The sequence below is a fragment of the Scyliorhinus canicula genome, chromosome 7, assembly GCF_902713615.1.
Source record: "Scyliorhinus canicula chromosome 7, sScyCan1.1, whole genome shotgun sequence".
Taxonomy (NCBI): Eukaryota; Metazoa; Chordata; class Chondrichthyes; order Carcharhiniformes; family Scyliorhinidae; genus Scyliorhinus; species Scyliorhinus canicula.
This window is the reverse complement of record NC_052152.1, coordinates 30,388,752-30,532,930: the sequence shown is the minus strand read 5'-3', so window position 1 is coordinate 30,532,930 and position 144,179 is coordinate 30,388,752. Positions and strand designations below refer to the sequence as shown.

The following is a 144,179-nucleotide window of genomic DNA, read 5'->3' as shown; positions in this document are numbered from 1 at the left end:
CACAGGATTCCTCAATCTCTGCTGCTGACACCATTGGGAAGGTCCGAGAGTGGGGGATTGGTGATAACCCCTCCACCCTGACATCTGTGGCCCTGCGGAACAGCTCTGCACCTTCTCACTTGTCCCAATAGAAAAAGGGGGCTGGTCTGCCTGTGAGCTCAGTAAATAAGCTCAGCTCTCTGACACTCTAACCTCCACAATTAGAAGATAGCACAAACCTGACGTGACAGATTCCACATCGTACACTTGAAAAAAATCTTTGTTTTTGCATTCAAATGGCATATTTGTGTTTGTCACGGAGTAAATGACTCGGCACTGCACGAAGCAAACGTCTTTTATAGGATTCCTTTGCATTCTTTCAGAAAATATTTTTTCATTGATACTTGTTATATTGCAAGGCGATCGACGAGGCAATGGTGAATCATAAATGAGGTTTATTGAACTATATGCACTGGACGCAACTAATACACAGGTCTACAACTCCCGCGCTAATTCTGACCAAGTCCCAACAGCCAGAACTGCGCCTAAATTCCTGATAGGTTCATGTTCAGTGTTGTGTCCCCATAGGCTCTTGGCCCGTCATGTGGCCAGTGAAGTACTGCCCCTTAAAGAGGCCACGCGGCCACACTCGTCCTCCCTGCATAATTTTCGCACATCCCATTTGGACCGGCATCTTCATCCACATCCCAACTGCATAATCGGACAATGTAGTTAACAGATATCTGATCCAATACCACCAGTTATACAACACACACCCATCAAAGTTTAAAGTTCTGCTTTCTAATTTGTTTTTTCATGGGAAAAGCCAATAGAATATCAAGCATCATAGCCCCATTGGTGCTGCTCAATCTGTGCCCACCGTTGTGGTCCCATCATTGCTTCGGCTGATTTCAATTAATTTAGCACAAGGCACAGGTCAGTCTTTAGACAAAGTCAGAATTTTTGCAATGTGGAAGGAGGGCCATTCAGCCCATCAAGTCTGTACTGGCTCTCTGAAAGTGCGGTCCATCTTCTGGTCCCACTCCCCTGCCTTATCCCCGTAACCCTGCACACTGTTTCTTTTCAGATAGCAATCCAATTCCCCTTTGGATTGGATCTGCCTCCACCACCCTCTCAGGAAGTTCACTCCAGATTCGAACCACCCTCTTGGTGAAAAAGAACTTCCTCAAATCACTCTTACTCCTTTTGCCAATTATTTTGGATGTGTGTCCCTTTGATGCTCCCTTGAGTGAGAACAGTTTCTCAATATTTTCCCTCAGAATCCTGAATACCTCTATCAATATTATAATTATTATTATTTACCCTCAGAATCTTGAATACCTTTATCAAGTCTCCTCTCAATCCCCTTTTTGCCAAGGAAAACAGTCCTATCCTCTCCAATGTATCGTCATACCTTTAGTTATTTGTCCCTGGAATTACTCTTGTGAATCTCCTCCTTAGTCTCTCCAATGCCTTCAGAACCTTCCTCACGGTGCCCAGAACTGGATGCAGTATTCAAGATGAGGCCTAACTTGTGTCTTATCCTTGTTCAATTACCTCCGTAACCATTGATAATATCGAGCTATCACATGGAAAGAAAGGAATGAACAGTACCGTAAGTAGATGGTGAAGATGAAATACGTTTAACATTTTATTTATTCTAGTGCTACACACATGGATGGAAGTGGGACGGGAGGTTATAAAAGAACAAAGAAAAGAACAAAGAAAATTACAGCACAGGAACAAGCCCTTCGGCCCTCTCAGCCTGCGCCGATCCAGATCCTTTATCTAAACCTGTCGCCTATTTTCCAAGGATCTACTTCCCTCCCTTCCCCGCCCGTTCATATATCTGTCTAGCTGCATCTTAAATGATGCTATCGTGCCCGCCTCTACCATCTCTGCTGGCAAAGTGTTCCAGGCACCCACCACCCTCTGCGTAAAAAACTTTCCACGCACATCTCCCTCAAACTTTCCCCCTCTCACCTTGAAATCGTGACTCCTTGTAATTGACACCCCCACTCTTGGAAAAAGCTTGTTGCTATCCACCCTGTCCATACCTCTCATAATTTTGTAGACCTCAATCAGGTCCCCCTCAACCTCTGTCTTTCCAACGAAAACAATCCTAATCCGCTCAACCTTTCTTCATAGCTAGCACCCTCCATACCAGACAACATCCTGGTGAACCTCCTCTGCACCCTCGCTAAAGCATCCACATCCTTCTGGTAATGTGGTGACCAGAACTACACGCAGTGTTCCAAATGTGGCCTAACCAAAGTCCTATACAACTGTAACATGACCTGCCGACACTTGTACTTAATACCCCGTCCGATGAAGGCAAGCATGTTATATGCCTTCTTGACCACTCTATTGACCTGCGTTGCCACCTTCAGGGTACAATGGACCTGAACTCCCAGATCACTCTGCACATCAATTTTCCCCAGGACTCTTCCATTGACCATATAGTCCACTCTTGAATTGGATCTTCCAAAATGCATCACCTCGCATTTGCCTGGATTGAACTCCATCTGCCATTTCTCTGCCCAACTCTCCAATCTATCTATATTTTGCTGTATTCTCTGACAGTCCCCCTCGCTATCTGCAACTCCACCAATCTTAGTATCATCTGCAAATTTGCTAATCAGACCACATATACCTGTGTCCAGATCATTTTTTAAAAAATATATTTTTATTCTCCTCCTTTTTCACAATTTTTCTCCCGAATTTACACCCAACAACAATCAATAACCAACAACAAATATCTCAAACCCCATAACAGTAACAATGATCCCATCCTCCCACCATGCCCAGACATCAGCCCGCATGTTACATAAACAAATGACAAAGAGAAAAAAATAAATCAGGGATTACCCATAGCCATCTTCAACATACACAGCCCCCCTCCCCCTGCACCCCACCCACCCTTCTCCCCCCCCCAACTAATGTTCAATGTTATCCAGTTCTTGAAAGTGCATAATGAATAATGCCCATGACTTGTAGAACCCCTCAGTGCTTCCCCTCAGTTCGAACTTAACCTTCTCAGGGGTCAAGTATTCCAACAGGTCCCCCCGCCACGCCAGGGCACAGGGTGGAGAGGCCGCTCTCCATCCCATCAGGATCTGCCTTTGGGCGATCAACGAGGCGAAGGCTATGATATCTGCCTCCGCACCCGTTTCCAACCCTGGCTGGTCTGACACCCCGAATATGGCCTCCTGGGGACCCGGGTCCAGCTTCACATGCACCACCTTGGAAATTATCCTAAACACCTCCTTCCAGTACTCCCCAAGCTTTGGACAGGACCAAAACATATGAACGTGATTAGAGCCCCCCCCCCCCCCCCCCCCCCCCCGCAACGTTCACACACATCTTCTACCCTTTCAAAGAATCGGCTCATCCTCGCCCTCGTGAGGTGTGCCCTGTACACCACCTTCAGCTGTATCAGCCCCAACCTCGCACACGAGGTGGAGGCATTCATTCTCCGGAGCGCCTCACACCAGACCCCCTCCTCTATAACCTCTCCCGATTCTTCCTCCCACTTTGATCCCCTCCAGTGGTGCCTTCTCCTTTTCCAACATAGCTCCATACACCGCTGAGACTGCCCCCTTCTCCAGTCCCCTTGCCGTCAGCACCACCTCCAGCAACGTGGAGGCCGGTTCCTCCGGGAAGCTCTGTATCTCCTTCCTGGCAAAGTCCCGAACCTGCATATACCTAAACACTTCCCCCTGCTCCAGCCCATACTTCGCTTCCAGCTCCCTCAATCCTGCAAATCGACCCCGAGGAAACAAATCTTTTAGCGTCTTAAACACCTTCTCTTCCCATTTCTGAAAGCTTCCATCCCACCTCCCTGGCTCAAATCTGTGGTTCTCCTGAATCGGCATTTCCCTTGACCCTGCCCCCAACGCGAAGTGTTGGCGAAACTGCCTCCAGATTATCAATTAAGCTATTATTACCGGACTCCGAGTATTTCCCCGGAGCTATTGGGAGCGGCGCTGTTGCTAGTGCTTTCAGCCCCAACACCCTGCACAAACTCTCCTCCATTCTGACCCACTGGGAATCAACCCCTCTGACCCAGCTCCGCACCGTCTCCACATTCGCTGCCCAGTAGTAGTACATCAGGTTCGGGAGACCCAAACCCCCTGCCTGCCTTCCCCTCTGTAGCAGCACCTTCCTCACTTTGGCCACCTTCCCTCCCCATATGAAAGAGGTAATCCTCCCCTCAATCTCCGTGAAAAAAGACTTTGGCTGGAAAATTGGTAGGCATTGAAAAATAAACAGAAATTGCGGCAGCACATTCATTTTAACCGCCTGTACCCGACCCGCCAGTGACAGAGGGAGACCATCCCACCTCGCCAGATCGGCTTTCACTCTCCCCACCAAACTAGTGATGTTGTATCTGCGAAGCCTTCCCCACTCCCGGGCAACCTGCACCCCCAAATACCTAAAGTGAGTCCCTGCCCTATGGAATGGCAGCCCCCCCACCCCTTCCCCCACCCCCGGTTGAGACACCACAAAATACTCACTCTTGTCCAAGTTCAGCTTATACCCAGAGAAAGACCCAAATACCTGCAGCAACTCCAATATTCCTCCTATCGATGCACTCGGCTCCGACACATACAGCAGCAGGTCATCGGCATACAAGGACACCCTATGCTTCCAGATAATTTATGTATATCACAAACAACAGTGGTCCGAGCACGGATCCCTGTGGAACACCACTAGTCACCTTTCTCCATTTTGAGACATTCCCTTCCGCCACTACTCTCTGTCTCCTGTTGCCCAGCCAGTTCTTTATCCATCTAGCTAGTACACCCTAAACCCCATGCAACTTCACTTTTTCCATCAACCTGCCATGGGAAACTTTATCAAACGCCTTACTGAAGTCCATGTATATGACATCTACAGCCCTTCCCTCATCAATTAACTTTGTCACTTCCTCAAAGAATTCTATTAGGTTTGTAAAACATGACCTTCCCTGCACAAAACCATGCTGCCTATCACTGATAAGTGTATTTTCTTCCAAATGTGAATAGATCCTATCCCTCAGTATCTTCTCCAACAGTTTGCCTACCACTGACGTCAAGCTCACAGGTCTATAATTCCCTGGATTATCCCTGCTACCCTTCTTAAACAAAGGGACAACATTAGCAATTCTCCAGTCCTCCGGGACCTCACCCGTGCTCAAGGATGCTGCAAAGATCTCTGTTAAGGCCCCAGATATTTCTTCCCTCACTTCCCTCAGTAAGCTGTGATAGATCCCATCTGGGCCTGGGGACTTGTCCACCTTAATGCATTTTAGAATACCCAAAACTTCCCCCTTCCTTATGCCGACTTGACCAAGAGTATTTAAACATCCATCCCTAACCTCAACATCCGTCATGTCCCTCTCCTTGGTGAATACCGATGCAAAGTACTCATTAAGAATCTCACCCATTTCCTCTGACTCCACGCATCAATTCCCTCTTTTGTCTTTGAGTCGGCCAATCCTTTCTCTAGTTACCCTCTTGCCTCTTATACGAATAAAAGGCTTTGGAATTTTCCTTAACCCTGTTAGCCAAAGATATTTCATGACCCCTTTTAGCCCTCTTTATTGCGTGTTTAAGATTCGTCCTACTTTCCTGATATTCCTCCAAAGTTTCATCAGCTTTAAGTCGCCTAGATCTTATGTATGCTTCCTTTTTCATCTTAGCTAGTCTCACAATTCCACCCATCATCCATGGTTCCCTAATCTTGCCATTTCTATCCCTCATTTTCACAGGGACATGTCTGTCCTGCACTCTAATCAACCTTTCCTTAAAAGACTCCCACATTTCAAATGTGGATTGACCCTTAAACAGCTGCTCCCAATCCACATTCCCTAGCTCCTGCCGAATTTTGTTATACTTGGCATTTCCCCAGTTTAGCACTCTTCCTTTAGTCATTTACTCATTTTGTCCATCAGTATTCTAAAACTTACGGAATTGTGATCGCTATTCTCAAAGTAATCACCGACTGAAACTTCAACCACCTGGCTGGGATCATTCCCCAATACCAGGTCCTGTATGGCCCCTTCCCGAGTTGGACTATTTACATACTGCTCTAAAAAACTCTCCTGGATGTTCTTCACAAATTCTGCTCCATCTACGCCCCCAACACTACATGAGTCCCATTTAATGTTGGGGAAGTTAAAATCTCCCATCACGACCACCCTATTGCTCCTACATTTTTCTGTAATCTGTCTACATGTTTGTACCTCTACTTCACGCTTGCTTTTGGGAGGCCTGTAGTAAAGTCCCAACAATGTCCCTGCACCCTTCCTATTTCTTAGCTCTACCCATATTGCCTCAGTGCTAGAATCCTCCATAGTGCCCTCCTTAATCGCAGCTGTGATATCATCTCTGACCAATAATGCAACACCTCCACCCCTTCTACCTCCCTCTCTATCTCTCCTGAAGCATCTATACCTTGGGATATTTAGTTGCCAATCTTGCCCTTCCCTCAACCAAGTCTCAGTAATGCCAATAACATCATATTCCCAGGTACTAATCCAAGCCCTAAATTCATCTGCCTTACCTGCTACACTTCTCGCATTAAAACAAATGCACCTCAGACCACCTGTCCCTTTGCATTCATCATCTCTTCCCTGTCTACTCTTCCCCTTAGTCACAATGAGTTTATTATCTGGTACCTTACTGGCTTTAGTTGCTGCCTCTTTACTGACCTCTAACTTCCTAATCTGGTTCCCATCCCCCTGCCACATTAGTTGTGGGAGGTGTGATGCAACAGTCCAATCACATGGGGAACTAATTGCTGCCTGGACATTCTAATGTTGCCAAGGTGAAAACTCAGTAAAAGTTCATTTGTAACAATGGGTAAGAGCAGCACAGGAAATCTTGGGAGCGATTCAATGGAATTAAAATCCATATCGGGTTTTAGGCGCATTAAGCAGGGTGTTTCTTGGCGGCTGCAGCACCAAAAGCCACCCTACTGTACAACGGCACTTTGCCGGGGTTTTTGACCTCGGGGAGTTTCTCTCCACCGAGGCTGCACTTGAGTCATTTCCTGCTGGCAACCCCAGCAGTAAAGGCTCCTCGCAGATTGGGGCGCCATTTTGTATGGCTGCCCCAGCTTCCCCCCCCCCCCCTTTGGCCCCCACTCGTTTTCAACCCCCCCAACCTCGGGGAGGAACCTGGGTACACCCCCTGACCACCCCCCCCCCTCCACCTCATAAGGCCCCCTGGACCCGATCCCTAGCAGCGCCAACCTGGCACTAGGGCTCTCTGGCAGTGCCAGCCTGTCTCCCAGGCAGTCCCACTGCCAGGGTATCGTAGTTTCACTGTCAGGGTGCCAGGTTGGCAGTGCCACAGTGATTGTGTGCCAGAGGGAGTGCCTGGGTGCCACCCTCTCCTGTCCCCGACCACCCAGGGGTCTCTAATGGCCTAGGAGACCCCCTCCCCCATGAGCTTTTGTGGAACACTCTACTAAATGGCGCCCTGGCGCAGTCTCCCAGGTCCAGCCATTAGGTCCCAGATGCCCGTGAACGCATGTTTAAATTAGCCTAATGCACATTTAAATATGCAGATCTGGATCACGCCCATTGAGGGCGAGATCCAGATCGTCATGTCTTGCAATTTCATTAAATCTCACGAGCCGTTTTGAGCGTCGCAAATCTCGTGGGAGACCTCTCACCAGATTCAATGGCCTCGTCCTGACACCATGTCGGGCGCACGCAAGGTGGCTAAATTGTGTCCCTTATCATCCAATCATTGAAAATATTACATTAATCTCAACCTTTGTCACCAGAACACGAAATGTAGAAACATCTTTCTTTGAGAATGCGAGAAACATGGCTCTGGTTTGTTGGAGGAAGGAGAGCCACATTAATATGTAGTGCATGTCAGGAAGGCACAAGAGAAAACGATGGTATTGCATTGAAAATTTCCAAGGGCTTCTAAAACTGTGGGGGTCATCTGTCATCAGGAACTTGTTCCCCACAGGCAAATCATTGCTGATGGCACCAGACGTTGCAAGCATCTGTTTATTTTCAATTACTAATAGAAAGGCATTTTTTTCAGTAGATGTCATCGATGCACATAATAGAGTTTGTACAAATAACAGCAAGACATCAATTAAAGTTCTAACTATCGTCTTTTCCCTCTACAGATGCTGGCCTGCTGTGTATTTCTAGTATTTTTGGCATTTCCAAACATTCTCATTTTATTTGACATCAATGAATTGTTCGTGTGTGTGATTATTCTACCAGAAGTCACACTGGGTGTTTCTGATCAAATCTTTTCCCGCTTTCCAGTGCTGTTCTAGTTCCCAATGCCTCGGTTGTTTTCAACTAGAATAACCAGAAACACTCAAAAGTGGGAAAGTCCGCTCGTGTTTTCAAAATGGACAGATGGTCGCAGGGAAGCGAATGACAAATGTGAAAAGTAAACACGTTACTGACATGTCAGCACGACAGATAAGCTCGTCTCTTCATTAGCTGCCATTTACAGCTGAAATGCAAAGCAGCAGGCTGAGCCATGAGTCCAGATGGTTGTTTCATGTCTTACCATCCACCTTGGTATTACCAAACAGCAGTCTGAGGGCTAATGACAGACAAACTCTGCAACAGAACCACCAAATTTCAGGTATTCAAAATAACTTGAGCTTTGAGATGGAGCCAAGAGAAGCATGAAAACGTACTATTTTGATTGAATTTTTTTCTACTTTGGATGTAATCTTAAATGCTCGCCTCAAAAAGGAAAATAAAAAACTAACTTACAAGTTATGTGCAGAGCAACATATAATTTAGATGTTCACAAAACCATTTTTCCTCCACATCACTCCCTCCCTGCCCTCAAAACATAGTTTCAGTTTCCCATCCCTATTTCAAACGTGTATTTTTAGACCCCAGAAAAATCAATGTATCCTTTTTGCATCCCTCATTTTACATCACAGCACAGGTACAATGAGCTCAATGGCCTCTTCCTGTCCCGTTTTTAAGAAAAAATCTTTATTGTCACAAGTAGGCTTACAGTAACACTACAATGAAGTTACAGTGAAAAGCCACATTTTGGGGTCTGTTCGGGTACACGGAGGAAGAATTCAGCATGTCTAAATTACCTTTCAGGACCTGTGGGAGGAAACCGGAGCACTAAGAGGAAACCCACGCAGTCACAAGGAGAACATGCAGACTCCACACAGACAGTGGCCCGAGCTGGGAATCGTACCTGGGATCCTGGCGCTGTAAAGCAACAGTGCTACACACGGTGCTTCCATGCCGGCTATGACTTGAACACATGGTCTAGTTGACATTGTACTGCATTGCTGAGGGACAGCTGCGTTATGAGAGGAGCTTCCCCCTGTAGAAATTAAGGTGGACAGCACGGTGGCGCAGTGGATAGCACTGCTGCCTCACGGCGCTGAGGTCCCAGGTTCGATTCAGGGTCACTGTCCGTGTGGAGTTTGTACATTCTCCCCATGTTTGCCTGGGTTTTGCCCCCACAACCCAAAGATGTGCAGGATAGGTGGATTGGCCACGCTAAATTGCCCCTTAATTGGAAAAAAGAAATTAAACCAACGTCCTCTGTCTGTTTGGTTCACATGAAAACTTCCATGGGACTATTAGAGCAGGGAGTTCCAGAATCATGGCCAACATTCACTCCTGGCCAATCACCCAAAATTGGTAATTTCTTGCTATTTATGCAAACTTGCTGCATGAAAATAGTTGCTGCGTTTTTGCCTCCATAACAATTATTCACTTCAAAGCAAATTACAGTGCATGAAGTGCTCCGAGACTTTTCTGAGGAATGTAATTAGGTACTACATAAATATGTCTTTCGTTTTTTTAAAAAATAAATCTTACACACCCAATTATTCAATTGCTGCTGAGGTATTCATTTTTGTAGCTTTTGTCAGACTAGGAAGCCTTCCCCTTTAGACATTCTGCGTCACGAGAATCTATATTCTCCTCAGCAAACACTGCACATGACTTTACCAAATTGAATCAACTTCTTATACTTGCACTGGAATACAGAATTAGAAAAATATATTTTTTAAATCTCCAGAGTTTGCTCCAAGGTTATGTATTCTTGTAAAGATTAGATCCAGACTTTGAAGCCATCCACACATGCAAACACTTTGGAATATTATGTAACCACCTCACCAAACCAAACATAGTTCCTGTCTTGTGATGATGAGGCTGTTTTCAAGAATGATAATTTTTGCATTATCCCAGACAGTGTAAACCACATGTTAATCCTCATGTTGGTAAATGGAGCATCTATAGGATCTACCATATTTATTCTCGGTTTGTCATATGCATGATGCAACAATTAAACTGCAAAGTGCTTGCAGGTCAGGGCATGGCGGCCTATTGTGTGCAGAATGGTGGAATGCTACAATTCAGGTTTGTACTGGGTTCTGGAGTGATATTCTGATTTCTACTCTTGTGCGGACGATGAAGGAGGTAAAGCCTGGAAATAATTCACTTTCCTCCAAGGATGGAAGGTCCATGGGATAGTTACTCCCAGCAAGTAGCCCACAAAATGGAACGATGGTGGAATCCAAGGAGAATATTGTCTATGTGGCCTTTTGGGAAGAGAATGAAACACGTGTGTGGGAATACAACAAGGAGATAAACAGAGGAAGAGGGAGGAGGAAGAAGAGAAGTATATTAATAATAAGCACATTAAAATAAATCTTGCATCTTCATGAAACGGCTTATTTTCCCAATCCCACACTTTTATTTCTGAAGTCTGTCATTGAAATATCCCTATTCTCCTCCTATTTCTCACCAATAATAATAATAACAATAACCTTCATTGTCACAAGTAGGCTTACACTAACGCTGCAATGAAGTTACTGTGAAAAGCCCCTAGTCGCCACATTCCTGCACCTGTTTGGGTACACAGAGGGAGAATTCAGAATGTCCAATTCATCTAACAGCGCGTCTTTCGGGACTTGTGGGAGGAAACCGGAGGACCCGGAAGAAACCCACCCCAGGAATTGAACTGGGGACCCTGGGGCTGTGAAGCAACACTGCTAACCACTATGCTACCATGCTGCCCCTCCAGTTGTCCAGCTATGTCTTCATTTAAAAATTCTCATCCTTGCATTCCCGCTCCCTATCTCTGTAACTTTCTCCAGATTAACAACACTCCAAAAACTCTGGCATCTTGTGCATCCTCGATTACCTTCCACCTCTTCCACCTCAGATTCCTCCACTGAGAATCATGTGGTGCAACTTGAGCAATGTAGGGCCTTCTGGGTCTAAACTCTGATCTGTTTCGCAGGTACTGGCAAGGCACCTAAAAAGTTAAAAGTCATGATGACTTCTTCCAACACTGGCAAAGGAGCTATAAGCTCGTGGGCAGGGAAGGTTGACAATAAAGGGCGGTGCCCGAGCGAGTACTCACCAGTATCAAGGCCCACTTTTGATCCGAGCTGAGGCGATGGGGGAATGGCTTTATCTTCTTTGTAGAGGCCCAGCAAAGGCTTGTGGCCTGTTCACCAAACATTGACAGATTGGCTGGAGACATACTGGTGGAATGTTTTCACAGCAAAAATAACAGTCAACCCTCCTTTTCAATGTGTAAGCAATAGGCTTCTCTGTTCCATCTTCCTATCGATGTGAAAGGACTACCCCACTCCATATAGAGAGACATCACACATCAGTATTAGTTCTTTTTTGAGATCATAAAGGTCCTGAATATTTAAGGATAACAGTTATTGTTTTACATCCGCGAAGGCTTCATCCTGCAGTGCTGCCAGGACCACCTTTGATGTTTTTTCAGTAGCATGTGCAGTGTTGACAACAAAATGGCCCAATCTGGGATGAATTTCCCATAATAATTTATCAGGCCTAAAAAGGATTTCAACACTTGTATTTTGCGGGGTAGGTGCCTCCTTGGTGGCCTTGACTTTATCGTCCAGGGGTGTAGGCCTTTCTTATCTACCCGGTACCACAGGCAGATCACTTCACAAGTCTGGAATACGCATTTCACTCTTTTGAGATGTTGCCTGCATTGGAAAATCACCTCAAGACCTCCTCCAAGTTTGCTAGGTGTTCTTGGTCAATGGCCCCAGTGATCAATACGTTGTCAAGATATGCTGTCACCCTAGACAGTGCTTGAAGAGTGCTTTCCATGACACGATGAAAGATGGCACATGTCAACGAGACTCTGAAGGAAGACGTGCATATTTGAACAGATGTCTATCGGTGATAATTGTGAAGTACTTTCTGGATGTTTCTCTAGTGGGGGTAGGCATGGCTCATATTCAGCTTTGTGAAGGTTTGACCATGTGAGGCTTTGTTGACTATAAATTTATAATCTCCAGAAAGGCAAACAGACTTGTTGGGCTTGAGGACGGGAACCACTGGCGCAGCCCAACAAACTGAACTGGACATATTAACACGAGGCTTTCCAACCCCTTAATTTCCATCTCTACCATTGCAAGCAAAGACTGTAGGATTGATGACCAATCCACCTACTCTGCACATCTTTGGGTTGTGGGGGCGAAACCCATGCAAACACGGGGAGAATGTGCAAACTCCACACGGACAGTGACCCAGAGCTGGGATCGAACCTGGGACCTCGGCGCCGTGAGGCAGCAGGGCTGACCCACTGCGCCACCGAGCTGCTCTGCCCACAAATCGTTTTGCTAAGGCTTTGGGATCCACATAAATCTTGACCCTCGCTTCTTTCATATATCTTGGAATACTTTGGGGTATTTGTTAATAACCTGATGCAATCTCAAGATCCCTAATTTAAAATCTTCCAGCCAGTTCAGTCGGATCTTCTGTTCCCCAATGGGGACATGGCGCCTCCTATATCTACCTCCATCGCTAAGGAATGACTGTTGTCATGCAGACTTATCCTTATCAGGGCAACCTTGGAAGTGACGATGCAGTTTACTTCTGATGGTATAATTACAAGGTATGGGCTTGAGAGGCTTTCGCTTCTGGCCTGGCCGGCACGTGTACTGCTGTTTCTGGCAGCCTTACCTGGGTCATTCCCTTCAACAACGCCTACAGCAACCCTGCGTTTGACAGTTGTGATCCTCCAGGATGGTTTCCCGGGTACTACTGGGGTTATCAGGCCATTTTTTTGTTGTTGTTTTTTTTGCTTTTTTATAAATTTAGAGTACCCAATTAATTTTTTACAATTAAGGAGCAATTTAGCACGGCCAATCCACCTAGCCTGCACATCTTTGGGTTGTGGGGGCGAAACCGACACAAACACGGGGAGAATGTGTAAACTCCACACAGACAGTGACCCAGAGCCAGGATCGAACCTGGGACCTCAGCGCCATGAGGCAGCAGGACTAACGCTCTGCACCACCGTACGGCCCTATCAGGCCATTTTTTAACATTTCAGATACCCTTTCGGAATGTTGGGTTGATGATGGGCATGGCACATGGATACGCTGGCTTCTCTGTGCGAGGGCCCTCCACCCCCCCCCCCCCCCCCCCCCCAACCTGAGGTAAAATTGTTAGTCACACACACTAGCCTATCGTGTAGTGTCTCAGTTAGGAATAGGTCAAATTCGCAGAATTCTGCCTTATTTCCACAACCTAGCAAGAAATTCCAGAACAGGTTCCCCCAAGAGCCTCCCAGCTGTGTTAAACCAGTAGTGTTGGAAGATTATGGACAGCTTTGGGCCGTAATGGTTTTTCACCAGGTCCACAAGCTCGTCAAACATTTTAGTGTCAGCGGCCGCTGGGTAGGCTAAACATCAGTGCCCCACATGCTGTTGGGAGGATTACCTTTTGTCTCCCATTCCCTTCAATGCCGTTGGCATGAAAAAAAATAGCACATCCGCTCAGCATACTGCCTCCAGTCCACCGCGTTTGCATCATACGGCTCAAGGAAAGGCATTTTGGGGTTTGTTTGTTTTTCTTCTGAAGTGTAAAAAAGACTGCTGAGAATCCTGTGCTTGATCCTCGTCGCCGATGTAATAATCCCAGGAGGTGCAGGCTAAAATGCAAAGCAGGTTTATTCTCCAACGTAAATAAGGCCACAGCTATGACATACAAAATAAATGGCTCAGCCCGGGACTTTCTGGACCTGCTGGTCCGGGTCTGGCGGGAGAAAATATTTAAGACCCTGCTCGTGAGACCCTATTAGGCAGGCCTCCATCTGCTCAACATGGGAGCTCATTTCTGCGAAGCCACAGGGAGATCAATCAGTGACCCCTGTGGTTTCATGAGGCTTATGACAGTTACCTGCTCCAATCATTTTTCATGTGGCTCGATGTCAAATTTCGTTTAATAACAGCCCTGTGAAGCATCCCTAAACGTTTTGCTGTGTTAAAAGTATTATATAATTGTTTTTGTAAAAGCCAAAACCTTTGCCACAACTTTTTTTTGTGGTTGTTCATTAGATATCATTTTAGCTCCTTGCTGTTCACCCCACTTTGTAAAATACCTCAAGTACACCACTATTGAGGGAGTAGGTTCAGTGCAAATATATTGCCACCGTGACCTGTGGCAGGTTTGATGTGACCTATGCGTTGTATCTGTTACCAGGCACATGGCCACCATTTTCTTACCATAACTTGATAAGTTGGTTATGAACCGTCTTTTCCTTATTAATTTTCCTTCACTGTGGGGAGGAAACAGCTTCAACATTTCAATATGTGTAATGAGACCAAGCTCTCCTAGACAGCTCAGAGCAAAATGAGAACCCTTCCCATTGAAATCAAGGTACACTTTCATTTTCTAATTTCTTGGTACCAACAGTCCTCGGGCACTTTATCTAAAGGACCTTTCCTCATATGTTAATCTAGACGATTGTGTCAACGTGCTATTTGATTGTGAAGCAATCTGAGTCCATATTTAATAGGTATCCACAAACACATTTTCCAATAAAGAGTCACTTGATTACAATGAGGAATAAGAACCATAACCAACTTTCTTCTTCCTAGCCCCAGAAAGTTGAAACTGCAGAGGCTATGCCTCATACCCTGGTCAGTCCCTCAATCAATTTAGCAAAAACAACCTGCTCATCATCACATTGCTGGGAGTTTGCTGAGTGTGAATTGGCTGCTGCGTTTCCTGCTTTACAACAGTGGCTACACTTCAGAAGTACTTCATTGGCTGTTAAGCACTTTGGGATGTCATGAGATCATGAAAAGGATTATATAAACTTATGTCTTTTTCTTAACTGCTAACTGATTAGGAATTCAACATGAGATAATTTTGGTATGTTTGGGACAATACCCTATTGCTCAGCCATTCAACCATTGAGTGGTGTGGTGTTCTCAATTATAAAGGTACGTCAGCTTAGTTGAGCTGATAGCACACTTTAACTTCAGGTTCAGTGACTTGTAGGTTCAGATTCCATATCCGGGCTGGAGTCCAACATCTATAGTGACCCTCCAATGCAGCATGGAAAGTGAACACCAATGTCATCCCTTGGGTGAGAAGGTAAACTGAAATCACATCTGCTAGTACATCCAGGTGTGATCAAACCTACTAGGCATTACGTGAAGAGGAGCATATGGAACTCTCCCAGTATCCTGGCCTTCCTCAATCAACACCAGAAAAAAAATACGTTGTCCACTGTCATTTGAGGGGCAAAATATTTTGAACCTCAACTAAACAGACATGGGTTGAAAATGGGCAGACGGTAAGCAATGTTTGCTGTTATGCCATTGGTAAGTACCTGAAAGACATATCAAAAGTACAATTTCTTTTAAAACCAGAAGCTAAACAGTAAGAGTAGACAGTCAGAGACTTTTTCCCTGGGTGGAACAAACCATTACAAGGGGACATAAATTTAAGGTGAATGGTAGAAGATATAGGGGGGATGTCAGAGGTAATGGGGGCATGGAATGCACTGCCTGTGGAAGTAGTTGAGTCGGAAACATTAGGGACCTTCAAGCGGCTATTGGATAGATACATGGATTACGGTAGAATGATGGAGTGTAGATTAATTTGTTCATAAGGGCAGCACGGTAGCATTGTGGATAGCACAATTGCTTCACAGCTCCAGGGTCCCGTGTTCGATTCCGGCTTGTATCACTGTCTGTGCGGAGTCTGCAAATCCTCCTCGTGTGTGCGTGGGTTTCCTCCGGGTGCTCCGGTTTCCTCCCACAGTCCAAAGATGTGCAGGTTAGGTGGATTGGCCATGATAAATTTCCCTTAGTGCCCAAAATTGCCCTTCGTGTTGGGTGGGGTTACTGGCTTATGGGGATAGGGTGGAGGTGTTGACCTTGGGTAGGGTGCTCTTTCCAAGAGCCGGTGCAGACTCAATGGGCCGAATGGCCTCCTTCTGCACTGTAAATTCTATGATTCTAAACGGAAGTGCAAGAAATTGTGTTGTCAGAGAAGCTGGTTGAAGATCGGCGGCATAAATATAGGTTTGATCCTGAGATGGGATGAAGCTGGAAAATAAACTAAGATCTGGGTTTGTGCTTCAACATCAGCTGCCACTTGATTGGTCCACTGTCTTGTACCTCATTGTCTTTACTTCCTTGCGTGTAGCTTTGTAATCGCAAAACAGAGATTTGAGAGAAACAAACAAATCAAGCTCGATAATCCAGCTGATTTAGAAAAGATAACTTGACTCTGCGAGATCAAGGTCTTCCTATCTCTCTGTTAGGAGAGATACATTTTCATGCTACTTACTCGCTTCCACTCTTAAATTCTTAGAAATGAATTTGGATTTGGTTTCCATTTCAAAAGAGCTATATACATTTATCTGGTAGATTTTGTCTAAAAAAAAAATCAAAATTAAAAGTAATTGTCTGAAAATAAATATGTATATTGGATATTATATTTTGTTTTCTGTACTGCACGCCTGCATTCAAATCCAAGGTCATAAAAATTGGTCAAGGAAAGCCCCACCTTCTATGGATAACTTGAACTCTTACCCCCTCGGAACCGATGTTTCAAATCCGTGCGCTGACAGTTTGGCTGCAGTATAAACGTAGACCCAATCTCACACTTGAGTGGTTTTCTGATCACCTCCACATGTTTTCCAGCAACAGAACAGTAAAGGATTCCAGATGGTGATCTGTAGTTATTACATTGGCTTCCTGACTGAGTATGTACATTGTTTGATATTATATAGACGGCTATAGCTCTGTAGTCCTGTGTAAGGCGAACTACAGGACCAACACCTCGTCCGAGGATGCCTGTAAGTCACAAATGTAAATGTGATAAAGTTGGGCCGTTCATGTATAATAATAATTTTATTGCTGTCACAAGTAGGCTTACATCAACCTTGCAATGAAGTTACTGTGAAAAGCCCCTCGTCGCCACATTCCGGCGCCTGTTTGAGTACACAGAGGGAGAATTCAGAATGTCCAAATTACCTAACAAGCACATCTTTCGGGACTTGTGGGAGGAAACTGGAGCACCGGCGGAAACCCACGCAGACACCGGGAGAACGTGCAGACTCCGCACAGACAGTGACCCAAGCTGGGAATCGAACCCGGGTCCCCGGTGTTGTGAAGCACCAATGCTAACCACTGTGCCGCCCACATATAACACCTTTTAAAAGCTGGAAATATCAAAAGGCCTATTTATTTCCCTCAAATATCAAGATTTCTACAAAGTACTTTGAAGGAAATGGTTAACGTTCTGCATGTTTATTTAATATTATAAGTAAGTATAATTCACATTCAGCCATTTGATTTAATTACATCATCATATCTTACTGCCAGCCTTGTTATATTACAACAGTGACTCCACTTCAAAAGCACCTGTGGTGAATGTAATTCACACTGTAATATATATGATACCATATTATTGTAAGCGCAGTTGCGTTGCCCGCCCACTAGGGGGAGTAGCACTGGGAATGCATAGGAGTTTGTACAGGGCTCCACCCTTGGCTCCACCCACGGCTCCTCCCCCTGGACTGCTGTATGAAGATCGCTGCCCAGAGCCAGCCGACCAGTTCATCCAGGGTTCATCGTGTTACAGGCTGGCTGTGTTGTAAGTAGATTAAAACCACTGTTCATATCTTAAAGCACGTGACTCGTGAATTGATGGTCTCATCAATTTAATCTACTTAAGAAACAGTAAGGAACAATCATAGAATCAGCCCTCAAGCCTGAGCGATTGGAACTCGACCCACAGGATGCAGAGGCAAAATAAATCTTTTCACACTGGCTCCGGTGTTTTAAAGCCGACCTGGCTGAAGCAAGCGCAGCTGAAATGACGGAGGAGCAGAAACTTAGCCTACTGCATGCGAGGGTAAGCCACAGAATTTCCACTCAACTAAACTGTACCGGCTCATATACTGAAGCCCTAGTGCTACTCGACAAAATGTATGTGAGGCCTGTAAATGAGGTCTACGCGTGACACGTGTTTACTACTCGCCGCCAGCTGCCTATGGAATCACTCGAAGAATTCCTCAGAGAACTAAAATCTCTATCTCAGGACTGTAACTATCAGGCTGTAACTGCTGCAGAGCATAGAGAACTTGCTGTCCGCGATGTCTTTGTTGCAGGCCTGAAATCAAATTACGTGCGCCAGCGACTGCTGGAAAAGGGGGCCCAAAATCTTGAAGATACTGTTGAACTTGCTACCCCTATGGAGGTCTCCTTCCACAGCCTCACCTCGTTTCCCGCAGACCCCGCAACCCCGTCATGGGCCCCCGACCAGCGAGTCCTGTGCCGCCCGGCCGCCCAGCCACAATGCTGCCCCAGCCTGCCACTTTTGTGGCCAGCCCCAGCACCCGCGACAGCAGTGCCCGGCCCGCAACGTGACCTGCAGCAGCTGCGGGCGAAAAGGACACTATGCCAGAGTGTGTCTGGCGAAGAAAGCCCCAGCCTCTAACCCTGCCACGGCTCAAAGCACTGGTTCCTCGAATTCACAGGCCCGCAGGCCCCGAAATGCTGCAGCCTGTATGCCGACTCCGCCCCCACCCAACATGTGGGACTCATGGGGGTGGCCACTTTGGCAATCCTCCTCCATGCGGCCGGCCATGTGCGGCTCATGGGGGCAGCCATTTTGGCAATCCTCCTCCATGCGGCCGGCCATGTGCGACTTATGGTGGCGGCCATCTTGGGATCCATCCCCTCCAAACTCTGAAACTTACCTCGCGACTATGAACTCAGAGGGCAGTCATCACGGGGCCACTCCAGCACAGCTGATCGAGCCAGTGACTACCCGCAACTCAGCGCAGTCACACTGGACCAATCGCGCCCAAAGCACCTCCACAACTCGATGGCGACGGTCCAAATCAACGGGTACAGTAGGCCACGCCTTTTCGACTCCGGGAGCACTGAGAGCTTCGTACACCCAGATCTGGTAAGACGCTGTTCACTCCCCGTTTTCTCTGTGCGGCAAACTATCTCCCTCGCTTCGGGCTCCCACTCTGTTCAGATCCAAGGACGCACCGCCGCGACTCTCACAATCCAAGGCACTAGCTATTCTAACTTCAAACTCTACGTCCTGCCCGAACTCTGCGCCCCACTCTTATTAGGACTCGATTTTCAATGTAATCTCAAGAGTCTCACCCTCAGTTTCGGTGGACCCCTACCCCCACTCACTATCTGCAGTCTAGCCACAATGCGAATCTCCCCCCCTCCTCTCTTTGCCAACCTCACCCCGGACTGTAAACCCGTAGCCACTCGCAGCAGGCAATATAGCCTGCAGGATAGGGTGTTCATCCGATCGGAGGTCCAAAGGCTCCTCAGTGAGGGGGTCATAGAGGCCAGCAACAGCCCCTGGAGAGCTCAGGTGATGGTCGTCAAGACCGGGGAAAAATTCCGCATGGTCGTAGACTATAGTCAGACCATTAATCGGTTTACGCTCCTCGACGCGTACCCCCTCCCCAGGATTGCAGACATGGTGAACTAGATCGCCCAGTATCGGCTCTTTTCCATGGTGGATCTGAAGTCTGCATACCACCAGCTCCCAATCCGCCCGGAGGACCGCCACTACACGGCATTCGAGGCCGATGGCCGCCTCTTCCATTTCCTCCAGGTTCCCTTCGGCGTCACGAATGGGATTTTGGTGTTCCAACGAGCAATGGACCGAATGGTGGACCAGTACGGGCAGCGGGCCACATTCCCGTACTTGGATAACGTTACCATCTGCGGCTATGATCAGCAGGACCACAACGCAAACCTCTACCGTTTTCTCCAGACGGCTCAGAAACTAAATCTAACATATAACAAGGAGAAATGCGTTTTCCGCACGACCAGACTAGCCATCCTCGGCTATGTAGTGGAAAACGGAGTCCTGGGCCCTGACCCGGAACTCCCTCTCCCTCATTGTCCCAAGGCCCTCAAACAGTGCTTGGGATTTTTTTCCTATTACGCCCAGTGGGTCCCTCAATATGCGGACAAAGCCCGCCCACTCTTTAAGGCCACACTATTTCCCCTGTCAGCTGAGGTGCGCCAGGCCTTCAACTGCATCAAGGAGGACATCGCCAAAGCGGCCATGCGGGCGGTGGATGAACCTACCCCCTTTCAGGTTGAGAGCGATGCCTCAGAGGTAGCTCTTGCAGCCACATTAAATCAGGCAGGGAGACCAGTCGCATTTTTCTCCCGAACCCTCTCTGCTTCGGAAACCCCAACACTCGGCAGTCAAAAAGGAAGCACAAGCCATTCTGGAGGCTATTCGTCACTGGAGGCACTACCTCGCAGGTAGGAGGTTCACCCTCATCACCGACCAAAGATCGGTTGCCTTCATGTTCGACAACTCGCAAAGGGGCAAAATTAAAAACGATAAAATTCTGCAGTGGAGGATCGAACTCTCCACCTATAGCTACGATATTAAGTATCGACCGGGGAAGCTCAACGAGCCCCCAGATGCCCTATCCCGCGGGACGTGCGCCAGCACACAGAGCGACCGCCTAAAAGTCATCCACAACGACTTCTGCCACCCGGGGGTCACCCGGCTCGCCCATCACATCAAAGCCCGAAATCTGCCTTTCTCCACTGAGAAGGTAAAAGCTGTCACCAGAGACTGCCCAATCTGTGCGGAGTGCAAACCGCACTTCTCTAGACCAGACAGGGCCCACCTGGTCAAGGCCTCTAGGCCCTTTGAACGCCTCGCGATCAATTTCAAAGGGCCACTCCCCTCAACTAACAGGAACGTTTACTTCCTAAACGTTTTAGACGTGTTCTGCCGCTTCCCCTTTGCTATCCCATGCCCCGATATGACCTCCCACACAGTCATTAGGGCCCTGCATAGTATCTTCACCCTGTTTGGTTTCCCCAGCTACGTACACAGCGACCGGGGTTCGTCCTTCATGAGCGACAAGCTGCGTCAGTACCTGCTCGACAAGGGCATCGCCTCGAGCAGGACTACCAGCTACAAACCCAGGGGGAACGGGCAGGTGGAGAGGGAGAATGTGACGGCCTAGAAGATTGTCCTACTGACCCTCCGGTCCAGGAATCTCCCAGTCTCCCATTGGCAGGATGTCCTCCCAGACGCGCTCCACGCTATTAGGTCGCTCTTATGCACCGCGACCAATCAGACCCCTCACGAGCGGCTCTTTAGTTTTTCCAGGGGCACTACCACGGGGGTCTCTCTCCCAGCATGGCTGAAGACACCAGGCCCTGTACTCCTCAGGAAGCACGTCAGGGCACACAAAACCGACCCCCTTGTAGAGAAGGTGCGCCTGCTTCACTCAAACCCCCAGTACGCCTTTGTAGAGTTCCCTGACAGCCGTCAGGACACCGTATCCCTCCGGGACCTAGCACCCGCTGGATCCAGCACCCCCACTATCACTGCAGAGGTACCCCTCACTCTACACCCCACCCAGCCGCCCCCTCACGCTCCAGAGCCCACTAGCTCGCTACAATTGTTTTGCGCACCCACACCGGCTAGCTCCCAGCGCCCCCAATCCCCAGTGGAACCAGACGGGTATGGAGCTCGGACGCAATCGCCCCTGGAGTCCGCCATCGTACCCCAACCCACAACACCCATCCAGCCACCACAAGAGGCTGCAACCCCGGTGCTCCGCAGATCGCAGCGGAATACTCGACCACCGGACAATTTGTGAACCACCACCCCCGCCGGACTTGTTTTTTTTGTAGGGGGTGAATGTGGTGAATGTAATTCACACTGTAATATATATGATACCATATTATTGTAAGTGCAGTTGCGTTGCCCGACCACTAGGGGGAGTACCACTGGGAATGCATAGGAGTTTGTACAGGGCTCCACCCTTGGCTCTGCCCACGGCTCCTCCCCCTGGACTGCTCTATAAAGATTGATGCCCAGAGCCAGCCGACCAGTTCATCCATCGTGTTACAGGCTGGCTGTGTTGTAAGTAGATTAAAACCACTGTTCATATCTTAAAGCACGTGTCTCGTGAATTGATGGTCTCATCAGTATCCATGAGCTGAAGCATCCTGAGGTGATGAAAGGCATTATATAAATGCAAGTTTCTCTTTCTCACTTCCTAGCGTACGCCTTTGTGATAGGAAACAGAGATCAGAGAAAACACAAGAGAAGCAAGAAACAAAATCCAACACTTTGGTTAATTAATCTACTCAATCCACGGGGGTGGGGGGGGGAGGGGTTGGGGGTGCGGGGTGCGGGTTGTCTATACATGATGAAATGAAATGAAAATCGCTTATTGTCACAAGTAAACTTCAAATGAAGTTACTGTGAAAAGCCCCTAGTCGCCACATTCCGGCGCCTGTTCGGGGAGGCTGTTACGGGAATTGAACCGTGCTGCTGGCCTGCCTTGGTCTGCTTTAAAAGCCAGCGATTTAACCCAGTGTGCGAAACCAACCCCATTAGGGGGGTAATGTCAAAAAGCCCACAAAGACATGTGCCTGATTCTGCCCTCCTTATTTCGAAACTACAAACACCACATTCACTGTCGCTGGGTTGAAGTTTTGGAACCTCCTCCCTAACATCGCTGTGGGAGTACCTACACCAGAGCAACGGCAGTGATTCATGAAGGCAGCTCACCGCCATCTTCTCAAGGGCAATTAGGGCTGAGTATAAATGCTGGCCTAGCCAGCAAAGCCCACATCCCTTGAATGCGTAAAAAATAATAATGTTTCCCTGTACCTTCATTGATTTTTGTAGATATCTGGTGATAATGTCGTCTTTTGGTTTCTGTCAGTGCTTCTCAGAATTACACGATCAACAACAACTTGCATTGGTAAAGCACCTTTAAGAAAGAAAACGTCCCAAGGCACTTTACGGATATCAAATAGATAAGGAAAGATTAGGACAGGTGACAAAATTCTTGGCCAAGGGCATAGGTTTTAAGGAGCGTCCTAAGCGAGTAAAGGGAAAGAAAGGTACGGTTTACTTTAACATAGCGCTTTGAAAGTACTTGACAGCCAATTAAATACTTTTGAAATGTAGTCACTGTTGTAATGTAGGAAGCGTGGCAGCCAATTTCTGCACAGCAAGCTCCCACAAACAGCAATGTCGTAATAAACAGATAATCTGCTTTTCTTTTTATAATATAGATTAAGGGGTAAATATTGGCCAGGACACCAGCTCGTTGTTGAAATGGTGCCGTGGAATCTTTTACATCCAGCTGAAAACACGGAAGGGTCTGGGGTCCTTATGTCTCAAATGCACCTCTGACAGTGCAGCACTCCCACAATATTGCACTGGCATGAATGTTTTGATGAAAGTGTTACCAAATGAGCCCATGCTGATACTAGAGGGAGAGAGAGAGAGATAGTCGACAGACTGGGACCAGAAATCCACAGCTCAGACAACTGAAGATATGGCCACCAATACTGGATGGATTAAAATAAGGGATATATAAGAGATCAGAACTGAAGGCAGAACCTGGAAGGTTGTTGTGCTGTACAGCATTACAGAGATAGACTTCCCCACATTCCCTCCTTCCTCTTTCTCTCCTCTCCACATCTCTCCCCTCTCTTCTCACCTTTGCTGCTGGCCCGCCCCTCCCTCTCTCCCCCATCTTTCTCTCCTCCTCACTCTCGCTTCATTTCATCCCTCTCTCCCTTTTCTCCCTTCCCTTCTCCTTCTATTCTCCGACTGTTTGAGCCATCCACTTGCTGCAGGCATATAAGTGAGGTCTCAGCTTAAAATGGCTTGAGCCTCAATGTCAACTTGGATGGTCGGGCAGCTGGTAAACTCTACTCGTCGGTGTTATGATGGTGGAGAAAAATAACTCTGGAGTTATACATGGAAAAATTAGACTTTAAAAAAAGCATGAGTTTTATATTTAAAAAATGGAAACAGACCCCAGCCATTGACAAGAATAGCTGCAGGGAGCTTCTCTAAGAACAATTGAACCCCTCCCTGTTGTTCCAGTCAAGATAATTCTACAAGAGTAAGGGACTGATTATCATCTCTGGTAAAGAAAAATAACATAATGGCTAGCTCATTAAAACCCCTGGGTATAATGACCTGGACAGACAGTGGACTCCAGTTCAAATGGTGGGGTTTTGAGCTGGCCGAGAGACATGCCCAGAGTCTGTCTGTCTGTGAGTGAGTGTGTGCATGCTGTGAGAAACAGCAGCTGGATTGGAAGTTTGCCACACTGAAGAGGATGCAGTGATGAAGGCAGACCCCCTGCAAAAATAGCCAGCTTCTGCAGGAACATCTAAAACTCTCTCTCTGGCTGTGGAAGTCAGTTAGTCAGCAGAAGGATCACAGCTCGAAAAAACAGCAACTGAACCAAAGAATCAACTACTGGAATCAACCTGTAACAGTCGCAGCACGTCATCATCTACCCATGCAATTCCAGCACAGTTCCAACTAACTTTTTATTTATATATATTTATAACAGGACTCAATTCTTACTTCTAGTCCATATGAACGTAGATGCATGCATTTTACCATTTTTCTTTGCCTTTTTCATAATTAATAAACTTATTATACCTTAACTCAAGAAATCCTGGTTAAACCTGGACGGCATGGTAGCACAGTGGTTAGCACTGTTGCTTCACATGGCCAGAGACCCAGGTTCGATCCCAGCTTGGGTCACTGTGCGAAGTTTGCACGTTCTTCCCATGTCTGCATGGGTTTCCTCTGGGTGCTCTGGTTTCCTCCCACAAGTTCTGAAAGACGTGCTTCTTAGGTGAATTGGACATCCTGAAATCTCCTTCTGTGTACCCGAACAGGCGTCGGAGTGTGGCGATAAGGGGATTTTCACAGTAACTTCATTGCAGTGTTAATATAAGCCTACTTGTGACAATAATATAGATTATTATTGGCTCCTTTTTAAACATAACTATTGGATCCGGAAAAGGTACCGAAGAGGAAGAGAACCCTGTTAGATTAAACCTTTTCTGTTACCAGCAGAGGGTGTGTTGAATAAAGACACGGAGCCTGTCTTCCCTCCTCACCAGGTTGGTACAGTTTGTGGGGTACCCCAGCTGGACAATGACAAATCGAGGGGTCTCGCCAGATCAACAATCTTTGGGGAACCTCACCTAGCGCTGGTCGTAATGTCAGCCAGCAGAAATGCAACATCAGCCCCACAGTGTATAACACAGTGAATTACCCAAAAACATCATTAAAGTGGGAATGAGCTCAAAGGTGTTTTCAAATCTCAGTTCTAACTTACATTTACACTTGTATTTGAAGCTGGATGGTAGCCCTTTAATTTACTTTCGCTTGTCGAAATGCTTTGTTGTGTTCATTAAACAGATGGGTGCAATCATCGATATGGACTCGTGTCCCTCCCCACTGTACACTTTCTCCTTGAGGATAGCTCAGCTCGTTCTGCAACTGCTGTTTGATAGGGGACAGAAGCTCTGTGGGCTCAAAGAACAGGGCATGTTCAGATCAATCTGTCACACTCTCTTATTTTTAATAAATCACGTTTACTTCTTCCGCAATTGAAAGGTGAAAGTATCTTGGATTAGAGCTCACATATTTGCTGTTAGCAGATTTTAAAAACATGTTTGCCAGCTGTCCAGCTTTTAAAAATGCAGGAATCATTGGCAGCTGCAGTATTCATCCCAGCCCTTTTTGTAACTTTGATTAAACGTTTCTTTCCTTCTATATTCAAAGTGATATAAAAAGGACAGCTTTTGAAAGTTCAGCTGAGGTTCCCAAAAGTGTATCAATGTTTACTGGGGTTACTATAGACTCTGAGCAACATTTTGAAACTTATTGGTGTAGGGTGTGATTCTCTGGAAAAATGACTAAGTGTGGTAGCGAGCGAGAATTGCCGTGAGCTTTCCGGCCCTCAGCCCAGCGAGGCCAGCAGTGCAATTCAACGTTAATTGGTCCACTTAACGAGGCCTCACGGGCTTCTCACCGCAAATGAAGGCTCACCAGCTGATTCGCCGGGTCCGGATCACCAGCCCCCCCCCCCCCCCACCAGCTAATAAGGCTGAGCAGCACTTAAGCTTCACTTCATCAGCCAACTCCAAGCCAGCTCGCAACAATGGTGCCGAGAAGACCAGCCCGAAGATTTGGGGGCGCAGAACTGTGGAGGCTGCTGTAGCCACCGAAGCTGGCCACTTCCCGACATAACATGGAACATTGAGTTGCATGCAGGGAAAATTGGACAATGTCAGAGAGACAAGCAGGTTGCAGAACCTCTCTGTGGATTCTGTCTGTGAAGAAACCAGACAGCATAGAAACTAGCAAGTTTGCATACTAATTAAGCGATTCCCGGTGATTCCCGGGCACAATGGACACAACAATTAGCTGCAATAGAAACATTCTATAGCAGGTCAGACTTCTCGGCGCCAACGGAGCCTGAAACAAAAGGACACAAACAAGTTAGAAAGAACCGCCCCGCGATCGAGGAACAGCCTCAGTATTGGGGGATTCGCATCAATCGATTGGGATGAGACCCAATCGATTGTCAGTGAGTTAGGGGGCCGCCCAAAAGGGCGCCAAGCCCCGGGACCTATAAAAGTAAGGTCCCAAGACGAATTCAATCTCTTAGCTGGCCCTCCCAGCAGAACACCTTTGCAGCAGCTCTCTAAGAACTTGAACGTGAGAAGGAGAGGCCTGGCCAATTGCTACATCGACAAGTAAGTGTCATACAACGCCCGCTACGAGAATAGACACTCCTGACCCCTTTAGTCCACACCAACTGGAAGCCTGCGGATCCAGGACAAAGCAAGGGACCATTGTTCCCTGATCCGGCAGTTCCCTTATTCCAGATAAGTATTGGCATAGTAGTGGTAGGAACAGTTTAGTCTTAGTATTATGTGCATGAGTAGTAAATAACTGTGTAATAATAAACGTGTCTTGTTTGAACTTACTAACTGGTGTATTGAGTCATTGATCTGAACTTGAACTTGAACCTCGTGGCGGTATCATAAAGATACCTGGCGACTCTAGAGTTTAGGAATAAAACAGAGCCAATTGAGTGTAAAGCACACTCACCCAGAACGAGCAACACTGCTAGATGGAGTGGAGTCCAGGAGGGATGTCCTGTTCTCCCGAGGGTCCAGGAGTGTCATCCAGGGCTGCCTGGGATGAGGAGGCGGCAGCTGTCAGCTCGGGGAGTGTGACCAGGATTAGCCTCCAGTGCCGTTAGAAGGTCAATAACCTACACCGGGTAGCACAAGTGAGTAGATACTAACGCCTTGACCCCCACCAAGGCAACATCCACCCGCCAAATCTCCATGTGGCCCCCAATCCTCCCTCCAACCCCTCCCACTTCGACCAACCCAATCCTCCATTCACACCCCCCCTCCCACCTCTGTGAATCACGCGTGTGCTAACAATGCCCTATTTGTGTCTCCTCAGGAAAAGCTCACCCACAGTCACCGGGAGAGAGCGCAGACTGATGGAGGAGTGCTGGGCTTAAGAAATTTCATCTCCTTTGATGAGCATGCCCTGGAGGTGACTGGGGTGGCCGAAGATTGATTCGTCACCCATGTGGAGGCTGGCGGATGCCACAGAGGTGAGGAACCAGCAGGCTCCACCCAGGGAACCTGTCAAACTTGAGTTGTTATTGTCTAACTGGCTGACCCATCCCTCCCACAGATGTCCATTCTCTCACAGGTCCTCTAGCCAACAGCACCGGCCCATCCCAGGTGGTACCCTCACCTGACTCTGAGTAAAACACCTTGGAGGAGAGCTCCAAGGATGCAGCCGTTATAGTCACGGCACAACTGTCATCCCCACCCTCCACCAGCACAGATACACACAACACGGTGGGACATGTTACTGGACAGGCTTCAGGGGCACAATCTGGTGAGCACCACACTGCTGATGATGCTCATCAGGTGGAGACAGGAACCCCCAGGCGAGACAGCAGGTGGAGGGCTGCTGGATCCCGGGGCCAGCTGGGTTGCAGCCTGATGCTGAGCCTGTGGAACAGAGGTTCCCGGAGCTGATGCAGACAATAGGGAGAATCTGGGACATTCAGATGGAGATGTCAGCATCACTCCAGCAGACCCATAGCCAATTGGAGGAGCCTCAGAGGCTACTGGCGCAGCAGATGTCGCTGGCAATGCGTGGCACACAGGCCAACACTGACAGGGTGGCAACCGCAAAGGAAAGACTGGTGCATGACGTCAGCAGCATTAGTGAAGGTCCAAGGCGTTGCACAGTCAGTGACGGCCATGGCTGAGCGTCTCGGCAGAATGTCCAACCCAGCAGTACCAGGCCGAACTTGATGAGGTTCTGCGGGACAATTCCCACTCTCAAATGGGCATGGCCAAGGTACTGATGAACTTGTCCCAGTCTCTGAGGAGCATCACTGAGGGCGTCAACGCTATGGTGCAGACCATAGGGAACTGCCAGGGCTGGCAGAGCCAGATGATACAAGGGCAGCTGGGGCTCAAACCAGGGCCCTTAGCACATCGACTCGGAGGAGGGGCTGCTGAGTACCAACCCAGACCTGTCCCATGGAGTGGCAACGGTGACCACCAGCTGCCCCAAGTTCCACCCCTCTGATGAAGCTGCGGCTCAAAGTCAGCACACGGGACAGGGAGGCATGGCTATGCATATGCCACCAGCAAGTGAGCCAGGGGTCTCCGGCCTCAGAGCCCCCAGGGGACACCCGCAAGGGGCATCAAAGGCCACAGGACGAGAAAAGCAGCTGGCTGCTGCCACCTCAGATGCTCATCCTTGGGGAGACACCCAGACTTAGCAGTAGAGCTAGGAGGGCCAAGCACATTGAGGATCACTGAGGGCACTGGGGGAGCAGATAGGAGATAGGTAGGGGGGGATGGCCTTTGGGGGGGGGGTTGCACAATCGGGAGTGGGGAATGCTAAAACACATTAAACACCTCTGTGCACAACCATTATGACGCCCTGTCACTTTATTCCACAATGCGGGCCGACCTATTGCCCATCTCTCCAGACATCCCCCCTCTCCCCATGGCACGCACCCACTCTCCGGCCATGGACATGTCCCCAGAGCTGTGTCCCATCCCCTGGGTATTTGGATGTTGGCTGCTGCCTATGTGGTGTTACCTCCCGCAGTGTCCAGGCATCAAAGTGATTGGTATTCTAGGCGATGACTCCCACATGATACATGGCCTGTCTATCCACGGGAATTCACCTGGGATGTGTGAAGTGCTCACTTAACCCGATTGCCAATTCCCTATCAGCAATAGCCTTCAGCCGCACGGCCAGAGGCCTCGGCGGGGCCGACTTCACCTTTAGTTTTATGAAAAGGAATCCAGCTGGATGTGTTGACATCAGTGACGACTTGTCTTAATGGACTTGGCTGTCAGCCAATGAGCTATTTACTTTGCCGGGATCTCAGCTGATCATCACTGCTGATTGGTGTTGTCTGTTCTGGAATGTTCTTTGTCTCTGTGAGACTATTTCCAAGCTGAAGGAAGCTCTGTGGAGTTTTCTCTCTCCCTAAAAAGGGGTAGTCAAACACCTTGACTGGAGCTCACTCCAGGAAAACAGAGCAGCCAGTGTTTCCTTTCTATCCAGCCTGTGAGTGTTTAATGCCTGAAGACAGAGCTGGAGGGAACGTTGTGAGTTTCTCTCCCTGTAAGGTTACCCGGCCTCTCTAAGATCTCGTCGAAGCAGCTTCTCTGATACTCTTTTTTATCTCAGACAAGCTGTTGGTCATTCTGGTGGAGTTGGAAACAAAGAAGAATTAAACAAGTCTGAGGATGTTCTTTCGAGTGGGGGGCCCAGGTTACTAAGAGTGAAAGTTTGGCGCAATGATTAGCACAGCTGCCTCAGGGTGCTGAGAAGCCGGGTTCAATCCCGGCTCCGGGTCACTGTCCATGTGGAGTTTGCACCTTCTCCCCGTGTCTGCGTGGGCCTCACTTCCACAACCCAAAGATGTGCAGGATAGGTGGATTGACCACCCCAAATTGGCCCTTAACAGGAAAAAAATTTAAAAGAGTTAAAGTGACTCGGTCAGAGGGAATTCCATCGTCTGGGGATTCAGTCCGAATGTTCCAGCCTATTAGCCACCCAACCGGTGGTTCTCAATTACTCCATGTCCTGGAACGATAGTCAGCTAAAAAAAAACAACTTTGATATCCAAAGCAAGGACATTCATCTTCCATTTTACATTAATCCTCTTTAATTTTCCTCCTCTCCCTCCCTCTCCATGTGTATGTCTTGTGTGTGTTTAGGTAGAGGGTAGGACGGTAAAAGGGGGGAGTAATAGATTAGCTGGCTGTTATTCTATTGTGATTATTGCATGCCTTATCTCTATTGATGTTATAAATAAACAGTTGTTGTGTTTCACTGACCAATCTGGTGCCTGTAAGATATTGGAGCAGTCAGAGATCTCAGAAAGTTTATACAAATTATTGACAAATTCACTGGTTGGGATTCTGCGGCTCATGGGGCTGGAATTGACCGTGCATTCGCCCAGGGTGTCGTAACAAGATCATTATCATAGAATTATCATAGGATTTACAGTGCAGAAGGAGGCCATTCAGCCCATCGAGTCTGCACTGGCTCTTGGAAAGAGCACCCTACCCAAGGTCAACAACTCCACCCTATCCCCATAACCCAGTAACCCCACCCAACACTATGGGCAATTTTGGACACTAAGGGCAATTTATCATGGCCAATCCACCTAACCCGCACATCTTTGGACTGTGGGAGGAAACCGGAGCACCCGGAGGAAACCCACGCACACAAGGGGAGGATGTGCAGACTCCACACAGACAGTGACCCAAGCCGGAATCGAACCTGGGACCCTGGAGCTGTGAAGCGATTGTGCTATCCACAATGCTACCGTGCTGCCCTCGAAAACAATAAATAAACCAAGTGCCCTAAAATACTAAAAATAGTGGGACGTACCTTCATGAAAATCCAAATCAAATGTTCTGCCTGCAAGCATTCAGCCTGTTCCCGATCCACCAGATTGAAACTGGCTCCACAATATTCTACCTTGCTGTTAAGTGCCTTACCATAAGCTTTTGGAAAGTTCCGATAGACAACATTCATCAGGATATTCTTGTCTACTGACAAGGTGTTATATTTGGTCCCAAGGTGAACTTCCAACCATGTACCCATGCAATATGCACCTCTGTAACATCCCCTGACTCTCCCTGTCTCAACACATCTGCTGCTGGAACTCACATCCATGCTTTGTTCCCTCTCGATCTGATTATTCCAATACAGTTCTGGATGGCCTCTTACTTTGTACTTTCCATAAACTTGAGGTGATCCAAAGCTCCATCGCTTGTGTCCTAACACACATCAAGCCCATTTGTGCACCCTCCCTGTGCTCATTACATTGGCTCCCAGTTCAGCATTGCTTTACAAATCTTTTTTGTTGAAAATCTTTTTATTGGCTTTTCTCATATTTATAAACAGTTGTTACTTAAATCCATGACAATTTTCTTGCCCGCGCTAATTTGCTTTATTTAACAGAGAGGTTTGTTTTGTCCTTCATTTAACTGTACGCACATTTTGCTGCCCTCTGGATCGGTCTATGATATCCCCCCTTCCTTCCTCCTCCTCCTCCCCCTCCCATTGGTTTCAGCACCATCCCTCTTCCCTTGTGGTTTCTCTCTCTTCCTCCGCACCCCCCCCACCCCCCCCCCCCCGGTTGCGCAGTCCTTTGTTTCTTCAGCTTTTTTTTTTCCTGGCTCACTCCTCGTTGCTGGCCTCGAACAGGTTTTGGAAATGGCCGACGAACTGCCCCCAAGTATCCAGGAAGCCTTCCTCTAACCCTCGGGTGGTGTACTTAATCTTCTCCAGGTGGAGAAATTCCGAGAGGTTGGTGAGCCAGTCTGCAGCTTTGGGCGGTGCTGCCGATCGCCAGCCGAACTGGATTCTCCGGCGTGCGATTAGGGAAACGAAAGCTTCTTCCCCATGTGTAGCTCTGGCTGCTCCAATACCCCGAAGATTGCCACTATTGGGCATGGCTTCACCCTCACCCCCACAACCTTGGACATTGCCTCGGAGAAGGCTGCCCAGGACCCAGCAAGCTTGGGGCAAGCCCAAAACATGTGGGTGTGGTTGGCCGGGCCCCTCTGGCACCGCTCACATTTGTCCTCCGCCTCCGGGAAGAACTTGCTCATTCGGGTTCTGGTCAGGTGTGCTCTGTGCACCACTTTGAGCTGCATTAGGCTTAGCCTTGTGCAGGAGGAGATGGAGCTCCCCCTGCTCAGTGCTTCACTCCAGCGTCCCCATCCCACCTCTGTCCCCAGTTCGTCCTCCCATTTTTGTCTGGTCCTGTCCCGTGGTGTTCGGGCTCTGTCCAGTAGCTGTCTGTATATTTTCCCACATAGCACCCCCTTCTCGCTGCTTGTGCCTATCAGGTCCTCTAGCAGTGTGCTTTCTGGGGCCCCGGGGTACCCTACTGTCTCTTTGTGAAGGAAGTGCTTTATTTGGAGGTGGCTCAATTCCTGTCCTCTTGATAGTTTCCACTTCCTCGTCAGTTCGTCCAGTGTTGCCAGTCTGCGCCCTACGTAGATGACCCCGACCAGCAGTGTGCCCCTGTCCCACCTCCATCTTTTGAAGGTGGTATCTAGCATGGCTGGGAGGAGAATCTGTGGTTGCCGCAGATGGGGGGGCCATAAGGGACATTTTGGTTATCCCGAAGTGCTGTCTCAACTGGGTCCACGTTCTCAATGTGGCCGCTACCACTGGGCTCGTTGTGTACCTTGTTGAGGGGGGTGGGAGTGCTGCTGTGGCCAGGAGGGTTGTTCCTTTACAGGATGCCTCCTCCGTTTGTACCCAATCCGTGTCGGGTTCTTGTACACATCCCCTCACTTTTTCCGTGCAAACAAGAGTGGGGACAGGGGGCAGCCCTGTCTTGTTCCTCTCTGTAGCTGGAAGTATTCAGAGCTGGTGGTGTTAGTTCGGATACTCGCTTTGGGAGCGTTGTACAGGCGCCTCACCCAGGCAGTGAATCCCGCTCCTAGCCCAACCCGTTCCAGTACCTCGAGGAGGTAGCTCCATTCGACTCTGTCAAAGGCCTTTTCTGCGTCCAGGGAGACAATCACCTCTGGTGTTCTCTCCCGGGGTGGGGAGGTCATTATCACATTCAACAGCCGCCTGATGTTCGCTGTGAGCTGCCTACCTTTGACAAAGCCCATTTGGTCCTCTGCGACCACCTCTGGTATGCAGCTTTCCAGCCTTTTGGCCAGGACTTTCGCGAGTATTTTCGCATCCACGTTCAGCAGTAAAATGAGTCTGTATGATCCACATTCCATCAAGTACATACATAGAACATACAGTGCAGAAGGACGGCACTCGGCCCATCGAGTCTGCACCGACCCACTTAAGCTCTCACATCCACCCTATCCCCATAACCCAATGACCCTCCTAAACGTTTTTTTTTGGACACTGAGGGGCAATTTAGCATGGCCAATCCACCTAACCTGCACGTCTTTGGACTGTGGAAGGAAACTGGAGCACCCGGAGGAAACCCACGCAGACACGGGGAGAACGTGCAGACTCCGCACAGTTACCCAGCGGGGAATCGAATCTGGGACCCTGGCATTGTGAAGCCACAATGCTATCCACTGTGCTACCGTCTTTATCTTTTTTGGGTATTAGTGATATTATGGCCTGCGCTAGCGTTGGGGCAGGGTGCGTCCTGCCAGTGAGTCCGTGAACATGTCCCTTAGGTGTGGTGCCAGGACTGGTGCGAATTGTTTGTAGAAGTCTGCCAGGAACCAGTCGGGTCCCGGTGCCTTACCCGCCTGCATGGAGCTGATGCTCTCCATGATTTCTCCCAGGTCTCTTGGTGCTTCCAGCTCCCCCCGTCTGTCTTCCCCCACCACTGGCTGTTCCAATCCATCTAGGAACTGTTTCATTCCTGCATCCCCGTCGGGGGCTCGGAGGTGTACAGTTTCCGATAGAAGGTCTCGAATGCCCGATTGACCTCCTTTGGCTCTGTTACCAGTCTGCCTTTGCTATCCTTAACCTGCGCTATTTCCCTTGTGGCTGTCTGCTTTCTCAGCTGGTGAGCCAATAGGCAGCCAGTCTTGTCTCCATGTTCGTAGAATTGCTTTACAATTCTAACCCTTATCGCCAAAATTCATCCAGAGGCTCTTCTCTTTATTGTCTGTGTCTCCACCTGCTTCACAATCCTTTGAAACATCTGTCTCTGCACCAGCTTCACAATCCGTTGAAATCTCTGGGTGCAACTAACTGAATTGCGACAGAGTCCCGTGTCGAGTGCGTTCAGCTGGGTGTATCCTGGCGCTTGCACGGCTGAGAAAGGCCACGCTATCGAAAGGGACTCTGTTGCAATCCAGGGCCCCAGCAGGGAATGCCCCGCTGAGGGTGCACTATGTCTTTTCTTCGGTGTTCACCAAGGAGAGGGGCCATGTTTTTGAGGATGAAAGTGTGATACAGGCAGGTAGGCCTGAGGAGGTAGATGTTCTGAGGAAGGATGTATTAGCAATTTTGAAAAACCTTTGGGTCTACAAGTCCCCTGGGCCAGATGGGATATATCCAAGGATTCTTTGGGAGGCAAGGGATGAGATTGCAGAGCCTTTGGCTTTGATCTTTGGGTCCTCACTGTCCACAGGGATAGTGCCAGAGGACTAGAGAGTGGCAAATGTTGTTCCTCTGTTCAGGAAAGGGAATAGGAATGACCCTGGTAATTATAGGCCAGTTAGTCTTACTTGGGTGGTCAGTAAGTTAATGGGAAAGGTCCTGAAGGATAGGATTTATGACCATTTGGAAAGATGCAGCTTAATCCAGGATAGTCAACACAGATTCATGAAGGGTAAGTTTTGCCTCACAAATTTGATTGAATTCTTTGAGGAGGTAATTAAGTGTGTAGATGAAGGTAGAGCAGTTGATGTCGTATACATGGATTTTGAAATGAAATGAAATGAAATGAAAATGAAATGAAATGAAAATGAAAATGAAAATGGCTTATTGTCACGAGTAGGCTTCAATGAAGTTACTGTGAAAAGCCCCTAGTCGCCACATTCCGGCGCCTGTCCGGGGAGGCTGGTACGGGATTTTAGTAAGGCGTTTGATAAGGTTCCCCATGGTCGGCTTATGAAGAAAGTAAGGAGGTGTGGGATAGAGGGAAATTTGGCCAATTGGATAAGTAACTGGCTATCACATAGAAGTGGTGGTGGATGGAAAATTTTCAGACTGGAGACCAGTTACCCGCGGTGTACCACAGGGATCAGTGCTGGGTCCTCTGCTATTTGTGATTTTTATCAATGACTTGGAGGAGGGGGCTGAAGGGTGGGTCAGTAAATTTGCTGATGACACCAAGATTGGTGGAGTAGTGGATGAGGTAGAGGGCTGTTGTAGACTGCAAAGAGACATTGATAGGATGCAGAGCTGGGCCGAAAAATGGAGTTTAACCCTGATAAGTGCGAAGTGATTCATTTTGGTAGAAAAAATTTGAATGCAGATTACAGAGTCAATGGCAGGGTTCTAAGGAATGTGGAGGAACAGAGAGATCTTGGGGTTCACGTCCACAGATCTCTGAAAGTTGCCACTCAAGTGGATAGAGCCGTGAAGAAGACCTATCGTGTGTTAGCATTTATTAACAGGGGGCTTGAGTTTAAGAGCCGTGGGATTATGCTGCAACTATACATGACCCTGGTGAGACCACATTTGGAATGTTGTGTGCAGTTCTGGTCACCTCACTATAGGAAGGATGTGGAAGCATTGGAAAGGGTGCAAAGGAGATTTACCCGGATGCTGCCTGGTTTGCAGGATAGGTCTTATGAGGAAAGGTTGAGGGAGCTAGGGCTTTTCTCTTTGGAGCGGAGGAGGATGAGAGGCGACTTAATAGAGGTTTATAAGATGATGAGGGGGATAGATAGAGTGGACGTTCAGAGACTATTTCCTCAGGTGGATGTAGCTGTTACAAGAGGGCATAACTATAAGGTTCAGGGTGGGAGATATAGGAGGGATGCTCAAGGTAGGTTCTTTACTCAGAGAGAGTTAGAGTGTGGAATGGACTGCCTGCTATGATAGTGGAGTCGGACACTTTAGGAACTTTAAAGCGGTCATTGGATAGGCACATGGAGCACACCAGAATGACAGGGAGTGGGATAGCTTGATCTTGGTTTCGGACAATGCTCGGCACAACATCGAGGGCCGAAGGGCCTGTTCTGTGCTGTACTGTTCTATATTCCATTAGTCCCGTTTCTTCCACAGAGGAGCTTCACTCGCCAAAACTCCTCAGTGCAGGAGATTGGGATTCCATTTCTAAATGGTGGCCCGATCTCTCGATCCTCTCCTGACAAGACCCCCAGAACTCTAAAGCCCCAACCCACCTATAAGGGGCTCCTTTGCAACACCCCAACATCCCACCTCACACAGGCAGTGCACCCCCGAGCCCGATAATAAACATTTCAACATATCTTAGTTTAAAAATCCATTAAACAAGAGAAGCAGTAAACGTTTAATGTGACTTATATAAAATTACACATAATTCCCACAAAAATTGAGATTCCTTGATTTTTATGTCCTATATGTTGGGCGGGATTTCCGCCCCGCTTGCCCAGTTTTCTTGCGTGGTATGCCCTCGCTGCAGCCGGCCAATGGGGTTTCGCGGCCACCCCATTTGCCGTCGGCAGACCTGCGAGCGGGGGTGCACAGCCAGAGAAGCGGAGGATCCCGTCGACGGAGAATCCCGCTGGCTGTCTTTTTGAAACAAAATATGGAATATAATCTGTTTTAAATCAAGCATTGAGCTCTGTATAAAAAATGATCAATGTGTTAGCATTAAATGGTGTGGACCACTTTCTCAGAATGTATGACCATTCCTTTTGTTAAATCTCTCATTATTCATCTAAAGAATCACTCAAATGCAGAATTGCTTGAGAGGAATGCTGGCAACTTGTCTCCAGGAAGAGAATACCACATATATGGGTAAAAATACAGCTGTGCTGCTTCTCAGGTGCTTTATAACATTCAACCTCCTGGTGGGTGGCAGCTTGATACATCAACTACTCCACGTGAATGAAAAAGTTCACAATCCCTAATTGAAAATCCCTAATTAACAAATAAAGCTTCTTTTGTTGTGGATTTTCTGAGGTTATCACACACAGGGTCATTCAACTTTGCATTGTTTTAAATTATACTGACACGTGACCAAATTCTTGGCCTAAAAGTTAGCTCAGCATTCTAAAATTAGGTTAAATATTGTCTATATATGTTCCTGAGAGAAAAAGTACAATTGATGACGAAAGGTAGTGAGTAATTTCACAAACTTGGTGTTTGTTCCTTGGCCTAACTCACATTGAAGTCCAGTTGTGGTTGAATAATGGAATCAGCAGTGGGGTTGCAGACTGCTGGCAGTACACAGCACATTCTGTATAATATCTGATGTGCGTAACTGTGGGCCTCCTGCTTCTTTGGGCCTGTCCGGCTTTAATGGTGTTGTTTGACTCCGTTTTCTTAGCATCTGTCCAATGCCCATCATTGGAAACCTGCCCCTGCTTTTAACCAGATAAGGATTCCCCAGTTCGTTGGATCTTGCGTTGTGGGAAACAGGCGGAACGTGTGATACCATCTGGGCTCCCACAAGGTTTTGCTTCCCTTCATAAACTGGAGTGGTGTGAGCAGGATGATTCAGAATTTTCTTGGATCTTATGCACCCCTGCTGCTGAACTGAAGCTGCAGTCTGTTCAGTGGATGCGTCATAGAAAATCCCCACAGGTCCCACGCCCCTATGCTGAGGAATTAGTTCGATTCGATCTTGCCCCATGCGAGGAGGATTGCCACTGCTCACGACGGGAAAACTATCTTTTGCTCCTTGTTTTGTGCTCACACTGTCGGGTGACTGAGAGTCCTGCTGTCTGACAGGCAAAGGGGCCCTGGGGAGAGGATGTTGCATTTCCAAATACTCCAAGGAATGTGAGTTGACACGCCCACTCTTGCTGGCTGCAGATTCACCAACTGGGACAGATAAGGGAAGGCAAGGTTCCAGCATCAGCCCTGTGGGCAGAAGTTTAAAACAGAGTTTGAAACGTCAGATTCCCTGACAACAATGACACTTTGAAAGACTTATTTCTCTTCGGAAGGTTGCAACCCCGTAGAACATGCAGCAAAAAATAAATTATTCAGATATTCTGCTGTGCCAACATCAGTCCCTAATTTTAAAAAGATAGGCATGGAAATTACAATGATTGACATTATTGTATAATTGTTTAGTACCTTTGTATTAAATTCATCCACTGTTTTAATTGAAACATTATTTAAAATGGCTAAAACTGTCATTATAATAGCAGCCAAAATGGGGGGGATTGGGGAGATTATGGGGAATTCGGCCAGATTTCGGGGTACAAATGGAAAATGGGCAAAAGCAAGGTCTTTGCGATTCAGGCGAGGGGACAAGGGAGGAGATTGGGGGGGGGGGGGGGGGGGGGGGGGGGGGGATGCCGTTCAAGGTGGTGGGAGTTTTCGGTATTTGGGAATCCAGGTGCTGCAGGAGTGGGAACAGCTACACAAGCTGAATTCGGCTCGGTTAGTGAAGCAGATAACAGGGACTTCAGAAGGTGAGATACGTTCCCATTGTCACTGGCGGGGGAGGGTGCAGGCGGTAAAGATGACGGTTCTCCCGAAGTTTTTGTTTGTATTTCAGTGCCTGTCTATTTTTATCCTGAAGGCATTTTTAAGAGGGTGAACACGATGATCTCTGGGTTCGTATAGGCGGGTAAAACCCCGCAGGTAAAGAAGGTACTGCTGGAGTGGGGTGGGGGAGGGGATGGGGGGGGGGGGGGGGAGGCCCTACCGAATTTTAGGAACTACTATTGGGTGGAGAACATAGCAATGATAAGGAAGTGGGTAGTGGAGTGCGGGTCGGTGTGGGGGCGGGTGGAGGCGGCATCATGTAGGGGCACAAGATTACGGGCACTAGTAACGACACCTCTGCCATTCTCGTCGGCTCGGTACTCCACAAACCCAGTGGTAGTGGCAGCTTTGAGGGTGAGGGGACAGTGGCGGAAGCACATGGGAGTGGAGGGGGCGTCGGTATGAACACCTGTCTGGGGCAATCGCGGTTTTCACCGGGGGGGGGGAGGGGGTGGGGGGGTGAGGATGGGGGAGGTGGCAGCGAGCTGGGATCGAGAGGTTTCGGGACCTGTTTATTGACGGCAGCTTTCCGTGCATGGAGGACCTGGAGGGGTATGAGCTGCCCGGTGGGAATGGGTTCCGCTATCTGCTCGTGCGGGACTTGCGCGGAGGCAGGTATCGACCTTTCCGCACCTCCCGCCCCAGGGGATACAGGACGAGATAGTGTCGAAAATAGGAGTGGGGGAGGGAAAGGTCCCGGAAATCTATAAATAGCTTATGAATGGGAGGGAATCCCGATAGAAGAGGTAAAGCGAAAATGGGAGGAAGAGTTGGGCAAGGAATTATAGGCGGGATTGTGCGAGGATGCCCTGAGTAGAGTTAACGCGTCCTCGTCGTGTGCCAGGCTCAGCCTGATACAATTCAAGGTGGTCCACAGGGTGCATGTGATGGTGGCCCGGATGAGCAGGTTCTTTGAAGGGGTGGAGGATAGGTGTGGGTGGTGTGCAGGAGGGCCCGCACATCCGAAGCTTAAGGGATTCTGGCAAGGATTTGCCACGGTCATGTCTACGGTATTAAAGGTGGCTCAGAGTCCAGAGGTGGTGATTTTTAGTGTGTCAGTAGACCCGGGAGTCCAGGGGGCGAGAGAGGCTGGTGTTTTTGGCCTTTGCCTCTCTGGTAGCCCGGAGACGGATCTTATTGGCGTGGAGCGACTCGGGACCCCCAAAATCGGGTGTATGGGTCAGTGACATGGCCGGATTTCTCAGGCTTGAGAAGATCAAGTTCGCCCTGAGGGGATCGATGCTCGGGTTCACCCGGAGGTGGCAGCAGTTTATCGACTTCTTTGGGGAAAATTAATCTGTCATCAGATAAAAAGGGTGGGGGGGGGGGGGGTGGAGGTTAAGGGAAAGAGGGAGGCGGGGGGTTGGTTGAAATACTTAGTGGGGGGGGGGGGACTGGGAAACTGTGTATGTAAGGCACGTTGGCTGGGTGTGGTTGTTGGCTGGATGGGTGTTATTTATTTTGCTGTTTTTTCTTCTGAAAATTGTTGTAAAAAATTTATAAATGCCTTAATAAAAATATTTTCCAAAAACAAAGCAGTCAAAAATTGATATGAAGAGGTTATGGATTTGTAAGATGATAATTGCACACGGTAATTTCCAGGTAATGTTTTATAGATGTTGTAGAATCCGAAGATTATAGAGTTGTAAAAAGACTTGCATTTAGATAACGCCTTTCATGATGCCCCAAAGCGCTTTACAGCCAGTGAAGTACTTTTGAAGTGTAGTCACTGTTGTGACTAATGTAGAAAAAGCATTGGCCAATTTGCACACACAAAACTCCCACAGTAACGTGATAATGACCAGGGGCTGAATTCTCCGCCCCGCCACATTTCTATTGCAGCATGCAGGAGGGATGCTCCGTTATGTCGGCTGGTCAATGGGGTTTCCCCTTGTGGGGCAGCCCCACGCCGTCGGGAAACCCTAGGGCTGCCAGGCATCCCGACGGCGGAGAATCCAGCCCCAGATATCTATCTTTGTAGGCCAGGACATCAGGGAGAAGTCCCCTGCTCTTCTTCAACATTGTGCCATCGGATCTTTTACATTCACATTAGAGAACTGACTGGGCCTTGGTTTAATATCTCATCTCTAGCAGTGAAGCATTCCCTCAGTGCTGCACTCGAGTGTCACCCTAGATTTTTGTGCTCATATCTCTGAAGGGGGATTTGAAGTCCCATCCTCAAGGGGCAGGAGTGCTGCCAAATGAGCCATGACAAACACTTGGCCAGCACATAAGGTGGCAATTTGCCCCATTGAGTCTGTGCTAACTCTTTTGAAGAGCAATCCAGTTAGTCCCATTGTCCCACTTTTTTTCCTGTGTCTCTATGTATGAGTGTGTAAACCCACATCCCTGGAACCAGTCTAGTAAATCTCTTCTATACCGTTTCGAATCATGTCCTTCCTAAGGTGTGGGGCCCAGAATAAGACACAATTCTCCAGTTGAGGTTAAACTGGTGTTTTATAAAGGTTTAACATGACTTCCTGGATTTTGTACTCCATGCCTCTTTTTCTCAAGCTCAGGATTCTTATACTTAATTAACTGTTATATTAACTGGGCTGCCACTTTCTTCCTACCAAGATCAATCCCACATTTTTTTGTATCGAATCTCATCTGTTCTGGCTGCCCTTTCCATCAGCCTGTCTGAGTTCTCTTCACATCTCTTACTAATTTCTTCACCGTTTACTGCACCTCCAAGTTTTGCCACCCCCACCTCTACTCAACAAGTGAAGCCTCCAGCCTCCGCCCTGCTCAACAGCTGTTCTGGTCACCCCCCTCCCCCACCCTCAAATTCGGGGGTCACATTCGGGTCACACAAAGCCTTTGGCATTAAAATGGGGTCACAGTGGGGAAAAGCTTGGGAAGCACCGAGCTGGAATGACTCAGCAGGTTTATTGGCAACTTTGAAGAGAGGTTACTGTTTTAGGAATGAAGCCGTCATCAATTTTGTTGAAAAATCTACACCAGAAAAATTCAACTGTCTTTTTCGCTTTCCAGTTACTGCAGGTCTTGATTTGGAATTCCACCATGGTACACTTGCATACAACAAAAATAGCTCAGAAATGCAAGGAGAATATTTAAATAACATAGCCAAGGTTCAAACATGTTTCGATACTGGTGTTCTGATGAAAAGTCATCTTTCTCCTTCTCCACAGATGCTGCCTGGCCTGCGAAGTGTTTCCTTTTGCTTTTTGTTTTGCTTTTACCTCTGGAGCAGACTCACCTCTCTCAGGAATGGGAATCTTCCTCTCCTTCAGCACAGTTTTACCTCGGGAACAGACTTCCCTCTCTCAGGAATGAGAATCTTTGGGGCAGCATGGTGGCGCAGTGGGTTAGCCCTGCGGCCTCACGGCGCCGAGGTCCCAGGTTTGATCCCGCCTCTGGGTCTCTGTCCGTGTGGAGTGTGGTGAATGTAATATGATAATTCACACTTTGTCTTTGTAAGCGCAGTAGCGTTATCCGACCACTAGGGGGAGTAGCTCTGGGAATGCTCAGGAGATTGTACAGGGCTCCACCCTTGGCTCCACCTACGACTCCTCCCCCTAGTGCTGCTGTATAAATACCCTTGTCCAGAGTCAGCCTGCAGTTCAATGAGAGTTCATCAACGGGTAACAGGCTGGCTCTGTAGTAAGTCAATTAAAGCCTATATTCATATCGGAAACACGTGTCTGGTGAATTGATGGTTCCATCAGTTTGCACATTCTCCCCGTGTTTGCATGGGTTTCACCCCCCACAACCCAAAAATGTGCAGGGTAGGTGGATTGGCCACGCTAAATTGCCCCTTAATTGGAAAAAATGAATTGGGTACTCTAAATTTTTTTTTTTAAAGGAATGGGCATCTTTCTCTCCTTCAGCAAAGTTTTACCTCCGGAGCAGACTCACCCCCATTTGGAATGAGAATCTTTCTCTCCTTCAGCACAGTTTTACCTCCGGAGCAGACTCACCTCTCTCTGGAATGAGAATCTTTCTCTCCTTCAGCACAGTTTTGCTGGGGTTTGAAGCTTTAGATCCTTTCTCTGCTTTTCTTATGGCTGGTTTCTGAAAATACTCCACTCCTTTCTCCGGATTCTTGGGTTTCTTTCCCTATAGGGGTGGAAGTTATAAAACATATCCCTTAAATGAAAGTGAAAGCACCACCTTTACTCCTTAACTCCAAAAACCATTTTTAGTTTGTCAAAGGCTTTGAATAGTGCAAATGGCATCAATTTCTGAAGATCATAACAGATATTCTTTTGTTCAGGGTTCTGTAGCAGTTTAATGATTGAGGTTACCAGGCTATACCAGGTAACAAAACACAAGTCAGGAGTGCGATGGAATACTCTCCAACTGCTTGAATGACTGCAGCTCCAACAACACTCAAGAGGATCAACACCATTAGGACTAAGTAGCCCCGCTTGATTGGCACCCCATCCACAAACATACATTTCCTCCACCATCGAAGCATTGCACAGCCGTGTGCACCATATACACCAAAGCACTGCGGCAGCCCTGTGTACCATATACAGGATGCACTGCAGCAACTCACAGAAGTTTCTTTGGCAGCACCTTTCAAACCCTTGCCCTCCACTGCTCAGGAGGAGTAGGGCAGCAGGGACTTGGGAACACCACCACCTGCAAATTCCTCTCCAAGCCACACACTATCCTAACTTGGAACTATAATGTGATTCCTTCACTTTCACAGGATCAAAGCCCTGGAACCCCCTTCCTAATAGCACTGTGGATGTACCTAGGCCACAAAGACTGCAGCAGTTCATGAATGTGGCTCACCATCACCTTCTCAAGGGGAATTAGAAATGGGCCTAGCCAGCAATGTCTGCATCCCATCCTTGGCCCAATTAAGGCTCTGATGTGGCCACTTAATAGTCACTTAAGGGCATTTTCCCATCCAGCCTCTATTTTAAGGCTTTTTTTCGGATGACACCTTGTAAGGGAGGGGAGAATTAGAACAATTTTAAACCTATATCACTGTTCGGAAATGCGGTCGGGATGGGCGGGGGTGGAAAGCATCTCCATATAAAGTGCTCTTATGATGGTGAGCACTCTCTTCTGAAGGCCCTTTCCCCATGCCTATCCCCATGGAACCCAATCCATCCCGTTTGTGATTCCCAGGTGCCTCCTACTCCCCCCTCACCGGGGCCCTACCACTTTACCTGGCCTCCATGTGCTGACAGTTAGTCTGCGGCGCGTCACTGTGCTGCCTCTTCTGGCCACTGTTGCAATTTGCCCGGAGGTCTGGAGAACAGCCAGCCAATCTAATTGGCTAGCAGCTTTCCAAGGCGGGGCTACCTTCCTGTGATGGATAAGGATTGAGCATTGTGCCACTTTGTTGTGTCTGTTTGCACAAGCGGGGATGGGCAGAGATTAACATGAACTGCTGGGGGCCAACACCAGCATAAAGTGAAGGAGCCTAACATTTAACTGGGTTGTAACCTGGGAAGGTGGGGAAATAAGTTTTTCTTCAGGTGCCATGTTTGACAGCGTGAGAATCATGGCTCTCCAGCTGTCATGATCCTTGATAGCAGCCAACATCCTGATGTTGTCCTCAAATATTGTATCTGTCATGCTTCTTAAGCAGTTGGTGCATCCCCTGTTTTGCCTCCCTCTTGCTCTTCACTACCCTCAATGTTGCCAGTCACTACTAGACATTCTAGTTTGTCTCTCCTAAGTACCCGCCCAAAGAATTGTGATTGTCTCTTGGTGGCCAAAGAACAATGAACAAAATAAGTACAGCACAGGAACAGACCCTTCGGTCCCCCAAGTCTGCAGCAACCATGCTGCCCATCTAACCTAAAACCTTCTACACTTCCAGGGCCCGTATCCGTCCATTCCCATCATATTCATGAATATTCAAGATGTCCCATAAACGTCACTATCATAATTCGCAAAGTTTCTTCCTGTCTGCCTGTTTTCCTCAAAACCTCCTCATTAGTTGTGTGTGTTAGAACCATAGAATCCCTACAGTACAGAAGGAAGCCATTCAACCCATCGAGTCTGCACCATCCCTACGAAAGAGTACCCTCCCTAGGTCCACTCCCCTGCTCTATCCCTGTAACCCCGTCTCACCTGCACATCCCTGGTCACCGAAGATTAATTTAGTATGCCTAAGCCACCTAACATGCACATCTTTGGACTGTGGGAGGAAACTGGAGCACCCGGAGGAAACACCCACGCAAACACGGGGAGAACGCGCAAACTTCACACAGTCACTTAACCCAAGGCCGTAATTGAACCTGGGTCCCTAGCTCTGTGAGGCAGCCGTGCTAACCACTGTGCCACTCCAAGTGATTCGTGATTAGTGTTGTCCACCTAATCTCCATCATCGGGTTCAGAATCTCTGTTGCCTTTCAATTTATTTTCCGATGTGATGAAAATGAAAATCGCTTATTGTCACGAGTAGGCTTCAATGAAGTTACTGTGAAAAGCCCCTAGTCGCCACATTCTGGCGCCTGTCCGGGGAGGCTGGTACGGGAATATGATGCTCATATTCCAACTTTTGCATCCATGCAGTAATGTTGACCAGATGTAACATTTCAGAAGTTTTGGAGAGACAAGCATTGTGATGAATTAAAAGTGGGGAAGGGTGGGTTGTGGGTGTCATGATATGCAGACATGCAGATAATGATATACAGACATGCACAGACATGTAGCTAATGAACACAAAGAATAGGACATGACCAATGAGCAGGCAGGACACTCAGGGGTGGTATCTCACTATAATAAGGCACGAGGCACTCACACTCCGCCTCTTTCCACTGATGAACATCTACAGAGTGAGTCAGGGTGTATGTACAGTATCACACCTCCAGCACGTGGCTAAGAGCTAGTCTGGTTCAGTCAGACAGAGTAACCACACTTAGGTTAGCAGAGAGGCAAACTCATAGAGAACTGTCCTAACTGTGCTACTGGTTAAATAAATCAGATTGAACTAACTTCAAGGTCTGGCGTATCTTTTGGTTAAAGCTGCATCCAGTTGCAGCCTGTGTTATCCCAGAGTATATAACACATCAGTGGGAGGGAGGGAGGGGCAGACAAGAGAGAAGACTATGATTATAAACTGAAAGGGCTACAGAAAGAGGAAGATTAAGTGAAGGGAAGGGAGTTGGATGTGGTGCAGTGCTTCTGTAAACTCGAGCCAGAGAAGTAGAATGCCTCTGCCAGCTGGCCATGAATGCATGAATGAATAGCTGTTTAATTTGGTTCTCCACTGAAAGCTCAAATATGATGTTGTTATTTCTTTCTTTTAAGATCAACAATCTTATCAATCGTTAAATATAAAATTAACTCAAAGACATCATTTTCCAAAGGAGCACATCCTTTTCACCATCCCCCTTCAAGCCTTCATTTAATTTGTTTTGTTCTTCCCCTGTACAACTGAAGGAATGTTGGCCACACCCAGTGTTAAGTTACAAACTCATGTAACTACTTGCTTTGAAATGCCAAATAGGCTTGTAATCAGGGCCATTCATGAATTTCTGGGGCCTCTTGTCAGCTTTTCTTTCCAAGCCGTTGGCCCGCTTGTACTTGATTAGCACGTGTGTAAGCAATTACACCAGTCCCAACACCCCCAGTCCTGGCCTGAATGTACTGAGGGTCTGGCTGTTGGGAAAAGCCTGGTTTGCTTTCAGAGGCTCCAGGCAACCCAGCTGGAGAGATGAAACAGTTCCTTCTTCAGGTTTGTCCCACAAAAATTGAAGATGGGATTTAACTTGAAACTAAAATGCAGCTGCCCCCTTTGAGTTGACTGAGCGAAAGAAAAATGTACTTGACTCTTTCAGGTCAACTGCTTAAAAACAGAAATTTCCCAAAGGAAAGAGTGTGTAGCAGCTGCAAACTTTTGTTGAACTGCTTCAGGCAAACTTAATGGTGACTGGTCAATGGGGTCAGTCTACAGTGCACTGCTAAACAACAGCTTTCTCCTTGTGCCCAGAGCTCTATGTAAGCTGATAGAAGACACAGTTATCTTCTCAACAGATGGAACAATCAGTACTGCCAAACAATAAGGATCAAATTGTTTCCAAAGCCACAACGTAACCATTATTTTCTTTTTAAAATTTAGAATACCCAATTCATTTTTTCCAATTAAGGGGCAATTTAGCTTGTCAATCCACCTACCCTGTCCATCTTTGGGTTGTGGGGGCGAAGCCCACGCAAGCACGGGAGAATGTTCAAACTCCACACGGACAGTGATCCAGAGTCGGGATCGAACCTGGGACCTTGGCGCTGTGTGGCAGCAGTGCTACCCACTGCGCCACCGTGCTGCCCTACATAACCATTAATTATGTATATGCAACATTCCTTTTCTACAAAAAACATCTTGAAAGGTCGTCACCCTTTTTTGCTGAATCTTCAGGGCATTAATACCCTGAAAATTACAGCTATATATTGCCCATTGCAATTCTGGTTGGTGCCTCCACGATGGGCAATCCAGGTGCCGACAGAACTCGCTTTGCCACGCATCAAGGGCTGGCCTGGAGTCTCTAAGAATTCAAGGGGCTGGTTTAGCACAGGGCTAAATAGCTGGCTTTTAAAACAGACCAAGGCAGGCCAGCAGCATGATTCAATTCCCGTACCAGCCTCCCCGAACAGGCGCCGGAATGTGGCAACTAGGGGCTTTTCACAATAACTTCATTTGAGGTCTACTTGTGACAATAAGCGATTTCCATTTCCATTTCCGATTATTCTCTGAAGTACTCTCTGAGCAACCCAGGAGAAAACTCAAAGGAGCATTAAAAAATGTTTTATGCCTTTTCTTTGAACACTTTAATTGGTTGGTTATTAAACTATTGGAGGTGGGAGAAAGACTGTCCAACGGACAGTCAAGGATTATCCAATCAGGTGAGGAAGAGTCCTTTCAATCTTCAGTTGGTGTGGGAAGGTAGTCTGCTGCAAGATGGACACGTTGCATAACCAAGGATGAGAGTGGGAGTTGCCTGGTTGGAAGTCACATGGTGAAATCGCCAGCAGAATAGCAACTCATGCGAGCAGCCGAATAAGCGGCTCATAAAAGATGTCTCACAAACAAAGTGAAGCATAATCAATTTTGACAGAACTGTTGGGAAACTAGTGGATTTTGAACACGTGTTCTGAAAAATGCAAGGGTCCTAGGTATGCACAAAACATCAAAGAAATCAAACCTCAAAGTAGACTGGAGAGTTGTACACTAATTCCTATCTCACCAAGAACACTAATGAGCCATATACTCATAACATGAAGAGGTGGTGACTACTTACAACAAAACCACTTATACTGAATCTCCACCTATACCAGACATGCTCACTTGACCCAAATTCAGTACACTGCAGCATTCTGTAGAGAACAACAACTGTCAGTTGTCAAATTAATTTGTTGAAGCAGTAAAAAAAAAACTTGACTTCATCTGTGCTTGCACTAAGTATTGTGCTTGTGGGTGCACTGATCCATTGCATTCTAATTCAAAACGTTTTTATTAACAAAAAATTATTAATTAAAAAATAAGGAAAGTAATAGTAATCAGCAAGTAACAATAGTTTTTTTTTAGAACCAAAAGACGTTACTCATTCCTCATAACACTGGTCACTCTTCCTCCAAATGGAGGCAGCAGGGTAGCATAGTGGCTAGCATTGTGGCTTCACAGCGCCAGGGTCCTAGGTTAGATTTAGCGCTGGGTCATTGTGCGGAGTGTGCACATTCTCCCCGTGTCTGCATGGGTTTCCTCCGGGTGATCCGGTTTCCTCCCACAGCCCAAAGACGTGCAGGTTAGGTGGATTGGCCATGATAAATTGCCCTTAGTGTTCAAAAAGGTTAGGGGAGGTTATTGGGTTACTGGGATAGGGTGGAAGTGAGGGCTTAAGTGGGTCGGTGTAGACTCGATGGGCTGAATGGCCTCCTTCTGTACTGTATGTTCTCTGTTCTATAACACAAAATCTGCGAAGAGTACAGAAAACTGATTTTATTTTACTGATATTAACATAAAAGTGGTTGATCATTAATGTGTCTCGGGGGGGGGGGGGGGGGGGGGGGGGGGAGGGCATATCATATTTCACAGAATTGCAGTTGTTATCCACGTCTCGTTTGAGTCGCTTCAGTTGGAACCTGAAACCAATTAGTGCTGGATGTCAAAGGCTGCCCTTTACTCTGACTGCACGCGGACTGGGTGTTTTCCATTGTTGTCGGTGGTCTGAATCTGCCCTGTGGTATTTCAAAGCACTGTCAGCCTCAGTAGAAACACACCCACTTCAAGTAGAAGAGGTTTTCCGATTTTAATGGAGCATTCATCTTCCCAAAACTGAAAGTAACCGTATAAGGAATTCCAAACTTAATGGTGCCCAGGTAGAAGGTTGCTTTAAATAGAAATAGAATTAGATGTTTACTGTTCAGGAGTGGATTTGCACAGAATATTACCTTTAGACAGAAGTAATTGTCTCAGATATGTATCGTTAGTTATAGACTGTAAATACCTGTACAAATAAACACAGGCGGAGAATATGATCAGATAAACCTGTAGTCACTGTACCTCCTGTACTTCCTTGAGTCGGTATTTATCAGACTGGTGCAGTAGATTCTTGTAGCAGATACCATTTGCAAAGTCTCGTTTCTATAATAGACGGAAAATTGAGTTACCATAAAACGACTCGGAGAAAATTTATTCTATTTGTCTGGCATAATAAAATGTTGAACATGTGTAAAAATGCATCGCCGCTTTTTCTAACACGCAGGGGAAATCATCCTCCATTATCAGTTTCCTTTAAAATTTTACATTACAACGGTAATGTTCCTGGATCTGTGATTATCTAGTCCCAGGCCCAGGAAACTACGTTCCCATAAATGGCTGTGAATAATTTTTGTTGTGATTATTGTTTCCAAGTGGTTCTTTGCATTAAAGCATTTCCTGTGTTCAAGATCAACAAAGTAATTGGGGCACCATTAAATTGTGAACATCATTCTCAGTCATCTGTTTAAAAAAAAAGTTGCAAAGAATTTGGAATCATTCCAAAGATTTCCTTTCTTCTGTCTTTCTGTTGGTATTTGGTTTTAATAGTAACTGCTGATAGTAGTCATTGAGCTCAGTGAGTAGGGATGCAATTACTAACAAACAGCACCCCTGCAATCTTTGAACTGCAATAGTGTGAGTTACTTCAGCTTACAGGGCTGGATTCTCTGGGGCCCCAGCCATGTGTTTCCCAGCGGCGCACTGTTCCCCTGCCAGTGGGATCCTGTGTTCCCATCACGGTCAATGGGATTTTCCATTGGGAAACCCGCGGGTGAGGGGTGCGCTTTCGGTGGGAACTGAGAATCCGAATGGCTGGAGAATTCCGGCCCTGAACTAAGCGGGCGTGATTCTCCGCAAATGCGGAGAGTCGTAAAGGTTGCCGTGAAACTGGCCGTGTTTGACGGCAGCCTCCGCGCCCCCTCCCGGGACCCGATTCTCCCTACCGGGCGGGGCTAGCAGCGCGGCCCCGCGAAGCACGGCATTGCGGGCTTAGCGACCATTGCTAAGCCCGCGCGCCAAGGGTCACGGCGGCTGACACGCACGATGATGTCAGCCGCGCATGCGCGGATTCGACGGCTCCAACCTGCGCATGCGCGGATGACATCACGCATATGCGTCAAACTCGCGCATGCGCGGTCCGTCATGCCCCTCAGCCGCCCTGCGGACTGATCCTGCGGGGCGGCGGAGGAACAAAGAGTGCGCGGGTATCGGACCCGCTGCCCGCAATCGGTGGGCACCGATCGCGGGCCCATGCCACCCTTGGCACGGCCGTGGTGCGGCCGTGCCAATTGGTGCCATGGTTGTCCGGAACGGCACTTTGCGGCCGTTTTCACGAACGGTGAGAGCAGGTGTGTTTGCATTCGTGAAAACGGCCGTAAAGGCCTGGGAACTCGGCCCATCGGCCAGGGGAGAATCGCTGTTCGTCGTAAAAAACGGTGAGCAGCGATTCATGTCGTGGGGCGGCCGTGGGGGGGGGGGGGGGGGGGGGGGGTGGGGGGAATAGCGGGAGGTCGGGAAAAATGTCGGGAAGGCCCTCCCGCTATTCTCCGACCCGTCGTGGGCAGTGGAGAATCGCGCCCAGTGAGTCAGTAAATCTATCCAACAATCCTCTCAAAGGGTATGCTCAACACTTGCTGTTGGAACAGGGATTTATATAGAATAATAACACAGTCTCATGGTCATTAACATTATCCTAAAGGTTCACTAAAAATAACGTCAAAGTGTTGTGGTGGTATGGATATGAGCACTGCCATTGGTGCAGAGCACTGGTTTCCCATTGGCTCTGGCTGGTCATGTGCCTCTCGTCCGATTGGTTGGGACTAGTCATGTGACTGCTCTCCAATTGGTCGAGAGGCAAGTAGGCCTCCGAGGCGGGGTATAAGTACCCAGAGTTCCCGGCGGTCGGCCATTCTCTGTAGAACATAGAACATAGAATTTACAGTGCAGAAGGAGGCCATTCGACCCATCGAGTCTGCACCGGCTCCTGGAAAGAGCACCCTACCCAAGGTTAACACCTCCACCCTATCCCTATAACCCAGTAACCCCACCCAACACTAAGGGCAATTTTGGACACTAAGGGCAATTTATCATGGCCAATCCACCTAACCTGCACATCTTTGGACTGTGGGAGGAAACCGGAGCACCCAGAGGAAACCCACGCACACACGGGGAGGATGTGCAGACTCAGCAAACAAAACACAAATGGAACTCCACAGAGAAGCCGTCAAATTGTCATAATTTTAACACAAACTTAACTGGAGGGATAGATGTAAAAAAAAAAATTGAATTTTGTCTTTTGTTGATTGAATTTAAAGACTATTCAAACAGAAACGTCACACACGAGAATCATTATCTGAGTAAATACAAAATGTGGGATTCACTGTTCCTCAACCAACAATAAGCAACAATAAGCCACAATGGTCGGGAGTTTACGGTTACCACCCCCACCCCCGGCTGTGGGACCAGAAATTCTTGCCTGAAGTCAATGGACTGGTTCGTCAACTTTTCCGTCCCACTGCGACGATTACCGCCATGGGCGGGACCGGAGAATCCTGGCTCATACCTGGTAATTATCGCACTGATATCTATGGAACGTTGCCATGCACAATTCAGCTGCCATGTTTCCAAACCTTACAACAGTGATTACACTTCAGAAGTGCTTATTTGGCTGTAAAGCGGTTGGGGGCGAACTGAGGTTGTGATAGGTGCTATGCAAATGCAAATCTTTCTTTCAACTTTCACATGAGTCCAGTCAACAAGTATCGCTGAAGCATTAGGCCTCAATCTCATCGACCCAGCATCTAACCACGCGCACTTCCAGTAGGGGGGGGTCACTAGATAACTGACAGGAGCAGGATCCCTGGCTAATTCTGCCTTTAACAGCCTTGTGGTGGTGGTGGTGGGGGTGTATTTACAGTTCAGTCAGGATGTCCCAATTCCTGTGGCAACATGCACTTTCACCTGAATGTTGTAGTCTGGCGATATGGATAGCGATGGTAGAGGCGTCAATGTTCTTTCTGTCACATGGCTGACCATGTATCTCTCCCGTTCTTACCGCCTGACATTGGTGTGAGTTGGAAGGATTGTGCAGGATGAAAATCAACCTGTTTGGCTGGGTTACGAAGACACCTTTCTTGGCCATCAGGTGCTGAGGTGGAACTCAAAGCCAGAGCTCCTGGTTCAGAGGCAGGGACATTCCGCACTCCGTCACACAACCTCCAGCACTGCAGTGCTGAGACTCAGTGCAACCAATGCCCCATCAGAGATTGACTGAGAGTTCACTGCACAGACTGGGGATGAAAAATAGGACTTTGTGTGGTCTCCACGTTTCAGTTACTTATTGTCTTAACTGGCCACACTAGTTCTCACACTGAAATAATTGGGAGCTATTTCTTGCCAGCATATATTTCCTACCTCAAACATTCTTTCTAAAACAAAATCACTGCTCAGATCATTACTTACCTGAATACTTTTAAAATAATGCTCCAATTTCCTGTTCAGCAGAAAGTAAACGGAAAGGGTGTGGGAGGCTCGATTTGACAACACTGTGTTTATCACCTCAGTATGTTTATATCCCAGCTTCTCTGTCATGTGAAGCACCACACTCTGATTCAAGTCCCCTGGATGAAGCCTAGATAAGTAGAAATAATTGTGTGTTTACCAATAACTGCTGATACATATCAAAAGAGAGTAAACACATTTTATAACTAATTGCTGAATTATTTTGCTTGACAATGTACGATCCACAGCAATGCTAAACAATGGTCAAAATGTAAACAAGCATCCACAGCTAAGAATGAATCAGCATCACAACATTTTCCTACACGGTAATGCAGGCAGCAAACTGTGCCAACAATGCATCAAATGGCATCTAATTGTCATGGAATCGGATGATCTATTTACAATAGGATTGAGAAGAACAGAATCTAATTTTCATAGTCTGATTCTGAACTCAAAACGCTTGCGACTGTCTGAATCCAATTCCAGATTTAAACAATCTTACCTTTCTAATTTAGTAGTTTCACATTTATTCTCTCGATTCGCCAGTGGATTTCCCATGGCGTTGCTCACATACCACAGTTACAATAACTGATCACGAGGTCTGTTGCTATCAGACCACTGCTGAACATAGGCAAATTCAGGAATTGTAGCTGCTTATGAATTACCGGGGACAGAGCGCAGTTGATATTCTAGATAACATTTTGTTTTTCTTTTAAACTTGTTTTGCATCTGTGACAAAATGCATTGGACTTATGGCTAAACAACTCAATTTACCCAGCAAAGTTGACAGGATAACATTCGCAACAGAGAGTTTGCTTAACAGAAGGGTGGATCAGAGAGTTAGGTACAAAAAAATAACAGCCGCAAACTGACTGCTGTATTCAATTATTAAATTGTCCTTCACACTAGCAAGGCTGGATGTTTGAAGTCATTTGAAAATATACACACATCGGAGTTGATCTCTAATGTCATTGTGCAAAGGGGGTCAAGTCCCAATGAGTTCTTCAAGTGAAGTGTGGTCTCAGGTTGGAAGATAATTGAACTATGCTGTGCCCCATTTTAACATCATACATGCCGTCATTACTTTCATCTAGTGATTCCATTATAGTTTATCATGTACGTTAAATACCGCAGCTTAGTGCAAATTGGAAAGCAGAGCAGGAAGGACATAAAGACTTTGAAGAGGGTACGGAAATAATTTGCTGTGATTACAATAATGCGGCGAGACTGGAGAAACTGCGGTTATTCTCTTTACAGCAGCAGAGCTAAGAGGAGGTTTGGTCGAAGGGCTTCGATAGAATAATAAAGAAAAACTGTTTCCAATGATAAGGCCTTGATGGCCAGAGGGCACAGATCTATGTTTCTTATACATTTGGGATGCATTGCCAGATAAGCTGGTGGAAGCAGGTTCAACAGTAGACTTCATGGTGGAAATGGATAAACACTTGAAGAAGAAAAAACTGTCAGGAATTAGGGAATGAGCAGAGGGGTGTACCTAACTGCAATGCTCTTTAAGGGAGCTTGATGGGCCAAATAGGCTCCTTTGTTGCCGTGCTAATCTATGATTCCAGGATTCTAGATGCTTGCCATGAAGGGCCTTTATTTTTGCCATGTCGGGCTGGGAACTTTTAAAAAATGATGGGTGGTTGTTATGGATCTGATCTGATCAATTTGTGCAGTGACGTCAGTGGAATGTTTGCGCGTGGCTTTTGGGCAATCACCATCTTGGTTGTATGAGCAACACCACTTAATTAACCTCGCATCGCGTTTTACAAGAATCCAGAGTGTGGGAACCTTCATATCTTTTCTCTTTGCGGCAACAAAGAAATATAATTGTGGGACCATTTTCTGGCATTCTTGCCCCATGAGGGGTTTTTGGATAATTTTCACTGGAGTGGTAATAGCGTGCAGCTAACCCTCCCGAATGCAGCACTCCTGTCCTTGCCTGCTCCATTGCAAGGATGGACTGTTTAAAACAGAACAGCATAACCCCCCCGCCTTCAATTTTTAGTAGAGTCGGGCCTCTTGTGTGGTTCAGAGAGATTGTGAACATGGAGGTTCCCCAGTCACCTGCTCCTGGGATTCTTTCATTGTCAGATTTATTCATACAAAAAATGCAGTTCTCCCAGTTTCAATAGCCATATTCAGATGCCATATTGTACAGTAGATGTGTTTTTAGAGCAGTGAATGAAGCTAAGTTGGCCACTGCGCTCATGAAGATTGTGTAAGTTTTGATCTGCATTAGAGTATTTTTTCCATTGGGAAAGTGCTATTGTACATTCGAATCTGAAGAAAATAGGCATTGCGAACTTTATCTGTTAAGATCTGGTGATTTAAAACATCAGCCCTTCAACACGTTAAACATTGGGGAAAATTAAGATTAAGAAATGAAATTGGGGTAGAATAAAAAGGGGAATTGACAAGAAGTGGGTTTTGATATGTGAATTAGCATATCAGTGAGAAAAGCAAATGTTTACCTATGTGACTAAGGGAAACAATGGGGTTTAGGAGAAATAACTTCTCAGTGGAGAGATAAGGGGATTGGCACTTAAATGCTATAAGACAGATCCTTTGGGTGTTTAACACCAAAGAGAAAGAATGATACATCCATAGTACAATAGCTAGAGAAAGGGACACAGTGGAGGCAGCCACCATCACAGCCACACCCAGTTGCAGAAAACAGTCTCCACTGAAATCAAGTCATTGCTGAAAGGGCAGCTAGTTAAAATCCAAAAATCGAACAGAGAAGATTTCGCCTTCGCTAAAAATGAAGACGGTTTTCCCAAATATCCTGTACATGGTAACTATCTGCTGGATTTAGCTCATAGAGATATATAATGTTAGATATTGATTGGGAACAAGGGGAACCTCAAAGTTCATGAAACGTAGATAGTTGGGAACAAAAGAGCAACTTCATGTAACACTGTGTGTGTATAGCCATCAGTGTAGTTCAGTGGACTGTTGCAGTGTATTATAATCCTTCTTGTTGTGTATTTTTATTGTAAGTTAATATAGGTCCCGTATTCGATTCCCGGCTTGGGTCACTGTCTGTATGGAGTCTGCACGTTCTCCTCGTGTCTGCGTGGGTTTCCTCCGGGTGCTCCGGTTTCCTCTCACAAGTCCCAAAAGACGACTTGTTACGACTTTGGTGACTAGGGGATTTTCGCAGTAACTTCACTGCAGTGTTAATGTAAGCCTACTTGTGACACTAATTAAGATTATTATTAGTTTTTATTAATTTATCACAAAATGACTGGACTATTCCTCCCTGCTTTGCATATCTTTTCTCACAGTATACCAAATTGAAAATGTACACCACTAAGAACCGGTGTTCCACTTTACCCTTCTGGGTTTTGTGATACCTGTGAATTTAACATCAGCAGGGTTCTTAACAAATATAAAAAAAGGCCTGCAGCTTTCACTTAGAGCAAAAAAAGACACTTACTGCTGGAGTGCATTGATTGACAGGGCATTTGGTATGGTTTGGGAAAAAAAACATTTTTTTTGCAATTTCAATAGGCTTCATAGTTTGTAAGATTCAATGGTTTGTTATTACATTTGAGCCCATTATGAATGCTTGGCTGATTTTCAAAAATTCAAGAAGTATTTATAGTAACAGTGGGTTGTGTTCACATTTTGAGTGTCAGGTTTAACACGTTATTATATGATTATCTATTTTGATGTGGTTAGTTATTTGTTTTAAAAACAGATTGACCACTTGCGGGATTTATTTTTAAATGAGAGTTTTTTCAGTATGAAGTGTATTTGAGTGAGAGCTTTATCAGTTTGCTAGCAGCTTTTCTCATCTCTATTTCAAAGATATATGGCTTTCCCGTAGTGGTTACCAGGTGATTGGCTATGAAGAATACATGGACTTAGTGAACGTTAGATCAACCATGATCTTACTAAATCAGGGGTGGGCAAACTTTTCCGTGCAAGGGCCGCATTCAGAAATTCACAATTCACAAAGGGCCGCATAGTATATTAAGTAAAATAATTACTTCACCCGGTTATGATTGTGGGCGCCTCATATAGAACATAGAACAGTACAGCACAGAACAGGCCCTTCGGCCCTCGACGTTGTGCCAAGCAATGATCACCCTACTCAAGTCAACGTATCCACCCTATACCAGTAAGTAACCCAACAGCCCCCCCACCCATTAACCTTTAAAAAAAATAAAAATAAAAAAATAAAAAATTTTTAAAAAAAAAATTTTTTTTTTTTTTAATGACTTGGTGGGCCGCAGAAATACCTTTGGCGGGCCGCATGCGGCCCGCGGGCCGTAGTTTGCCCACCCCTGTACTAAATGGTGAAGCAGGCTCGAAGGGCTGAATGACCTACTCTATGGTCTTATGGTGTGTATGGAGAGAGCAAGGGGCTATGAGGAAACATGAGGAATCAGGGAGCATTGAGGTGGCATGGAGAATATGAGGGGAAATGGAGGGGTATGGGGATAAGAGGGTGAATGGAGGGGGCATTAGGTTAAAGAGGAATGTGAATATGGAGAACAAAGGAACTTGATGACATGGAGGATATATCGTTGATGTGAGGGTGCATGGAGGGACATGGCATGTATGGTGGAAGTGAGGATTTGAGGGCCTGACATTCATCATTAATACTAAGCTAATGTGCCGGTAAATGGAGGGGCCACTCTAGCCTACCGCCCTGACAACCTGCCCAACTCCGTTGGAACTTTGGGCATGGGGGTCCATGCCTGTCTCCATGGAGCAAACATTTGGTGAGCGGGGGCCCAATTCAACCTCCCTCCACCAAGAAGACCTGGTCTTCAGAGTTATTCTATGGTACATTGGGGTGAAATTTAGGCCTCCTCAAGCTGAAATGACAGACCTAAGCGGAGGTGTAAAACTGCAGTGACATATGCCTGCCTCGCCCACCCCCATGGGTATTTTAACCATAACATGAGAGGTGCAGGTAGACAGACATAGAATACCTAGAATTTACAGTACACTCCATCAAATCTGCACCGGCTCTTGGAAAGAGCACCCTACTTAAGCCCACACCTCCACCTTATCCCTATAACCCAGCAACCCAATCCAACCTAAGGGCAATTTAGCATGGCCAATATACCTAACCTGCACATCTTTGGACTGTGGGAGGATTTGAGGGCCTGACATTCATCATTAATACTAAGCTAATGTGCCGGTAAATGGAGGGGCCACTCTAGCCTACCGCCCTGACAACCTGCCCAACTCCGTTGGAACTTTGGGCATGGGGGTCCATGCCTGTCTCCATGGAGCAAACATTTGGTGAGCGGGGGCCCAATTCAACCTCCCTCCACCAAGAAGACCTGGTCTTCAGAGTTATTCTATGGTACATTGGGGTGAAATTTAGGCCTCCTCAAGCTGAAATGACAGACCTAAGCGGAGGTGTAAAACTGCAGTGACATATGCCTGCCTCGCCCACCCCCATGGGTATTTTAACCATAACATGAGAGGTGCAGGTAGACAGACATAGAATACCTAGAATTTACAGTACACTCCATCAAATCTGCACCGGCTCTTGGAAAGAGCACCCTACTTAAGCCCACACCTCCACCTTATCCCTATAACCCAGCAACCCAATCCAACCTAAGGGCAATTTAGCATGGCCAATATACCTAACCTGCACATCTTTGGACTGTGGGAGGAAACCGGAGCACCCGGAGGAAACCTACGCAGACACGGGGAGAACGTGCAGACTCTGCAGACAGTGACCCAAGCGGGAATCGAACCTGGGACCCTGCACTGTGAAGCCATAGTGCTAACCATGTGCTAACGTGCTGCCCTTCACCATGGTGCATTCACCGAAGGCCCTCCTCCTGCCATCGTTAGGATTTTCCTGTTATTTTGTGGGTGGGGGGGGCAGCAACAAGCTGCTGGGGTAGGAGGGCATCTGCTGGTGTGGCACCCTGTGCCCATCAGAGGCCCCTATCCAATAGATTTCCCCCTCCCGCATTTCCTCACCCCTTCCCCCATCTCGCCATCCCTGACCACCAAACCAATTTCCCAGGACCTGCCAGCCTATCCCTGATGAGAGCCTGGAACGTATATCGTACGTTCGCGTCCAGGATGTCTCCGCTTCGGGCACTGCCTGCAGTTCTAGCAGCTGCCATCGCATCTAGTGGAGCTGCTGGGACAAGAGAGTTGCCTGGCCATTTGATTGGCCAGCAGCTCTAGCGGGCAGGATCCCTCTCAGAGGGGGGGGGAAGAAAGTAATTAATGCCCAGGGCTGTTGTAAAATGGTATGGGGCAGCCAGCCAAGTGCAGGCAGGTGGCCTTGCCACTGAATTTTCTTCCAGGGGCTGAGGAACCTGTCCCCACCCTTCCATGTAAAATTCAGCCCGACAGTATTATCACTGCTGTGAAAGTGTCATTGTAAAGCAACAGTTAAATTCTTTATGTTAACTTTTGCTGTTAAGTGAATTTCTGTGAGGAAAGGATCAATATCAGTTTCATGTCCAGTGGAAACATCAGCGGGAAGTAAGTGCTTTCAGGCAGAGAATGCAGCTGACAAGCATTAAGCTACAAGCTTTCTTTATCCCAGTCTCACAGAGAGATATTTCAGCTGTTCTCCTGGATATAAACTCCTCCAAGGACACCGAGACAGAGTGCAGGCACAGATCTCTGTTAAACTGGAGTTAAGACAGCCGTTCAAATGAGGTAAGACTTTTAAACATGTGGATTCTCACTTAGCTGAGGTAAAAGATGGGTATAAAAAACAGGGGTGTTGGAACAGAAATTTCAGAATTCCAAAACGCTTGTCCAGCTGATTCCCTCGAGTTCAAACTGTGCTACTGTGGGTGTGATCCTGAGTACGTGTGTCATTTGTCTATTGCCAGTGACAAAAGTTATCATTGAATGCTTAATTCCCATGAAGGCCATTTGATCCTCAACGCATTTTGGAGTAACATACAAATATGTAAGTAATAACATCCATTTCCCATATGGCAAGTTAATGCTGGCACTTTTCATCATAAATGTGAATGTAGGATAATGGAAAAAGGTGCAGCGGAAACACGATGACTTGGAAGATTCTGGAAACAAAATGTGTGCAGAGACATGCAGACTGAATCTCAGTGTGCAGCAGCATCCAAAGAAAAATGATGCTGAAATGTAGGAACCATGTGTAAACTGAATCATTTTCATTTGAGAAGGTCGCCATCATATTTGGCACCTTTTTACCAAGTGCTCTCACTGATAGCCTGATATATTTGATGCTCCTCTCTCCATGAATTACCAGCTGAGGGGGTGGGTGAGCGCCATTAAATTCCTGCCCTTTGTGCTCATGAGATAGACTCTGGATTAGGGCAACATGGTAGCACAGTGGTTAGCACTGTTGCTTCACCGCTCCAGGGTCCCAGGTTCGATTCCTGGCTGGGTCACTGTCTGTGTGGAGTCTGCACAGTCTACCCATGTCTGCATGGGTTTCCTCCGGGTGCTCCGGTTTCCTCCCACAAGTCCACAAAGATGTGCTATTAGGTAATGTGGACATTCTGAATTCTCCTTCTGTGCACCCGAACAGGTGACAGAATGTGGCGACTAGGGGTTTTTCACAGTAACTTAATTGAAGTGTTAATGCAAGCCTACTTGTGACAATAAAGATTATTACTATGTATGGCAATGGGGAGGTTTGCTCCATTTCCGATGCTCTTATTGTTAACTTCCCCAGAAATTTCAGTGTAAACCCGTATTGCGCCATTCCACAGCGTGAGTGGGATTGGCCTTCGAAGTCTTCTAGAATGAAACGGTCGCTGAGTGGATCAATCATTGCGATTGTTGCCAGGCACTGCCCATTATTAAAGCTCACGTGGCATCTCACAAACATTTAACAGTAAGTCTGCTACCTGTGTCAGCAAAGGCCCCAGAGGCAGCAAATACATCTGACCAGATCTGAGCAATAGCAAATTATTTGTCACAAGAAATGCCTGGTCCTACTCATCAGTAGCAAACTGGATGTCTAAGTTAAAAATACATCTATAATGGATGGGATTTAGAATCAATCATGCCTTGTTTCATCAGTTCAATATTTATCGTTGTCTCCTCAGCGTTCTGTCACATTGCAACAGAAGCATTAATCTAGTGGTTTTAAATTGGTTAATATCTCTGTCGGATACCATCAAATAACCACATTAAACATTTATCCACCAACATTATCAACAGCAATTTATACTGTTTGATCTTTGACTACGGACTATGTTGCTATACATCACTGTGGGGATATAAAATAATAAAAACTACCCGATTTTTGAAAGGAACTGATTATGCCACATTTTTGAGACAGAATTTTTGTTTATTGTTTGATAAATATCGTACAACATTCTTGTGTTGGAGTGCTTGTCTGAAATGGCTGATTGATGTCTTTAAATCTGGCTAATACATTTCGCCGCTTTCCACTTCTATAAATAGAAAATAATCCAGCTGTATCCCCATCTATACGAAGCATTTAGTAAAAGGTTGTTTTTATGTGTCAGTAGTTTCTTGCGCCTCACTGGCTGAGTTCACAATGTTTCCATTGCTGATGGCAGGCTGAAGTCACTCACTGTCATCGTCACAATCTGATCGGGGAAAACGTGAGCTGCTTCTAAACAAGCAAATGAAAAACGCCCGTATCTTTTTCTTCCCCATTTTTATAGATCTCATGCTCCCCTCTGCTTCTTGGACATCTTTTGTATTGTGCAGCGTTCCCTTGCCGAGAGGATAGTGAGATAACAAAGATCTTCTTCCAGACCTCTGCCAAAATACACTCCTGAGTCAGGGATCAGGGACATGTGCAAGCTTGTCTCCAAATCCAATTTTCCCTGTGGCTCTGTATCCTGCCATAGTGTATTGGATGTCTAGCACATTGTTCCATCAGGCAGTCTCCTGTTAATCCTCTCTGATCTTAATTTAATGTGAATACTCCCACCACCAGAATGGCTTGATTTGAACTTTGTGATCTAACACCCACATACCTTCTGTGCTGCAATTCTTAAGAGAATCAGAGCTGGGTTTGTAATTTAATGCCATTTCGGGTGTCTGCCCTGAATGCTTCTATTTGTTTTTAATTAAAACATGTTACGCATAATCAGATGCTCCATTTAGGTTGTGGCCTCTAACAGCGGTGCTACAATATAACTGAGACACTAAGAGTGCCTCCAGATTGTTTGGTTTTGCTGTTGGATCATTAACGTTGACTTTACAGATCTTTTACTGGCAATGGAGAAGGCAGCCACCAAACTATGAATGAGAACATGATGTAGAAATAACAGTAAGCATTGTTCCTGCTTGTCCAGCTCCTTCCTCACCTGAGGCTCCCCCCCCCACCCGACCAGGATGGCCCCCGCAGCCAGAACGCCGAGGTCCCGCCGGGTAGGACCATACGTAAAAGACGCCGGCGGGCACTTGGCCCGTCGAGCGCGGAGAATCACCGGGTGGGGAGTGCTTTCAACGGCGTGGTCGCCAAAGAATCATCAGCCCGGCATCGGAGCGGCGTAGTGCAATTCGCGTGCCCCCCCCCCCCTTGACGATTCTCCGACCCGACGCGGGATCGGAGAATCCCGGCTCTAATGTTCCAAAATGTGCCAAGGTGCTTCACAGAAGTACTTTAAAGCAAAGTAGACATCCGGGCACACATAAGGAGTTATTAGGTCAGACAACGAGCAGCTTGGTCAAACACGTCGCTTTTAAGGAGTGTTGGAAAGGTGGAGAGTGAGGTAGAGAGATGGAGAGTTGTCGGGAGGGAATTGCAGAGCTTAGGGCCCAGGCAGTTGGCACCACTGCCATTGGTGGAGCAATTATAATTGGGCAGGCTGCAGAGGCCAGAATTGGAGAAGTGCAGATATCTCAAAGGGGTGTGGCACTAGAGGAGAAAGAGATAGAGCGGGGGTGACGCCGTGGAGGGATTGGAAAACAAGGAATAAAGTTTTAAAATCAAGGTATCGCTTGTCCAGGATGCAATCCATGTTAATGAGCCCAAGCTAATGGATGAACAGAACTGTGCAAGCTCCAGGGCACGGGCAGCAGAAATGTGTACGGACTCAAGTTTATGGAGGTGGGAGGCTGACCAAGAGTGTATCAGAGTAGTGAAGTCTCCAGATTCAAAAGCACAGATGGGGATTTCAACAACAGATTAACTGAAGCAGGCGTAGGGTCAAGTGATTTTAAGTAAGTGGGAATAAAAGTCCTTAATTATGGCTCAGATATGGTGAGCATCTCAGCTTCCAGTCAAGTACGACACCAATGTTGTGGGCCGACTGGTTCAGTCTCAGACACTTGCCATCAACGCCACAGATTTCTCCTGTGCATCTTCTAGTGACTGATTCAAGGATAATAATGGAGAAACAATGTCTGCTGTCTCAGCTGGCGGTCAGCGTAGGAATCCAAATGTGACATTTTCCTCTCTCTCTTATTTATCCCATCCGCATGCTTCCTCCTCCAGCCAAAAGTGTGTTCAGGTTCTTCAGGACCACCCTCAAGTTCCTGTCCATTATCACCTGACAGAATACCTGCTGATGTGGTTCAGGAGGGCTAATCCCGCCAATCAAAATGTACAACTTCCGACAGCGGCTCACTACGCCTTACCGATCTGGGTAAACAGTGGTGCATGGAGGTGTTCCTGGATGGTTGTCGTTCAGCCAGACATCAGCCAGTACCTGTTGGATATTGGGTCGTTTAATAGGGTCAGGTTCCAGTAAAGACCGCAGAAAGTTAACGGCAGCTAAAAAAACATAATGAAAATGATCACACAGTAATTATTGATCTCTCTATGGAGATAAAAATGCTGACGGGTTAGATATTTTATAGTTTACGCACACCAAAACCACGCCAAAGCCTACACATTAAAGATTTCAATTTGTGACAGTGTTTTTTTGCAAACTATAATTCATGTCTCATTTTGTTTTCAGGGGGTTTTAATTCAGCATTAATCCACATTAATATAATCTAGGAACGTACAACATTATCTCAGAGTACGCGGTCACCCATTAAAGACAGAGATGAGGAGGAATTTTTCCTCTCAGAGGGAGGTGAATGTGTAGAATTTTTTACCGTAGAGAGCTGTCGAGGCTGGGTCATTAACCAGGTTCAAGGCTGAGATAGACTTTTAATCAGTCAGGGAATCGAGGGTTATGGGGATAAGGCAGGAGAGTGGAGTTGAGGGTTTTCATAACAGATCAGCCATGATCTCGTTGATTGGCGCAGCGGACTCGATGGGCCGAATGGTCTGACAGGGCTTTCTTCTCCAGTCCCCCAGCTGCATGTTTCTCGGCAGCACGCTATTCGCTGGTGGCAGAATTTTCATTTCTCACCACTTGTCAATGCAATTTCCCATTGAAGCCACGCGACGACACCGGGAAACCCCGTGGGCAGGGCTGCACGGCCGGTGGGAACAGAGAACCCCAATGGCTGGAGAATTGCAACCATAATGTTAACAGAAGTTCGTTTCAAGCTCTGTCTATGATTAAACCAGAGTCACAGCCTGAAATATTCAAATTAAACTTCAGTCATGATGATAAAATTACATCAGTTGATTACATTTCTACCTCTTTAATATATTAAATACATAAAGTTATCAATTTTCATCTGAACATAAATAAGCAGCAAATAATATTATCAATGGTTAATGTACAAAGGAAGCATCCAAGGGTTAACCCTGAGTTTAAAAATGCTCATGCTCACATTTTCCAGCTTACAACATTTCCAAAAATTGTTTTCTATAGATTTTGAATTAAAGTTGAGTATTGCAGCTCTACAATTTTAGTTAACAGTAAAATTTCTCTCCCTCTCTTTTACTACTCTCTTGCTTTCATAGATATAGATTGACATCCCTACAGCAGGGGCCATTCGGCCCACTGAGTCTGCATTAACCCTGTTGAAGAGCACCCCACCTAGGCCCCACTCCACTGCAACCTCGTAACCCACTTGGACACGAAGGGGCAATTTAGCCTGGCCAATCCACCTAATCTGCACAGCTTTGAATTGTGGGAGGAAACTGGAGTACCCAGAGGAAACCCACGCGGACACGGGGAGAATGTGTGAACTCCACACAGTCACCCATGGTTGTAATCAAACCCGGGTCCCTGGCGCTGTGAGGCAGCAGTGCTAACCACTGTGCCACCGAGCCAACTGGCCATTTCCTAAATGCTGCTGTGATCTATGAAGGTTAATTCTCTTCCCAAGCCTCCAACATCACAGGGATTGCTTCACAGCGCCAGAGTCACAGGTTTGATTCCCGCTTGGGTCATTGTCTGTGCGGAGTGTACACGTTCTCCCCGTGTTCCTCCCACAAGTCCCGAAAGACGTGCTGTTATGTGAATTGGACATCCTGAATTCTCGCTCTGTGTACCCGAACAGGCGCCGGAGTGTGGCGTCTAGGGGCTTTTCACAATAACTTCATTGCACTGTTATTATAAGCCTACTTGTGACAACAATAAAGATTATTATTATTAAAACAACATTGTCGTTAGTCAGACATTGGCCAGTGTATACTTTTGGGACAGTTGTTTCCCAGTGAGAAAGAAATAGCCTTCAGGTAGCCTCCCAAAGCCAAACTTAGATGGTCAAACTTACATTATATAACATACGGTTCATGTGCTCATACACGTACTATTGTGAAAATGTAAGGAAAGGTGGCACAGAAGCGTAATCTTTGTTTAATTAAAAGAATCTCAAGTGAACCGGAAATAAAGGGCAGAATTTTCTGTAAAAATGGCAAGAAAAACGGTGCAATTCCGGTTGGCACCTATGGCACAATCTGAACCACAATTTTTAGGCACCTAGAAGATTTTTTCACCCCCACATGAAAAAGGCTGCACCTGAGGCACAAAGCAATTGATTCTGATCATTTCAATGAAGGGGGTGCTGCATTTAAACAGCTCCACAGCAGTTGCTCTCATGCAAGCCAGGAGGGCGGCAGCTGCTCCTCGATTTACGAAGGAGGGCCTTACCCATACACTGGATGCCGTGGAGGCGAGGCCAACTACAATATACCCTTGAGCTGGCAGGAGACTCTCCAACAATTTGACGACTTCCGTCTGGGGGACGGTGGCAGCACTGGTCAGTGCCTGGTGTGCAATGAAGAAAAAAGATGAATGACCTACTCCGACCAGCCAGGATAAGTGCTCGCTGTCTCCTCTCACACTCCACCCTTCCGTCACCACTGAAATGCAACCTCAATCCCACAAGCTGCCACCTCACAGGTCTCCTGCGCCTGACCTCCCACAAGCATCCTCTAAACCCAGGCAGCACGGTGGCGCAGTGGTTAGCATTGCTGCCTCACGGCGCCGAGGTCCCAGGTTCGATCCCGGCTCTGGGTCACTGTCTGTGTGGAGTTTGCACATTCTCCCTGTCTTTGCGTGGGTTTCGCCCCCACAACCCAAAGATGCGCAGGCTAGGTGGATTGGCCATGCTAAATTGCCCCTTGATTGGAAAAAATGAATTGGGTACTCTAAATTTTTTTTTTAAAGTATCCTCTACACCCTCTGGTACTCCTCATCAGAACCCCTCTGCTTATGAGCAGTGCCCACACAGGCCAGGTGTCATTGATCTCTGGCCCGCCAGGCATCGGGATCACAGCATCCCCATTTGTGATCCTGCAGGAGAGGTTTGCCCAACAAATTCTGTGAGCAAGAGAAGATGGGCGGTGGGATCTCAGAGGACATGGATGAAGCATCACAGCTATCGCCCATAACATCAACCAACCATTGCAGGGACACACACCTCGGTGAGTGGCCTTAACAGGCAGGCTTCTGAGTCACTACCTGGTCAGCACCAAGCAACTTCTGATGCACATTAGATGGAGGCAGGAACGTACCAGCGATTGAATAGTCAGAGGTCTGCTCGGCTCTAGGGCACAGATGTGACCCAGCCAGGCGCTGTGCCTCTGGACATGTTTGTCCCCAGCTGCTTGAGATGCAAAGGCCGAGCTGGGAATACCAGAGGGGGTTGTCAGCGACACACTTACAATGGCAAGTTCAAATGGAGGAGTCCCAAAACCTTCCGCCTCAGGAGATATTGGCAGCAATGCGTGGCACCTAGGCCAAAACTGCGAGAATGGCATCCGGAGTGGAAAGCTTGGGGCAAGAGGTCACATTGATGACGGGAGAACTTCAAAGCATGGCTCAGATCGTGAGGATCATGGCTGAGGGCTTCAACTGCATGATGCAGACAATGGCAGGCATGTTGATGGAGTCAAATCCATGCAAATCAGGTTCACGCCCTTCTTGAGCGTGCACCAGATCGTGTCATCAGGGAGAGCCCTGGAAGATCGTGACTGGAAATCTCGCCGGCACAAGTCTCATTTTTGGCCTCTCGTGAGATTTAATGGCCATGACGGGACTTGCACCCACCAGCTAAAGCAGCTGCTAAATCCCGCCCAAAGGGTTTTGACCTCCTTACAGAAGGGAATTAAAACAACATAAGCAACAGTATTGAATGGGCCCTTAATTCCAAAAGAAGAAAATAATCTTCAATGACTATGTCCTTGTCTTATACCTTCTGTTGTTAAGTACAACTTAATTTTTACTAACCTAGTTACGGCAGACATGTCTATCGCATAAAACACTGATGCTACTTTAGCCATCCCATGTTATTTTAAAATGTGTTGTTATCCTTCCTGCACCTGGTGGTGCATAAGGTAGATTTTCATCCGTTCCCATAGCGAGGTTTTTCCTGGAATAGGTCACTAGCCTGTCACCAGAGGCTTCTAGCTTGAGCGGCGCATCTCACGTCAAGCATGGCTGACCAGGGAGGCTACAGGCTGCACCGCAGGACCTCCATTTTAACACGGATGGTTCAATTCAATTGCTGGTGACCTTTGTTTCTGCAGCACTAAATAGGATTTGTCTTTCCACGTAAACCAATTCATATGTCTTTTTAAAACCTTATGCCAGAGCACAATCTTTAAGACTTTCTTATGTTACGCAGCAGCACACTCAGGTCAGGCATTCAAATAAAGAGGTGAGGTCAAAATATTAAATTAAGTTGGAGTCTGAGTTTAAGGAGGCATATCTGAGCTTATTTAGCTCCATCACTGCAGGTGAGCAGACATGTGTTCACCCCTGTTCGCTCGTATGGTTGTAAACAATGGGGGAATTTTTTGAGTCTGTTCGCAGCAGGTGCTAAATCCCGCGGGAGGGCCAGAATGGAATTTGCGCCAGGGAGACCTTGGTTTCAGATCATCACCACCCCGCTCCTGCTGCTTATTTCCATGAATTTGCATTGATTTAAATACAGCTTTACACCATGGCGTCCGACCCCGTGGAATGCGCTCCCCCCCGGCAGTGTGATGTCATGCCGGCGCGAATCACTACTGGTTTTCAAAAACAGAAATTGGCCATGATGACCACGCCGGTCGTGCAGAGATGCCTGGAGGCCCCGGGTTTGAGGGCTGAGGCTGGGCATTGCTCCCTGACACTCTGGCAGTGCCCACCCCAGTGCCCCGGTACAGCCCTGCACAGCCAGAGGGGTAGCACTCTTTTATCAGGCATCACCCCACCAGAGTAACGGTGTTAACAGTGCCCATCAAACCATAGAAAAGGTACAACACAGAAGGAGGCCATTAGCCCTGTCATATTACACTCTATGGTAATATATTGTTACTCTTTGCCTCGTAATCCATAATAGTCTGATGGTGTGACGATCAAGAAAGCACCAATCTTTAACTTGAAGCAAAACTGATTTATTGAATAACGATTAAATTAAATTAAGTTTGCACACTCTACTGAGCTGTAACTATTAAAGCAATACTGTGTCTGTTAAACTATATTCTATGATTAAGTATTAACTAACAAACGCCAAGGTCCCAGGTTCGATCCCGGCTCAGGGTCACTGGCCTTGTGGAGTTTGCACATTCTCCCCGCACTTGCATGGGTTTCGCCCCCACAACCCAAAGATATGCAGGCTAGGCGGATTGGCCACGCTAAATTGCCCTTAATTGGAAAAAATGAATTGGGTTCTCTAAATTTATTTTTAAAAATGAGTAACAATCACAAAGTTCACTGTAAATTATTTATAAATTCAGTCTGTTCGGTCTTCTTCTCCTAATAGATCTTCTTAATACACGAGGAGGTGACGTAGAAGTTTTAACAGTTCTCTGGGAGTTATCACAAACTTGAGTATTGGTCAAAGTATCATGGAAAATACTTTCATGAAATTGTAAATCTGGAAATATTTTATTGAGTTGCTTAATTTTCAGTAGAGCACAGCGATTTTCGTCAAACTACTGTTCCGTCAACTGTCTGAACTATGTAAGAACGTGGTGCTGCTTGTCTGATGACCTTTGCAGGAACAGACCAACCTCCATCAGGTACCTTGATGCTGACGGTATCATCTGGAAGCAATGAGTCCAGAGTGGTTGTATGCTGATCATAATACATTCTCTGTTGTTCACGCTGATGTTTCATCTTCTGTATCACTGGTCGATGATCTGGATTTGGAAGAGTTATCGATGGTAGAGTTGTTCTCAATTCTCTCGTCATTAACATCAGGTGAAAGTCCAGTCGAAAGAGGAGTCGCTCTATAAGATAGTAACGATAGATGGATATCTAAGAATTTAAAGCTTTGCTAATAAGTTGTTTGATGATTTGAACTCCTTTGTCCACTTTACCATTCAACTGTGGGTAATGCGGACTCGACGTGATATGAGCAAAGTTGGGGCAGCACGGTGGCACAGTGGTTAGCATTGCTGCCTCACGGCGCCTAGGCCCCAGGTTCAATCCCGGCTCTGGGTCACTGTCTGTGTGGAGTTTGCACATTCTCCCCATGTTTGCATGGGTTTCGCCCCCACAACTCAAAAATGTGCAGACTGGGTGGATTGGCCACGCTAAATTGCCCCTTAATTGGAAAAAATTAACTGGGTACTCTAAATTTAAAACATTTTTAAAATTAAAATATGAGCAAAGTTGTACTTTTGAGAAAAGTCTGCCCATTCTTTACTGTCGAAACATGGCCCATTGTCAGACATGATAGTGGTAGGAATACCATGTCTGGCAAAAGTTTCCTTACTTGCTTTGATGACAGATCTGGATGTGAGATCTGGTAACTTCATGACTTCCAGATCATAGAATCATAGAATTTACAGTGCAGAAGGAGGCAATTCGGCCCATCGAGTTTGCACCAGCTCTTGGAAAGAGCACCGTACCCAAGGTCAACAACTCCACCCTATCCCCATAACCCAGTAACCCCACACAACACTAAGGGCAATTTTGGACACTAAGGGCAATTTATCATGGCCAATCCACCTAACCTACACATCTTTGGACTGTGGGAGAAAACCGGAGCACCCGGAGGAAACCCACGCACACACGGGGAGGATGTGCAGACTCCGCACAGGCAGTGACCCAAGCCGGAATCTAACCTGGGACCCTGGAGCTGTGAAGCCATTGTGCTATCCACAATGCTACTATTCGAGTAATAGTCGATTATAAGGACACAATCACAACCATTGCTGTGAAACAGATCTATGCCAACTTTAGCCCATGGAGATGTTTCCAAAGCGTGTTGCTGTAGCTTCTCCTTGCATTGCGCAGGTTGAAACTTCTGATCCATTTCACATCCAAGTACCATATCAGTAATGTCACGATTAATACCTGGCCAGTAAACAGTCTGTCTTCCGCTTCTCTTGCATTTTTCAATGCCAAAGTGACCTTCATGAATTTGGTTGAGTATCATGGGTCGGAGAGACACTGGAATTACTTTCCTGTCAAGACGAAGCAACAGTCCATCCAGGACTGTCAAGTCTTCTTGAATATTTTGGAATTTAGAACAATGCCCTTTCGGCCACCCATTGTTCAGATGGTGTATGACTCGTTGAAGCATTGCATCCTTCTTTGTGTTTACACGGATGAGGTTGATTTTCACATCTGAGGAAAGGAAGATTTTCAGCACTCAGCTGTACTTGAGATTCTACATAAAAATGAAATGAAATGAAATGAAAATCGCTTATTGTCACAAGTAGGCTTCAAATGAATTTACTGTGAAAAGCCCCTTGTCACCACATTCCGGCGCCTGTTCGGGAAGGCTGGTATAGGAATTGAACCGTGCTGCTGGCCTGCCTTGGTCTGCTTTCAAAGCCAGCAATTTAGCCCTGTGCTAATCCAGCCCAGGCTGAATTAATTCCAACAGTTCAGTTTCTGAAGTGATCGAGCGTGATAAAGCATCTGCAATTATCAAGTATTTTCCAGGAGTGTAGGTGAGGTTGAAGTCATATCTTCTAAGTTTCATCAATATTCTCTGAAGTCTCAGAGTCATATCATTGAGATCCTTCTGTATGATATGTACAAGCGATCTGTGGTCTGTTTCCACATTGAAGGTAGGAAGTCCATTGACATAGTCATGGAACTTTAATACTTCTGTGAGTAATCCAAGACACTCTTTTTCAATCTGTGCATATCGTCGTTCTGTTGGCGTCATCGCTCTGGATGTGTAAGCAACAGGTAACCAAGACGAGTTGTCATCTTTTTGGAACAGAACTGCACCTTTCCGTCCTGACTAGCTTCAGTCAAAATTTTGGTCTTACTATTCGGATTGAAGAATGAAAGAAGAGGTGCTCGAGATTTTAAGTCGAGCCCTTCCTTTTGATGATTGGTTGTGCAATCAAATGTAGTAGACTTCTTTATTTGATTTCTAAGAGCAGTGGTTCTGGACGATAGGTTTGGAATAAATTTGCCTAGGAAGTTCAGAACACCTAAGAAACGTAGAACTACCTTCTTGTCGTCTGGAACTTTCGTTTGTTGAATGGCAGCAATCTTGTCATTGTCAGGTTGCACAACATGTTCAAGGTCTCCAAGGAATGTTCATGTCGAAGTGCCAAAACTACACTTGGCTCTATTCAGCTTCAGACCGTACTTGTGCACGCGTTGAAATACCTTGTGTAATCTTGAGATGTGTTCTTCGCGTGTAGATGACCAAATTATTATGTCGTCTACATAGACACGAACACCTTCGATTCCCTCAGTCATCTGTTCCATAACGCGGTGGAAGATTTCAGACGCGGAGATGATCCCAAATGGCATCCTTTTATAACAGAACCTACCAAAAGGCGTGTTGAAAGTGCGTAACTTTCTACTAGATTAATCAAGTTGCATTTGCCAGAATCCTCGAGATACATCTAACTTGGAAAAGATTCACACGTTGGCCATTTCACTGGTGATTTCCTCTCTTTTAGGAATGGGATAGTGTTCCCTCATGATGTTCTTGTTGATATCCTTGGGGTCAATGCATATCCTCAGATCACCAGAAGGTTTCTTCACACAAACCATCGAACTGACCCAGTCAGTCAGTTCAGTGATTCTTGAAATGATGCCTTAATGTTACAATCTTGCGAGTTCAAGTTTTAATCTTTCTCTGAGTGGAGCAGGAACTCTCTTTGGAGGGTTGGATTGGATTGGATTGGATTTGTTTATTGTCACGTGTACCGAGGTACAGTGAAAAGTATTTTTCTGCGAGCAGCTCAGTAGATCATTAAGTACATGGGAAGAAAAGGGAAGAAAATAAAATACATAATAGGGCAACACAAGGTATACAATGTAACAACATAAGCACCGGCATCGGATGAAGCATACAGGGTGTAGTGTTAATGAGGCCACTCCATAAGAGGGTCATTTAGGAGTCTGGTAACCTGTGTACCACAGGTTGAGCATCCGTCCGTAACAAGGTTTTGTACTTGAATCGAAGAGTACCCATGCCTTTGAAGAGGTCGGGAAATTGATTCAGAATCCCTTGGATGTTATCTTGAAGCATTGGCTGAGAGTGTGTTGCACAATAAATCCTCTGTATCAGGTGTAAATCCTTACAAGCTTGCACACCTAAGAGTGATGATTTGTTTGAGTTGACAATCTCAAATCATAGTGAAATTTAAATTTCATTGTTGGAAACTAGCAGATAGCATGATCCAATTGATGTAATTAATTTGCCTTTACAGTCACGTAGTTGACAAGCTGACTGATTTATTTTAGGGGTTTGCTTTAGCTTTTTGAAGTAAAGCTTGGTAAGCTAATTGGCAGAAGCTCCATTGGATAATCATTTACTTGCAATAAAATGTTCCATTCTGTGTCAGATTTGATGGAGTGTACTATCTTGAGAGATGATCATACTTTTTAATGATTCCAACAAAGAAAGTGTCTTCCAAAGAGTAAACATCTGTGTCCATTGAAAAATTTGGTTCAAGATCTCCTTCTTTAGATTCTACACTTCTTCCATTAATCTGTTTTGAATTTGACTTCACAGATTTAAATGCGTGTGTGTATCTGCATTGAGCCTCAAAATGGTTTTGCTTCCCACATTGTGAGCATTGTTTTCCTCTGGCAGGGCATTTTTTTAAAAGTGAGAGGTTCAACACCTTGTACACGTCATGACGTAGACGTCATCACACACGACTTGTCTTCGCACATGCGCAGATCGGTTTTCATCCGTCTCGCATCTTTTCACGAAGTGTGGATGTGTAGGGTTAGAATGCATGCGTGCAAGATGTCTGCCATCTGAAACACGCATTTTCTTCATCTACAACACTGCCGTAACACATTGTACTTTGAGGTTCGTTTTCGTGCCCTTTCCACGGAGACAAAATTCTAGATACTGATTTTTCGATAACTGGTGTAAACTACACATTTCGATGGCATTTTCTAACGTGAGATCCTTTTGCCTCAGCAATCGTTCTCTTAAGTTTTCATCATTTATACCAAAGACTATTTGGTCTCTAATCATGGAATCATTCAGTACTGAGAAGTTACAAGATTGATTCACCATTGTTTTGCATTCTCTTATTGAATATAAAACGCTCAAATGTTTCATTTGTTTGTATTTTGCAATGATGATCAAACTTTGCAACCATTACTTCAAATTTAGTTTTATCTTGATCCGCCGTATATTGGAAAGAATTATAGATTTCAATGGCATGTGGACCAGCCATAGTGAGTAGAAGTGCTATTTTATGTGCATCGGTAGCATTATTCAAATTGGAAGCCTCTAAATAAATTTGGATCTGCTGCTTGAACACCTGCCAGTTTACATCAAGTTTACCGGTGATCCTTAGATAATAATAATAATTACTTATTGTCACAAGTAGGCTTCAATGAAGTTACTGTGAAAAGCCCCTAGTCGCCACATTCCGCTGCCTGTTCGGGGAGGCCGGTACAGGAATTGAACCCGCTCTGCTGGCATTGTTCTGCATTACAAGCCAGCTGTTTAGCCCACTGTGCTAAACCAGCCCCAGTTGTCGTGGAGCTTGAGCTTTATCCATCAATCCTGGACTTGTCACAGTTCTGCAGCCTCAAGTTGGAGCTTCGCAAGTCAAATAGCTTCTTGGTTTTCTTTTGCTCTAATCTTACTAAACTAAACTAGTTAGCTAGCTTCAGTAGCAATCTCTGCTACCATGTTATATTACACTTTGTGGTAATATGTCGTTACTCTTTGCCTCATGATTCAGAATGGTCTGATGGCGTGATGATCATCTTTAACTTGAAGCAAAACTGATTTCTTGAATAACAATTAAATTAAATTGAGTTCGCACACTCTCCTGAGCTGTAACTATTAATAAAGTAATACTGAGTCTGTTAAACCTTAATCTATGATTAAATATTAACTAACGAAGTATACGTGCTAATTCTCTCTCACCTAACTAGTCCTTGAGTTGTGATCTATCTCTCTCTCCTGCTAACACTAAACTATCCAAGATTCTCTGAGCTTCAATATTTATACTGGGTGCCCTCCAGTCTTTACATTACACTTAGATGTAATAATTAACCCCTTAGTGTTATGCCTATAAACATATCATTATAAGCCCATTTTGTCCACGCCAGGCTGAGGACACCCAGGTGCCCTTTCTAATCCTGACCCAGGCCATAGCTCTGCAGCCTATAGCACTTAAGGTGCAGATCCAGGTACTTTTAAAAAGATTTTAGGGTCTCTGCCTTCATCACCAACTTGGGCAGCAAATTCAAGACTTCCATATCGTCTCCTTAAAAAAGTTCTTCCTCATTTCCCCTCTCCACCTTCTGCCACTTATCTTGATTTTATGTCCCCTGGTTCTGGAATTCTCCACCAAGGGAAACAAATTTTATCCTGTCTACTCCATCACTTCCCCTTATAATTCTGTACACCTCAATTAAGTCATCCCTCAGCCTTCTTTGTTCCAAGGAAAATAACCCCAACCTATCCAATCTGTCCTCATAGCTACACTCTTCTACCCCTGGCAACTTTCTTGTAAACCTCCTCTGCACTCTCTCCAGAGCAATTATGTCCTTCCTGTAATGTGGTTACCAGAATGACACACAATACTCCAGTTGTGGCCTCACCAGTGTTTTATACAATTCTAACAGTATATCCTTGTTGTCATATGCTATACCTCTGCCAATGAAAGAGAGCATTCCATATGCTTTCTTTAAAACCTTGTCTACTTGAACTGCTGCCTTTAGGGGCCTATGTACATGTTCGCCAAGATCTCTCACTTCCCTCAATTCTTTTTTTGGCAGAGTGCCAGGAATATCTGGTCAGAAAACCAGGCTGTGCTCCTGGACAGAAGCACATCGGTTTTCATCAGAACCAAGCACGTTGCCATTTTTTTGGAAAATGCCATTCAAATATCTCAAAAAACTATTGTTAGTTTTAATGAAATTTCATACATAGATATGGCCCAAGGAAGAGCTGGATCTGGATCCAGATCCTGGAACTTTTTAAAGGAATTTACATAAGGAGATAGGGAGAAGTGACATTTTATTAGAATGTTGTGGATTGTTTTAGAATGTTGTGGATTGTCTCAGCTGCTGTGGTGGAATTTGTCACAGCTGTCAAACCGTGAGCAGAGTTTTCAGAGCAGGTTATTAGACGTGGATTGACCTGAAGCCTCCTCAGTGTGCTGTTCAGCGGCCTCGTCAGACCCGACTTCTTTTTTAAAAAAATAATTTGTATTGAAAAATTTTGAATTTACACAACATCACGCCAAACTAAAATACCAACGATAACAGTAATAACAACAATCATAAACCTTCGCCCCTCCTCAATGAACAACCCAACATATTAACAATAACTTAAGTTAACCCAGTGTTAAGTTACACAACCGTAGCAAAAGACAATATAGAAACTATAGTTAGGAACACTAACTAACTTGCCCCCCCCCCCCCCCCCCTCCCCCGCCCCCGGGTTGCTGCTGCTATTGACCAAGATACCTATCTTTGAGCCAGGAAGTCCAGAAAAGGCTGCCACCGTTTATAGAACCCTTGTACTGATCCTCTCAGGGCAAATTTAACCCTTTCCAACTTTATAAATCCCGCCATGTCATTGACCCAGGTCTCCACACTTGGGGGCCTCGCATCCTTCCACTGCAGCAAGATCCTCCGCCGGGATCAGACCCGACTTCATGTCAGGATGAGGCTGTTGAATCTCATACGACGTTGCAATCTGGATCTCGACCACACTGGGTGTGACCAAGATCAGCATGTTAAAATGAGTTGTATGGCTCATTTATATATACGTTCTCCCGGCACCCGGGACTCAACGGTCGTGCTGTTTAGTACTGGTCTACACAAATGTGGACCAGGGGTGCTGCATAGGGCCCACATGACTGGGACGAGGATGAATAGGTTCTTTGGGGGTGAAGATAGGTGTGCCAGGTGCTCGGGGAGTCCAGCGAACCATGCCCATATGTTCTGGGCATGCCCGGCATTGGAGGAGTTCTGGAAGGGGGTGGCGAGGACGGTGTCAAGGGTGGTGGGATCCAGGGTCAAGCCAGGATGGGGACTCGCGATCTTTGGGGTTGGGGTAGAGCCGGGAGTGCAGGAGGCGAAAGAGGCCGGTGTGCTGGCCTTTGCGTCCCTAGTAGCCCGGCGAAGGATTTTGCTACAGTGGAAGGACGCGAGGCCCCCAAGCGTGGAGACCTGGATCAATGACATGGCGGGCTTTATTAAGCTTGAGAAGGTTAAATTCACCCTGAGAGGATCGGTGCAAGGGTTCTTTAAACGGTGGCAACCTTTCCTCGACTTTCTGGCTCAACGATAGGGTACTGGGACAGTAGCAGCAGCAACCCGGGGGGGGGGGGGGGGGGGGGGGGGGGGGGCGTTGATTATGTTAGCTTATTTTATTTAAATTTGATTTATCTAATTTTAATTTATGGTTAAGTTCTCTTGTTTGGGGGGGGGGTGGGGGAATGTGTTACATGTGATGTTACGGTATGGGGGGAATTGTGGGTGTTATGGGGCTGTTAGTTGCATATTACTGCTTTTTGCTATACTTTTTGTTATATTTTCTGCAAAAAATTCCAATAAAAAATTTTTTAAAAAAAAACAAAAAACAAATGTGGACCAGGCATAACAGCACCTGGGAGGGTCTCCCAGGCCATTAGAGACCTGTGGGTGGTCAGGACATGGCAGGGTAGCACCCTGGCCTCCTCTGGCACCCAACCACCTTGGCACTACCAACCTGGAACTCTGGCAGCATCACCCGGGCACCCTAGCACTGCCAGGGGGGACATTACCAGGGACAGGAGAAGTGAGGTGCAGTTCCCAGGGGCCTCCCCAAGGTTGGCGGAGGGGGGAAGGTGGTTGAAAATGGGGGAGCTCCTGAAGGGGGTGGAGGGGGGGGAGTTCGGGGCAGCCTTCCAAAATGACGCCCTGATCTGCGAGGAACATTTCCAGCTCGCCAACAGGAAAACACTCAGGGCGGAATTCTCCGCTCCCCACGCGGCCTGGGAGAATCGCGGGAGGGCCTCCCGACATTTTTTACGTCCCCCCTGGCGCCTCCCCGATTCTCCCCCCCCCCCTCCCCGGAACAATCGCCGCTCGCCGTTTTTCACAGCGAATGGCGATTCTCCGAGCCCGATGGGCCGAGTGGCCGGCCATTCACGCCCGTTTCACCACGGCAGCAACCACACCTGGTCACTGCATTCGTGAAACGGGTGCAAGATGCCCGTTTGGGGCATCTAGGGGCCCGATTTGGATGGGAGCATCGTGACTGTGCTCCGGAGGGGACAGGCCCGCGATCGGTGCCCACCGATCGTCAGGCCAGCGTCCAAAACGGACGCACTCTTTCCCCTCCGCTGCCCGGCAAGATCAAGCTGCCACGTCTTGCCGGGCGGGTTCGTGCCGTCTGCGCGGTGATGTCATCCGCGCATGCGTAGGTTGGAACCGGCAGCCCGCGCATGCATGGATGACATCATGAAAAGCGCCGTTCGCGCGTCATTTCTGGCGGCTGAGGTCGCGGCCGGGAACAACGGGGGCCCGCTCCTAGCCCCCGGGTGGGGGTGAATTAGGTGCGGGGAGCAGGCCCCGAGGCCGTCGTGAACCACGGCCGAGTTCACGACGGCCTCCGCGATTTTTGGCCTTAGCGGAGAATACCGCCCTCAGTCTCGGCAGAGAGAATCTCCCCGAGGCCAAATAAAACAGCAAAGTGCCGTTGAATAGCGGGGTGTTTTTTGGCGCTGCGCTGCGTCAAATGCATCCAAAACTGAACATAGAAATTTTTCAGATGCATTTAATAAAACGTTTTCGGCTGGATTCTCAGTTTGGGCATGATTCACCCAAAAAGTCTCTATGTCCAGTTTCGGGCTCGTTTAGTGGGATGTTTCTCAATTTCCGCAGCCCCGAGAAGTCTCCCGCTATCCAACGGTACTTGGTGGGACCTCGGCGTTCTGGCTGCGGGGGCCATCCTGGTGGGGGGGGGGGGGGGTCCGACTCCGGGGGGCCCCCCACAGTGGCCAGTCCCACAATCGGGCTACCGATTTGCAGGCGGGCTAATTCCGGGGGGGGGGCTATGTTCCTCTGCGCCGGGCTCCTGTAGGGCTCTGCCATGTTGCCCGGGGGACGGTGGAGACGGCAACACACGCGCATGCGCGGACCCGTGCCGGCGCCCGTATTGTCGGCTGGAACTGCGTGAAGCGCTCCAGTGCCATGCTAGCCCCCTGTGCGGTGCAGGATCGCTGCTACAAGCGGCCAGCGGTCATAAGACGCCTTCGTAAAACGCTCCGGCGTTTACGACGGCGTCAACACTTAGCCCCATTATTGGAGATTCCCGCCCACTATCTGTCACTCTCCCAACCTTGGTGTCATCCACGAACTTACTAATCAGACTGGCTACATTTTCCTCCAAATGGTTTGTGTAAAGTAGAGTGGCATTGGCAGAATGCCAGAAGTTCTGCTCTACTACAGCTTCATCAGCACATTTATAAGAAGAATCTTTTGGCATATATTTGTTTAGTAGCATTTTTTAAATATCTCTTGAGAGAACAACCTTTTTAAAAGAGGGAGTTAATTGTCCAGGAAAATACTTCCACAAGCTTCCCCCTCTGCTGACTTCCTGCCTTCACTACATTTTCCATTAATTTGGAGATTAGGGAAGGCACAGGGAAGCCTGGGTTATGAAAACAGAAAGGTATTTTCTTCACTGAGATGCTGAGGAGGAGAGACTTATGTAATGTCCTGTGTGTATCTGTCTCCTCAAATATTAAGTGTCAATCAGGCACTTTAAGTGATCAGTGGCGGGATCAAGGGGTATAAACCCAGCCACTTGAGGGATGCAGGCCAATCGGAGGCCAGCAGCCCTTCACTGCAGGCAGCACCACTGGGGAACAACGGCTGCCCACAACAATGCAACTGCCAGAGACTCAGAATCAGCAAAAGGCACAAGTCACAGGTGAGAGAGGGCAGGATGGGGGTCGCAGCCTGGGGGGGGGTCATGGGAGCTGGGTGTTGGGGGATGACAGCAAGGGCAGGGTGATGGCTTTCAGTTGGCGCCCCCTTCGCAGTGCCAGGTCTTTCAGTAGGGCACTGAGTGCTTAACAACAAGGGGCCATCCTGGGGGCCCGTATCCTGCATGACGATAGCTCTGCCTTGGAGAGGCAGGGTCCCCACCCAGTACCCTTCCATATGATTAAATGCTCCCTCATCCCCAAACCCACCATGAGGGAGAGTATTAAATCCCATACATGTTCCAGGAAATAGCTGAATTCAGTTGGGGAGTCATCATGGGAATCTACTATGACAGAAATTGCCATTTTAACAAAATTACAGCCAGCACTTAAATAAAACATTCAAAATATCAGCTTTCAGATTTTGCTATTGTAACCCGTACCTTGTTCGCAGTTATATTTCTAAAACATAACAAAATTCCTAAACATAAAATGGAAAACTCTGTAACATGTGTCATATATTATGACCTATTTAAAGAAATATATAGTAGTTTGATAAGAACTATTACTCCATGTCTGGATCCACTTTGCTTTGCTTAACACAATGAGAAACTGAAGTGACATAAATTTAAAACAGACCCCAGGCACAGTGGGATCATATTATTTATAGTCAGACTTGAAGTGACTCAGGGACAGTGCGGTGGCGCAGTGGGTTCGCCTTGCTGCCTCACGGCGCCGAGATCCCAGGTTCAATCCCGGCTCTGGGTCACTGTCCGTGTGGAGTTTGCACATTCTCCCCGTGTTTGCGTGGGTTTCGCCCCCACAACCCAAAAGGTGTGCAGGCTGGGTGGATTGGCCACACTAAATTGCCCCTGAATTGGAAGAAATGAATTGGGTACTCTAAATTTATGTAAAAAAAAAGACTTGACGTGATTCATTATGACACTGCTCCAGGAGGTTCCGTGGTGTATCAGTTGTTGAAGCTGATAGCATCAGACATATCTTACCCACCATAAAATGGGGCCAACTAATTGGGAATGAATTTCATAGCATTGGATGAGATTTTGTTGCGCTATTTCCACATCTGATTTTGAAGCTGTTCTGGTAACGCTGTGATATGGGGCACAAGCACTTTGATGATTTATGTCACAGAGTGGTGAAATGATGGTTTCCCACACATCCCCTCTGGACACCGTGTATTGGTGAAATTGTAAACACAGTGAAAAGATATCCTTTGCTTACCATTACCAGAAAAACTGTAAAAACGGCAAAAACATATTTAGACCTTTTTGATAGCGCTAACAAAAATCTTTGCTCACTGGGGAAATCTCCCCTTATGCCGAACACACAATTTCAGTCAGGCCATCCGAAAGAGCCGATGGCAACTCGAAAGACGAATGACCCCCTTCTGCGTTGCACTTTAATATTAAGGAAAGGAAAAACTTTGTACTTGTAGGCAACTCAACGTCAGCATTGGATTGTCGTGCGCTGGACATGTTACACCAGTTGAGGCCGAACCAGAGCTATTAAAGTGAGCTGCTTGACCCAAGGGACACAAAATGTTTCAAAATGGATATTAAAACGGAGGGGAAATACGAGATCAGAATGGATGTTTTTCTAACTTCTGGGATAGAAATAAAATTAGCCATCACTGAAAAATATGGCTTTGCATTATTATAACAGGGGATTGGTGACAATGGGAGCATTATAAAATTTTTAAAATACACTTCTAAAGGGGATGCATGAGCAGGGTGACCTGGGTGTACAGGTGCACATGTCATTGAAAGAGGCAGGACAGTTTGAGAAAGTGGTGAATCAAGCATACAGGATTGTGGCCTTTGTAAATTGGGGCATTGAGTACAGAGGTTAAGATGAACTCCAGCCTCGACTGGATCATTGTGTCCAGTTCCAGGCATTAGAGAGAGTGCAGAAAAGATTCAAGAGAATGGTTCCAGGGAAGAGGGATAGATTGGAGAAGCTGAGGCTTTTCTCCTTAAAGAAGAGAAGATTGAGAGGAGGCTCGATAGATGTGTTCAAAATCATGTAGGGCATGGACAGATTAGATGGGAGGGGGAACTGTTTCTGTTGGCAGAATGTTTGAGAACTAGAGGACACCAATTCAGAAGCAACTAAACATTAGTAACACGTTGCTGGAATGCATTGCCTGAGAGTGTGCTGGAAGCAGATTCACTTGAGTGTTTCAAAGGAGCATTGGGTAAACACCTGAAAATAAAAAGGACATTGCAGGGCTGCAGGAAAAGGCAGAGGAGTGAGACTAGGTAAGTTGCTCTTGCAGAGAACCAGCATGGACATGACAGGCTGAACGGCCTCCTTCTATGCTCCGGAGCACCCAGAGGAAACCCACGCAGACATGGGGAGAATGTGAAGACTCTGCACAGACAGTCACCCAGCGGGGAATTGAACCTGGCACCGTGAAGCCACAGTGCTATCCACTTGTGCTACCTTGCTGCCCAACTGTTGCTGTGGCAACAAACCCTTTTTTCAGTGTGCATGTTGCAGTATGGAGGTATGGGTTGTAATGGTTGATGTTTCTTCTGTCCCATGGCTGACCAGGAATCTCTCCAGCTCTGAATTACTTGTCACAGACATATGTTGGAAGGATTTGCAAGGCACAGTGTCCTTAACTGTTGCATCCTGGGATGGGACTCCTGGAGCTTTCAGCTTAGAGCAAAGACCCACTTTAATAAGGACACGGGGAGTCCACACTGTCTTGTTATGCTCTTGGCGTAGCATAAGCAGCTTCCTTGATGTTCACTCTGCCAAAGGAAGGTTCAGACGTGGAGATAACTTCAACACATTTATTAAACTATTTACAATTCTCCTACTTGGATTCGCCTCTACTGTTAATCCTTCTATAGATACTCAGACTGACAAACCACGTGGCTACAATCCACGTGGTGGGTGTGATGTTGAATCAACCCTGTGTCTGTACTCAGAGTGTCTCCACTGGAAAGAGGAAGATCATGTGTGCTGTGTCCTTTATATATGGGTTGGTGTAATGCCCCCCTGTGGTAGTGTCACCTCTGTGTGTATCGTGAATGCCCATTGGTCGTGTCCTATCTTACTGACCTATTGGTTGAGTGTCTGTGTGTCATATCTGTGGTGCTCCTTCTAGTGTCTAACTAGTCTACGTGTACTTACATTAACCCCTTGTGTATCTACAGTGATGCATATCACCACACACACCGAGTAAAATGTGAACAAAGTTTTATTTAACGAACTTTATATACACCATCCAGTAGATCCCTACCAGGTTCCTCTCTCTGGTCGGCACCTTATTGGACGGCCTTATATACATATGGTACAATGAGACACCCCCTCCCTAGCGGAGAAGCTCCTACTTCACAAGGAACACGGGAAAGACAAGCACACCTCCGCCCCCCCCCCCCTCCCCCGGAGGCCCCATAGGGATATTACACCCATTGTGTCACATGGCCTCCAGATATAGCCATGTGACTGCAGTCAAAATTATAGGAAAGGGCAGGAAAAGAAAATTTTAACCCCTTCTTAACTCATCCACTTAAATAAGAGTTAAGATCGGAGCCCTGGTTAAATTGTGTTTAAAAATCAAACTGTGGTAAAGTAGATCTGCTGAAGTGATTTATAATAAATCTGTGAAAGTGACTCTCGAGCAAGTCACTGCTCAGGATGTAGATCTCATTGAAAGGTTAGTGACCGCTCCTGATTAAAACATGCACAGATTAAATCTGAACGGTGATGGAGAATGAGGTCCCCTGCAACATGCAAAACCACAGAGGGGTCCTGGGGTTTGTCTGGGTTCTGTTTCTTTTCTGGAGTTTACTTGTGTCTGGATTCAATCTGCCTTGCAAATGGTGCTCTTCTATTGCCCTGTGACATTATTAAATTACTTTGAATTGCGAGGTGTTGGATGCGGGAGTTCCATGTGATGAAACTCACTGAATTTATGTAACTGAGCTTCAACTTCTGACCCACTACATTTATATTCCTCAGAAAATAAGCAAGCACGGTGGCGCAATGAGTTAGCCCTGCAGCCTCACGGCGCTGAGGTCCCAGGTTCAATCCCGGCTCTGGGTCACTGTCCGTGTGGCGTTTGCGCATTCTCCCCGTGTTCATGTGGGTTTTGCCCCCACAACCCAAAGATGTGCAGGCTAGGTGGATTGGCCACGCAGAAATTGCCCCTTAATTGGAAAAAAATAATTGGGTACTCTAAATTTATAAAAAAAACAAAAATAAGCAAGCAACAAAAGAGAGTCATCTTACCCATTCTTCACAAGTTGCTCAATTGATTCACATTCGCCTGCTGCATAATTGACACCATAATTGCTCTGATGGTTAGCCCAAGATGAATCTCAAATGCTATGCTGCTGACCACCTTCTCAAGGGGAATTAAGGATTGGCAATTAATGCGGCTTTGCCAATGATATGCATATCCCATGAGCAAATAGTTTAATCATGACTCAATCATGATTGAGGCTATTTCCTATTAAAAATACTCCGAGTGGTTCAACAAGTATATATGGTGAGTAGTTGAGCCACTCGGGTGAGGAAAGTGACTAATTCATCTCCAGACTATGCTCAGTTCCCCGACATTCTGCCATGGCAGGTCTACAATTGGCCTCAGTCCCCTTGCCTCGGGGAGGGGAAAATTAGGCAATAAACCTACTTATTGAAGCATAGAAAGGTTATAGCACTGAAGGAGGACCTTTCGGCCCATCTTGTCCATGCCAACCCAAAGACACTCAGGTACTCTTTCTAATCCCACCTTCCTGCACCCAGCTCATAGCTCTGTAGCTTACAGCCTTTAAGGTACTTATTAAAAGAGTTTAGGGTCTCTGCCTCCACCACAAACTCAGGCAGTGAATTCCAGACACCAACTACCCTCTGCATCAAATAGTTCTTCCTCGTGTCCCCTCTACACCTTCTGTCACTTATCTTGAATCTATGTCCCCTGGTACTAGAGTATTCTGCCAAGGGAAACAATTTAATCCTGTCCACTGTATTTCTTCCCCTCATACTTTTGTGCACCTCAATCAGAATGCTGTGAAGGCCAAATCACTGTGAGTCTTTTAAGATAGAGATAGATAGGTTCTTGATTAATAGGGGAATCATGGGTTGTGGGGAGAAGGCAGGAGAATGGGGGATGAGAAACATATCAGCCATGATCAAAAGGCAGAGCAGACTTGATGGGCCGAATGGCCTAACTCTGCTCCTATGTCTTATGGTCTAAGTCATCCCTCAGCCTTTTTGTTCCAAGGGAAATAACTCCAACTTATCCAATCTTTCCCAATAGCTACACTTTTCTAGCCCTGGCAACATTCTTGTCAACCTCCTCTGCACTCTCTCCAGAGCAATTACTGCCCTTCCTGTAATGTAGTGACCAGAACTGTACACAATACTCCCGTTGTGGCCTCACCAGTGATTTATTAGGGAGGGGCAGCACGGTAGCACAGTGGTTAGCACAGTTGCTTCACAGCTCCAGGGTCCCAGGTTCGATTCCCGGCTTGGGTCACTTTCTGTGTGGAGTCTGCATGTTCTCCCCGTGTCTGCGTGGGGTTTCCCCCGGATGCTCCGGTTTCCTCCCACAGTCCAAAGGTGTGCAAATTAGGTGTATTGGCCATGCTAAATTGCCCTTAGTGTCCACAAAAGGTTAGGTGGGGTCACTGGGTTATGGGGATAGGGTGGAGGCGTGGGCTTAAGTAGGGTGCTCTTTCCAAGAGCCGATGCAGACTCGTTGGGCTGAATGGCCTCCTTCTGCACTGTAAATTCTATGATTTAAAATATATATATATTTATTTTAAAATATCATAAAAATCAATGCAAACCAGAACAAGCAAAAAGAAAAAAAAAAGAAAAACATCACAATCAATTGTAAAAGTACAAAAAAAAGAGAAAAAAACTAAACCCCTTAAATACTAAAACTGACATAAACCCCCAAACAACTGACAATGGCTAACTTCTTAAAAAAGGAAATTAATGGTTGCCATCTTAGATAGAACCTCTCCACTGACCACCTGATGGTGAACCAAACTTTCTCCAAATGAGGGAATAACATCAAGTCACCTAGACCAGCAGAGGCATTGGGCAGAGTCGGAGACCTCCAAGCAAGCAATATTCACCTCCGGGGTATCAATGAGGCAAAGGCAAGAACATCCGTCTCTACCCCAGACTGAATCACTGGAGAATCCAACACCTCAAATTTGGCCATCAGTGTCCACGGATCTAAATCCACTTGGAATATCTCCGACATGGTGTTGAAGAATGAAGCCCAGAAGTTTATATGTTTGGGGCAAGACCAGAACATATGTTTGTGGTTAGCCAGCCTACAAGAACAGCGATTACACCTATCCTCAACACTTGGAAAGAACCCGCTCACCCTTGCCCTAGTCAAGTGCATCCTGTCTAGGACCTTAAACCGAATCAGGCTCAACTGAGCACATGAAGACATAGAGTTGACACTGTGAAGGGCCTCACTTCACACCTCACCAATAAGAATGAAACCCGATTCATCTTCCCATTCTGCCCTCACATCACTCGATGGTGCAGAATCCAATGGAAGAACCTGACCAAATAGGTACGAAATAGACCCGCGTCAGGCTGAGCCACAGACAGAATCTTCTTCTTCAGGGAAAAAGGTGTCAAACAAAAGGAAGGAAGAGCCTTGTGCAAAAAATCGCGAACTTGGAAATACCTAAAAAGACTGGCATTGAGTAGCTGGAACTTTTCAGCTAACTCCTTAAAGCTGGCAAACCTCCCCTCCACTAATAGGTCCCCAAACCGCTCTGAACCCGTCACCTCCCAAGATTTAAAGATTAAAACAATAATTTGGGGGGGGGGGGGGGCTGTGGAGCAGGGACTGTCTGTCTCTTTGGAGCAGAACACAACGGATTCGTCACACTCAAATAAAAGAGGATATCACTTTAGAATATTCTTTAGTGTCACAAGTAGGCCTACATTGACACTGCAATGAAGTTACTGTGAAAAGCCCCTCGTCGCCACACTCCGCGCCTGTTCGGGTACACAGAGGGAGAATTCAGAATGTCAAATTCACCTAACAGCACGTCTTTCAGGGCTTGTAATGAGACCTTGATAAAGAAGTATTTGGGGAGAAAAATGGGGCGATATTGAAAGAAACGTAAAAACCTCAGGAGCAGGTTCATTTTAATAGTTTGAACCCTACCTGCCAAGGATAGTGGGAGGTTGTTCCACATCTGCAAATTTACTTTGATACTGTTAACCAGACTGGTGTAATTTAACTTATGAAGTGAGGCCCCGTTATGGGCCCTTAGATAGCACAAGTTTGTCTTTGCAAGGTGAAAAGGTAACGTCCCAGGGAGCTAACCAGGAAACATTCTCTCTTGCCTAAGTTCAGTTTGTACCCAGAGAAGGAGCCAAACATGTTAAGCAACTTCATTATGTCGCCTACGGAGGAGGTGGAATCTGTAATATAAAGAAGTAGGTCATCCGTGTAAAGAGACACCCAATGCTCCACCCCTCCCCGACTAACTTCGCCCCCCGCCCCATCCAGCTGGACTGCTGGAATGGGTAGACCATCCAGAAAGTCGGACATGACCGACCCATTTGCAGGAGGCTGCGATCTATAAAGTTCTTGGTAAAAAGTTTCAAAAGCCGCATTAACCTGAGGAGGGGCGGAAACAGGGTTGCCGCCCAAATTGAGTATCTGTGTGACCTCCAGAGAGGCAACCTGCCCTTTGAGCTGGTGAGCCAAACGGTGACTGGCCTTCTCCCCATGTTCATAAAAAGTGCCCCAGGAGCTTTGTAAATACCTTACCACGCTGCTGGTTGACAATAGCTCAAACTGGGTCTGTAGCATTTTTCTACTTGCCAGTAGCTCCAGAGTAGGATCAAGCGAGTACTGATGATCCAACTCGGGAATGGAATCCTCCAGCCTCTGCTGCTCCAGCCTCATTGTCCTCGACAAATGTGCTCTGTAAGAGATAATTTCCCCTCTGAGGTCTTCCTTAGAGCCCCCCACAATGTGGAAGGTGAGGTTGACTCGGATTTGTTAGATTTTATATTGTCCTCAATGGCAGCGGATGGACGCTCACAAAATGTTTTATCTGCGAACAATGTTGTATCTAATCCATCTCTTCTTCATCTTCTCTGCAGTAACACTCCACCCCATCACCATGAAGCTCCCCGCTGGAGTGGAGCTAACCTACCAAACAAGCGGGAAACTGTTCAACCTCCAACACCTCCAGGGCAGAACCAAGACCACCCCAACCTCTGTCATCGAGCTGCAGTACGCAGACGATGCCTGTGCGTGCGCATACGCAGAAGATGAGCTGCAAACTATTGTTGACACATTCATTGAGGCATATGAGAGACCGGGCCTTAGACTAAACATCTGGAAAACAAAGGTTCTCTACCAGCCTGCTCATTCCATACAAAACTGCCGCCCTGACCATCAAGATCTACGGTGAGCCCCAGGACTATGCGGATCATTTCCCATATCTCGGGAGCCTCCTCACCATGCGAGCAGACATTGACGACAAAATCCACCATCGACTCCAATGCACCGACGTAGTCTTCGGGCGCCTGAGGAGCAGAGTATTCGAAGACCGAGGCCTCAAATCCAGCACCAAGCTCATGGTCTACAGAGCAGGTGTGGTTCCCGCCCTCCTGCATACATCAGAAATATAGACAATGTGTAGCAGGCACCACAAATCCATGGAGATATATCACCAACGCTGCCTCCGCAAAATCCTGCAAATCCACTGGCACGATAGGCATACCAACATGAGCATCCTCTCCCAGGCCAATATCCCTAGCTTCGAGACACTGATCACACTTGACCAGCTGTGATGGGCGGGCCACATTGCGTGCATACCCAAGATAAAACTCCGGAAATAAATGTTCTACTCCGAGCTCCGCAATGGCAAGTGATCACTAGGAGGGCAGAGGAAATGCTACAAGGACACTCTGAAAGCCTCCCTAAATAAATGTAACATCCCCATCGACATGTGGGAATCACTTGCCTTAGAATGCACAAACTGGTGAAGAAGTATCCACGAAGGCGCCAATCACTTTGAGCATGACAGGATAGAGAACGCAGAGACCAAGCATAAACAATGGAAAGAGAGCGCAGACCCAGAGCAGCCCACCCACCCATCTCATCAAACGCCACCTGCCAAACCTGTGGCAGAGCCTGCGGATCCAGGATTGGACTATTCAGCCAGCACAGAATCCACCTCCCCGGAGAAAAAGCAAGTCATCCTCGACCTTGAGGGGCTGCCCAAAGAAAGATCTAACTTCCAGGGTGGACGTCGGGTGGGACCAGACTCTAGAAACAAATCAATACAGTGTGGGGCATGGTCCGAAATCACATTTGCTGAGTACTCAGCTGCTACCACTGAAGGAAGGAGAGCCCTGTCCAAAACAAAAAAGTCAATTTGTGAATAGGCTTGGTGGACTTGTGAAAAAATTAAAAGTCTTATCATTTAGGTGCAAAAAGTGCCACGGATCTACCCCACCCCATCTGTGAGATGACGACAAAACCCTGGCCATCCCTGATGGAGCAAGCGATTTAGGCTTGGAACAATCCAATCTAGGGTCCCAGACACAAATCAGTCCCCAACTAAAATAAGCTGATGCAAGTCTAGATTGGGGAGGGACGCCAACAGGGAGATAATAAAATTTGTGTCATCCCACTTGGAGCGTAAATGTTAACAATGACAACCGGGGTTCTCACCAGGGAGTCACAGACACTAACATATCGACCGTTGGGGTCGGCTAGAATCCTCAAAGCGGGAAACTGAACCCTTTTATTCATTAGAATCGCCATAGCCCTGGCCCTGCCATCAAAACCAGAATAAAAAACCTGCCCCGCCCACCCCTTGCACAGCCTGGTCTGGTCTTTGACCTGTAAGTAAGCCTCTTGCAAAAACTCGACATCTGAGTTTAAACTCTCGTGATGAGCAAATGCCATCGACCTTTTCATTGGGCCATTCAAACCACTGAAGCTCCCCCCGTACCTCCCCTGCCCCTCAATCCGGAGTCAGCCATTTCCACCAAGAGAGATTAACCAAGGGGCACAGAAAAGGTGAAGCAAAAAGATCCACCCAAGATGGCCGCCAAACCAAGTCAAAAGACTGGACAAAGGAAAATCAACGTACACCGTCAGCAAACCACCCCTACCCACTTCCTCTCCCAACAACACCATCGCCATTGAATGTGACCACATCCAAATAGAAACATAAATAGGAGTGAGGCAAACAAAAACTTACCCTCATACTAAAACCTACAAACCCAAACAAAACATAAACTCTAAGCTCGTTATTGAAAAAAAATCACAATAATGAGCTATAGCGAACTCTCCAAAACTGTCCCTGCTAACTAACACCCTAGCTCACCGGGAGACTCCCAACTGGGGAAAAAGAGATAAATAGATATAAATAACAAAATACTAAAATCCTATTTAACTTGCGCAACAAAAGGAAGCTATATATTAACACAGTGAACAGAACCCCACATAGTCTGAACTCTCAGTTGTAATCACGGACTATAAGAACTCAACCCCAACAAGAGCAAGAAAAAAAATGAAACACCAACAATACAACATGCTCGTCATCAGGGCCAAAAAACAAATTAAAACGTGCCCAATTTGTGCTTTTTAACAGAAGAGTTTGCATCTTCCAGCATGTCGAATAAATAAGTCCTTTCCCTCATACGTTACTCTGAGACGAGCTGGTTAGACCAATCCGAACCGGACACCACTCTTGTATAGGGCGGCCTTGACACCATTGAAAGTGGCTATTCTTTTTTGCGAACTCTGCACCCATGTCATGATAAAACCCAATGAAGTTGCCTTCCCGCTTAAAATTGGGGTATCGCCTTGCCCATCGCCAAACCTTCTCCTTTTCCTCAAAGCTATGGAATCTCACAATCACCGCACGCGGTGGGTCTTCAGGTTGAGGCTTGGACTCGATCCAATTCAGGCGGGAATATGAATCCACCCTCACCCACCATTTTGCAGAACATGCCCGTGCAGTATTCAATGAGTGGTAAGGCCCTCAATCCAATCCAGAAACCCCACAATCCTGATATTTTTGCCTCCTGGGCCTGTTTTCTAGGTCATTCATCCTGGCTCTCAGTGATTTATTCATTTCAGCCACCAAAGTCAGTTTGCAACCCAGCGCGGCAATCCAATCACTGTGGTCCAATAAGGCCGCCTCCATACTCTTGAATGTGGCTCCCTGGAGCTTGACAGTCTCAGAGCCACTCGAATGGGGGCCAAGGCCTCTTCAATTGATCTTTTGAGATCCTCTGACACAATTTGTCGGTGCTTCTCAAATTCTCTCGCCAAGGAATGAGAGAGAACCTCGGCCGTTAGTGGAAGGGTCGGAGAAACAGAAACCAACTCCGCCATCGTACTTGCCGTTGAGCTCTGAGAGGCTTCAGACTCTGTTGATGGGTTTCTGTTCCAAGCTTTCTTTTCCCTGCTTTTTTACGGCATTTCAGTAACAAAAGACCTCTATTACGATAACTACTCTGGGTTTCCGAGGAATAAACAAACCATGGCATTAAGAAAAGTACAGTATTCCACCGGAAGCTCCCCTCACCAGTGTTTTATGGTCACTATCCATTGTCTCCTTCTGAAAATATGTGTGCGTGACCATAAGACGTAGTTGTAGAAGTAGACCATTCAGCCCTTCGTGTCTGCTCCGCCATTCAATGAGATCATGGCAGATCTGATTTGATAATCCTCGAATCCACTTTCCCGCCTTATTCCCATAACCCTTGATTCCCTTACTGATTAAAAATCTGTCTGTCTCAGCCTTAGACATACTTAAAGATTCAGCCTCCACAGTCCTTAATGAATTCCACAGATTCACCAGCATCCAAGAGAAGAAATTCCTCCTCATCTCTATCTTCAATGGCCGACCCCTTACATCAGGTGAGGACAAAATTGAGCTTGGTTGCATTCCACCCACAGTTAATTTGATTACCAACACACACGCTCGAGGCTTAATGACCACAGAAGCAGAAACTGGTGGTTTGCATATCATATCCCAGCAAGCAGATAATGCCTTCAAGAGAGGAGGGGGGGCAAACTTGCACTTTGTCATCGTATTTTTAAATGAAGAAATGTGTCACCATTACTCTCGATGGTACTTTTATTTTTTGTTAGGTTTGCCCTACGCCACTGTACCCCAGCCTCCTTTCTTCTCACCCTATCAGTTAAGATCTCCGTTGATAAAGGCCTGGCTTCAGGTTGGCTGCTCACCCTCTCTACCTGAACAAATTGTTCCCAGAAGTATCTGTATTAAAATAGCACTTGAACGAATTCCAACTGACCTCCAAAAAATACATCAACTGTCCTGATAAAGTCCACACTGACAAATACGGAACATTTTCAAATAAAAAAGGCACCTATTCTGAGACTAGACATGTACATTAAACTTACATAGTATTGACACACAAAACTAAAATTGGCAACCAGATTTCCTCGTTGGGGTTTTCCTTTAGAAGGCTGAGGTGACTAAGCCCTTAGTAACGTGCATCCTTATTAAATTCCTAGATCTTACCTGATGAGAGATGGATAGGTAGGGGATTAAGGTCTTTATCCACCATTTTCTGATGTAAAGCTCTCAGGCTGAACGGTTCCACCGTGAATGGCAGAGTGCCGGTCAGCATTGCGTAAGTATTCACACCACTGAAAAGCAAAATTAAAGTTTTAGCACATGTGCCATAATTGGGTTGGTAGGTCTTTTACTCCCTTCCCTCTGCCCCCAACCCCTAACCCAACCCCACGGCTCGCTGTCTTCTAAGAAGTTACATTTGTCGCAAACCTGCAGCTGAACCAGGAACATTAACAGAGCAACACAGTCCAGGAGTTATTAATTCTCTGGAGTACAGAAGAATGTGAGGTGAACTCGTAGAAACATACAAGATTCTGAGAGGTTGTTTCCCCTGGCTGGGTGATTGACAACAATTTCAAGATAGGGGGTTGATCATTTAGCATTGAGATGCGGAGAAACTTCTTCACCTGTAGTGTTGTGAACCTTTGCAATCCTCCACCTAGGGATTTGATGACTATAGCGGGGATAATAACAATAATAATAATAATCTTTATTGTCACAAGTAAGCTTACATTACCACTGCAATGAAGTTACTGTTACCTAGATGCCACATTCCGGTGCCTATTCGGGTACACAGAGGGAGAATTCAGAATCTCCAATTCACCTAACAAGCAAGTCTTTTGGGATTTGTGGGAGGAAACCGGAGCACCCGGAGGAAACCCATGCAGACACAGGGAGAATGTGCAGACTCCGCATAGACAATGACCCAAGCCAGGAATCGAACCTGGGACCCTGGCGCGGTGAAGCAACAGTGCTAATCACTGTGCCACCATAGTCTGGTCCCGGCGGAATTCAATGGACCTTTGGTTGAATGGGCAAATTTCCCACGATAGTTCACAGCACGACTGGGCCGGAAAACCCCAGCCTATATTTAAGGTTGGGATAGACAGATGTTTGTCTTTTTAAGGGAATTAAGGGAGATGGGGAGCGGGCAGGGAAGAGGAATTGAAGCCTAAAAATAGCCATGGTGGAGCAGTCTCAATGGGCCTCCATGATCTATTCCTCCTCCTACCTCTTGTAACCAGGGGCGAAATTCTCCGACCCCACGCAGGGTCGGAGAATCGCCCGGGGCCGCCAAGAATCACGCCCCGCCGTGGCAGAAATTCTCCGGCACCTGGGAATTGGCGGGGGCGGGAATCGCGCCACGTCGAGCCCCCTGCGGCGATTCACCGGCCCGCGATGGGCCGAAGTCCTGCCGCTGGGAGGCCTCTCCCACCGCCGAGGTTTGAATCACCTCTGGTGGCGGCAGGATCGGCGGCGCGAGCGGGCCCCCGGGGTCCTGGGGGGGGCGCGGGGTGATCGGACCCCGGGGGGTGCCCCACTGTGGCCAGGCCCGCGATCAGGGCCCACCGATCAACCGCTCGGGCCAGTGCCGTGGGGGCACTCTTTCTCTTCCGCCGCCGCCACTGCCTACATCATGGTGGAGGCGGAAGAGAATCTCCCAGCGCGCATGCGCCGGTGGTGACGTCAGCGGCATGCGCGAACCGGCGAAGGCCTTTGGGGAGGCCCGACGCCGGAGTGATTGGCGCCACTCCGCTACGCCGGGACCCCCCGCCCCGCCGGGTAGGGGAGAATCCCACCCCTTGTGTGTAATTTGAATATTTGCTCAAAATAAAAACAAAAATTTCATCATTGGACATTGAAGTTGGTTTGAGGATCTTGAGAGGATGATTGAGATGATTGGGAATGCTGTGCAAATTGAGCTGCGACAGTTTTAACTGCATCCTCTCTGTAAAACATGATTCGGAAACTATCACACTTCAGAAAAAAACCTGCAAACTATCTGGAAAAAATATCAGGACCCACTCCTTCTCTTAAATCCTATGTTCCTGTTATGAACATGGTATGGCACGGTGGCACAGTGGTTAGCACTGCTGCATCACAGCGTCAGTGACCTGGGTTCAATTCCAGCCTTGGTTGTCTATGTAAAGTTTGCACGTTCTCCCCATGTCTGTGTGGGTTTCCTCCCAAAGTTCAAAGATGTGCATGTTAGGTGGATTGGCCATGCTAAATCATCCCTTAGTGTCCAAAGGTATGTAGATTTGGTGGGGTTATGGGGATAGGGTGGGAAGTGAGCCTTCCTGGGGTGCTCTTTCAGAGGGTCGGTGCAGACCCGATTGGCTGAATGGCACTGTAGGAATTCTATGGAATGCAAAAATAAATGCAAAATAAGCGTTCGAACCCTGATCAACATAAAGATGCAATACTTTTTAAAGAGTAAGGCAAGACAATAAAGCTGCCGACATTTGTTTTCATTGAAAGTGCATTGTATAAACCCAGTTTCAAAAATGGTAAAGCACTTACATTGACCATATATCCACTTTGGGACCGTATTTCTTGCAGGCTAAAAGCTCTGGGGCTGCATAGGCTGGACTCCCGCATTGAGTGCTGAATGGATCAGAATAGCCCAAAATACCAGCACAGTTACTCAATCCGAAATCTGGTGAATCCAAGCGAAGGAATATCAAGGTGAAAGTGCACTAGTACAATCATAATCAGTCTCACAATAGTATCATTTATGAAGCATGGACCAAGTGAAAAGAAAATTCAGTTCCTCAGTCTTGTCAGTTTACGGCCTGTTACAGTAAGAACCAGTCACGCTAAACTTCCTACTAAACTTAATTTGTCAAATTCCATGTTCAAAGAGTGGCGGAATATTCCGGTCCAGCCCGCCCCAGGGCTGGAAATTCCCACCCAAGGTCAGCAGACTTTTTGCTTTACCGCCAAATTACCCGTCCTGCCCGTGACAATTTCTGCGGCAGGCGGGACCGGGTGATTCAGGCCAAGATCTCTGTTCCATCCTGTAATCTGTTTGTATTCATTCAAAGCTGTTGTTTCCATGCCGAAGTCTGAATCTGATTTACAACATTCAGAAATTTGGGAAGAAAACAACTGAATTTAAGATATGATTATCCAGTAATTCCAAAGTACTTTGTAGGAACAAGAATGAAATGAAAGTTGCCACGGTCCCCAGGTCCCCTTTTCAGAGAGAGAGCTGACTGGTGGTGATTTAACCTGAGGGTCAACATACCTCAGGCGAGGTTGAGAGGTCATGGATAACCTCAGGCAGTATGGGAATTAAACCCATGTTGTTGGCATCAGCTCCACTTCACAAACCAGCCATTCAGCCAATTGAACTAAACCATTCCCAATGTTTGGTATTAGCAGCACTAAACTAAAATGTAACATTGCTCTTTTGTAAAATTTATCATTCAGAATTACTTGCAAGCCATGCGTTTATGTAACTTCATAATGTTCAAAATATCTCAAACACTTCCCTGAACGTTTAATGGCATTTGGCGTGCAGTGAATATTGTGATGTCATTACAAATTACAATGGTTCACCTCTCACTGCTAGAATCCATTCATTCATTAATCTCAGAATTGTGGCCATTTTCCAGATTTCACAGTTTACGGTTTAAAAACTCAAATTTAGAAAAAACGGAAAATGGTGAAATAAGAGCAGGTTGATCAGAATCTAAAAGAGAAAAGACAGGACAACATTTCGGGTACGTACCTCTTCTCAAGACAAGGGACTCACCCAGAACATTAATGCACCGCTTCTTTGTCGAATACTAACTGACCTGCCATGCTTTATTAGCATTCTGTCTTATTTCATATTCCTAGTAGTTTTGGTTTTCCCTCTCGATTCCTCCCGATTGTCGCTTTCTAATCCAATTTCTGCCTCCGCCTTCTCCCAGAACAATCTTCATATGTTTCTTTAACTCCTCTGAATCTTTCTAATTTCACAGCACAATATTCCCTTCCAATTTTCCTCTGTAGTGAAAGCTAGCCAGCTCTGAACATTTGCTGACAGAACGTACCTATTAATTTTAGATTGTTCTTTTCATCCAGTAAAAGGTTTTCAATCTTCAGATCCCTGCAACAACAAAAAAGAAACTCAATAATTCAGTCAGAAAGCCTGTTGCAGAGCAACATGGAATTAACAATATTGTAAAGCACTAATATTAATGACCTAGACCTTGGTGCACTGGGACCAAGTTACAAGTTTGTGTATGATACTAAACTTGGAAGCATTGTGAACTTTGTTAGTATCTCCCTACTCTCATCACTGGGATGATCATTGCCCAAATCCTCACTAGCTGCCTTCTCCCTATTTCTGAAGAAATCCTTCTGGGAAGCCAGTGTGGCTTCTGACCAAACCGTGGGACAGCAGACAGGATTTTCACTACTTGACAACTTGACCACCCAACGTGGCCTTCATCAATCTGACCAGGGCTTTTGGCTCAGTCAATCGGGAAATGCTATGGGAAACCCTGCCAAAGGCTGGCTGCCCAGAGAAATTCATCAAAACCCTCTGGCTCCTCCATGACAAGATGTTGGCGATGGTCCTCACTGACGGCAATACGACAGAAACCTATGAGGTCAAGACTGGAATCAAGCAGGGATGTGTCATCGCCCACTCCCTTTTCTCCATCTTCATCGCCACCATCCTTCACCTTGTCAAGGACAAGCTTCCCAGTGGAGTGAATATCATCTGCAAGATGGACGGAAAACTTTTCAACCTCAACCAGTTAAAATCCAAGAAGAAAATGACACTCACTTGCGGAACTTCAGTATGCAGTTGACATCGCCATCTCCACTCTCTCAGAAGAGAATCTCCAAGCTATGCTTGACACCTTCGCACAAGCATACCAAAGAATCGGTCTTCATAAGACCATAAGACATAGGAGCAGAATTAGGCCACTCAGCCCATTGAGTCTGCTCCGCCATTCAAGCATGGCTGATAATTTCTCATCCCTATTCTCCTGCCTTCTCCCCATAACCCCTGATCCACTTATTAATCAAGAACCTATCTATCTCTGTCTTAAATATACTCTCTAATCCATTCTCTAATATTCTATCAAAGGTTATGGGGGAAGGCAGGATCAGGCTATTGAAAAGGATGATCAGCCATGATCATAATGAATGGCGGAGCAGGCTCCTCCTGCTCTTATTTTCTATATTTCTATTCCAAAAGTCCCTGGATGCAGGAAAGGTTCCAGTGGTTTGGAAAAATGCTAATGTAACACTCTTATTCAAAAAGGGAGGGAGGCAGAAACTACAGACCAGTTAGTTTAACATTGTCGTTGGGAAATTGTTAGAATCCATTATTAAGAAAGCAATAATAGCACATTTAGAAAGTCAAAACGCAATCCATCAGAGTCAGCATGGTTTTATAAAGGGTAAATTGCATTTGACAAATTTGCTAGAGTTCTTCGAAGTTATAACAAGCCAAGTCGATGATGGGCTTCCTGTAGATGTAGTATATCTGGACTTCCAGAAGACATTTGGTAAGGTGCCACACAAATGGTTAATAGACAAGGTAAGGTCTCATGGGATTAGGGGTAATTCATTAGTTTGGATAGAAGACTGGCTAATCGACAGAAGTCAGGATAAATGGCAAAATGTAAATAGTGGGATGCCACAGGGTTCGGTCCTCAGGCCCCAACATTATTTACAATCTACATTAACAACTTGGATACAGGGATAGAAGATACTTCAGCTAAATTTGCAGATGATACTAAAATAGGTGGAATAGTAAGTTGCAATGAGGAAATAAGACATTTACAAATGGATATAGATAAGTTCGGTGAGTGGGCCAAAATTTGACAAATGGAGTTCGACGTGGAAAAGTGTGAGGTTATCCATTTTAGTTATTAAAATGGAAAGGCAACTTTCCACCTAAATGGAAAGAAACTTCAGAGTGCTTCGGTGCAGAGGGATCTGAGTGCCATCGTGCATGAATCACAGAAAACTAGCATGCAGGTAAAGCAGATATCAAGAAAGCCAAATGGAATTTTGGCCTTTATAGCTAAAGGAATAATTTATAAAAGTAGGAACCACATGTTGCAACTGTACAAGGCATTAGTGAGATTGCACCTAGAGTACTGTGTACAGTTTTGGTCCCTTTATTTGAGGAAAGATATAGTTGCATCGGAGATAGTTTAGAAGAGGTTCACTAGTTTGATTCCAGAGATATGGGGATTGTCTTATGAAAAGAAATTCAGCAATTTAGGCCGACACTCGCTCGAGTTTAGAAGAATGAAAGGAGATCTAATTGAGGTAGATAAGATGATAATAAGTATTGACAAAGTAGACATGGAGCAGCTGCTTCCTCTTGTGGGGTAATTTAGAGCAAGAGGTCATAGTTTTAACATAAAGGGTAGCAGATTTAAATCAGAGATGAGAAGAAATTACTTCTCTCAAAGGGTCATGAATCTGTGTAATTGTTTGGTCGGCATGATGGCACAGTATTTAGCATCACTGCCTCACAGCTCCAGGGACCGGGTTCAATTCCGGCCTCGGGTGACTGTGGAGTTTGCGCTTTCTCCCCGTGTCGGAGTGGGTTTCCTCCGGGTGCTCCAATTTCCACCCATAATCCAGAGATGTGCAGGTTAGGTGAATTGGCCAAGCTAAATTGTCCCTTAGTGTCCGAAAGGTCAGGTTGGGTACTGGGCTATGGGGATAGGGCGGGGGCCTAGATACGGTGCTCTTTCAAAGAGTCAGTACAGACTCAATGGACCGAATGGCATCCTTCTGCACTGTAGAGATTCTATATCAGAATAGAGGTGAATTCGCTACCCCAGTGTGCAGTGGATGCCAGGATATTGAGTCAATTTAAGAAGGAGATTGACAGATTTTTAATGAGTAATGATTTGAAGGGTTATGGAGAACGGGCAGGAAAGTGGAGTTGAGGCCGAGATGAAATCACCCATGATCGCATTGAATGGTGGAGCTGTCTCAAGGGGCTGAATTGTCTACTCCTACTCCTGTTCCTAGTCCTTATGGCATTGCTTTATTTTTGCTCAGCAATTGCTTCTTTCCTTCATATCTCAACATTTTTTTTGAATTTTAGTTTAAAGTTGTGTGGAAATTTATCTTTCTGAAATTTGCTCATTGGCTTCTTGAGTGAGAAAAAAATGGAAATTTAGGAGGCAGACAAGAGGAAAGTCCAGGTCATCATAGGTGATCTCTCTCACTCTTTATATCATCAATTTAAGAGGCTCTCTTAGAGCTTGGCCTATTGACAGGAAAAATCTGCTCAAGAGGTATTTGTTCCCAGTGCCATAACCTTACTAAACAGCATAATGTAAATTTAACCTGCTGCTCTTATTTATTTTAACTGCAGTAAGTGCTTCACTGTCAGAGTGCAATGTGTTATGTTTCTACGGTATGGATGTATGTGATGTATGCACAAATGTCTGAATGTAGGTAGACATGAAATATTTACTGTTTTTAACTAATGACTGTATGATTAAGAACATAAGAACATAAGAACTAGGAGCAGGAGTAGGCCATCTGGCCCCTCAAGCCTGCTCCGCCATTGAATGAGATCATGGCTGATCTTTTGTTGACTCAGTTCCACTTTCCGGCCCGAACACCATAACCCTTAATCCCTTTTTACTTTAAAAAAACGATCTATCTTTACCTTAAAAACATTTAATGAAGGAGCCTCAAGTGCTTCACTGGGCAAGGAATTCCATAGATTCACAACCCTTTGGGTGAAGAAGTTCCTCCTAAACTCAGTCCTAAATCTACTTCCCCTTATTTTGAGGCTATGCCCCCTAGTTCTGCTTTCACCCGCCAGTGGAAACAACCTGCCCGCATCTGTCCTATCTATTCCCTTCATAATTTTAAATGTTTCTATAAGATCCCCCCTCATCCTTCTAAATTCCAATGAGTACAGTCCCAGTCTACTCAAAGTCTCCTCGTAATCCAACCCCTTCAACTCTGGGATTAACCTCGTGAATCTCCTCTGCACACCCTCCAGTGCCAGTACGTCCTTTCTCAAGTAAGGAGACCAAAACTGAACACAATACTCCAGGTGTGGCCTCACTAACACCTTATACAATTGCAGCATAACCTCCCTAGTCTTAAACTCCATCCCTCCAGCAATGAAGGACAAAATTCCATTTGCCTTCTTAATCACCTGTTGCACCTGTAAACCAACTTTCTGTGACTCATGCACTAGCACACCCAGGTCTCTCTGCACAGCAGCATGCTTTAATATCTAACCAAATTGCAATAGAAGCCTGTGTCAAGCGCATTTAGCCAGCTGTTTCCAGCCAGAGTACCAGGCTGGTAGTGCCAAGGTGCCCAGGTGGCACCAGCAGTGGCAGTGTGCTACCCTGCCCAGAGGGCAAACACCTGGGGGCCTCCGATCCCGTGGGAGACCGCCCCACAATTCTGTTTTGTATCAGTTTGTGGGAACCAGTACTTAACAACGCTCGCCTGAGATCTCCGAGGCAAAGGGGTTAGAGCCCAGGTAGATCAGGCTAGCTGCATTTTAGAGACTAGCTGTCTCATTCTATTATGAAGATTTGCCAAATACTGATCCTGCCCCATTCAGATCGCGTGACAAGTCGAGTAGATCCCAGAAGAGGGATCACCAGCTGCGTCGCGCCCCCGTTCGGCGAAACACAGCCGGTAGATCGTGCCCTATATGTTATACTGGCGGTGAAGCCAAAGACAAATTTTCACTTTTGCGTGGACATTAAAACTCTATTCTATTCTATTCCAATAAAGCATAAAGCATTTCAGGCTTCATTAGCAGGGGCACAGAATATAAGAGCAAAGAAGTTTTGTTGAACGTGTATAAGACATTATAGTTCAACCACAGCTGGAGTGTTGCATCCAGTTCTGAAGTCTTATTTTAGGGTAACATTTAAATCATCATTGATGCAATATTAGTGGCTACGTTTACTGCATGATCTTAAAGTTCCCATAAAATGCTATAGTATACAGGTAAATGTGTGTGCTTAATATTTATGTTTATGCTATTTAACAAAGATATTAATCAATACGTTTTTTAAAATAGGGAAAACAGGGAACTGATGCAAACACATCAACAAACTGGCAATACATCAGCCTCAGATATTTATGTACGGTTTGTAACTGCAATAAAAAAACTCTTCCAGTGTCCCTTCCAAATTCTGATTGTAATCCCAGAATAAATTAAAATACAGTCATTTCAAGTTCTAACATATATCGATTTCTAGGAAATAGTTTGACATAATCCCGTGCGTGAGGTTATCAGCTGCACAGAAAGGTATGTACAAGCGTTATAGATTCTCACTGACCTAACTGAGATGAACCATCTGTGCAGAAAATGTACAATAATAATTATAATTTGGTAGGTTTAATTTATCTTTCAGCGTGGTGCCCATTATGATGACGGTTAGTTCAAAACTTTGTAATTTTTCTGCACATTCATTGTTTAGGTTGAGCTTCAAATTCTTGATTGGGCCTGCAATTCCTGGGAGTGGGCCACTGTCCTTAACTGGTCGGTGACCTTGGCAGCAGACTTTTGCTTGGTCGCCGATGTCAATATGTCTCCAATATGTCCAGGTTCGATTCCCGGCTGGGTCACTGTCTGTGAGGAGTCTGCACATCCTCCCCGTGTGTGCGTGGGTTTCCTCCGGGTGCTCCGGTTTCCTCCCACAGTCCAAAGATGTGCGGGTTAGATGGATTGGCCAGGCTAAATTGCCCTTAGTGTCCTAAAAAATAAGGTTAATGGGGGTTGTTGGGTTACTGGTATAGGTGTAGATTTATGAAGGGGAAATTATGCTTGATAAATCTGTTGGAATTCTTTGAAGATGTAGCCAATACAGTTGACACGGTGGAGCCAGTCCATGTGGTATATTTGGACTCTCAGAAGGCGTTTGGCAAAGTCCCGCATAAGAGATTATTCTGCATTATTAAAGTACATGGGATTGGGGGAAGTGTATTGAGGTGGATAGAAAACTGGTTGGCAGAGAGGAAACAAAGAGTAGGAATGAATGGGTCCTTTTCAAACTGACAGACAGTAACTGGTGGGGTGCCGCAGGTATCGGTGCTGGGATCCCAGCTATTCACAATATATACGAATGATTTGGATGAGGGAACAAAATGTAAAATCTCAAAATTTGCACATGATACCAAGTTGGGTGGGAGGGTGAACTGTGACGATCCTACAGCAAGATCTGGACAGGTTGGGCGAGTAGGCAAATCAATGGCAGATGCAGTATAATTTGGATAAATGTAAGGTCATTCACTCTGGCCAAATCATATCTGCTCTTATGAAAATTGGCCTACCCCAGTTTAGGTAACTGGGGAAAATATCTTTGAAAAATCTGTTGCTTCTATAAGCTTATAAAATTGTCAATCAGACACTCCATTTATAGGTCCAAGAACATAACAAATACCCCAATTTGCACCTCTTAATGTTGCCCAGCGAATTACAGGTATTGAAAAAGGGGATAATGAGGGCGATCTAACAGAAATGTTTCTAATTGTAGTAACGAGTGGATCAGTCAGGTGTTTCACAATGAACTCCCGGCGAGGGCATCATTGATATCTAACGTTAATTAGGACACTTCATGATGCCACATGGGCTTCACGCTGGTCCCATCAGTTGATTCACCTGGGCCGTGCTCGACAGCTCCCCACCAATGAAGGGGAGCAGCTCTTAAACCCATCCCACAGGGCACATCCCAGAGAGCATGCAGCCCTGCCACCGCGCAGGCCAGCTCCATGATTTGGAGATGCCGACCTGTCCAGACTGTTGGACGTGGTGGAGCCCAGACTGGATACCTTGTTCCCCCGAGGGGGTTGGAGGGTCAGTTACATGGCAGCCAGTGCCACCTGGGAGGAAGTGGCAGCAGCCATCAGCGTGGGGAGTGTCACCAGGCGGACTGCCACCCAGTGCTGTAAGAAGCTCAACAACCTCCACCCGGGCCACACCGGTGAGTTGGCATCGGCCACATGGCACTAGTGCTGCCTGTCACCCACCACCACCTCGACCCTGCGGTTTGGCACTGAACAAACCTCTTCCCAGCACAATAACGTGCCTGCGTCCCAGTGCACCCTGACATCAGCCTGCTCACCCCATCCATGCCCAGCGACGGTGGCCACACCTGACCCCCACCATAGCCCCTCCCACCCCGCGATGCATTAAGCATGTGGCTCACGATGCCCTTTCTCTGTCTCCTCTGGAGAAGTTGTCCCCCAACAGATGGGAAAGATTGGTTGGGTGCTGGACATCAGAATCCTCACTCCCTATAAGGAACTGGCCCTGATGGTTGTCAGGATGGCCGATGACAGATCGGTCACCGACGGTGAGATTGGCCCGCGCTGCAGGACTGAGTCTCCACCTACCTCCACCCAGATGATCTGTCACACGTGAATTGTTCATGCCAAACATAATGATCCTTCCCTCTCACTGACCACATGTCCATTCTTCCGCAGGATCCCCATCTCATGGTGCCGGTCCATCCAGGTTAGGCCCCTCCGCGTTCAAAGAGAACAACACGGAGGAGAGCTCCTCGGATACCTCCATGGATGCGTCAGAGCTGTCACCCCCACGCTCCACCAGCGCAGAGACACACATCTCGGTGGGTTTCTGGGGTACAATCTGGTGAACACCACACAGTTGCTGATGCACATCGGGCAGAGGCAGGAATGCCCGGTGAGACAGCAGTCAGAAGCTGAGCCTCTGGACCATGTTATCCAAGAGCTGATGCAGGTGGTAGGGTGCAGCCATGATATTCAGAGGTGAATGTCAGCGACACTCCAGTGGGCCCATAGCCGATTGGAGGAGTCCCAAAGGCTATGGTCTCAGGAGATTGTGCCGGCAATGTGTGGCACCGAGGCCAACACTGCTAGGGTGGCGACTACAGTGGAAAACCTGGAGCATGAGGTCAGCATCATGAGTGGTGGTGTCCAATGCGCTGCTCAGTCAGGGAAGGCCATGGCTGAGGGCCTCGACATCATTTCCTACTGAGGGCTGTGTCCCAGTCACAAGTAAACTTTGCCGAGGTGCTGCGGAGTATGTCCCAGTCTCAGGCGGATATCGGCGAAGCACTGCAGAGTACCCCCCAGTCACAGAGAGGCATCAGTGAGGGCGTCGGCATCATGGTGCAGACAATGGGGAGCTGTCAGGGCTGGCAGAGCCAGATGACGCAGGGTTCTCTGAAGCTCAGTGCAGCTGCCCCTCCATCTCAAGGTGACCACCCCAGGTCCTGACGGTCACCGACTGGGAGAAGGGATTGCTGGGTAACGATCCGGAGCCACCCTATGGGGAGACATCGGCATTCACCAGCAGTCCCGAGTCCCATCCTCCTCTGCTGACTGCCTGTTTTTCCAAGATGGCTACAAACTTCCTCCAATCACCACAGCAGCAGTCCAAAGATGTGCAGTTTAGGTGGATTGGCCATGCTAATTTGCCCTTAGCGTCCAAAAAAAAAGGTTAGATAAGATTACAGGGATAGGGTGGCAGTGTGGGCTTAGATAGGGTGATCTTTCAATGGGCCTGTGCAGATGTGATGGGCTGAATGGCCTCCTTCTGCACTGTAAATTCTATGAAGTCTATGAAGCCATTTCACTAGCTTCACATTTTTAAATAGGTGTGCTAAAGTTGCTCGCGTGGCCGCTCGCTGGGGAGCTGGTTAAATCACAGAAGGCTGTTAGATAAGGCGTCCTTCCTATTAATGGGATGGAGATTGGCCTTAGTTGGTGATTATTGGTTTCTCGCCACGCCACGGCGTGGGAGCGGACTGGTTCGATCAGAAACCGATCAGCGCCTGGTGCGTTTCCCCATTTCGGCCTCTCCTACAATCTAACCAGCTCGCTCGGATTGGCGTGGCCATTAGATCAGGCCCGATAACTTATTATAACTTCCTAAAGATGTCAGTCAATCACAGCCAACACTTCACTTCAGCCTGTAAACAGACCTCTGCTGAGCTGATCCTATTAGCGAGTTTTGGAAATCAGCCAAGTATTCATAATGAGACCACCTGGAGAAACAGATGTCTGCCCATCTGCTTCTGTTGATCTCGCCCCTAACTCTCTGGAGCAACAATAGTGTCTACAGGGTCGTGTATATAAAGACACGTCCGCTGATTTGGGAATGTCCTGATTCAAGGTCCCCACCTTGTTTGCGAAAATGTGGCCCTACGCATCTAAAAACATCAAACAATTTTACCACATCCTTTGGGAAAGGCAAGCACGTTGAATGCTTGCTAGAGTAAGTTTAATTAATTATATCAGAAAAATATGAAAATAGTTGGAATTACTTACTAACTGTTTTAAGTTGTGAATTGTAAGTCATTCATAGCATAGAATTGTTTAAACATGCACAAAGTTAGGATACATGTTTCATCATCTGCCAAGTTATTTTTGCAACATAATATACAATTATTAACCAGATCACTAAAGAAAATATGTCATGAGAAAAAGCTAATCAGTCCATTGAAGCTTGTCTCTTTCACAAATGTTTCCATCAATATATGAGCAACGCATGATCAACACAAATTTAAAATAACCAAAATGTTTTTACTTCCATTACCTTACTTGACAGATTGTTCCAAATATGATCACCTGTTTGAGTATGCTTATTATGCTATGCATTCATCATTTACTTTATCGCATCTGCATTTATATTCCACTTTTTCTGGACAGCTTTAACATGGTTGACAGAAAATAAGACTTAAAAGCCCTTCTGTCTTCCCACCTGCAGTTTCAAGGTATTTCAGCTGAGACATTTTCAAGTATCGGCATGTCTTTTTGATGTTATGTACAGAACCACTCAGCAGATCAGGCTAGGCATTATGATGGTGGCAATGCTCTGTGATGTTAACATCTTACTGGACTGTTTTATAAGGTCACAATTATTTTTGTTCACAGCAAACAAAATTGTTAAAATATGAGTTAGTGCACACACACACACGTACACACTACACACATAGGGGCTGGTTTAGCTCACTGAGCTAAACCGCTGGCTTACCAAGCAGGCCAGCAGCATGGTTCGATTCCCGTACCAGCCTCCCCGGAGAGGTGCTGGAATGTGGCGACTAGGGGCTTTTCACAGTAACTTCATTGACGCCTACTCGTGACAATAAGCGATTTTCATTTTTCATTCATTTTCACACACACACACCACACATACACACACACTGCACATACAGCACGCACACACATACCTGTGGACCACTCCAGCCCGGTGTACATGCTCCACTGCTAAAGTGAGCTGCTTGATGTATCGGCGTACCTCTGCTTCGTCCAATATTTTTCTGTCATATATCTTGTGCATCAAGTTGCCTCCTGTGCAGAGCTCCATTACCAAGTAGTAGCTGTTCTCGGTTTCTAATATGTCCAAAAGCTGTGTAATATTTGGATGCCGGATCATCTGGTGAATTTGACCTTCTCTTCGTAGGTTCTTTGTTACATATGAGTCCTTCTTGGCTTTCTTCTTATCAATGACTTTCACAGCCACCTAAGGTTACAGAAGTTATGATTAATGTCAATATGGATACTACCCTAGCCTCTCCAGTATTTAGCTAACTGACTAGTTCATTCTTTTTGGAAAGATAATAAGTGATAATAAAAAGGATGCCAAGCTGTCACAATTTTATGAGTATATGAAATGTTCATACTCCGTCCTCTTGAACTGTGAAAAAACCAACAGTACAATTATAGCGTCTGGAGAGTGCAGTTAGAATTATATATTGTAGCACTAAGCATTGATGATTATGGATCTGTGAGTAACTTTAACAATTTCATAATGATGTGCATTGGATAACATTAAAGCATTATTGGTTTGCAGTAATTATTGCCTTTAATAATGTTGAAGAATTCTGGCAACAACGCTGAATGCATCCGTATCTCAAAACACGTTTTACAGACTCTGAGACTTTTGATTGTAATTGGGCTTTGCTGAAAAAAGAAACATGCTATTGAAGCTTTTCATCTTGCATTCATCAGGACAGATGCAAGAATATCAAATTTCAAACTGAACAACAATTCATACTGCATGGTTGGCTGGCAAGTCGGCTCTGATTGGTCACGGTGTTGCCATGGCGAATGCACCAGGGAAGTATTGTAACCCCGTGCTTCTGTTTAGTTAGAAAACATTTTTGACTTGCCAACCTGCCGGAAAGCAAGGGTGGTTTTGCTGCTGGTAGCATGTAATATACCTGGAAATAAGTGCTGTGTGTCTGTCAGTAGCATTTTAGCCCACCCATTGCATTTTCATTTGGTCATTTTAACTCCAATTTAAACAGACACTACAAAGTTGATATCTGATGGACTCTGGAAGTGCAGAGTCGGAATGGAATTCTAACATTCCAACTCTACACCTTGCTGTAAATGCCCACAGGAAGATACTTCTATTAACAGGAGGTGATGAGGAATTAGTTTACTAGTCATTGTTTTACTGATTAATTTGCAGTTATACTATTCTAAGGAGAGTATTCTAGCTTTGACAATGCTGTCATCTAAGTAAATCCTCAAGAAGAAGTCAAGTGATTTTAGAAATGCTTTAGGTTGAGTAATTTTAAATATAAACTGCATGTTTCGACTGGCCTCTTTGATCAAACAGGCTGGTGGTCTTCGAGAAATGCTTGTGATTGATGTGTAACTGAAACTCGCGAGTGAAACCGAGAAGTGGGCTGGAGGTTGCTCAGTTGGTCAGCAGCAAGAGTGTGTTGTCACACGACAGGATCCAGTGCCAAAAGCAGTTTAATGATTAATCGCGGCAGAGAGGGGTGGCATAGTGGTTAGCACTGCTGCCTCACGCCTCTGAGGGCCCGGGTTTGATCCCGACCCTAGGTCACTGTCCGAGTGGAGTTTGCACATTCTCCCCGTGCCTGAGTGGGTCTCACCCTCACAACCCAAAGATGTGCAGATTAGGGGGACTGGCCACGCTAAATTGCCCCTTAATTGAAAAAAAATAATTGGGTACTCTAAATTTATTTATTTTAAAAACAATGGCAGAAAGAACGAGTAGAGTGGCACATTCAACTACATCTTTATATGTGTGTCATGCCGACCCCATCACTCTGCCTTCTGATATCTATTCCAGCACATAACTCCTCACACTCACTTAGCCGGCAGATGCAACTATTCCTCTCTATGCACATTTATCCCAATTATTTCCTCTCCTCTTAATTAAACAATCCTCTATCCATACAAATACAAACCTGTCCACCGACTACAAGTACAAGTCAGGAGTGTGATGGAATATTCTCCACTTGCCTGGATGGGTGCAGATCCAACAACACTGAAGTTCAACACCATCCAGGACAAAGCAGCCTGCTTTATTGGCACCCCTTCCACCACCAACATACAGCATCAGCAAAATGCACTGCAAGAACTCAGTAAGGTCCCTTAGGCAATACCTTCCAAACCCAGCCTGACCATAACGCTCTAGAAGGACAAGAGCAGCTGATTCCCAGGAACACAACCATATTAGGAATCTGAGTGACCAGATTGGGGATTCGAGATGTCATTGCAGGGATCTGCCTCCACCTCTGCTCAATCTACAGGTACTGAACTGTGAGGAAGAAAACAACTAAAGATTTGTAGCTCCGAAAGCATCTGCATGTGTGTGTGTTACACAATATTAGAACATTATTATATAAGGGCAGCACGGTGGCCTAGTGGTTAGCACAACCGCCTCACGGCGCTGAGGTCCCAGGTTCGATCCCGGCTCTGGGTCACTGTCCGTGTGGAGTTTGCACATTCTCCCCGTGTCTGCGTGGGTTTCGCCCCCACAACCCAAAAATGTGCAGAGTAGGTGGATTGGCCACGCTAAATTGCCCCTTAATTGGAAAAAATAATTGGGTAATCTAAATTTATAAAAAAAAAAAAAAAAAAAAAAAGAACATTATTATATTTATGTTTAATTGAAAGCCACATAAATAACGGGTGGGATTCTCCATTACGCGTCCGCCTCTGTACCGCTGTCAGTGAGGAAGGAGAATTTGGCGCTCAGGCAAATCTCTATTCACTGCAGCGGGAACACAGAATCCCGCTGGTATGAAGGAGCGGAGGATCAAAGTCATTATTTCTTTACCCGTGTTGCCCTTTCTGGTTGCTGCCTGGCAAGTGGTCTTTCCACTTGTGATCTATAAGACAAGAATCGACACCCGGCAATAGGGGGTTATGACAGCAATGCCTGTTTGTTTGTAGGATCACTTTGTGTTGGGGGAAGTGGGTGGGCCATGGCGGGCGTGGGGGGGATGAAGGAGGAGATCACTTAAGAGGAATTGAACAAACGAATGTGATATAAAATTGGATTTTTAGTTAGAATAATGTAGATGTGAGCCAGTCTGGTAGTAGTGAGTTCACAAACAAAGGACAAAGGGATTCAGAAAGCATGGCCAGGAAGGGGGGAGGGGTGCCTCGTGGAGGATGGCGAAAAAGATGCTGGGTAACAAGAGGCCCAGGGTTGAGGAATGCGAAGTGAGCCAATCAGGATATATAGCCAGGTCAGGAGGTGTATAGGATGACCTATGGGAATCTTGTATGTGAAACTTGATGCCATTTGAATGATATTTGCAGAGATTTCTTTGTCTCCGATTTCACTCGGTTCTGGGGCCCCAGAAGACGCCTGTGTGTTCTGAGTCTCTGTGGAGCGAGTCAGCCTTGCAAGTTGGTTAAAAATAAATAATACTATACCTACAAATCCATCTCGAGTTTTATTGAGGCCAGACTGACGGGTAAAGAACTCAATATTGTCACTTATATGTGCCTGCCACGTGGCTGCAGTGGAGGAACCTAACTGAACCTCACAATAATGAGGGCCTCCTGGACAGCAATGTGCACCATTGCTGGTGCATCTGATACATCATGTTCCTCCTCCTCCTCTTCCAAAGAGGCTCTTTGATCTGAGCCTTGCTCCTCCTGAAGACCCAAGCCTTTCAGATATGTAATGTTGTGCAGGACACACCACACCACAATACCTCTGGCTGCCTTGACTACTGTATGTTAAAGGGAACCTCCAGATCTGTCAAGGCATTTGAAGTGCATCTTTAGCATGTTGGTGTCTTGCTCAACAACACATCTGGTTGTCATGTGGCTTCCATTCTTTCCCCCCTGGGCCTCAACGGTTGGATTCCTCATGGTTCATCACACACATTTACATGGGTAACCAATATCTCCAAGTAGCCAGTTGGAAAGCCGAGGTTCGAAGAGGCCAGGGAGGTTGGACTAACTTATGGCAAAAGCATCACAGCAGTGGCTACAGAATCTTGCACACACCTGTGCAACCATCTTACAAAAACAACATTCCGTCGGTGCTGGAAACCTGAAATGAAAACAGAAACGTTGGAAATATTCAGATAATGAAAGGTCAAGACCCCGTTTCTCTCTCCACAGATTCTGCCAGATTTGCTCAGCATTTCCAGAATTTTCTGTATTTTAAAAAATCTATTTTGTGGTTGCAACAACATTTACACATTGATGGAATGGAAGCCCTTATGGTTAATAAATATTCCAGGATGGCCTGGAAGTGACTTAATTGCCACATGGGTGTAGTCAATGATGACCTGCACCCGCAGGAAGTCAACCATGAGGTGCAAACCTGAGCTTCTGCTCATTATAATTGGCATCATCATTGGTGAAGTGTACATAATTGAGTGCCCTGTTAGAAATAGCATCAATCCGCCAACAAAAGGCATCCTTAGGAGAGCCCTGGAAGGGACGGGAGGCAAAGAGGTTGAGGATGGTGATGGTCAAGCACAGCCTGCAGGTCCACCCAGCCACGGCTCTTGTTCCAGCAGACTGCAAATGTCTGCCACAATTGACACAAGACCCTGATTCTCTTGAGACACCAGTGCTTGGGCAGGTTGAGGAAATTCATTCTTTTTCTGTAGACCCTGCTGTTACTGGCATGGCCTGACCCAAGCTGCACCTCTCTGCTCATCCCATCTTAGTGGATTGACGAGCCGGTGATGAACAGGTTTTTGCAGCTCCTGCTGCTGCTCATTGTGGTTCTCATCTGAGATCCAAAATAAAACAATAAGCAACAAGCAGCACCCGTGCTGACCTAATTGATTACAGCAGCAGTGTGAAATCCAGGCATACTAACCTCCAAAGCAGTGAAAGTCACCTGTAAAGTAGTGAAATTAACCTCCCAGCACAAATATTGCAAGCAAAATCCTTTCACACAATTAAATAACTAAACAGTTTTGCAGCTTCAGTTCTTATTGGAACATTTGTCTCTTATTTCTTCATCTCCCTCAATTACCATTGTGTCCCCTCCTTGAATTCACTGACAAATTCCAGGAAGTCTGGGAAACTGGTGGAGCCACCATTAAATCCCCAAATTGATACTAATATCGCACTTGGTGACCCATTTAATGCACTTAAGTTGACAACCCACATTTCTATTAATGAGCTGAGTTGAATGCCGAGTTGCTGGAAATTCGATTCCCGCCTTGGATTACTGTGTGGAGTTTGCACGTTCTCCCCGTGTCTGTGACGGTTTCCTCCGGGTGTTCTAGTTCCCTTCTACAGTCCAAAGATGTGCAGGTTAGGTGGATTGGCCATGCTAAATTACCCTTGGTGTCCAAAGCTGCGCAGATTAGGTGGGGTTATGGGGTTACAGGGCTAGAGCGGGGGAATGGGCTTCGATCGGGTGATGTTTCGGAGGGTCTGTGCAGACTCGTTGGGCCGAATGGTCTCCTTCTGCACTGTAGAGATTCTACGGGTTCTACATAAATCATTACAGTCTTAGAAGAGCAATTCCTGTTACATTGGTGCTGCATCTATAGATCCTGTCGGGGCCATTGTGGTGGCAATGTGAGATCGCCACTTTAATGCCAGGAAACGTAGCGAAGGTTTGCTGAATGCCACATCTACTAGGGTGAGACTGTCCAAACTGATTTTTAATCTCATGCTCATTAAAGAATTGACAGCACATGTGTCTACTTGCAGTTTTGTCTCCTGTTAGTAAAGCTACCTCCTTTAGATTACAAAGTGATTTCATCCTGAGGAGAGCAGAAGGCAGCAGCCAAAAGATGTCCGTTGACAACTCAACCGCCTTTATCCATTTCACGCCTTCCCATTCCTGCCCCGATTACAACTCAAGTCACTGTACTAGCTTTGCTGTCAACATGATTCTTCACACTTCTAGCAAAATAGTCATGAGGTGTCAGCTTTGGCAAAGGAATCAAGGAACATCGGAATAAGAGTAAACCGTTGATCCTTATCTGTCTCTCTGTTCAACCACGGTTGATTTGCCACTCAACTCCATTCACCCAACTTTGTTTCCTAACCCTTCCTACCCTTACGTAACAAAACTCAATCAACCACAAGTCTGACACAACAGCCACAGCTCTTTGGCGTATTAGAGCTCCGGATTTACAACAATGCTTTGTGTGAAAAATGTTAGCTGTTTCCATGTTTAATTGACCCAGCCCTAATTTTAAAGTTATTTATCGTTGTTCTCGATCCCCTCATGTGAGGAAATGGTTTCTCAGTATCTATACAATTGAATCCTTATGTCATTTTTTAAAAAATATTTTTTATTCTCCTTTTTCATATTTTCTCCCAAATTTACCATCAACAATAAACAATAATCAGTAACGAATGTAATGTCAATTCCCATATCAATAACAACGATCCCATCCTCCCACCAAACCCCAGACATTGGCCCAAGTATTAACATAAACAGATGACAAAAAGAAATCAGGAATCACCCATAGTCACCATTAACACATACAGTCCCCCTCCCCCCAACCACCCTAATGTTCAATGTGATGCAATTCTCGAAAGTGCATAACGCCCATGAATTGTAGAACCCCTCCATCCTTCCCCTCAGTTCAAATTTGACCTTTTCAAGCGTTAGGAATTCCAGCAGGTCCCCCGCCACGCCAGGGCACAGGGTGGAGAGGTTGATCTCCACCCTAATAGGATCTGCCTTCGGGCGATCAACGAGGCGAAGGCTACAACATCTGCCTCCGTGCCCGTTTCCAACCCCGGTTGGTCCAACACCCCGAACATGGCCTCCCGAGGCCGCGAGTCCAGTTTCATGTGCACCACTTTAGAGATTACCCTAAAAACCTCCCTCCAGTAATCCTCCAGCTTTGGACAGGACCACAACATATGAACATGGTTTGTGGTACCCCACCCCCCCCCCTCCCCGCAACGTTCACACACATCTTCTACCCCCTCAAAGTGCCAGCTCACCTTATATAATTTTAATCCCCTCGATTTGATCAACATTTAACCGTTGAAATTTGAAACATTATAAAGCAGGTTCTGTATATCTTTTCAGTCCAAAGACAGCTCAAGCTGTTCCAGGTTTCTGCTAGTGATACTCTAACCCTTCAAGAATCTTCATTCCTCACTCCCTATACTGAAATGCTAGATCTCAATGCAATATAGTGGTTTGTTTGAGTCTGATACTTGGGAAGCCAGAAGCAGAAACTTTCAAATCCATATTCCACCATGGCTATTCCAATGTTCTCCTGGCCAGTGTCCCGTCTAGCACCCTTTGTAAACTTGAGCTCATCCATATCTCTGCTGCCTGTCTCCTAACTCACACCAAGCCCCATTCACTCCTCACCCCTGTGCACACTGACTGTATTAGTCCACATTAGCTCCTGGTCCACAGCACGCTGATTTTAAACCCTCGTCCTTATTTTCAATTTCCTCCACAGGCACACCACTCAAGAGCTCTATGGCCTCCTCCAGCTCCACAATCCTGCAAGATCCCTGTGCGTCTCCAAATTCTGGCTTCTTACACATTTCCAATTCTAATCAATACATCATTGAAAACCATGCCTCTATCTGCCTGGGCCCTAAGCTCTTGTGCTCCCTCCGTAAAACCTCTCCACCCTCTATCGCTCTCCTCCTCCTCCTCCTTGAAGACACTCCATAAAAAGTATCACTTTGATGAAAGTTTTTGGTCACGCTTATCTATTCTTACATAGCACAATGTCAAATTTTGTTTGATACTGCTCCTGTGTCATTCAAGTGTACAGAATGTACAGTGCAGAAGGTGGCCATTTGGCCCATCGAGTCTGTACTGGCCCTTAGAAAGAGCACCCAAGCCCACACCTCCACCCCATCCCCACAATCCAGTAACCCCACCTAACCTTTTGGACACAAAGGGACAATTTAGCATGGCCAATCCACCTAACCTGCGCATCTTTGGACTGCGGGAGGAAACAGGAGCACTCGGAGGAAATCCACAGACACGGAGAGAAAGCGTAAACTGCACAGAGCCACCCGAGGCCAGAATTGAACCCGGGTCCCTGGAGCCGAGAGGCAGCAGTGCTAACCACTGTGCCACTGCCGCCCAAGTTGCTGTTATTGTCATTGTCCGGGAACTCGGGTTTCAGTAAATATAGAGCACTTGAATTTTCCCCGGCGCATGATGGCAAACTCAGACACGGGAAATGTAGAAAAATAGGGTTGGCCATATGGGGGCATCTTCCTGACCCATTCACGCCATTGTAACTCTGGTGCGGCCGCTCCTGGAGTACTGCGTGCAGTTCTGGTCACCACATTATAGGAAGGATGTGGAAGCTTTGGAAAGGGTTCAGAGGAGATTTACTAGGATGTTGCCTGGTATGGAGGGAAGGTCTTACGAGGAAAGGCTCAGGGACTTGAGGTTGTTTTCGTTAGAGAGGAGAAGGCTGAGAGGTGACTTAATAGAGACATATAAGATAGTCAGAGGGTTAGATAGGGTGGACAGTGAGAGTCTCTTTCCTCGGATGGTGATGGCCAACACGAAATGAAATGAAAATTGCTTATTGTCACGAGTAGGCTTCAATGAAGTTACTGTGAAAAGCCCCTAGTCGCCACATTCCGGCGCCTGTCCGGGGAGGCTGGTACGGGAATCGAACCGTGCTGCTGGCCTGCTTGGTCTGCTTTAAAAGCCAGCGATTTAGCCCAGTGAGCTAAACAAGGGGACATAGCTTTAAATTGAGGGGTGGTAGATATAGGACAGATGTCAGAGGCAGTTTCTTTACTCAGAGAGTAGTAGGGGTGTGGAACGCCCTGCCTACAACAGTAGTAGACGCGCCAACTTTAAGGGCAATTAAGTGGTCACTGGATAGACATATGGATGAAAATGGAATAGTGTAGGTCAGATAGGCTTCAGATGGTTTCACAGGTCGGCGCAACATCGAGGGCCGAAGGGCCCGTACTGCGCTGTAATGTTCTATGTTCTATGTTCATACAGGCCTTTCCTCTTTCACTGACCTCAGGCTCACCTGTCCTGTTTTGAGTGCTTTCATCTGTGAGCAGGACTGTTTTTTTTCTGTTGTCTATATCTTTGTATATGTATGCTCGAAGTTCGATATTCTTTTATCCTTTGGATGCAGTTATGTTTACTTGCCTTCTGTTTTATCTGTCTACATAAAGTGAATCCAACAGCTCAATGTCTCCTCATTTGCTTCCTGTTCCCTCCTCCTTGTGAGAGATGGGCATATAAATACTTAGGATTTCTCCTGGGGCCTCCATGCGTGTAAACTACTCCTCAAACTGCAACCCGCCTCTTATAGAAAGCACAGCACGTTCAAAAATCAAACTCTTAGCGGTAGAAACACCTGAAGTAAGACAGAATGAGCTAAATACTCATGTCATTCATGCTCGAGTGCTGGGATTGCAATTCATCATCTGCCCAGACCCACTTCCTTTGAGGTAGGCAGAATGTAAACTTCATGCCATCTCCTTGTTTGCATCATTGCAACATACAGCATTGTGCGACTGGCGTTGCAGGCTGGTTGCACAAACAGGGGCTCTGACAACATGTGGGGATGGAACATATTCCAACTAGCCTCCAGTTCTTGAATACAGTGTGTCCCTGTTGAAGGGAAGTTGCTCTGAATCAATGAATGCTAATGTTGACTGTCATTACTGCAATTGGAGAGAAGGGAAATGAAACACTGGAGCAGTGAGTTGGTTCTGCAATCCATCGATGAACAAGAGGAGAGCCACATATTTCCATGGGGAGGTAGGACGCCCTCAGGGACTGCACTTTGAAGGGAATGGGAGAAGGTGGCCAGTGGGACTAATTCCCGGAGTCAGGCCCAGCAGACCCGAGCGCCAAAGAAGTTTAACGACCTTGCAGGTGTTGTTAAGGTCAGTGAATATATCTCCAAAGGATCTCATACTAACTGTTCCACCCAACCATCCGCACTCTCTTTTTTTTTTTAAATAATTTTTATTGAAGAGATTTTTTCACATGAAAATATTTACCCCCCCTAACCATAGACTATTACAAAATATTCCCTCTTATCAAATATCCCCCCCCCCCCGCCCGACCCCCCGCGCGCGCTGTCCCTCCCCCCTCCCCCCCCCCCCAAAAACAAACAAAGCAACAATTAACATCAAACATGAACTGCGAACAAATTTGTCCGCATTACAACCTTAAATAGCCCACCACACCCGTTGTTGCCACCCCCCCCCCCCCCTCCCCCCCGGGTTGCTGCTGCTGCGACCTCTGCACCCTATCTTTGAGCCAAAAAGTCGAGGAAAGGCTGCCACCGCCTGAAGAACCCTTGTACCGACCCTCTCAGGGCGAATTTGACCCTTTCCAACTGGATAAAGCTTGCCATGTCATTAATCCAAGTTTCCACGCTTGGAGGCCTCGCGTCCTTCCACTGTATCAGTATCCTTCTTCGCGCAACTAGGGACGCAAAGGCCAGTATTCCGGCCTCTCTCGCCTCCTGTACCCCCGGCTCCACCCCAACCCCAAAGATCGCTAGTCCCCATCCTGGTTTGACCCTGGATCCCACCACCCTCGACACCGTCCTTGCCACCCCCTTCCAGAACTCCTCCAGTGCCGGACATGCCCAAAACATATGGACATGGTTCGCTGGACTTCCCGAACACCTGACACATCTGTCCTCACCCCCAAAGAACCGACTCATCCTTGTCCCCATCATATGGGCTCTATGTAGCACCTTAAATTGAATGAGGCTAAGCCTCGCACACGAGGAGGAAGAATTAACCCTCTCCAGGGCATCAGCCCATGTCCCATCCTCTATCTGCTCTCCCAGCTCCCCCTCCCACTTGGCTTTCAGCTCCTCTACTGATGCCTCCTCAGCCTCCTGCATTACTTTGTATATGTCCGATATCCTCCCCCCTCCGACCCAGACCCCCGAGAGCACCCTATCGCTCGCCCCCCTGCTGGGGAGCAAGGGAAACCCTTCCACCTGGCGTCTAGCAAATGCCTTCACCTGCAAATGTCTAAAAACATTTCCCGGGGGGAGCCCGAATTTCTCCTCCAGCTCTCTCAGGCTCGCAAACCTCCCATCTACAAACAGATCCTTCAGCTGCCTGATGCCCACCCTGTGCCAGCTCTGGAATCCCCCGTCCATGTTCCCCGGGATGAATCTATGGTTCCCTCTTAACGGTGCCTCCATCAGACCTCCCACTTCCCCCCTGTGCCGCCTCCACTGCCCCCAGATCTTGAGGGTGGCCGCCACCACCGGGCTCGTGGTGTACCTCGTGGGAGGGAGCGGCCATGGCGCCGTTACTAGGGCCCCCAGGCTTATGTTGCCACAGGACGCCCTCTCCATTCGTTTCCAAGCTGCCCCCTCCCCTTCCATCATCCACTTGCGCACCATCGATACATTAGCCGCCCAGTAATACCCCGAAAGGTTGGGTAATGCCAGCCCTCCACTCTCCCTACTCCGCTCCAAGAAGACCCTCCTCACCCTTGGGGTGCCGTGCGCCCACACGTAGCTCATGATGCTGCTCGTCACCTTTTTGAAGAAGGCCCTAGGGAGGAAGATGGGCAAGCACTGGAATAAGAACAGAAACCTCGGGAGGACCGTCATTTTAACGGACTGCACTCTGCCCGCCAGCGACAGCGGCACCATGTCCCACCTTTTAAATTCCTCCTCCATCTGTTCCACCAGCCTAGTGAAGTTCAACTTGTGTAGAGTCCCCCAGTTCCTTGCCACCTGCACCCCTAAATATCTAAAACTCTTTCCTGCTCTCTTCAACGGGAGTCTCCCGATTCCCTCTTCCTGGTCCCCTGGGTGTATCACAAATACCTCACTCTTACCCAAGTTTAGCTTGTACCCCGAAAAGTCCCCGAATTCTGCTAGCAGTTCCATCACCTCCGGCATTCCCCCTTCTGGGTCTGCCACGTATAGCAGCAGGTCGTCCGCGTATAGCGATACCCGGTGCTCCTCCCCGCCCCTTGTCAGCCCTCTCCACCCCCCTGAGCCCCTCAGTGTCATCGCCAACGGTTCAATTGCCAGTGCGAAGAGCAGGGGGGACAAGGGGCACCCCTGTCTGGTCCCCCGGTGGAGCCCAAAATACTCCGATCTCCTACCATTCGTCACTACACTTGCCGTCGGGGCCGAATAGAGCAGCTTCACCCATTTAATAAATCCCTCCCCAAATCCAAACCGTTCCAGCGTCTCCCACAGGTACTTCCACTCCACCCTATCAAATGCTTTCTCCGCGTCCAATGCCACCACTATCTCCGCCTCCCCCTCCACTGCCGGCATCATGATGACGTTTAGCAGTCTCCGCACGTTCGTATTGAGCTGCCGCCCTTTCACAAAACCCGTCTCGTCCTCGTGTATCACCCCTGGCACACAATCCTCTATCCTGGTAGCCAGGATCTTTGCCAGCAGCTTGGCGTCCACATTCAGGAGCGAGATAGGCCTATATGACCCACACTGCACGGGGTCCTTGTCCCGCTTCAAGATCAGAGAGATCAGTGCCTGCGACATTGTCGGGGGCAGAGCCCCCCCCTCCCATGCCTCGTTGAAGGCTCGCACCAGCACAGGGCCCACCAGATCCGCATATTTTTTGTAAAATTCCACCGGGAACCCGTCTGGCCCCGGCGCCTTCCCCGACTGCATATGCCCAATCCCCTTGACTAGCTCCTCTAACCCTATCTGCGCCCCCAGCCCCTCTACCAGCTCCTCTTGGACCTTGGGGAACCTCAGTTTGTTCAAGAAGCCCTCCATCCCCCCTCCCCTCGTCGGCGGCTCTGACCGATACAGCTCCTTATAGTAGTCTCTGAAAACCCCATTTACTTCTGGCCCCTTCTGCACTATGTTCCCACCCCTCTCCCTCACTCCCCCAATTTCTCTAGCCGCATCCCGCTTGCGGAGCTGATGCGCCAACATCCTGCTCGCCTTCTCCCCATACTCATAAATCGCGCCCTGCGCCCTTCTCCACTGTGTCTCCGCCTTTCTGGTGGTCAACAGGTCAAACTTAGCCTGCAAACTACGCCGTTCCCCCAGCAGCCCCTCCTCTGGTGCCTCCGCATATTTCCTATCCACGTCCAGAAGCTCCCCCACCAGCCTCTCCCTCTCCTGTCTCTCCCTCCTTTCCCTATGTGCCCGTATGGAGATCAGCTCCCCCCGGATCACCGCCTTCAGGGCCTCCCATACCATCCCCACCTGCACCTCCCCCGTGTCATTAATGTCCAGGTATCTTTCAATGCTCTTCCGGACCCTCTTATACACCTCCTCATCCGCCAGCAACCCCACATCCAGGCGCCACAGCGGACGCTGGTCTCGCACCTCCCCCATTTCCAAATCTACCCAGTGTGGCACGTGGTCTGAGACCGCTATGGCCGAGTACTCCACTTCCCGTACTTTCGGGATCAGTCCCCTGCTCAATACAAAAAAGTCAATTCTAGAATAGACTCTGTGGACATGGGAGAAAAAGGAATACTCCCTCGCCCTCGGCCTCCCAAACCTCCAGGGGTCCACCCCTCCCATCTGCTCCATAAACCCCTTTAACACTTCTGCCGCTGCCGGCCTCCTACTCGTCCTTGAGCTCGATCTGTCCAACACGGGGTCCAGCACTGTGTTGAAGTCCCCCCCCATGATCAGGCCCCCTGCCTCCAGGTCCGGAATGAGGCCCAGTAGGCGCCTCATGAAGCCAGCGTCGTCCCAGTTCGGGGCATACACGTTAACCATCACCACTTTCTCCCCCTGCAACCTACCCTTCACCATGACATATCTACCCTCTTTATCCGCCACCACCTCCGCCGCCACGAACGACACCCTCTTCCCTACCAGGATCGCCACCCCTCGGTTCTTTACGTCCAGCCCTGAGTGGAACACCTGTCCCACCCACCCCCTTCTCAGGCGGACCTGGTCCGCCACCTTCAAATGGGTCTCTTGTAGCATTGCTACATCCGCCTTCAGCCCCTTCAAATGCGAGATTACTCTCGTTCTCTTGACCGGCCCATTCAGCCCCCTCACATTCCAAGTGATCAGCCGGGTCGAAGGGCAGCCCGCCCCTTTCCCCTGCCGACTAGCCATATCCTGTCCCCTGCTCGCCCCGAGTCAGCCCTCCCTTTTTGACCCGCTCCCCATGGCGATGGCGCCCCCCCCCCCCCCCCCCCCCCCTCCAGTCCTCAACTTCTCCTCCCTGGCCTTTTCAGCAGCAACCCGGTGGCCCCCCCCTTCCCCCCTCCCCCTCCCCCCCCCCCATCCCCCTCCCCCCCCAGGCTAGGACCCTTCCTAGCCGCGATGCACCCTCCATAGTACTTCCGTAAGTCAGCTGGTTTACGCTGACCCGGCTGCCCCTGCCACACTCCGGCTCCTCCCGGCGTGGGGGACGTCCCCCCCTTACCACCCCTCCTTGACCCCGCTCCAGCGCGGGAAAGGGAGCCATTGCTGACCACGCCCCTTACTCCCACCCCCCTCCCTCCTCTGCCCCGTGCGCGGGAAACCAGAGGAAAGCCCGCGCTTTCGCCCTGCCCCACCCCGCCCCTCCATCTTCAGTTCCACCCCCGTCCCCGATCTCACACCGATAAATACAAAACAACCAAAAACCCCACAAGAAACACATACCCCCGGCACTCCCCCCCCACCCCGCCCTCCCAACATAACATTATAAATAACAGGAAAAAGAGAAAAGAAAACTGGTATAGAGAACAAAAAAAGGTCCAAAAATACGGCCAAGTGAAAATCCAACCAAAAGAAAGCCACGTGACCAGCTTAAAGTACCAGAGCGGCAACGACCGCCAAGTATCCCCTGGTTCTAGTTCGAGTCCAGCTTTTCTTCCTGGACAAAGGCCCACGCCTCCTCCAGGGACTCGAAATAGTGGTGCTGGTCCTTGTAGGTCACCCACAAGCGCGCTGGCTGCAGCATCCCGAATCTGATTCTCTTGGCATGCAGCACCGCCTTCGTCCGGTTGAACCGGGCCCGCCGCTTTGCCACCTCCGCACTCCAGTCCTGAAAGATCCTCACCGTCGAGTTCTCCCATTTGCTGCTCCTCTCTCTCTTGGCCCACCTCAGCACCCTCTCCCGGTCACTGAATCGCTGGAACCGAACCAGCACCGCCCTCGGGGGTTCGTTTGCTCTTGGCTTCCTGGCCATTACTCTGTAGGCCTCCTCCAATTCCAGGGGCGAAGGGACGGCCCCTGCCCCCATCAGTGAGCCCAGCATTTCTGCCAAATACCCCTGGAGGTCCGACCCCTCCAGCCCTTCTGCCAGGCCCAGGATCCTCAGGTTTTTCCGCCTCATGCGGGTATCCATCTCCTCCAATCGGTTTTGCCATCTCAGGTGGAGTGCCTCGTGCACCTCCACCTTTCCCACGAGGACCGTGGCCTCCTCCTCCCTCACAGTCATCTCCTGCTGCAGCTCCCGAATTGACGCCTCTTGGGTCGCCTGTGCCCCCATCAGCCTGGTGGTCGTCGCGTTCATCGACTCCAGCAGCTCCACTTTCAGCTCCGTGAAGAAGCGCAGGAGAGCGGCCTGCTGCTCCTCCGCCCACTTCCTCCAGTCCTCGGGTGCGCCGCCGGCCGCCATTTTGGATTTCTTCCCCCGCTTTTTTCGGGGAGCTGCTGCCGCTTTTTTTCCTGCCCCACTTCGGGTGACGACCATAAATTTTTCGGGGTTCACCTCTGGGAACCTTCCCCCACCGGGAATTGCCGTTCCAGCGCCGTTAGGGGCCCTCCAATCGGCCCGAAAACACCTTCCTAACAGGAGCAGCCAAACGTGCGACTTAGCTGGTCATAGCCGCAACCAGAAGTTCACCATCCGCACTCTCAATGTACCCACCATCACTCATCCAGCGGCACTCAGCATCAAGCTGAAAACACTACGTTTTTTCAGGAGTGTTTATTCTTCATATCTATCCACTCAATATTAATTGGCCCTTTCGAGACTTTAACCATTCAGGCAATAGGAAGCAATCTAGTGATGTGGCGATCACTAAATAGTTTCTTATTTTAATGGGGAAAATGACCGTTTCTGTTATTTTTTTCCCTCCATGATCAACTATCTCCCTATCATCAGAAGAGTGAAATTAGATCATTTTGCAGCTTTGTGATCTTGCCCGATGAAGAATGCTTCCATTGGGCTGTGACTTCAGAGGTATGAATCCATGGCAGAAACCTCTTCCCACAGCAAACTGACAGAAATGACTGGTGAAGCTGGGTTGAGGTTGTTCGTTTGGTTGAAGACATGCTTGGATTTTTGCCCAAAAGGCAAATTTTGAACTGAACGCTGTTATTACAACTCAAGCCAGTCTAGACTTGGACTAAAAATATACCGAACTGTAAATACCCCTAAATGAGAGGCAGCGTCAAATGGCAATGAAGTAACTGGAGTTGTGAAAAAAAAGATGCTGAACACCACAGGCGATATTGGTGAAATATTATTTTAACCTAAACAATACTAATAAAGGAAAAGAAATACCTCACTGAGGTAAGCACTGGACTACAAATTTATCATGGAAAAAAACACCTTTGAGTTTTATTCAGAGCAGACTGCCAGCAAAAGACTGTATAAAACTTCTTGACACAGTGTCACCTGCCCTTTCAGTTCGATTATTTTCATCCAATCTATTAGCATTTCAATAATCTCTGTGCTAATTACATGGAAATGAGGCAAGCATGGCTGATAAAACGAGTGCTGAATTACAACACTGGCATCAATACTTGTATTGATCCATTATTATCATTCAAAGTCAGCTTTCTCTGATCAAAGGCCTGAAAGTTAATTTGGCTTCTCCACAGAGTAATTCCAGCATTTTCTGTTTTAAATCTCCATCAGTGTTTTTCTTTCTTTTTTTTTGTGGCTGTTTTTGCCCTCAGGCGGGGGCATTCCAAAGTACCGTCCCACAAGTAACATATTTCCTCCAGCGGGAAGCAGGTCGAAAGCTAGAACTTGCTTGGGAGAGAAGGCGGAACATGACATTGCTATCCGATGGAAAGGGTTTAATGGTTTTGAGCCATAATGATGGGTGAAAGTCTTGGGAGTAGCTTCCCTCAGGCTAAAATATATACAGTTCAGTATATTACCGCGGCTCTTGAAAATACAGAGAACATGACAAAACCCATGATCGAGACCTTTGTGAGGACAGCAGGGAACCAGGAGTTGAGATAAAAAGAAAAAAAAATGAAATGTCGGAAATGTGAAAACACTGGAAGTACAAAGCAGTTCCATCATTATGTGAAAAGCTAAAGGGATAAGTTAACATACCTCTGAGCAAGGGTCTCTGTCAGGTTAACAGAACCTTGGCCAATGGGATCATAGAATCATAAGATCCCTGCAGTGCAGAAGTAGGTCATTCAGCCCATTGAGTCAGCACTGACCCATCGAGAGGGTTGTTAAGAAGGCGTACGGTGTGTTAGCTTTTATTGGTAGAGGAATTGAGTTTCGGAGCCATGAGGTCATGTTGCAGTTGTACAAAACTCTGGTGCGGCCGCATTTGGAGTATTGTGTGCAGTTCTGGTCGCCACATTATAGGAAGGATGTGGAAGCATTGGAAAGGGTACAGAGGAGATTTACAAGAATGTTGCCTGGTATGGAGGGAAGATCATATGAAGAAAGGCTGCCTTGAGGCTGTTTTCGTTAGAGAGAAGAAGGTTAAGAGGGGACTTAATTGAGGCATACAAGATGATCACAGGATTAGATAGGGTGGACATCGAAAGCCTTTTTCCTCGGATGGTGATGTCCAGCACGAGGGGACATAGCTTTAAATTGAGGGGAGATAGATATAGGACAGATGTCAGAGGTAGATTCTTTACTCAGAGAGTAGTAAGGGTGTGGAATGCCCTGCCGGCAACAGTAGTGGACTCGCCAACACTAAACACATTCAAATGGCCATTGGATAGGCATATGGACGATAAGGGAATAGTGTAGAGGGACTTTAGAAGGGTTTCACAGGACGGTGCAACATCGTGTGCCGAAGGGCCTGTACTGCGCTGTAATGTTCTATGTTCTATGTTCTACCTAAACCCAATCCCTCATCCTATTCCTGCAACCCCACCCTAAGGGGCAATTTGCATGGCCAATCCACCTAACCTGCACATCTTTGGACTATGGGAGGAAACCGGAGCACCCGGAGGAAACCCATGCAGACACGGAGTCTAACCAACCCGGGTCCCTGGAGCTGTGAGTGCTAACTACTGTGCCACCACTGGATTGGATTTGTTTATTGCCACGTGCACCGAGGTATAGTTAAAAGTATTTTTCTGGGAGCAGCTCAATAGATCATTAAGTTCATGGGAAGAAAAGGGAATAAAAGAAAATACATAATAGGGCAACACAAGGTATTCAATGTAACTACATAAGCACCGGCATTGGATGAAGCATACAGGGTGTAGAATTAATTTAGGTTAGTCCATAAGAGGGTCATTTAGGAGTCTGGTAACAGCGGGGAAGAAACTGTTTGTGAGTCTATTCGTGCGTGTTCTCAGACTTCTCTATCTCCTGCCCTATGGAAGAACTTGGAAGAGTGAGTAAGCCAGGTGGGAGGGGTCTTTGATTATGCTGCCCACTTTCCCCAGGCAGCGGGAGGTGTAGATGGAGTCAATGGATGGGAGGCAGGTTTGTGTGATGGACTGGGCAGTGTTTGCGACTCTCTGAAGTTTCTTGCAGTCCTAGGCCGAGCAGCTGCCATTCCAGGCTGTGATGCAGCCCAATAGGATGCTTTCTATGTGCATCTGTAAAAGTTGGCAAGGGTTAATGTGGACATGCCGACTATCCTTACTTTCCTGAGGAAGTATAGGCGCTGTTGTGCTTTCTTGGTGGTAGCGTCGACATGGGTGGACCAGGACAGATTTTTGGAGATATGCACCCCAAGGCATTTGAAACTGCTAACCATCTCCACCTTGGCCCCATTGATGCTGACAGGGGAGTGTACAGTACATGCCTCTCCCTTCATAGATCAAGAGATATCTGACAAAGGATGTTCATCACAAGTTACCACAGCTCTGACCAACAATCTGTTTTTGCCCCAGACCAACGGTGTACATCTCAGGTTAAACTCTGACCAAGGATCTCCAATACAGGATAACCACTGCTGGCCAACCACTAGTTGTAGGGAAAACACTAAGAATGGGTGTTCATCAAATGGTGACACGCTGACAATGGGTGTTCTTCACACAGTGACACATTGAGAATGGAGGTTCCTTGCAGAGTGGCACACTGAAATTTGGTGTTCATCACATGATGACACATTGAGAATGTGTGTTCATCACACAGTAATACACTGACAGTAGGTGTTCATCGCACGGTGACGCACAGAATGTGTGTCCAACACACAGTGCCACACAGACAATGGGTGTTCAGCACATGGTGACACACTGAGAATGGCTGTTCATCATGTGGTGGTGACACATGAGAGTCTCATCACACATGACACACTGAGATTAGGTACTCATCACACAGGACACAGTAAGAATGGAAGTTCATCATACGGTAATACACTGAGATTTAGTGTTCATCACATGGTGACACATTGACATTGGGTGTTCATCAAACAGTGACACATGGCAATGGGTGCTCATAACACAGTGACACATTGATAATGAGTCTGCACGTTCTCCCCGTATATGCGTGAGTTTCCTCTGGGTGCTCCGGTTTCCTCCCACAGTCCAAAGACGTGCAGCTGAGGTGGATTACCATGATAAATTACCCTTAATGACCAAAAAAAAGGTTGGGAGGGGTTATTGGGTTACAGGGATAGGGTGGAAGTGAGGGTTTAAGTGGGTCGGTGCAGAATTGATGGGCTGAATGAATACAAATACGAATACGAATATCGCTTATTGTCACGAGTAGGCTTCAATGAAGTTACTGTGAAAAGCCCCTAGTCGCCACATTCTGGCGCCTGTCCGTGGAGGCTGGTACGGGAATCGAACCGTGCTGCTGGCCTCCATCTGCACTGTATGTATGTGTGTTCTATGTTCTATCACACGGTGACACATTGAGAATGGGTGTTCATCACACGGTGACACATTGGGAATGGGTGTTCATCACACGGTGACACATTGAGAATGAGTGCTCATCACACAGTGACACATAGAGATGGTATTCGACACAGTGACATATTGAGAATGGGTGTTCATAACATGGTGACACATTGAGAATGGGTGTTCATAACACGGTGACACGTTGAGAATGGGTGTTCATAACATGGTGACACATTGAGAATGGGTGTTCATCACACGGTGACACATTGAGAATGGGTGTTCATCACACGGTGACACATTGAGAATGGGTGTTCATCACACGGTGACACATTGGGAATGGGTGTTCATCACACAGTGACACATTGGGAATGGGTGTTCATAACACGGTGACACATAGAGATGGTATTCGACACAGTGACATATTGAGAATGGGTGTTCATAACATGGTGACACATTGAGAATGGTATTAATCACAGTGACACATTGAGAATGGGTGTCCATCACACAGTGACACATTGAGAATGGGTGTTCATCACAGTGACACATTGAGAATGGGTGTTCATCACACGATGACACATTGAGAATGGGTGTCCATCACACAGTGACACATTGAGAATGGGTGTTCATCACAGTGACACATTGAGAATGGGTGTTCATCACACGATGACACATTGAGAATGGGTATTCATCACACGATGACACATTGAGAATGGGTATTCATCACATGGTGAGACACTGGGAATGGGTGTTCATCACATGGTGCCACATGGCAATGGGTGTTCATCACATGGTGACACATGGCAATGGATGTTCATCACAAGGTGACACAATGAGAATGGGTGTTTGGCACACGGTGACACATTGAGAATGGGTGTTCACACATGACACCTTGAGAATGGGTATTTATCACATGGTGATATACTGAGAATGGGTGTTCAACACATCGTGACACATTGGGAATGGGTGTTCATCAGATGGTGACACACAGAATGGTATTCATCACATGGTGATACACTGAGAATGGGGGTTCAGCACATGGTGACACGTTGAAAATGGGTGTTTATCACATGGTGACATACTGAGAATGGGTATTCACATGGTGACACATTGATAATGGTGTTCATCACATGGCGATACACTGAGAATGGGGGTTCAGCATATGGTGACACATTGAGAATGGGTGTTCATCACATGGTAACACGTGGCAATTGATGTTCATCACACAGTGACACATAGCAATGGGTGTTCATCACGTGGTGACACAACTCTGTCCGGTGTCCAACACCTAACGTTGGCCGAGAGTGCCCATCACCAATTGTCAGACCACTCACTGACCAGTGCTATCCAGCTCAAAACGTAACTTGCTTCAGATGCTGACTTACTAACTGTGTCTTCCAGCATCTTTCAGTCCTGTAAAGCACAATTCTGGAAATTCTAATTCTAAGCATAATTCTTTGTACGCGGGAACCACATTTTAAAAAAAACTTTTCGCAGTGTTTCGGACAATTGCAAACAAGGAATCCACGTGAACGAAGACACACACAAGTGAGAGCAAGGGAGGAAATTACCTTTTCCCCGGTCAGAACGTGCAATCCTTCTCTAACCTTGGCGAAAGATCCCTCTCCTAACTTCCTCCCTATCAGGTAGCTGCCGACCCGTTTGGTGTGGTGGAAATTCCGGATCGAGTCCCGGGAAACGTGGGAGACGGGGAGCGGAAGGCGGAGCGCCGAGGTGGCAATGCGGAGCTGTGCCAGGGCGGGATGGTCAAGGCTGTCCCCGGCGGCGGCTGGCATCCTGGCGGCGAGCGAGCGGAGCGGCGGTCAGCAAGGGGAGACGAGCCCAAGTGACTGACTAAATAAAGAAAGAGTCCCGTCAAACACTCGCAGCTCCAGACAAAACAAAGGCGGCCAAACAGAACCAATTAAAGGGAACTCGCCCAGGGGCAGCTTCCAGTCACCAAAGTGCGATTTCCTCACACAAACTGCCTTGTCCCCAAGTGTTTACATCTGGCAGCTTCTGTCAAAGACTGATCTTCACTCGGACAGCAGGACAATTCGGTGTTCCTTCCCTTGATCGCCGGGCGAAGTTCAGTCAACGTTCAGACATCTGCATCCCTCTCTCCTTCCCTCTCGCTCTCCAGATCTTCCACCTTTCCCGCCTGGTGCCGGTGACTTTATTTTTTCAGCTCCGGTCTGAGCAGAAGCGACCTTGTCAGGGTGGAGAGAGTGTGGTGAAGTTGTGGTGAGTTGCAGTCTCTCCCCACACACACACACACAGATACACACTGAGCGGCTGGGACAGAGCCCACTGCTGATTTCATCTTTCAAACTTCTCACATTTCCAGAAGGCGGGAGGGAACCAGCCTGGCCTCTTCCTTTTGTAAACGACGAGAGGAATGATTCGTCTCTCTGGAGTTCTTTTCTTTTTGTAAATTCCCCCCTCAGGTTTGATTGCCCCTTGCCCTTTCCCCCCTTTTAATAAATTCCAACTTTCCCGAGCTTCGTCTTTAATCTGCTTCCTTCGAAACTCCCTCCGTTGTTTCTTGGTATCCAGTAAATTCTTCTGTGTGTGTCTCATTCCTTCCCTCACTCCACCCCACCCAGTTTTTCCCCCTTTGGCCGCTCAATCTCCCAATTATTTTTGATGGGAGGGGGAGGAAATTATTAATATAAATTTTCCCTTTTATCCTCAACATTGTTTACTTTGGCTCTCCGAATTTCCATCCCCCCACTTTTCTCCTGGTGTTTTGCCCTTCGCCCACGCCCCTACATTGTTCTCTCTTCTAGTTTTCCATCTCCGCCGTTGGGATTATTTTTTGCCGCCAGCAGAGACCTGCCGCCCAGCTGGTTTTCCGGCAGCGTGGGGTGGCTTCAATGGGAAATTAAATGAAAATCGTTTATTGTCACGAGTAGGCTTCAATTAAGTTACTGTGAAAAGCCCCTAGTCGCCACATTCCGGCGCCTGTCCGGGGAGGCTGGTACGAGAATCGAACCGTGCTGCTGGCCTGCTTGGTCTGCTTTAAAAGCCAGCGATTTAGCCGAGTGGGAAGAGAGAATCCAGAACGGCTCTCCACCGAGAAATACACGGCTGGGGGAACCACAGAACCCAGCCCCTGATTTTCCACTCGCATGTTTTGGCCGAGGCTTGCATCGGCAATCTTACCTGCTCGCAGACTCGGCCATATTGTTCAAGGTGATATTTGTATATCCTATACAAATGGTGGCACAGTATCAACCAGCAATCCTTCCAATACAAGCCAATGACAGGAGGTAAAAAGGGAGAGATTCCTGGGCAGCCATGTGTTGGAATACCGGAGCTTCCACCATCACTCTCCACAGCTCCCGGTTACAACATGCATGGAAAAGTACATTTTGCCACAGCAACTTGGGGCAAAATCTTATTGAGACATCGGGGGTTTCACCCGCCAACTGGTGAGCCAGCGAGAGACCCGCACTGCATTATTTTGGGTAGGCCCCCACTCAGCCACCAGCTAACTGGGCAGTGGTGAAGCCAGCGATGGGCTTTGCAACCTGAAATCAAGACACCCCAAAGGACAGAAATCTCACGACCAAGTGCTGCTGGCCAACCAGTGGCTGGTGCCCAGCAATGCTATTGGGTAGGCCGTGGCTGCTGCAGGTAGGACAGGCACCAGAATCTCAGAGTCATCAAATATCCCAGGCCACAAGTTGAGTTGGGTTGGGGGGGAGCTTTGATGGGGTGTGGGAATCATGGGAAGAGAGATTCAGGGGGAGTTGGGAGCAAAGGCAGCATGGTGGCTCTCAAAGATCTCTTCCCTTCCCGATATCGAGGTGCCTTAATCAGGCACTGAGTGCCGTTGATCGTGGGACTGCTTCCTCTGGGCGGGACAAGCTGGCTTTATGGTTTGTGTTGACATGCATGCCACGTGGCAACGCACTGCCCTCCACTGGGTTAACACCAGTGGTGGTGGAACAAGTCATTAACTGACCACTTAAATGCCTCAATAGGCAGCAGGGCAGGACGGCCGGCCAATGGCCCTCCTGCTCAGAACTTATTTCTGGTGGACATGGGAAGGAGGCGGGGTTCTGGTACACCTCCATCCTGCTGATTACATGCCCTTCCCACCCACCTCCAAGGTCACCACCAATGAGAGCAGAAGAATCCACCCTTAAACTTCCTGAGTAAACTGTAACATGCCAAATGATATTTAATCCATCAATACCTGTATAGGTGGTGTCATTATTCTTTCCTGTTTTCTAAAAGCTGTTATTATTTGTGGTCACACAGAAAATTTATGTTTTTATTATGAGAGAGCAAAACTGTTTTCATGCCGTGTTTTATTGGGGAAAATAGTGCAATAGATTTCACCATAATGGGAGATTTTTCTAAAACACATTATTTGAAACAATTCTAGCACTGTTAAATCCTTTTACAAACTTCTGAATTTTGGGAGCTATTAGGAACTTGGGTCCAGAAATGGGGTCCTAAATGTAGCAGGCATTTTAAGGGCTAAACAGACTGAAGGAAAATACTGTTAGCCTGGACTCAAGGGGATACGCTCACACCTGGCTGAGTCACATGGTCTCATTCAGACTTAAATCATTATCAAATACATCAGTGATTCGCCCGAGATTCATTGTCTTTCGAGATATTCCTGCATGACCAGCCATTATCCTATTACAGAGTTTGATGACCCATTTGTCCGTCAGTGGAAGGTAGTTGCATATGAATTGCATAGCTTTGGTCTTTTATGTAAACAGAAATGGGCAAACAAACAGTCCATATTACTGTTGATAAGTTTCAGTCTGGACATCCCAAAGGGGGACCTTTATTTGAAGGGAAGGGCAGAGTTTAGAGAGAGAGAGAATCGATTTGGAACAGACAAAAGTAGAAAAATGTAACTAGCCATTGAAGCGGTGAAAAGAAAAGCCACAGAGAGAAGGCTTTGGAAAAGGGTTCTGAACAAATGTCCCCAACAGTAGAAAGATTGCTTCCTAAATACAAGTGTTGCTTTTGCCTGTAAGCGTAAGTGGAATGAGAACTGTATTTTCATAAAACTGTGTGTAATCTGTTAGTGTTGGTTTGGAGTTTAAAAGTTTAAAGATAGTTTTGTTTTAATAAAGTTTGTTAATAAAATAACCAAGCTCTATTTCTTATATTGTCACTCCTGGATCTTTTTGTATCATATTAAAACTTTAATAAGTTACATCTGGTTCAGTCTCTCAGCCATTATTGAGGGCTGACCAGGTGTCCATAACTGGTGTAGAATGCCATAATTGATGATATTATGTGAAATGGTCCAAAATCATCAGACCAAAGGCGAGGTATTGGCGGTTTAGTCCATAGACATTATGGAGATGGTTTTAACTCGCTTAAAGCTCATCCACTTGTACCGATTAAAAATCCAACCTGACCCTTCTTTAAAGAGAGCACAATATTTAGGAAGAGTCAACTTGACTCAACTGTTAACACCTCCGAGTCAGCATTTTACAGCTTCAGTGCTCTCCTGCACTGTAGTGAAGGGACTGCTGTACTGTTGAAGAAGTCACCACTTCAGACCAAACCAAGGCTCACTCTGTTCATGTGAATGCTTAATGTCTCATGGTGTCATCTTAAGAACAACGAAGAATTCTCCCAGCGTCCTGGCGAATATTCCTTCCTCAACTGAGACTACTACAAGCTGATGAACTGGTCATTCATTTCATTGCTGTTTGTAAGATCGTGCTGTAGCAAAATACATAACATAAAAGTAATAATAATTGCATGTGAAGCATGTTGGAAAGTTTCTGTCTCTTTCTGGGGGTACAGCAGATTATTGGTTATATAACTGTACCAGCCTCCCCGGACAGGCGCCGGAATGTGGCGACTAGGGGCTTTTCACAGCAACTTCATTGAAGCTTACTCGTGACAATAAGCGATTTTCATTTCAACTGGACCAGTACTAGTTCAAATCCACCATGGCAGTTGCAGAATTTAAATTCAATTAAATACATCGGGAATTACATTAATAATGGGGATCGTGAAACTACAGGATTGTTGGTAAAGCCCAGCTGGTTCACTAATGTCCTTTAGGGAAGGAAATCTGTCATCCTCACCTGGTCTGGCCTATATATGACTCGAGGTCCACATCAATGCGGCCGACTCTGAACTGCCCTCTGAAATGGAAAGTCATTGAGTTGCATTCAAGAAGGTAGCTCACCTGCAGCTTCCCCAGAGTAATTGAGGATGGGCAATAAATGTCGTTCTTGCGAGCAACATCTACATCCTATGAACGAATAAAAAATAAATTCTGAAGACAATGATGTTTTGGGTGAAATATTTTAAAGTAACAAGCAGGTTGGGAAGCAATGATTAGTAACAAAAAAAATTAAACATTCTGCCTCAGCAGCGACACTGAACATAAAGCACTTGCCCATATTGAGGATGTGTTTTGTGTGCACAGTCGACGTGCCTGAGGGCTGATGTCCAGTGATGCAATCTTGTAGAACACAATACAGCAGCTGGAATTAATCAGCTGTAGTTTTCAGTCAGGCAACTCCTTTTGTGAACTCTGTTCACTTGAGTTCCATATTGAGGATCATAGCACTGTAGCAAATGTAGTCTTCCAAACTCTAGAGAGGGTTTATAGGCGAGATTCACGTAGAGAAAAAAAAACTAATTCTCAATGCATAATTAAGTAAGTCTCTTCTCCAGATTGTATAAGCATAAAACTGTGTTCACTCTCTAATGTTTGTGTATTGAGCACATTAAACAGTTCAAAGGGGTTACAATAAAATCCATGGAGAAGAAATACTTTGTCATTGTTTAACTTTTGTATTTGAAATGTGTACACATGTGTGGCAACAGAAATATTACTCACTTTGTCTTCAAGTTATGTCTGAAAAAAGGAAGAATCCAGAACAATCTGCACCCTTTCAGTTATACTCATGCCAATATCCTGTATTAAGTGCATTACTAACATCTATAGCTTGATGATAGGATGGTTTCATTGTGACTGCCTTAAAAATGAACTGTTATAAAAACACACACAGATTGTTGGGCGTGCTGCTTACAATGGCCCTGCTGTGCTAAGGGCCATGAAATTGTCCTCTACCCAGCAGTGTGATTACATTTGGTAAAACCTGTTTGGGCTTCTTCTAATCAAGAAAAGCTGGTATATGTTCTAACACAAAGGAACACAATAAAGGGACATGCTTGTTGAAGCTTTTCATCTTGGAATCATCATGACAAATGCAAGAATACCAAATTTCAAAGGGAGCACAAACAGATAATGTTGGAAAAACGCAGCAGGTCTGGTAGCATCTGGACCTGAAAGTAAAAAAAGAAACCCCCCTCTTATACAGTATACAATTCAACACATTTCTCCCTTCCTTTTGCTCTGAAGAAGAGTGATATGGACTCAAAATGTTAACTGTGTTTTCTCTCTCCGACAGGTGCTGTCCAACTTGCTGCATTTTTCCAACATTATCTGTTTTCGTTTCTGATTTCAGCATCCATAATATTTTTCTTCTATTCAAAGAGAGCATAGTGTATAAGAAAAGGGTGTTGAGTGGGTGACAAGTTGACTCTGTTAGGTTGAGGTATTATCGTGGAGCCATTGTCCGTATTCTTTTGTTTAATTCAAAAAAAGGTGGAATGCCTGGACATGTTCCTTTTGCCTGAAGAGGACAGAGCCCTATGTGTGAATATATGCAGCTTCTAGCAAGTGTAAGTAAGCCACATTGCCAGCCCGACTAGGTGTAAAGCTCTGAAACACTTTACATGAACTTTCCACCTCTTTGAGCTTTTGGTCACCTGCTTTAATATCACTTTATGTGGCTTGGTGTCAAATTTTATGCCATTATCATTTTTAATTACGGATTCTTAATGGGCATGTATCTTTAAGTCAAGCAGCAGAGAGACTGAGGAATTCAAAAAGTTGCAACCTAGCATATGGGGCTAGTTTGAGCTGACAAATTCAGATGTTGTGGCACCAAGAGATGGGGTGGGACTCGGTTCGATTGATTGGTTGGTGGCCAATGAATTGGCCAAAAGGCCGTATTCTCACCAGTAACAGGTGGTGTTTGGATTCTGCCTGAGTGGGATGATTTCCAGAGACCTGAGAAAAGCAGAGTTGGTCCCTGGACACTCAGGGGAAAGGATGTTCTCTCTCTCTCGCTCTCTTTCTCTCTCTGTCTCTCTCTCACACTCTCTCTCTCCAGAAAGGCTGTGAGTTTTGCACACTGGGTTAAATAGCTGGCTTGTAATGCAGAACAAAGCAGCAGCGCGGGTTCAATTCCTGTACTAGCCTCCCCAAACAGGTGCCGGAATGTGGCGACAAGGGGCTTTTCACAGAAACTTCATTGAAGCCTACTTGTGACAATAAGCTGTTATTGTTATTATTATTTCTGAAACTGCAGAGACCTGAATAATCTACAGTGAAAACCATTACAGATTGGAAAGCAGAAATCTCAATCTGAAAGCCTGCTTTGAAGGACAGTATGCTAAAGACGATCATCTGAAACAAGGCTCTTTTCCCCTTTTACTTAATATTATTCACCCACCCGTTCTCTATATGTCTTATGTGTGTGTGTAGAGGTTGGGGGAAAGTTAAAGTGGGGAATTAAGAATTAGATAATAGTTAACCATTTGTATTTGCTGCATATTTCATTATGGTTCTTTTTATTAATAAAAAGTGTGTGTAAAAGTGTTTGGGGCAGCACGGTAGCATTGTGGTTAGCACAATCGCTTCACAGCTCCAGGGTCCCAGGTTCGAATCCCGGCTTGGGTCATTGTCTGTGCGGAGTCTGCACATACTCCCCGTGTGTGCGTGGGTTTCCTCCGGGTGCTCTGGTTTCCTCCCACAGTCCAAAGATGTGCAGGTTAGGTGGATTGGCCGTGATAAATTGCCCTTAGGGTCCAAATTGCCCTTTGTGTTAGATGGGGTTACTGGGTTATTGGGATAGGGTGGGGGTGTGGGCTTGGGTAAGGTGCTCTTTCCAAGAGCCGGTGCAGACTCGATGGGCCGAATGGCCTCCTTCTGCACTGTAAATTCTATGAAAAAGGAGGCCATTCGGCCCATCAATTCTGCACTGGAAAGAGCACCCGACTCAAGCCCACACCTTCACCCTATCCCCATAACAGAGTAACCCCACCTAACACTGCCTTGCTCTGTCCCCGACCATCCAGGGTGCTCCAATAATAATAATCTTTTATTGTCACAAGTATGAAGCTACTGTGAAAAGCTCCGAGTCGCCATGCCAGTTCGGGTAAGCCAGTACAGGAATTGAACTTGCGCTGTTGGTCTTGTTTTGCATTACAAACCAGCTGTCTAGCCCACTGAGCTAAACTGACCGCTTCCTCCAAGATCTCCGGAGTGGCTATCACGTTTAGTCTTCGCTTTGTGGAGACCAGTACTAATCAGCACCTGGATGAGGCCTCGCCAGTGTGCTTGGTGACTCCCGGGAGCCAGGAGACTCCTGTATCAAACAGGCCGCGCATATTTGCATGAGTGTAATGGCTCATTTAAATATGATTATCTGAATCATGCCCAGCGAGGGCCTGATCGAGATCATGCCGGGTGCTGTGGGTCAGGTGACCGCGTGCGGTTTTGCGCCCGGCGCTATGCCCACGTTGGGCCTCCCCACAATGCTCTCGATGCAACAGGATTGGCGCCGGGCACAACGCGGTGGGAAAACCGCAATAAAAAGTTGTAAAGTAAAGAGTACGCATATCCTTGCTTTATATTATATAGATTGAAGATAATAGATTACATCTACCAATTGCAGGTAATCCGTCACATCCACCTGAGCATGAATTTCACCTGTGCATTTTACTACAAATCAGTTATTGTCCTTAATGACCGCTGTGTAATGGCCTGTATTTTCATTGCAAGAAAATAAGCCTTTTTGACAGGCTCAAAAGAGCACTGTAGGCTTAAAATGACTTGATGATAATAATGAATGAATACTGAAAATGTTCATAGGGCTTTCCTGTCTGCTGTTTTATGTTGATAATAACTAGTTTATTTTAAATGGTATGATGCATTAACCATTAATTTACTATTATTACCAAGTCTAATTTGTAGTCTCATCTCTTTTAAGATTTTAACAACAGAAAATAATTGAAGTGCACAACAGTTTGATCAAACATCTAAAAGTATAAAAGGCAGGTTAGTATTCTGGGTGCGATCCTGCATCAAAGATCTCAAGGATCATAAAGTGGTTCATAGAATCATAGAACTTACAGTGCAGATGGAGGCCATTCAGCCCATCGAGTCTGCACCGACCCTTGGAAAGAGCACCTTACTTAAGCTTCCACCCCATCCCTGTAACCCAGGAACCCCACATAACCTTTTGGACACTAAGGGGAAATTTAGCATGGCTAATCCACCTAACATGCACATCTTTGGAATGTGGGGGAAAACCAGAGCACCCGGACGAAACCTACGCAGACACAGGGAGGAATGCAAACCCCACACAGACAGTCACCTGAGCTAGAATGAACCGGGGTCCCTGGAGCTGTGAGGCAGCAGTGCTAACCACTGTGCTTAAGTATTTGATACAGCACGAGAGGCTTTAGTGTTGGAGGTGGAATGGGGAGAAACGCGCCAGACCCCTGTAGGTCTAAGCCATATTGCCGGGGTGCACATGCACGGACCCACGCTGGCCGCGGTGTGTATGCGCGGAGCAGCGGGCACCACTCCACAGCCATACTAGCCCCCTAGGAAGGGGTGAATACCTGGGCCTGTAGGCCCTTTGACGCGGAGCCGCTCGCGATGCCTTTGAAGCCGGCACCAGAACTTGCCCGCGGGATCGGAGAATCCCGGCCAAAGGACACCTTCAGGAGGAAGCCCAGAGAAAAATTGCAGCACAGAAGGAGGCCATTCGACCCATCATGTCCATGCCAGCCCGACGACACCCAGGTACCTTTTCTAATCCGACCTTCCTGCACCCAGTCCATAGCCCTGCAGCTGACAGCAGATCCAGGTACTTTTTAAAAGAGTTTAGGGTTCTCTGTCTCCACCACCAACTTGGGCAGCGAGTTCAAGACTTCCATACCTTCTGCGCAAAAAATTTCTTGCTCATGTCCCCTCTACACTTTCTGCCACTTATCTTGAATCAATGTCCCCGAGTTTGAGAATTGTCCACCAAGGGAAACAAATTTTATCCTGTCCACCCTATCTCATTCCCTCATAATTTTGTATGCCTCAATTAAATCACCCCTCAGCCTTCTTTGTTTCAAGAGAAACAACCCCAATGTATCCAATCTCTCCTCGTAGCTATACTTTTCTACCCCTGGCAACATTCTTGTAAACCCTCTCTGCACTCTCTCCAGAGAAATTACACCCTTCCTTTTTTTGTTAAATTTAGAGTGCCCAATTCATTTTAACAATTAAGGGGCAATTATGCTTGGCCAATCCATCTACCCTGGACATCTTTGGATTGTGGGAGCGAAACCCACACCATCACGGGGAGAATGTGCAAACTCCACATGAACAGTGACCCAGGGCCACGATTGAACCTGGGACCTCGGCGTCATGAGGCAGCAGTGCTAACCACTGCGCCACCGTGCTGTCCTGCAATTACGTCCTTCCTGTAATGTGGTGACCAGAACGGCACACAATATTCTAGTTGTGGCCTCACCAGTCTTTTATACAATTCTAACATTTTTTCCTTGTTTTTATATTCAAGACCTCTGCCAATGAAGGACAGCATTCCATGTGCTTTCATAACAACATTGTCTACTTGAACTGCTGCCTTTAGGAACCTGGAATGGAATGGGAGCTTGTGGGTAAGGAGGTCAGTTCACGAATCTGACCCGAAGGACCTGACTGCTATGCTGGAAATGCCCAATGACTTCGTGTACATGGTCAGATTAGTGAATACATCCTGAAATTACATTTCCTAGCCACTGCCAACCTTTCACACTGTTCAAAGCATCACAGTCCAATCACTCACCCATCACCATTAGGACTCATGTCTAACATTTGGAGATTTAACTTCACTGTAACAATACTGCCAGTCTCATACCTACTTCCGAATGCCTCCATGTTCCTCCAGCTATTCAGCAATAGCAGAGATGTCAACCAAACATATTTTAATATACTCGCTGACAGTCTTCCCTTTGCCCTGTGGGACATTCTGGGTCATAACCACAGGAACAGCAAAGAACTGACATCAGGCATCCTGATCCCTCTGGAGAAGATGGTGCTCTATATCATGAGGCTGGTTGTGACTGAGGTTATTGCATTTGGCATCAGCGAGAACAGGACAATGCTCTTTATGCCTCCTCAAATCCCATGTGATCCTCATTCTGCTTCCTGACAACGATGAGCTACTTCCCACCCAACTCCCTTGCCTCACCCCAATGTTCCCCTTCTGCATTTCTGCTTTCAGATACCCAAGACCTGCTGCCTGGCCAGCCTGTACAGCCTGAACATGAAGGATGAGAGCTAAACCAGACCTCTGATGAAGAAACATTGTCACGAGATCTTATAATCATAGCTACCAACTCAGATATTAGCACTGCACATAGCTTAGAAGGTGGTAGAGTCAGCAAATGGTGAATCAATGGGCATGACTGGGTTACATCCAGGTCATGGGGAATGCTTGTGTGCAAGCTCATTGGGAGGAGCAAGGTTCCAGATGAGTATTGTTGCAGAGGAATCAGCTGAGAGCGAGGACTGCATGCTGGAGATTGCTGATGAGAATGCACACTGAGATACGGTGCTGCATTGATTGGATCTGCCAGACAGCCTCTGGTCACGATCAACAAACATGGAGGTGCCTGGTTCCAATTTGGCACAGGGCTTTGTGTAGACTTTGGAGTTAATCCTTTCAGCCGTGGCACACCCATGTTTCTACACACCGATGGTTTGCACCATGATGGCTTCATAGCTTTAGTTGTAGGTGAACTGCGTGGTTGGGTAGGAGCGGGGGAGTCATGAGGCACATGTAGAGCAATTAGTCCTTGTTACCCAGCAGCCAGCTTCTGGATCTTCATGATGAGCCACTGATGACATGGACGGTTGTCTGGCAAAGGACAAAGCTGTCGAGGTGACTGTCAGCTTTTTTTATAGAATCCCCACAGTGCAGAAGGAGACCATACAGTCCATAAATCTGCACCAACCCTCTAAAACAGCACCCCGCTTAGGCTCACTCCCCCGCCCTATCTCTGCAACCCCATCTAACCTGCACATGGGTGTCGCTGGCCAGCCCAGCAATTTTATTGCCCATCCCTAATTACCCTTGGGAAGGTGGTGGTAAGTTGCCTTCTTGAACCACTGCAAACCATGTGTTGCAGGTACACCCACAGTGGTGTTAGGAAGGGAGTTCCAGTGACGGTGAAGGCTCAAAGTCCTGGAACTCCAGGAGATAGTTAAGCCAGGAGGTGGTGTGGCTTCAAGGGGGACTTGCAGGTGCGGTTTTCCCATACATCTACTGCCCTTGTCCTTCAAGGTGGTAGAGGTTCTGAGTTTGTAAAGTACTGTCAAAGGAGCCTTGGTGGGTTGCTGCAATGCTATCCTGCAGATGGTACACACTGCTGTCACTGTGCCTCAGTGGTGGAGGGAGTGAATGTTTAAGGTGATGGATCAGGTACCAGTCAAGTGGGCTGCTTCATCCTGGATGGTGTGGAGTCTCTTGAGTGTTGATGGAGCTGCACTCATCCAGGCAAGTGGATTAGCAGGGAATAGGGAAGTATTAACAGGGAAAGCAGGGCAGATAAAGACAAATATTCCCACTGGTTGGAAATTCTAAAACTAGTGGTCTGGCACCATTCCTGAGTCTAAGAATGATTTGAAAATCATGGCCTGTACCTCCACAATTTCAACTCCCACTTCCTTCAGTGTCCTTGGATGCATCCCATAATGTCTTGGTACTTTGTCAACTTTAAATATAGACAACCTATCCAATATTGGATTGGATTGGATTTATTTATTGTCATGTGTAGCAAGGTACAGTGGTCAGTGGTCAAGCTAAAAGTGGTCAAGCTACAGTGGTCAAGCTAAAAAAAAGTGGTATTTTTCTGCGAGCAGCTCAACAGATCATTAAGTACATGGGAAGAAAAGGGAATAAAAGAAAATACATAATAGGGCAACACTAGGTACACAATGTAACTACATAAGCACCGGCATCAGATGAAGCATACAGGGTGTAGTATTAATGGGGTAAACCCATAAGAGGGTCATTCAGGATTCTGGGTAACAGCGGGGAAGAAGCTGTTTTTGAGTCTTACCTGCGTGTTCTCAGACTTCTGTATCTCCTGACCGATAGAAGAAGTTGGAAGAGCGCGTAAGCCGGATGGGAGGGGTCTTTGATTATGCTGCCCGCTTTCCCCATGCAGCAGGAGGTGTAGATGGAGTCAGTGGATGGGAGGCACGCTCATGTGATGGACTGGGCAGTGTTCACGACTCTCTGAAGTTTCTTGTGGTCCTGGGCCGAGCAGTTGCCATACCAGTCTGTGATGCAGCCAGATAGGATAGCTCCTCCTTATCAATTTTAAATCCTTCAAGCGTCTGAACTAATTCCTCTTTCACTGCGATCTTCCAACCCTTTCTTCCTTGGTAAAGATGGAAGCAAAGCATTAATTTACTACCCCAGCATGCCATCTGCCGCCATGTCTAAATCCACTTTTTGATCCCTAAACAGCCCCGCTCCTCTTTTATTTTATTAATTCATGGGATCTCTGATTTGCTGGCTGGGCCAGCATTTATCAGCCCATTCCTAATTGCCCTTCAGAATGTGGTGGTGAACTGCCTTCTTGAAACACTGAAATCAATGTGGTGTAGGTACACCCACAGTGCTGTTAGGGAGGCATTCCAGGATTTTAACCCGGTAACAGTGGAGCAACAATTATATATTTCCAATTCAGGATGGTGAGTGGCTTGGAGTGGAATTTCTAGGTGGCAATGTTCTCAGATATCTGCTACCCTTGTACTTTCACCATTTATTTGCCTATGAAGCCTTTTGCATTCCTTTTTATGTTAGCTGCCAGTCTCTTCTCATACTCCCGCTTTACTTCTCTTATTTGCTTTCTCAGTTTCCCTCTATACCTTTCATATTCTGCCTGTTTCTAATTGTACTAACCACCTGACATCTGTCAAGAGCTCACTTTTTTCTGCTTCAACTTAATCTCTATTTCTTTCAGCATCCACGACATCCATCTCAAATTGTTAACCCAACCGTTCCCATTTGTGAGAATATACCATGACTCTATTTGAACTCTCTCTTCTTTGAAGGCAGCACATTGTTCACTTACAGATTTCCCTGCTTTGATACAAATTTACCTGGGCCAGATCCATTCTGGGAGCAAGAAATAGCAATGATACAATCCGCCAGCAAGTACTTGACCTAACTCTACACCAGTAAAAGAAAGTCAGAAGAAAGTTGCATGGTTAGTCCTTCAAATAAAGCTGGGGAAAGGTGCGTTGTGATCCGGGGGGGGGGGGGGGGGGGGGGGGGGGCAGGGGAGGGGTGGTGGTGAGGTTCTCTCATATAACCGGGAATGATTAAGAGAGGGCACTGACAGGGCTGTCTGATTTAAAATGGCAGACAATGTGCAAAATTAGCAATCCCCACGCTCACACCTAGTCTACTCACTCTCTCCTCCAAGGACAATACCATCGCCCCAGGAAGCAGTTATCTCACAAACCAGCCCAGTGAACCGAAGATGCTGTAAGCCAAGGTGCAGAAGAAGACTATTCGGCTCATAGAGCCTGTACCGACCCTTCAAATTAGCACTCAGAACCCCGTAAACTAGTCTGCACATCTTTGGACTGTGGGAGAAATCGGAGCACCTGGAGGAAATCCATATAAACACGTGGAGAATGTACAAACTCCACACAGACAGTGACCCAAGGCCGGAATTGAAACCGGCGCTGTGAGGCAGCAATGCTAACCACTGTGCCACCATGCCGCTCATATCCCAGCTGTGCCCCAGGGAGCAATGTGGTGGTATTCTGTCACCACCACAACTTTATTTCGACGACTTCAGCTCTTTAAAAAACATTTTGTCTTTGAATTTTGCAGATTGCAATCCTTACTTGTGTGCAGCACAGGCCGAGGCCTCTAAGGCAGCTTTGCCTGTATTCTATTCAAAGAAGGAGGTTGGACTTATAGCATTAAATTTGGCACCGTTGCTCCCTGGCACATGTTCAGCAATATTTTGGTCCAACTCAATCCCCCTTTTTTTTGTAAAATCCTGGGAGCTTCTGCCGCACTATATTACAGGGAAGTTACAAATTTTAAAGTCATTTCAGAAGGTTGGCCCTCTCCATTCCATTAAGTAGACTAAAATGGCATCTGTAGTCTCACCCACCCCTTGCCTGTTTGCCTGAATGTCATTTTGAATGGCCTCCTTCCATGCCGTGTCGTTCTGTGAAATACAAGCTAAATCACACTGCGCAGCTTATATCAAAAACCGTGTCAAAGCAAACTGTGGAGTGCAAGAGTCTTTTTATTATTCCAGATTAATTGTTTGTTGGAACATTGGTCTCAAGTTCTCTGTTCCAGGTTTGTCATTTGTTTTCATGCGGTGTGCTTCAACGATTCTTCCTCATAATATAAATAGGTGGCAAAACGCAATTTGTTTTTTGCTAAATGATACCCTGATTATATTTGTTACTTGACCTGGAGGAACCTCATTGAATTTTTCAAGTCAAAGCATTTCCTGAGCCACGACTAATAATGTGTTGCCTGGCGTATGACCCACCTTAAAAAAAAAATGACCTGTGGCTATGCTGAAGTGAACAAACTTCAACTGAACATTATCCAGCTGTTGCAAGGTTTTTCTTTGCGAGCTGAGGTCAATTTGTCTCCTTCTTGTCAATTCTGAGTGCACTTGGGTCGCATACGTTGAAGGTGTTGCTCAAACTCGTAAAACAACAGGCTCAAGTCGGGCACTGATTAAATTCTGAGCCGCAAAAACAACTAAAAATGAGTGGATTTGTCTGTTTTGTAGATCATTAAAAAAACTAACAGGATTGGGGCCTTGGCTGTACCTCAGCTGTCAGCCAGCTTCGGGCAATAGCAATATTCTTTACAAACCTGCTTTGATCACTTACAGGCAAGGACTTGTGAAGACAGCCAATGAACTGTGTCACCAATCACAGTACAGCCAATCCATTACTGCCAATATGAAATAAAAGTGTAGCAAGGTCAGGCAGGGTATTATTTTTAAAAACTTTTTCATTTCTCTTTCTCATTTCATTGTGGTTGGTTTCACTCATCCATCCTGGGGCAGCACGGTGGCACAGTGGTTAGCACTGCTGCCGCACGATGCCGAGGACCCAGGTTCACTCCTGGCCCCAGGTCACTGTCCGTGTGGAGTTTGCTTATTCCCCCCCCCCCCCCGTGTCTGCTTGGGTCTCAACCCTACAACCCAAAGATGTGCAGGGTAGGTAGATTGGCCGCACTAAATTGCCCCTCAATTGGAAAAAATAATTGGGTATTCTAAATTTTAAAAACCATAAAAGATTACTCATCCCTCCAATTTCAACTGTGCACCATTTGTCTTGCTTAGAGGCTGAGCGTACAACCTGTTCCCTGTTTCTCGCTGTATAACTGGTTTCAAGAGTTATGTGTGTGTGTGTGTATTTGATTCTCCCCTGCGGGGAAATTCTTTGACTCCCGGTGTGCTGGCTGATGTTCCCGGAGATCCGTTAGTGTATCTGTTTGCAACGCTCCCCACGTCTTTGGTCTCACATGACCGCCTTATATTGTTTTCAATGAGCATAAACAAATGGCACAGTTTTTAAGTGGCTTTGTTTGCAGTGAAGTAGTAATTGGAAACAAATTTAGAAATTGAAATCCTGAAATTTATCTGTAATCATTAATAAATGTCCTACAAAATTAAAATGCTGCAGGTGCTGGAAATCTGAAATAAACACAGAAAGTGCTGGAAAAACTCAGCAGGTCTGGCGGGAGAAACAGAGTTGATGGCCAAAACCTTCTGGCCTTGTTCACGGCTGGGACTGTCTGGTGATGCTGAAAGTAAAAGGCGTTTTGGCTGGAACGCCAAATTCTCCATTCTCCCTCGTAACGGGTCCCACCATGGGCGAGACCGGAGAATTCCCCCTGATGTTTTGAGTCTGATATGACTCTTTTTCAGAATTGTTATATATATAGAATAGAAATGTATTGGGCAGCACGGTAGCATAATGGTTAGCGCAATTGCTTCACAGCTCCCAGGTCCCAGGTTTGATTCCCGTCTGGATCACTGGCTGTGCGGAGTCTGCACGTTCTCCCCGTGTGTGCGTGGGCTTCCTCCAGGTGCTCAGGTTTCCTCCCACAGTCCAAAGATGTGCAGGTTAGGTGGATTGGCCAGGCTAAATTGCCCTTAGTGTCCAAAATTGCCCTTAGTGTTGGTTGAGTGG

The 144,179-nt window shown here is 46.8% G+C and overlaps 1 protein-coding gene across 1 annotated transcript; it reads right to left on the bottom strand.

Moving 5' to 3' along the window:
• Positions 1 to 36,594: 36,594 nt before the first annotated feature.
• Positions 36,595 to 128,354, bottom strand: hunk (hormonally up-regulated Neu-associated kinase). The gene is made up of 10 exons (XM_038801676.1): positions 127,414 to 128,354; positions 105,902 to 106,194; positions 95,765 to 95,820; positions 94,245 to 94,380; positions 91,887 to 92,014; positions 63,309 to 63,444; positions 52,710 to 52,878; positions 49,272 to 49,352; positions 42,724 to 42,862; positions 36,595 to 38,146 (listed from the first exon to the last, which is right to left on the bottom strand). The coding sequence occupies exons 1-10, from the start codon at positions 127,636 to 127,638 to the stop codon at positions 37,479 to 37,481; spliced, it is 2,031 nt and encodes a 676-aa protein (XP_038657604.1). The 5' UTR covers positions 127,639 to 128,354; the 3' UTR covers positions 36,595 to 37,478.
• Between the last annotated feature and the right edge of the window lie 15,825 nt (positions 128,355 to 144,179).

Excerpts from the sequence above, each read along its gene's own strand:
- hunk (XM_038801676.1), bottom strand. The coding sequence starts at position 127,638 with ATGCCAGCCGCCGCCGGGGACAGCCTTGACCATCCCGCCCTGGCACAG. Across the intron at positions 95,821-105,901 it reads CGGGCTGGAGTGGTCCACAG|GGATCTGAAGATTGAAAACC; the intron begins GTATGTGTGTGC and ends TTGTTGTTGCAG. Across the intron at positions 49,353-52,709 it reads ATTATTTTAAAAGTATTCAG|AAACGAGACTTTGCAAATGG; the intron begins GTAAGTAATGAT and ends CGTCTATTATAG.